The 131,197-nt window shown below is 54.1% G+C and overlaps 2 protein-coding genes and 1 long non-coding RNA gene across 5 annotated transcripts; 1 reads left to right on the top strand and 2 right to left on the bottom strand.

The window, feature by feature from the left end:
* The first annotated feature begins 13,308 nt into the window (after positions 1–13,308).
* PRF1 (perforin 1) lies at positions 13,309–18,337 on the top strand. Of its 2 annotated transcripts, none has more exons than XM_030334508.2 (3): positions 13,309–13,434; positions 14,735–15,309; positions 16,202–18,337. In XM_030334508.2, exons 2-3 carry the CDS (start codon positions 14,771–14,773, stop codon positions 17,328–17,330), a joined length of 1,668 nt encoding a protein of 555 aa, XP_030190368.1. In that variant the 5' UTR covers positions 13,309–13,434; positions 14,735–14,770; the 3' UTR covers positions 17,331–18,337. The 2 variants fall into 2 exon arrangements, with proteins under 2 accessions (XP_030190368.1, XP_030190367.1); XM_030334507.1 differs by lacking the exon at positions 13,309–13,434 and adding an exon at positions 13,608–13,763.
* Positions 18,338–29,273: 10,936 nt separating this feature from the next.
* Positions 29,274–35,790, bottom strand: LOC115527623. Its single transcript, XR_003972979.1, has 3 exons — positions 35,701–35,790; positions 31,809–31,970; positions 29,274–29,677 (listed from the first exon to the last, which is right to left on the bottom strand). It is a non-coding gene; the product is annotated as an uncharacterized LOC115527623 (long non-coding RNA).
* An 80-nt stretch (positions 35,791–35,870) lies between these two features.
* PALD1 (phosphatase domain containing paladin 1) lies at positions 35,871–111,503 on the bottom strand. 2 transcript variants are annotated; one of them, XM_030335116.1, is made up of 20 exons: positions 111,471–111,503; positions 75,126–75,339; positions 72,449–72,551; positions 71,026–71,205; positions 69,479–69,643; positions 68,497–68,657; positions 68,191–68,266; positions 67,300–67,451; positions 66,848–66,947; positions 66,544–66,648; positions 63,935–64,030; positions 63,367–63,495; positions 62,750–62,866; positions 62,517–62,672; positions 62,024–62,206; positions 60,763–60,903; positions 60,454–60,525; positions 58,055–58,195; positions 39,384–39,539; positions 35,871–37,429 (listed from the first exon to the last, which is right to left on the bottom strand). In XM_030335116.1, the coding sequence occupies exons 2-20, from the start codon at positions 75,308–75,310 to the stop codon at positions 37,277–37,279; spliced, it is 2,571 nt and encodes an 856-aa protein (XP_030190976.1). In that variant the 5' UTR covers positions 75,311–75,339; positions 111,471–111,503; the 3' UTR covers positions 35,871–37,276. The 2 variants fall into 2 exon arrangements, with proteins under 2 accessions (XP_030190976.1, XP_030190978.1); XM_030335118.1 differs by lacking the exons at positions 35,871–37,429; positions 39,384–39,539 and adding an exon at positions 57,506–57,924.
* Positions 111,504–131,197: the final 19,694 nt, after the last annotated feature.

Raw genomic sequence — 131,197 nt, forward strand, 5'->3', positions numbered from 1 at the left:
CCACACCTATGCATTTATCCAAGAGAAATGGAAACATAGGTCCCGGCAAAAACTGGCACAGGAATGCTGATAGTGCCATTGTTCATAACAATCAGAAAGTGGAAACAATCCATCAACCGATAATTAAATAAACAAAATGTGGTATAACCAGACAATGGAATAGAATATTTTTAGACACAAAGAATAAAGTGTTGTTAAATGCTACAACATGGACAAACTTTGAAAGCCTTATGCTGAAAGAATGCACCCGAACACACAAGACCTCATATACTTGTCATCTGATTCCCTTTACATGTCCAGAATAGGTAAATCCATAGAGAGAGAAAGTAGATTAGGGACAGGCACATGGAGGGGAAGAGAAAATGGGGAGTGACTGCTAATGGATATGAGGTTTCTTTTTGGGGTAATGAAAACGTTCTGACACTAGACGGTGGTGATGGTCGCACAATATCGTGCATGTACTAAATTTTACACTTTAAAAGAATGACTTCTATGGTATGTATCTCTTTTTTTATTTTATTTTTTTACATTTATTTATTTTTGAGAGACAGAGAGAGACAGCATGAGCAGGGGAGGGGCAGACAGAGAGGGAGACACAGAATCAGAAGCAGGCTCCAGGCTCTGAGCTATCAGCACAGAGCCTGACATGGGGTTCAAACCCACAAACTGTGAGATTATGACCTGAGCCAAAGTTGTATGCTTAACCGACTGAGCCACCCAGGCATCCTTATAATCCAAATTTTCTTAAATATCTCTCAGGAAGGCATCACAATGGAGACAATGACCCTGAATAAATCAGTTGATTTCTATATAAAGACAATGTTTTATACAACAACAACAAAGGAAATTGTGTTTATTTAGCACATGGATGCAGTGTACTATACAGGTCAGTGGGGGCAAGCCTATCAGTTGTGTTGTTCAAATCTTCTATATCACTACTGATTTTATTGTTGTCTACTTAGTTACAGAGAGAGGGAGGCTAAAGTTGTTCACCTGATTGTGTGTCTACTCTGTCCCACTGCTTGAGTTTTCTTCTTTAGGTTCTCTTTTACATGGAGGTTGGATCTTCTCTGTCTTCCACACCTATCACTTTCTCTCATATCTTTTCTTTTTCACTCTCCAGTTTATTTATATTTCTTTTTAATTTACTTCCTTTTCATCTATTTCTCTTATGGTATTATTTGTGTTATTTGTTCACTCTTGTATTCGTTCTATTTTTTTTTTTCATTTCTGAAATGGTTTTTCTTTGTAGAAAAGAAAAACCATTTTTCTTAACTCTATGTAAGCTCTTTTCAAGTCTTCCTTTTGTCCAATCTTCTCATTTATACATTTTTATGATCCTGAGTTATGCTTTAGTTTCATAGCTTCAGTCATTTTAAAAAATTCTTTTAGCTCATTTTCAAATATTAAATTAAAATTTGCATTTGTATTGTGGGAAGTCTTTCTAGAGAACTTCATGGTCTGATAGCCTGTTATGCTCATTAGTCTCTTTTCTTATAAGACACCTGAATGGAACTGGATTCCTTCTCTGCAATCTTATTCTATTGCCCTTTTTTTTTTTAATTTTTTTTAACGTTTATTCATTTTTTGAGAGACAGAGTGAGAGCAGGAGAGGGGCAGAAGAGAAAGGGAGACACAGAATCCAAAGCAGTCTCCAGACTCCAAGCTGTCAGCACAGAGCCTGAGGCGGGGCTGGAACTTGTGAACCCCGAGATCATGACCTGAGCCGAAGTCAGTTGCTTAACCGACTGAGCCACCCAGGCACCCTTCGATTGCCCATGTTTGAGACAGGCTTCCCTGTACTCCTGAGTGGGATGAGTAGGTGAAGATTTCTTGGCCAAGATTCATGACTCTAGGGCTCCATCTTCTGTTGTACTGAAAAATGTTTTTGAAATTAGCTTCAGAGAAGTTTAAGAACTGCTTCCTCTGTTACTCTCCCCCACTGTGTGTGTGTGTGTGTGTGTGTGTGTGTGTGATGCGTGCAGGCATTCACAGAAGCCAGGATCCCCTACTTTATCATCTTTATGTGGATCTTCTCTCTACTTGGCTCCTCATTGTCCTATTATTTACTTCTGGCCATTTCCCCTCAGTGTAGGGCTTTGTCCTAGTTTGGCTGCTGAGCTTCACCATTTCATGGGGAGATGTCATGTGCTCTTGGGAGGATTAATTTACATCATAATTACAAAGCATTTCCCAAGGTGTCTGGCAGATAGTATTACACATGGGATACTTAGGATGCTTATTAATGCCTACCCCCTTTTACCATACATACTAGTCCTATCCGTAAACATAAGCTATTTCCTTGATGTGAGTCTCTCTTTCTTGCCTCCGTACCTCTGCGCCTGCTACTCCTTTCCCTGAAAAACCTCTGCACAGTCTCTGCCACTCGCTGATCCTTTAAGAGCATCCTATTCTGGTTATATCAGTGGGTTAACTGGACCCAACCAACACTCTGGACCACCGCAGCTCCCCATTTTTAAGCCATGCATCCCAAACCCCCTCTGAGATTTTACACCAGTGGCATAACTTTTATTTAGATTTTTTTATTCTATGCCAAGCCCTTTACATATATTACCTCTTAATCTCCACAACAAAACTCTGATTAAAGGCCCAGTTGGGTAGATACAATTATTGGCCTTCTTTTACATAGATGGACACTGAGGTGGAAAGAGACTAGATACTTATCCCAAGGTTGATTGTTGGTTGTGATAAAGCAGGAATTTTGACCAGGCAGTCTGGTCGAGTTTGAACGTGGTGCTACATCTCTGGATTGTAGTCTCCATCAAGGATGGAGCCCTGGCTTGCACGCTTTTGTAACTCTCTCTGTAATCATCAGTTCTTAGCAGTACCCGGCACATAGTAGGGGTTCAGCAAAGACTTCCTCGATGAGCTACAATAGATGGGTGTGCATAGTACGTTGTGTGGGTTAAATGCACGGGGCTGTGGGATTTTAGGAAGAAACCTTTCTAGCCGAAAGGCAAATGGAAAAGTCTCAGACACTGCTCAATTCCTTCCAAAGAGTCATTAGTCAGACTCTTGCTCAGAACTTCTTTTTTTCTTTTTTCCATTCAGGTTTGAGCTCAGTGAGATGTTTATGTTTTCACAAGCCCTCGGCCACTAATAACTCATCGCAAAACTCCCAGACATGGCCAGGCCCAGCCCTCAGAACGTTCACAAAACCCACACCAATTTTCTAAAGCTCTATAATCTGAGGCCACCGCTCTCACAGAGAAATCCCAGACCTACTGTTGTTTAATAGAAATATCAGAAAATTGAAAGGTCACTGATGAGTTAGAAATCCAATTTTTCCAGACGTTGGAATTTCACTTGGATGTGGATTTACTAGGCAGCTGTATGTGAGCTGGGCTCTGAAGAAAGCACTGGCCTTGAGCCAGAAAACCAGGGCTTGGTCCCTGCTCTGCCACTTGTTGGCTGAGTAACGTTGGGCAAGTACCTCTCCTTGCTGGTTCTCTGTTTTTTCACTAAAAAATTAATCACGGATAACAACGTTCTGCTCATGTCACACCATTGTCGGGCATAGATGAAATAATGTATGTGAAGTTCTTTGCTATAGGCTGTGCTATACAAAATCAAGAGGGTAAGCCAGGGGAGCCAGTTGGGAAGGGTCGGCAGCCATCTTTCAACAGGCATCATGGGACCACTGAAGCAGATGAGCGGGCCAAGAAGGCAGTCTGATGAAGAGTGAAGAATAGAGCAGAGGAAGAAAAGGAGTTGAGGACTATGTAGTCTAAAAGAGAAAGAACAGGGGCACGTGGGTGGCTCAGTCGGTTGAGCGTCCGACTTCGGCTCAGGTCATGATCTCATGGTCTGTGAGTTCGAGCCCCGCGTCGGGCTCTGTGCCGACAGCTCGGAGCCTGGAGCCTGTTACGGATTCTGTGTCTCCCTCTCTCTCTGCCCCTCCCCTATTCATGCTCTGTCTCTCTCTGTCTCAAATAAATAAATAAATAAATAAGAAAGAACAGACAGAAAGAGTGAGGAGGCTGCTGTCTTTCCAGTTTCTATAAGTACCAGCCTTCTGGGAGATTTCTATAGTAGGCTATCCTTATAGCAGTCCCCATTATTTTCATCCATTTAAAAAAAGCAAGAGACTCGAGTTCTACTACTCATTTCCGTGATATGTACGTTAGCAATCTAGATTCCTGTCTTATTAATCAACAGAGATTAATATGATGGGATAAACGGCAAACCAAGGGTAATTACCAACGCCCTCTTAGCATGGGTCAATCTCATATAAAAGTGTTGTCGGTATGTAGCCACCCCAAGCCTGGTCACAGCCATCATCCACCATGGATTTAGACTTCTTTCTTAAAGCAGGAAAAAATTTCCCCTTCACCTAATGATGGGTGAATTAACTGCGGTTGCTACACTTAACAGTCTTTTGAGTCTTTTGGAATGAAATAGAATAGAATGGATTAGTCTAGCACATAGTAGGCAATCAACCAATATTTGTTCCATTTAATGTTTGTTGAATGGAATATTTATTGAATCAATGATACAGAATAGTTATTCTTAAAATCTACACTGCTGCAAAAACACCTAGAAAGGCTGAGTTGAATATCATGACATGTATCACAAAGCATGGATGAAACTGAAGATAAGTAAGAGAAATCTCAAGGAGCCAAAAACCAAAGAAGTGACTAGAGAAAAGACCAGGCAGATCAACCGTGGATGCCCGGAGACACGTGCTGATCCAAGAAAACCAGATCCCAAGTTACAATGACCACAGGCATCAAAGGCAATGATATCTTGGGGGGGGAGTGGGGGGATGGAAGCTGAGATCATCCCACATAGAATTAAAATACAGTCTACGGCCATACCACCCTGAACGCGCCCGATCTCGTCTGATCTCGGAAGCTAAGCAGGGTCGGGCCTGGTTAGTACTTGGATGGGAGAATTAAAATACATTCTCCGTGAGCTAATAATGTCAATGAAAGTGTAGACTAGAAAAAGGATCTATTTGCTAGGAAAAGGAATCAAGAAAGACGCTTGTTTTGAGTAAAAGGACAGAGTCTCTCCTAAAGCATGATAACCACAGACCTACCTTCCCTACATGTGTGGTTCAAATTTATACCACTGGTAGGGGGAAATATGCCAAGTCAACAAATAAACATAAATAGAAGGGTAGTACACTGACAGTTGCCTCACAAAAGCAAGTGCAAGCCTGCTTCGACACACTATTCTTCACGCAGGCAGGATTCCCACAGAAAAGTTGCAGCCAAGCATGATCACGGTCTAAAGTGCAGGCAAAATACCCGGGAATACAAGTCACCAAGAGGGGAGATTCCACTGACGTAACAAGATAAAGAAATGGATGCACCAAAGTCTTTGTGTATTGGCATGCCTAAATGTAAAAGTTCAAATAAGTATGCTTGCATGTTTTAAAAGTTTTTCAAGAATAAAGGAGTGGCTGGGCGGCTCAGTCGGTTAAGTGTCCGACCTTGGCTGAGGTCACGATCTCGTGGTTTGTGGGTTCGAGTCCCATGTCGGGCTCTGTGCTGACAACTCAGAGCCTGGAGCCTGTCTCCCTCTCTCTGTGTGTCTCCCTCTCTCGCTGCCCCTTTCCCACTTGTGCTCTGTCTCTCAAAAAATAAATAAACATCAAAAAGATTTACAAAATGTTTTTTAGATAAATTATAAAAGAAAGAAAACTTTTTAAAGAACATAATCACAGAATGTGGAACAGAATGAAAACATAATCACAAATTTGGAACAGAATGAAACAGAGATCTTAGAAAAAGTAAATCACTGATGGGGCACCTGGGTGGCTCAGTCAGTTAAGCGGCCCACTTCGGTTCAGGTCACGATCTCACGGTTTGTGAGCTCGAGCCCCGCGTCAGGCTCTGTGCTGACAGCTCAGAGCCTGGAGACTGTCTCCCTCTCTCTGTGTGTCTCCCTCTCTCTCTGCCCCTCTCCTGCTCGTGTTCTGTTTCTCTCTCTCTCAAAAAATAAATAAAACATTAAAAAAAATACATCACTGAAAGTAAAAATTAATGGAAGAAAAATCTGGAAGACCACACGTTCTGAAGGTAAGACTGAGAGAAAATCAAGCCACTCATGCGTTGCTGATAGAGTGAATACTGGTGCCAACCCTATGGACAATGTTCGTGTGTGTAAACATATATATATAGACACTCTTCCAGTTAACAAAATTAAATACACGTTATGTTCTGATCCAGCAAATGAATGGGTTATTCAATTGCAACATGGTTTGTAAGAGCAAAAGACTATAAATAACTCAAATGTCTCTCAACGGGAGGCTGGTCAAACAAATTATGTTTCATCTACATAATGAAATATTGTGCAACCATTTTAAAAAATAAAAGAATGAGGAGGGGCACCTGGCACTCGGTCAGAAGAGCATGCAACTCTTGATCTTGGGGTCGTGAGTTTGAGACCCACATTGGGTGAAGACATTGCTAAAAAAGAAATAAGCTTAAAAAAATAAAATTAAGGGTGCCTGGGTGGCTCAGTCGGTTGAGTGTCTTGGCTCTTAGTTTTGGCTCAAATCACGATTCCAGGGTTCATGGGTTCAAGTCCCATGTCGGGCTCTGTGCTGACAGTGTGGAGCCTGCTTGGGATTCTCGGTCTCTCTGCCTCTCTCTCTGCCCCTCCCCCTGCTCTCTCTCTCTCTCCCTCTCTCCCAAAAATAAATAAATGCTCAAAAAATTTTTTTAATTTAATTAAATTAAAAATAAATAAAAGAATGAGGAAGCTCTCTAATGCAAATAAGGAAAGATCTCCAAAGTATACTATTTTAAAACAAAATAATGGCACAAAGCAAGATGTGTAATGTGCTTCCTTTGATGTGAGGAAGGAAGAAAATAAGACATTCATACTAGTTTTTATTTATATTTGTGTTGGGAAGAAAACTCTGAGAAGACACCAAAGAAACCAAGAAAGAAATAGGAAGAGGAAAAAAGGTTGTAGCTGTGGAGGTAGGCTGGAATGGGGCAGCAGTGAGATTTTTCAACGACAGATGTGAACCCTCAGATTCAAGAAGAACAAATCCCAGACAGCTTCAATTAGAAAGAAATTCCTATCGAGATACAGACTTTGTGGTAAAACTTCAGAAAATCAAAAACGAAAATATCTTTGAACCAGTTCCTCCTCCGCCAGCCCCCCCCCCCAAATAAATTCTCTATACAGGAATAACAGTTACACAACAGCAACAATGAAAGCCAGGAACAGCGAAGTGATGTCAAAGCGTTGAGAGGTGTCAACCAGCGGGGCCTTCGAAGTGCCAACTTGCTAAAATTATGATTCAAAACAAAGAGCAGAATAGAGATGTTTCAGGCACACGGAAACTGAGAGCATGGGCTGCCAGAGACAGCCACCGAAGGCGCTTCTCGTGGGTTTACTTTAAGAAAAAGAAACTTATCTTCAAGGGAAATTCGGAGCTGAGCAAATAACAGGCAAAGAAATTGATCAGCGTGTGAGTAAATGTAAACAAATGTTGACTGTATCAAGCAAGTAAGAGTACCCACCACTCAGTCCGTGCAGGAAAAGTAACACTGAGCAAAAATACCAGACAAAAATAACCCTGAGAATGAGAAAAGGTGATTTTAGTAAATAGCATTCTTTTTTTTTTTTTTTGGTGGGGGGGGGGGGTTATTTCTGAAAGAGAGAGAGAAACAGAGTGCAAGCAGGGGAGGGGCAAGGAGAGAGGGGAGACACAGAATCTGAAGCAGGCTCCAGGCTCTGAGCTGTCAGCACAGAGCCTGACTTGGCGCTCGAACTTATGAGCCATGAGATCATGACCAGAGCCAAAGTCGGATGCTTCGCTGCCTGAGCCACCCAGGTGCCCCTAGTTAATAGCGTTCTAAGATCCTGAAATCCCTGGAAAGAAAAACAGGAAACTTAAGACCTTGCTAGGAATGCGTGTTAGCATTTTTTAGGGGCAACCACGAGAGAATCAGAAAGGCTCTAAGAGTAAACCACTAGAGAGAAAAGAATGTAACTTTTTAAAAGTTCAGTCAGCCTCAAAGAAGGCAGGAAAAGAGGGGAGAGAGCATGGAAAGGCAGGACAGCGAACAAACATAACGGTGATAGAAACAAACTCATGGAACAGTAATTATAAATGGACTTAATGCAGAGTTACACTGCCAGTTACTCAGACTCGATGACATCACAAAAGCCAACTAATTATGTTTAACAGAGACCCAGCTAAAACACTAAAACAAAAGGAATTTAAGAGTAAGATAGAAGATATGCATGTGAGTACTAATCAAAAGAAGGTTGGCATACTTAAAAATTGTTAAGATGGTAAATTTCACGTTATGTGTATTTTACCAAAACTAAAAATAATTACACTAAAAAAAAAAGTTGGGATAGCTCTGTTAACATCAGACAAAACTGATATCCCAGGGAAAAGCATAATTTGGGATTTAAAAAGTTTAAAGGGTTTAATTCACCAGGAAGACAAAGCGATACTAAGCTTGTTTAATAACATAGCCTCAAAACATAGAAAGCCAAAGTTGACAGAACTCCCGCTGCAGGGTGAAATCTACAGGTCTTTCTTGAACAATCTGTCTTCACAATGGGATATTTTAACCTGATTCTCCCAGTAGTTAATATATGAAGAGACCATAGATTTGAACATAGTACAGTACCCTGCGTCAAAAAATCAGCAAACAGGTATTTTTCTCAAGCATGCAGGAACATTTATGAAAAACAGTTATTAAACCATGGAGAAAATCTCAGCCAGCATCAAAGAATGGCTGTCATACAGACAGACATGTCCTGCTATAGTGCAACTGTATCAGAAATCACTAATCAAGTGATAGTACTTAAAACCCCATTTTCTTGGGGCGCCTGGGTGGCTCAGTCGGTCGAGCATCTGACTTTGGCTCAGGTCATGATCTCGTGGTCTGTGAGTTCGAGCCCCGCATCTGTGCTGAGCTGTCAGCACAGAGCCCGGAGCCTACTTCGGATTCTGGGTCTCCCTCTCTCTGCCCCTCCCCTGCTTGTGCTTTCTCTCTCAAAAATAAATAAGCATTAAAAAAAATTTTTTTCTTGAAAATGTAGAGAGCATACTTTTAAATAACTTACAAGGTAAAGAAAAATCATAAGGAAATTTGGAAAATATTAAGAAACCAGGCAATAATGAAAATACTTCCCACCAAAACTATCGAGAGGCAGTATAAAAGATTTTGGGGGAAATGTAGAGCCTTAAGTGTTTACATTAAAAAAGAAAAGAAAAGAAAATTAAGCTAAGGATTCAGTTCAAGAAGTTAGTAAAAGAAAACTAATTATAGTTTTCTCCTCCTATAGAAGGAGCCCAAAGAATACTGGGAAAAGGAGGGAAATGAAAAGGTAAGAATGAAACTGATCAAATGGGAAATAATGATACAATAGAGAGGATCAATGAAGCCAAGGGCAAGTTCTTTGAAAAAATTAATAAAAAATAGAAAAACTTTTAGCCAGACTCATCTAAAAACAGAGAGAGAGAAACAATGATAAAAAAAAATTGTGATCAAATAGGGGGCATGACTACTGATTCAGAAAGACATTTTTTCTAGGAGTGTGAGAGACAAGTATAAATAATGTCATGGCCACAATGGTGAAATTTCAGACAGATGGGACATTTTCCTAAGAAAAATGTAACTTGCCAAAACTGATACCAGAAAAAAAAAAAAAAAGCCAGAAAACTCAAACAGAACTATAACTGCTGAAGATACGGACTCAGTATTAAAAATCTGCCCAAGTACAAAAATTGGGTGCCAATCTCTGGAGACTCTTCCACAGAATGGAAGCAGAGGAAAGACCCCTCCGGTCGTTTCGTGAGGCTGAGGGGAAAACCACATAACCACAGCAACACATCAGGCTGGTGAGGAAGAAGAACCCAGGAAGAAGAGGAAACCGAGAATAATCACAGGAGGAAAAGAATGCCACTGGGACTGCATTTGGTATCTTTAAAATAGGCACGATAATTACAGTATAAACACTGGTGTTGTCGAAGGACCTCTCTGATTATGGTTCATATGCGTAGAGCATGGAGTAGATAGAGTTTATGTAAGTGGACACAGTCAGGGTCAGGAGCTTCCTCGTGCATTCTGTGTAGACTATCCATGGAGCTTTTTTGTCAAAGGTAAATATTTTGTAGCCCTAGGAAAATGTACCCCCAAATCATACCAACACGCAAAAGAATGAAGTCGGACCGTTTTCCAAACACAAAAATAAATTCTAAGTGGATCATAGACCTAAATGTAAGAGTTAAAACTGTAAGACTCTTAGGAGACAGTATAGGAGTGTATCTCCATGACCTTGGGTTAGGCAAAGACTTCTTAGGTATGACATTGAAAATATAAGCAACAAAAGGACAAACAGAAATGTTGGACTTCGTTAAAGTTAGAAAGATTTGTGCTTCCAAGGACACTCTGAAGGGAGTGAATAGAAAATGTTTGCAAATCATATATCTGAAAAGGGTCTCAAATCCAAAATATATAAAGAAGTATTAGAAATCAACAACAAAAAGACAAATAACCCAATTCAAATAATATATAGATACACATATACATATATATGTATTATTCACATACAACTCAAGCATTTAAAGTGTACAGGTCAGGGGCACCTGGGTGGCTCAGTCGGTTGAGCATCGACTCTTGGTTTCGGCTTAGGTGGTGATCTCACAGTTTTGTGAGTTCAAGCCCCGCATCGGGCTCTGAGCTGACAGCGTGAAGCCTGCTTGGGATTCTCTCTCTCTCCCTCTCTCTCTGCCCTTCCCCTACTTGCGCTGCCTCTGTCTCTCTCAAAATAAATAAATAAGCTGCCAAAAAGAATAAATGAAGTGTACAATTCAGTGGTTTTGAGCATATTCAGAGTTGTGCACCCACCGCCATGATCAATTTTCATCACTCCAAAAAGGAAACCCTGTGCCCATTAGTGGTCTCTGTTCATTTCCTCACTCACGAGTCTACTTTCTGTCTCTGTGGATGTTGCTGTTTGGAACGCTTCATGTATTTTTTTTTTAAGTTTATTTATTTATTTTTTATTTGAGAAGAAGAGAGTGTGCAAGTGGGGAGAGGGGCAGAGAGAGAGAGGGGGAGAGAGAGAATCCTAAGCAGGCTCCACACTCAGCATGGAGCCCAACAGGGGGGCTCAATCCCATGGGTCTGGGATCACGACCTGAGCCGAAATCAAGAGCTGGACGCTCAACCGACTGAGCCAGCCGGGTGCCCCGTGAATTACATTTTTTAATATAAACCGTATAGATGGAGTCTGGCATTTGAACAAACTGTGCTCTTATTAAGACTTAGGCATCAGATGCAAAAGTGTGTTTAGTCCCTTTTTATTCTAAGCGTCATCTGGGGAGAACAACTGCCGTCCGTCACAGAGGCCCAAACGGTCACGGTAGACCTCCACGACATCCTTGCTCTTTGATGGACCGACCCCACCAGGATCTCGTGGAGAGTAGCGACTTCACATGCCACTCGAAAGGTGCTAAATGCACATCGTGTCATCAAGAATCTAAGGATTCTTAGAAATCCCAGAGTCCTCCCATTGATTTTGTAGATGAGCAAACTAACCTGGAAAGGGGTTAAAACTACCGGCAAGAGTCACGCGGCAAGTTTCTTGCGAAGCTGAGACTAGAATCTGTTCCGTCTACCTCACTGTCTCTTCCTACAGGACTAAACTCACAGCCTCAGCAGCCTGACCCCCTTTTTTTTTAAGTTATTTGCACGTTATTTTTATGTGAAGAGACAGCAGCAATAATATGGGGGCATTCAACAGATATGTTTTGAACCAGACTAGATTCTAAATACTTTTTCATTTCTTATGTTCCCGATGGATCGTGTCCCGATCCGTTCCTTAAAGGCTGACACATAATTTTATTCCTGCGATAGTATCGGTATTATTCAACACGGAGGGCCTTGTCCCCCCGTGTTTAAATTTAATTTCGCTCTGAATATCTGATTTTGAGAAGGGTCAATCTATTTTAATCATGATTCCTTTTACATTTATAAAAATGGCGTATATTTCTCTGAATACCACTCCAGAAATATTAATTCACAATAGCACTTACCGGATAACAGTCTCTCAAAAGTTCCAAAGATCGTAATATATGTCTTCATGCTGTCATGCAAACAACTACCTGGCTCCTGTTTATGCCCTTGTTCTGAAACAAGGCGCGGAGAGAAGGGGGTCAGGAGGCCGCCATTTCCGGAGGGGGGCACGGAGGGGAGGAGACGGGGCCGAGTTCCGAGAAGGCAGCGTGAGCCCCTGTTCCCGTAAAAGCAAGGCATTCGGGGGGGGGTACAACAAACTCAAGGGATGAACCCCACGGTGTCACACGTGGTCTGGGGCCTGCGGCTATCTGTTCCTGTCACGTACACGGTTGGAAGATGAACTCTTGAGAACAGTCCCCCACTTACCCAGCTGTCTTCACCTCAGACCAGTGTGATTTTGGCCCCCAGAAGTTGCCCTGTGAGTCACTCGACCCATGGAAACCTCACCTCACCCTGACCTCAGGTAGGACAAAGGATGAAGAAGACCCCAAGCCTCTGGCCCCACCCACATCTCCCTCCCCCTCGGCCCACCCCTCACCCTGTGGCTTCGACCTCAGGCCAAGGCTGGGGAGGGGCTGGGGACCGGTGTGGCCACCGGTTCGCCTCACAAAAGGGGGGAACAGGAAACCGTCTCCTGGAGTAGTGTTTGGGGTTCAGAGCCTGGGGCCGGGCTGGAATGCAGGTGTGGCTAGGAAGTGGGCCAGGGGGTTTATTTCGCGCCCCCCTGTTTGGGGAGGAGGGAATGGTCACCCTTGCTCAGGGCCAGGCACGGTTCTAAGAACTTCACGCATAGTAACCCCCTGTTGTTCACAACCCATAGGGTCTGCATTACAAGGATCTCCCTTTCTAGCTGAGGCACAGAGAGGCCAAAGTGGCTTGCCAGGCCACACAGCGAGAGCATAACTGAGCTGGCCCAGGTCCAGGCCGTGGGCTCCTAAGCCTCGGTGGCGAGCTCCTACCCTGTACCCCCCCTTACGTGTCTTATGTGATGCCGTAGATCAGAAGCAGGGGAATGGGCCCTGCCGGCCTGCTCAGCAACCCAGAGCTGAAGCTCAAAGTCCTTGTGTTAGCGCCACACCAAGCCTCACCTGTTTGCCCAGGCCCCCCACACCCCGGGCAACTCCACTTGTTGGATGAGACACTGGCCGTCGCGGCTTCATTTCCTGAGGGTTGTCAGAAAGGCCGGATGAGGAGATGAGCACAAGGTGGGTGCTGGTGGGAGGGGAGAGCAGAGGGGACCCGTGACCACAGCTGGAGGGGCGGGGCAGGAAGTAGAAGTGATGTGAACGGTGGCTTGGGTGATGAGCTGTGTGGTGAGCCTCCCCGGGGGCTGACACCACCATTTCAGGAGCCTCTCGTCGGGGAGACAGTGTCTGTGGGGGAGCGTCTCAACACAGGACTCCAGGTAGGGAGGCAGGTGGGTGGCAGGGAGGCTGGGAGCCCCCGGATGGGGATGGAGGGGCGCGGGAGTGAGGCCACTCTGTCCGGGGAGGAGCCTGATGGAGCAGGAAGTGCCGGGACCCGCGAGACTGTGCTCTGTCACTGACTCGCCGAGCGTCCTCACGCCCACTCTGGGCCTCAGTTTCCTCATATAGGAAACGGAGAGGTTACAAGGCATCGTCCGTAAGGCCCCGTCCAATGTTGACGGGGAGAGCCGCTCAGAAAGCTGGAATGAGGCTCCCTGGGAGAGAATACGAGGAGGACCGGGATGGAGACGGAGCTCCGTGGATTAAGGTTACGAACCGTACGGGCCTCCTAAGTGGGATGTCCCGAGGGCCTTTGAAAGATTGCCCTTCTCCCATTTATCTCTCTGGGGCCGGAACCCCACCACCCCAGTGACTCCTGTGGGTGAGTCCCCATGTTTCAGAGGAGCTGGGGTCCCTGGCAGGTGCCGGAAGGGACAGGCCTCTGAGGCGTCCAGTTTGGATAGGGGTAGGGCCTGGAGACCCCGGATTACAAACAGGTCCACCTCAAAACAGGGAAGAAGCTTCTAGCTTATGGTTGTCTGATAGGAGGCAACACATAGGTAGCTCGCATACACTGCCTGAGTGCCACAGGGCAAGGCGATGCCAAAGGACGTGTGGACGCCAGGAGATCTGGAGAGGGGACTTGCCGGGCCTCCCCACACAGGATGCGAGGGCATAGGCACATCCGAATTCAGGCTGCCGCTCTCCCATGAAGCTCGAGAGTGGACCGCAAAGGGAAGGTGGGGAGAATAAGGGCAGTGCGTTTTTTCTTATCCAATCCCATTAAGGGCCTTGTGGGAGAGAGACAGACAGACAGACAGAGAGTGGGAGAGGTGGGGCGGGAAAAGCATGCTTGTTCTGGGGCCCACATGACACTTCTCCAGAATCCAGGCTTCTTTAGGGTCCCAGGTCCCTCCCCAAGTTTCCTATATCTACTCTCTGTCCCCTCCTCTGCGTGCAGAGCCCCGTCCCCACAAGCAGCATCTGTGGTCCTGGGGACAAAGCCATCAATCTGGATCCCCCGTTAGGCCTTAAATAATGAAACCCTAGCAAGGGGCTCCTCCTGGCTGTGTGACCTCGGGCGCGTCACTTCCCATCCTGGGCCCATCCGTACACGTGGGGGATGGGCCAGGTCTGCAAAGGTCATCGCGGCTCGGACACTCAGTCACTCCGGAGATAGCGCGTTCCTTCTCCATCCCATACAGCCTGACAGTTCACCCTCCGTACCTCTGCCCACAGCTTCCCGAAGCCCAGACGCCCCGTCTCCACAGCTCCATGGGTGCCTGTGTGCTCCTGCCGGGCCTCCTCCTCCTGCTGCTGCCCCGCCCCGCCCCAGCCCCCTGCCACACGGCCGCCCGCTCCGAGTGCCGCCGCAACCGTCCGTTTGTGCCCGGCTCAATGCTGGCTGGGGAGGGCGTGGACGTGACCAGTCTCAGGCGCTCGGGCTCCTTCCCGGTGGACACAGAGAGCTTCCTGCGGCCCGACGGCACCTGCACTCTCTGCCACAACGTCCTGAAGCGGGGCGCCCTTCAGCGCCTCCCTCTGGCACTGACTGATTGGCGCGCCCAGGGCTCAGGCTGCCAGCGCCAAGTGGTCAGGGCCAAGGCCAGTTCCACCGAGGCCGTGGCCAGGGAAGCAGCCAGCAACATCCGCAACGACTGGCGGGTGGGGCTGGACGTGTCTCCCAAACCCAGCGCCAACGTGCATGTGACCGTGGCTGGCTCGCACTCCCACATGGCCAACTTCGCGGCCCAGAAGACCTTCCACGACCAGTACAGCTTCAGCACTGACTTGGTGGAGTGTCGCTTCTACAGGTGAGAGCCGCGGGGGGTGGGGGCTGGGGGGTGGTGAGAAGGGGCTTGGGAAAAGGTGTGGGAAACTCAGAGTGGTCTGGGAGCCCTGGAATGATGGCGGGGGGAACTCGGCGGGGGAACCTGCACACTGGCTGGTACGGTGCCCTCGGGCCTCCTCCCCGGTGACCCTGAACAGGAAGAGCCCCGGGAGAGAACAGGCGGAGAAGAAGCAAGCAAGGCCATGCTAAGACGTCCAACACGGTGCCATTCAGATCTACTGAGTCCCCTCTGTCCTGTGGGCAGGAGACCTGGCAGGAGACTTCCCCCCGCCGGGCCTCATTCGCACGTTCAGCCACAATTCGTGGCTGTCATGTGTCGGGCTCTGTGCTGGGAAAATGGGCCACGGCACCAAACAGCAGCGGTCACAACCCCAGCCCTCAGGGACGTAGGTCCCACACCCCAGAAATGCATGGTCTCCGTGGAGGACCCGAGCCAACCACCCTGGTTCCTCTCACAGTGAGACAGGGTGCCATCTTTCCGTGTGGCCAGAGCAGTCAGGCACCCAATCCAGGGGACAGATGGACAAAGGCCGCAGGACTAGTTTCCAAAGCTAGAGGGTCATCATCGGTGCAGCATCGTCACTTTTATAACCAGAAAATAAAAAGGAAAGAAGAAAACCTTATTTTGGAAAGGACACGCAGAAATACCTATACAGCATACCTAGGTTACCAAGGGACAACAGACAGGATGGGCTTCCCCGCCAGCTCACTGGTTCAGAGCTCGGGCTTGGAGCCAGGCCGCCCGGGTTCCAGCTCTCTTTCTACCAGTTCCACGTGACCTTGGGCAACCTTGAGGGATGGCCGAGGGGGAAACTAACCACCGCTGGCCATCTGATGTTTCTCTCTCCCTTTAGCTCTCACCTGGTACACTCTCCCCCACTCCACCCCAATTTCCAGAGGGTCGTCAGAGACCTGCCCCCCGACTTCAACAGCTCCACCGAGGCCGACTACCTCCGGCTCATCTCCAACTACGGCACCCACTTCATCCGGTCCATGGAGCTGGGCGGCCGGATCTCGGCCCTCACCGCCCTGCGCACCTGTGAGCTGGCCCTGGACGGGCTCGGGGCCAAAGAGGTAGAGGACTGCCTGGCCGTCGAGGCCCAGGTCAGCATAAGTGGCCGTGCCGACTCTTCATCGGAATTCAAGGCCTGTGAGGAGAAGAAGAAGCACCACAAGATAACCACCTCCTTCCACCAGGCCTATCGGGAGCGCTTTTCCGAAATAGTTGGTGGCCACCACACCTCCGTAAGTGACCTGCTGTTTGGGGACCAGGCCGGGCCCGAGCAGTTCTCAGCCTGGGTGGCCTCGCTGCTGGACAGACCCAGCCTGGTTGACTACACCCTGGAGCCTCTGCATGTGCTCCTGGAGAGCCAGGACCCGCGGCGGGAGGCCCTGCGACAGGCCGTGAGCAAGTACGTGATGGACAGGGCCCGCTGGAAGGACTGTAGCAGGCCTTGCCCCCTGGGGCAGAAGAAGAGCCCCCACAACCCATGCCAGTGTGTCTGCCACGGCTCAGCGGTCACCAACCAGGACTGCTGTCCCCGGCAGAGGGGCCTGGCCCACTTGGAGGTCATGAACTTCCAGGCGTCAGGCCTGTGGGGAGACTATTTCACTAGGACGGACGCCTACCTGAAGGTCTTCTTTGGAGGCCAGGAGCTGAGAGTGAGCACAGTGTGGAACGATAACAACCCCAAGTGGATGACGCGGCTGGACTTCGGGGACGTGATCCTGTCCACGGGGGGGCCCCTGAGGGTGCAGGTCTGGGACCAAGACCACGGCTGGGACGATGACCTCCTCGGCACCTGTGACCAGAACCCACAGTCTGGCTTGCACGAGGTGAGGTGTGGCCTGTCCCACGGTCACCTGAGATTCTCCTACCATGCCAAGTGCTTGCCTCACCTGAAGGGGGCCACCTGCCTGGAGTATGCCCCCCACGGGCTTCTGGGGGAGCTTCCCGGAAACCGGAGTGGGCCGGTGTGGTGAGAAGAGCCAGCCTCGAGAGGACACGTGGGCCTGGCCTGAAGGGGTTCTCACAGACGGAGCCAGGACCGATGCTCATATACCCATTAGATGGAAAACTGAGGCTTACGTCCCCCCCCCCCCCACCCGCTGTCCCCCAGTGAAGTGGCTGAATTCACAGGCCGGCCCTGAGACTGCTGTCCAAACTGCCTTAGCCTCCTATCTTCTCGAGCCCTGGAAATGAGCCGGCGCCAGGCCACCGCTTAGGCCAGGAGCTGGCTAGGAGACTCTTCCTCCCAGGCTACGTGGTATCGCACGGCTTCCTTTTGCAGCCCTTGCTGGCGGCCGAGTCCTTCGTCGAGTCGGGTCTGACCCTGCCCGCCCCAGCTGCTCTCCTTGGTCTGTCGTCTTTACGCGCCAAGCTTTGCCCCTCCGGCAAATCAAGGGCCGTCTGGACCTGCCTCATGCGTGCACAGCCTGACAGAGGACTAAGAAACATGACGTGACGTTGACCACGACGGTGACGGTTGTGGCAGAGGGGAGGATGGGGCCCGAACGTGGCCCTGGAGACCAACTTCCACATCAGCAATCCTCTAGGACAGGCGGCTCGCCCTGGGGCAGGTTTCCACTTTGGTTGGAAATGGGGGGGGAACCCAAAGAGTTTGCTTCCCTCGTAACTCTTAATTCAAGAAACAGCAGCACAAGCTCAGTGATCAGAGGCAACAGACACTCAGGTCCCGGCCGGGAGGCATCAGGAAATGGCGAGGACCAGGTGGAGCTGAAGAGCAAATGCTTTATCTAGAGGGGGCCGGAGGCTGTGTGCCCGCCAAGCATCCCTGTGCAGGAACGTGAGTCCGGGCCTGGCAGGTCCTCCAGTTTCTGAAAGCAACCAGAAACCCCAACTTCACTTCTTTGATTGTTGGCAATGCATCTCCCTTTGTAAAAATAAACCCAGGGGCACCCGCGTGGCTCAGTCGGTTGAGCGTCCGACTTCGGCTCAGGTCATGATCTCGCGGTCCGTGAGTTCGAGCCCCGCGTCGGGCTCTGCGCCGACAGCTCGGAGCCTGGAGCCTGCTTCGGGTTCTGTGTCTCCCTCTCTCTCTGCTCCTCCCCCGCTCGTGCTCTGTCTCTCTCTCTCTCTCTGTCTCCTTCAAAAATAAAGAAGCAATAAAAATAAAAATAAACCTACAGGGCCAAACATGGCCCAAGCCAAAGAGAACGTGTGTGTGGGCCATGATTGACCCAGAGCCGTCGGTTTGAAAACTGTAATTTCAACAGAACCCATTGGAAAGGCGGAGGGCTCTCTCTCGCCTGTCGCACAGTTCGAGGGGAGAAGGCGGTGGTTCCAACAAGGTGGTGGCCGAGGCTTCCTGGCCTTGGCGTCCGGTAAGCCCCAGAGTCTCCGGTTGCACCGTCGAATGAAGTGGTCTTTGTTTCGGGCGCCTGGGACACAGGCCTTATAGAACACGGGCCCTCGGGGGTGGGTGGCAAGATCCCTGCCTCCCAGAATTAGCAGGATTTGGCTGTGCGGGGCGGCTGTCAGAGGGGCTCAGATTTGCTGGCACGGCCTCCTGACTCTCTTTGAAACTCCCTACAAATGAGCCCTTTGAGGTTTGGGTGGACCTGTACTCTCAAAAGCTCAGCAGTGACATCACTCTCACCCTGGATCCCCGAGTAGGGCAGGAGGGACTGGCTGGTTCTGAAAGCCTGGTGGAAGCCAACATTTTTACACCTTTCCGTTCACAGCCACACACACAAACAAGAGCACCAGAAAAATCTTGAAACGTCATGCTGGCTGCCGTACTAATTGAAAATAAACACGGGTGTGGGCCGTACCCCTTGGGGAGAGCCGGGGCAGGGCAGGCCCGGCCCAGGGGACAGCCCCAACCAAAGAGGGGAGACTTGTTTACGTGCCCACATGAGCACTGACCTCCAGCAATCCCTTTGTTCCCTGGGCCTGGGTTTCCCCAAAAGGACACTCTTCATTTGACTCCCATCTTAGGATGCTTTGGCAGGGGGCCACGAGCCTTTCTAGAAGGTCGGTGCCACATAAAGGGTACTGAGAGGTTATCTTGCTAACCCTCCTGGTTTTGCACATAGGGAAGCTGAGACCCAGAGGGAGGGACGGAACCGTGGTTACGGAAGTTCCTGGCAGAGCCGGGGCTCTGAGTCCCGGGCACGCACAGCTTTGGAGAGACTGGTGAAAAGGTGTGGGATGACCAAGGACGAGGAACGGCCCGATGTTGTTGGGGGGCAGCTCTGGTACCCTCAGCCCTAATTCAAGACCCACTATGACATTGTTCACCTCTACCCCCACGCAGACAATGGGAGACTGTCACACCTGAGGCCACTTGTTCGTTCCGGAGATTCTGTGCCGTGCCAGATAGCTTCCGTTTGTCCTTCTGAGGTTCTGTCCCCACGCCGTCACCCTGCTCTGGCCTGGGACGCCGATCTGTCTGCACTGTCTGTCAGTGGGCAGGAGATGCGGGCACGGAGAATGCGTTTGCTCCCCTCCCCCGTGAGGTGGCCATGGGCTAGCCGGGTCACTCCTCCTCCCCAGGAGGCCTCTGCCTGCCCCCTCTTTCTGGGTTCCAGCAACCGCACCATCTCTCATCCTTCAGACCTCCACCGGACTAATCCTGAGTTGTCACACTAGGCTTGTGCTTCTCCACAGCTCCCCACACCTTTATAAACGGGCCCTTTATGAACAGACCTTCCGGAAATTATTATAATTTGAATTTGCCATCGGCTTCTGCTATGGTCTAAATGTTTGTGTCCCCTCAACTATGCTGAAATCATAGTCCCTGAGGTGATTGGGGGGGGGGGCTTTGGGAGGGAACATAAGTGGAAATAGAGCCCCTACCAAAGAAGCCCCAAGATCCCAGGCCCTTCTACCGTCTGAGGGCACATGAGAACGTGCTCTCTACAAACAGAAAACGGGCCCAACCGAATCCGCCAGCACCTTGAGCTGAGACTTCCAGACTCCGGAACCGTGAGATGTAGATTTCTCCTGTTTGTAAGCCACCCGGTCTGTGGGATTTGATCGCAGAGAAGAGAAGCGAGCCACTCCCACTCCCTGCGGCTGAAAATGCCTGATTCTTGCTTCCCCATCGTCCTCTGCAGCTAGGAAAGGACACGTAACGGGACTTGTGGGATGCACCCGCCCCCCGTGTGGGGTCCTGGCAGAAGCAGAAGTGAGCCTAGGATTTGCAACCAGGTGATTTATGTGACAGACAAATCTCAGGAAGCCTGGCTGGGGTCGGGGGGGGAGGGCGGCCCACATTCAGCAAGTGGCCAATGAACACACACCTCAGGGTCATCCCAGCTCGGGGTGGAGGGAGGTGGACATCAGGACACCATCTCCCATCGGTCATTGGTTAGAGCTAAATTCCTTTTCTACTAATTTCACCCAGACCCAGCATCTCTTTTTGGCCAATAAAAACCCTGGTTGATGACACGGCATCCTGTCTTCTCCCCTGGCTACTCCAACCCCCCCATCCCCTTTCCCAGCCTCCCGCCCGCCCCATTCTGCTGGCCCAGCCTTAGAAGCACTGCTCAATTGTCCCCAGCACCTCCCTCCCCCTTCCCAAGGGCATGGAGCACCGAAGGGCTGGGACCGTCCACAGGCCCCATCGTTTCACGGATGGTTATACACAGGGTTACGGAGCACCGTCTGGAAATCGGGTCCCGTCCACCAGCCACGCACAGCGTCTGGCCTCTTCCGGCCTGTCTGATGGGGGAGACAGATGTGGACATGAAGGACGGTACGGGGAGCAGGCTGGCATCCAGCTGGGGGGGGCTCAGCTGCATTGCCTCTCTCATGCCCCCTCTTAGGCCTCGGTGATCTCTCCTAAGACCGGAGGCTGGCACTGAGCACGGCCCAGTTTTTGCTTGTTGTTTTTTTTTTAAACGATTCCTTTACAGCACTTCATCTCCCTGCAGACACCTGCGTGGTCCCTGAGGTGTGGCCCTGCTGCCCTGGAGGCTGAGTCAGGGTCTGGCGTGTGTGAGCCCACGGGGACCTGCTGGAGAACAGGCAGTGGGGGGGGGGGGGGGGGGGGGGGGGGGGGGGGGGGGGGGGGGAGGGCCCTGGGCGAGGTGCAGGGCCCTTGCAGTTCTGAGAGGCTGCACATCCTCTCCCCAGTGTTGATCCCACCACGTCTGCCACCAAGACCGGGCATTTCCTCACGCTGACCTTTGTCCCCTGGTACTCATCACCACAGCCTCTCCGGGACAGCAACATCTCCTGGACGTGTCTTCCTGCAGCCTCTTCACTGATCGCTGGGCTCCTGTCCGCTCCTCGGGGCCACCCCCCCCCCCACCCACCCACAGCCGCCCTGGAGCGGGCACCCAGCCCACGTTCCCGTGGCCCACGGCTCTGCCGGAGGGCCTGTGCGGGGCCCACTGCACCTGCCCCCTGGAGAAGCCAGAGGTGCTCGGGGCCCGTGTCCAAGCACCACCCATCCCAGAACAGCTTTCACCCAACGGCCGATGGGAAGCAGGTGGCGTATAAATGGTCCAGCTCCCTCGCGGCCGGCGGGGGGACATGTTCTACGCCGACTCCCAGGGTTCCCCAGCAGGGTTAAGCTGCCATGGCCACAGCGGTGACTTGCCTCACCACCTATGGCTGGCCTCCTTCCCGGTCTCAATTCCTCCTTCTCCTACTGGGTATTTTCTGGAATCGCCTCTCCATATAAACTACCTGCCTGGGAATCCCTGTCTCAAGGTGTGCCTCTGGAGAAACCAGCTGAGACACACATCTGATTACATCATCGCTTTGCTTAAAACTCTTCATGGGGGACCTGGGTGGCTCAGTCGGTTGAGCGTCCGTCAGGCTCTTGGGCTCGGCTCAGGTCATGATCTCACAGGTTTGTGAGTTCGAGCCCCACATCGGGCTTTGTGCTGATGGTGCAGAGCCTGCTTGGGATTCTGTCTCCCTCTCTCTCTGTCCCTCCCCTGCTCTCGCTCTCTCCCTCTCACTCAAAAATAAATAAATAAACTTAAAAAAATCTAAAAAGAAAATATCTTTAAAACTCTTCACTCGCTCTTTGTGGGGCCCAGACTCGCTAACAAGTCCCACATGCTGACCTCGCTCTCAACTCTGCCCTCGCCCTGTATCACTGAGCTTACTGCTTCCTCTCCTGGCCATGCTCTCTCTAGCCCTTCCCACATGCTGCCTCCTCTTTCTGGAACTCGTCTCTACCCTAGGTCCTTCTCAGCCTTCAGGGTTCAGTTTCAAAGGTAGTTTCTGGTACATCTGGAGGGCTCAGTCGGTTAAGCATACAACTTTGGCTCAGGTCAGGATCTCACGGTTCGTGAGTTTGAGCCCGCCATCGAGCTCCACAGTGACGGTGCAGAGCCTGCTGGGATTTTCCCTCTCTTTCTCTGTCTCTCTCTGCCCCTTCCATGCTTTCTCTCTCAAAAATAAATTAACTAAAAAAAAAAAAAAAAAAAAAAAAAAAAAAAGGTAGTTTCATCCAGGAAGCCTTCCCTGGCTTCCAGGTCTAGGTCACGGCCCACTGTAAGGGCAACGGCCATTTCTATCTTAGTCACAGTTGAATCAACCCATCCAGCACCTGGCGTAAGTTTGATGCCTGGAAAATACTGGATGGATGATCAGCGGCATAAATGAACGAATAAGCAAATGAAACCCGCCAGTCTTCCCGCCTATGCTTGAACTCTCCCAGAGGCAGGAGGCTCATCACCTCTAGAGGTAGCTGCTCTACACTGTGAGCTGTCACATCACACATGTATCACCTCCAGTCTTAGTAGCGGATCAGGGTTTCTGGATGTCTAAAGCCTCTGTCCGCGGCTCGGTCGGGCAGAAGAACCAACCCCTAGGCTGGTTCCAGTGCCGGCAGTGGCTGCCCTTACCCTTCCCTCTGTGAGGCTGCCATGAAAGGATCACACACCGCCCGGTGGCCCAGCCGCCCCCTCTCTGATAGTGACAACACAAACGAGAGCCTGGAAGTAAGTTGATGGGTAGCCCTTCCCTGTACGCACCCAGGCCTCTCACTTCTCAGCAGCCCCAGGCACACCTGAGCCGGCTCCGGCCGGGTAGTTCTTTCTCCGGGCACAGCTGGTGCCCACTCGGCCGAGGCAGGTTGTGACCCCAGAAGGGGAGACCCGCCCCTTTAACCTGCTCGTGGGATCCCTCTCCACGCCCCCCCTGCCACCCTGCTGCCTGATGAGGCCTTTTCCAGCTGAGGTTGCCACAGCCACACACAGGCAGGGGCCAGACCGGGCACCTGCCTGGCTTGGCACCGTTCGGGATTGGGAGAGTGGGCCTGGTGAGCTGAGAGTCTCACGGGGTGGGTGGGATTAGCGTCACACACAAAGAGAGATCAACCCCCATTACGGACAGGACCCCCGAGAGCAGCCAAGCCAGGCCACAAAATGAAATGATCTCAGCCACGCATTGACCCCAGGCTAGCCAGAAACCTGTCACATGAACCTTGAATTTGAGCCGAGCCTGAGCCCCAACCTCAATCCCTTCTCTGTAGTACACCGTGATCACACAAACCGCCCCCCTCCAGATCCCGGGGCCCCCGGCTGTAAAACAGGGGCCAGAACACTGGTTTCTGCAGCACTTTCCAGATTGGATGGAGGCGGGGGGGGGGGGGTGGCGCTGGCCCCGGCCCTCGGTGGGCATGGCCAGGTGGGCCCAACACCCCGAATGCCCCTGGGCACACCCCTTGAGCACCACCTTCCCCATGCTTGGAAGAAGCCCTGCCTGGCCTGCCTTCCTCTTTCCAGAGACCCAGCCGGCCGGCCCCAGAACGGCTGCTGTTATTTTGCGGGCTGCACTGGAATCTGTTTCCTGCGGGGCTCCCACTGCACATCTGGGCTCACAGTTAATCTGCACAACAGCTGGTTCCCAGCTTCCTCTTAAAAGGGCAGTGACGTCAGCTCGCTGGCAGGACACCGGCTTTGCCCCTGGGAAGCCCAAACTCCCCGTGGGACTCAACCATCCCGCAACGAGGCTGACCTCCCCCCCTCTCCTCCCCGAGATCATCTTTGTCCCCCTTTCATCCCATCCACATTCGCAGGAATCAGCACCTCTAGGACTGGGGACCTTTGCCCAAGGTCCTGCCACTCACTGGCAGAGAAGGTGACCCAGCAGGGGCATCGTGGCCATCCACGCCTATGCTTCTCCCACAGCAATGGGGGGGACTTCACGTGATTTTGTTTTGTAGAGCCACCTTCCAGGATGGGGTAACTGAGACCTCCCTGCCTTTCCTTGCCTCTTCGCTTCCATTCTTTTTCCCTCACCAACACCACAAATGAAACGCTAATAAGTAACGTTCTTGAGCGCTTACTGTGGGGTTTTAAGGAGCAGACACATATTAGTGAGTTAATCTGTCCAGCAACCCGTGAGGTGGACGCACGAATCCCCATCTTAGAAACGACGGATCCCAGAGAGCCCAGGGCCTTCCCCTCACCCTGTTCCACACCTGCTCCACTTGCGCCATGGTCTGACTCCCGAAAGGTCGAGAGTGTGTTCAGAACAGTCTCAACAAGCATCTTCATGCGTCACAGGGGCCGAAGAGGACCCACTTTCAGGGGCTGCTCTCGGGGGATGCACCTCTGTATGCCACTCGCTTGTTTAAAATGTCATAAAATAGGGGCGCCTGGGTGGCTCAGTCGGTTAAGCATCCGACTTCAGCTCAGGTCATGATCTGACGGTCCGTGAGTTCGAGCCCCGCGTCGGGCTCTGGGCTGATGGCTCGGAGCCTGGAGCCTGCTTCCAATTCTGTGTCTCCCTCTCTCTCTCTGCCCCTCCCCCGTTCATGCTCTGTCTCTCTCTGTCCTAAAAATAAATAAACGTTAAAAAAAATTTTTTTAAAAAGTCATAAAATATATATAGCATCGTATTCACCACTTTTTCTTAATGTTTATTTTTGAGAGAGAGAGCATGAATGGGAGAGAGGCAGAAAGAGAGGGGGCACAGGGAATCCGAAGCAGCCTCCGGTGCTCAGAGCAGAGAGCCCGATGACAGGGCTCGAACCCACGAACCATGAAATCGTGACCTGAGCCAAAGCTGAACGCTCAACCGAGCCACCCAGGCTCCCCATGATATCTGTCACTTTAGTCATTTGTAAGTGCACCGTTCGGTGGCGTTAACCCGCAACACCCGCGTTAACCTTACACCCGCAACGTCGTGTGAGCCTCCCCTCGACTTATGCTTGGACCTTTTTCATCATCTCCAACAGAAACTCTGTACCCATCAAACCATAACTCCCCCTCCTCCAGCCTCCTGTAACGCCTACCCTATCCCGTGTCTCAGATCTGCCTACTTTAGGAACCTCACATGAATGGGATCGTACTGTGTCTGTCTTCTGTGTCTGGCTCCTGTCGCTAAGCAGAATGTTCCCAAGACCCGTCCACCTTAGAGCACGTGTCAGGACTTCATTCCTTTTATGGCCGGATAATATTCCATAGTACGTATGCATCACGTTGTTCATCCAGTCTTCTGTCCCTGGGCACTTGGGTCGTTTCCACTATCGCGAATAACGCTGCTACGAACATCGGGGCGCAAGTATCTGTTTTGAGTCCCTGCTTTCGCTACTTTTGATACATGCCGAGGGGCAGAAATGCCAGGTCACGTGGTTGTTCCACGTTTAACTTTTTGACAACCCACCAGGCTGTTTCCATAGCCTGCCACTAGCCCCTTAGCTAGCCTCTGCCTTGACCTTGCTGTGTTCAAACCAGAACTCGAACACAGATCCAGCTCGGCTGGCCAGCCCCAGGGAGGCCATCCTTACACTCATGGCAGGGCCATGGCAACGCCAAGCATTCCCAGGTGCCAAGAGCCCAGCCCTGCCCACCACTCCGCCTTCCCCCTGCGGAGCGCTGGGCCCCGCCTGGCAGGGGCAGGGGCACAAAGCTGAACGGGCGGGCACCTGTTCCTGGGCTGCGGGATTCTCTTGCCTAGCATGCTAAGACTTTCTGTCTTATCCTAACAGGCTCCAGAGCCCTATCACAGGCGGGGGGCATATCGCAGGTGCTCAATAAACACTGGTGAGTGAATGAATGAATGAATGTTGATGTCTATTTCTGCCCCTAAAGAGCCAGGGGCAGGTGAGGGAGCAAGGCTCCTGACAAAGCAGGCAAGGAATGCTGAGGCTGGGCTGTGAGTTCCTCCTCCTCACCTTCTGGGGCTCCCCCTGGAGACAGACAGGCCCCCCGTCCCACTGCCCCACGGAGGCATGGGGAGCCGATGTATTTGGAGAAAGGGACTTCCCGCCAGAGCCGGCCGAGGTGCCTCTGGCCTCAGGCATAGGTGCGTAAGAGGCACCAGCTCATAATAAACGTCAAGGCGAGGATGGCATTCTGGGTGGGGGGGGGGGTTGCTTTTGCCTTTATCTGCCATTTCTTAGATGCCTGCTATGGGACAGGCCCTGTGCAAATATGCATTGTTTCATTTCACTTTCCCAAGAGCCCCACTTCACAGATGAGGAAACTGAGGCTAAGGAAGGTGTTATGACTTGTCCAGTGTTCCTCGTTGCCCAGTGCCGGGAAAGGTGGGATTCGAACCAGGGACTGTGCTGCCAATGGTCCAGAGTACATGTCCTGCTCCTGCCCCTAGCGTCCCCTCCCTGTCTGTCTTCCCTCGGCATCGACCCCTCGGCTACCGCAGACCCGAAGCGGTGCCCACCGCCCTAAATTTCGCCTTTCCTTCCAGCCAGAGCAGAGGGCTCATCGGGGGTTCCCCTCTCCCTCCGGCTCCTCACTCCCTCTGCCCTGGTCCACCTGGCAATGCTAGGTTCTCAGCCTACCCTGGCCGCCCCCTCTGCTCTCCTTGGCATTTGGGAATGATTCCCACAGGCTGCGTATGGCTCTCCGGGGGCCAGAACGAGGGGCATACGTGGTTCCCCTCCCTGGGGCACTCATTGAGCCATACCCTCAGCTCCCTTGGCCGTCCTCTGGAGCAGAAGAGGGTAAGGAAGGCTGGATTGGGAATTCTAGGGAGACTGAAGGAAAAGCAGGGAGCGTGCATGGGCCGAGCCTCTCTCTGAGTGGGGCATCGTCCTGGGCATGTTGACCCCACTCTCTTCCTTCCCACAGGCTGTCCCTCCCCCTCCCAGGAGACTCCCTGCCTCGCTGGAGGCAGCTCAAGGGAGGGGGCCCGGGGGACAGGACTCCAGCCCGGCAAGAGCCCCCCCCTTCCCACCCCTGACAGAGCAAGCTGGGCAGAGGAGAAGCAGAAAAGCCTGTGTTTAACTGGAGCCGGCAGTCTAAACATCAACATCTGTTCGTGATTTCGAAAACAAAACAAAACTACGGTCTGCAGAACCAGTTCCCAGGGCAGATGAGATGGCAGGGAATTCCATCACTTTGTTAAGAACCCAAACTGCTTTCAAGTCCTTTGGAAACCATTTAAACTGTACAGATGTGCTTATGAAGCAAACTGTGCAAATTAGCTTATAAACTATGAGTGAGTCCTGTGACTCTTGCCTGGTACTCAAGGCAGGTGCTGCAGGGGCCCCAGCCAGGTCATACAGTAGCTTATTCTCAACTATCATTGTAGCATATCTGAAAATAATATTAGGGATTTCCTTGCGAAGGCTCAGTGATATAGACATTCTGGTCGTTTCTTCCCTAATTATGTCTCCCTCGACTATTTCTAAAACGTATTTGTTTATTGTCTTTGTCGTATCAACAAAACTGGGCAAAAGGGCCCTTCTTCGTACCATGGGGGTTGAACAGCATTCCCGAAGCCCTCCCAGAACAGACACGTGGGTGGGCTGCTACGTCCTTACTTGCTAAGTGACCTTGAGCGACCAGCTTCTCCTCCAAGTGCCCGGTTACCCTGACACGCTAGCAGCTAAATCAGTGTTTCAGATCACATGCGTGCTTCCGTGGGACCTAATGCGGGAGCACCTGCAGACACACTGCGTGCAGCAGCATCGCAAAGGGGTCCCGCTCATGCGCCGATGCCTGTCCTGCCTCCGATTGTGCAGACAGTTGGGGAATCCTGCCAGAGCTCAGAGAGGGCATCAAGGGTCAGGGGAGCATTATCTCCATTTAGAAAACGGGAAACTGAGGTTGGAACGGTTGAAGCCATTGTCAGGCACGTATCGGCTGCCCAACAGCACCTGTTGGCTCAGGAATCACTCCTGGAGACATAAGGACCCAGGTCCACAGCTCACTGCTCTCAGGAGACCCGCTCCTGGTGGGGGAGCCAACTTTCCTTCTCAGAGAACCTTCCCTGGAAAAATCTCTGTATGAAGCCAGGTCCTCCTGCCTGTCCTCAGCCAAGGAGAGAAGGGGCCTGGGGAGGGGGCGGAGAGAACACCAGCCAGTGCACTGACGCTGACCTGCTAGCATCCAAGGCGGGAGGGACAAGGGCCTGTCTGGAATGCAGTAGCCTAGTGCGGAAGGGAGGGAGGGACGCAGGCAACCAGGAGGGAGTGGGGTCCTCGTGCATGGCCCCCACATATGCGCTCTCGTGGCCTCCACGGCCCCCCTCCCCCACCAGGGTCTCCCTTCCAAAGGGGTTGGGGACAGCAAGTTGTTCCAGCCGCTCAGGGCCTCTCCCAAAACCCTTGAGGGAAAATTGAGCCCAACGGACAAGCACGTGACCTCCCTTTGTGAAACTCATAAACACACCCGTGTTCATCCCGACCTGGAAAGCCCAGGAAACACCACCCGGGAACCCCACAGGGCGCATGCCCCGCCAGCTCCAGCAGGTGCCTTTCGGGAGAAATGTCTGCAGCTTCCAGGACACAGGCTCTAAGCAGCTGCCTCTCTGTGCAGAAGGTGCAGAGGGAGCTTTCCAAAGGCAGAGCCATACTGCCACTTTCCGTCAAGGACAAAAGAGCACAAGGGACCAGGAGGACAGTGTGTTACAGCCCCTTTATCTACTTCAAGGCCTGTCACTACCCCCCTCCCAAGAATTTGTCCTTGATTTGGTTGGGAGGGGGGGTGGTTAAAATGTCCTTTTATGATATGGGAGTGTTGTGATAGTGGTTAGTTTCTTTTTAATGGGCTTACTTTGCAGAATTTTACATCCTCATATTCTTTTGAGAATTCTATATGCCTCTGAGGTAAGAAAAAAAGTTGGGGAACCACTGGAGAGAACACAAAATGGAGCCCCCCCCCCCACTTTTTGGGTTTCACCGTTTTTGTGTTTGAGAGCCTGATGTCACCTCTGGATCCTCTCCCAAGAAAACGGTATAAACACACTTTTACACGCAGCTTCAAGCCTCTGAAGCCCTGGAACTCTCCGTGAAGAAAGCAGGAAGGCTCCTTAAGCGAGGGTCTGGATAGGCACCCACAGACTCAGGGAGGTTCTTAGGAAAGGCAGTTTCTTTGGGTCTCCAGGCTCTGGGTTAGTAATTGGCATCAATCTAAATGCTCTGGTGGATCTAGAAAGGAAGGGGAAAGAAAGAGCACCAGGCAGGGAGTCGGTGTGCTGGCTTTGCCCTTGACTCCCTGCGTCACCTTGGCCGAGGGATTGCCCTTCAAGTCTCCGATCTCCCAACTGCTCAGTGAAGAGGTCAACTGAGGGGAAGTGCAAGGTCCCTCAGGGACCATATTCCAGAAGCAAAGGAGTTTCTAGTAGGGAGTTCCAATAGCAAGAAAATATTACTTCCTTGGGCTGTCCTGGAGCTACCGGAGGGGTGACGTCCACGCGGGGCTTGGAAGAAAGCTGTGCTGGTTATTTTCTGTTCCTCTCTCCCCCCCCACTCCCCATCTCTGGAGGCTGACCCCACAGACCATGTTGCTGGGACCTTTGCCAGTCAAAGGGACGCACTGATAGGTGAGCAGATGGGAGAAGAGAGAAGTTGGGCCTTTACCCCACCCCCACAGGCCCTGTGCTCAGTGGAGTTGCTCTAGCCGTGGTTGCTCCCCACCCCCCCAACTTAGCTCCTGTTGGATGGTCCCCAGGGCCCCCTGAGGATGTCTGTAGCAGGTTTGGGTGTTGCTGCGCTGCCCCTCGCCCCACTCAGGTCCAGGGCCGGTTACCACATGCCCCCAAATAGTTCCTGGGTGCCTCCCCACTCCTAGCTGGTCCCCTTAACCCTGCCCACATCCCTGTGTATGGTCCTTGCATTCAATCCTCATCACAATCCAAGCTAAGGCCGCCATTCATTCTCCGCCCGGGCCCTAAATGCCACAGCGTCAGGCACATGGTATATACTATTTGTAATTAAATATTAAAATTAAGGATACGCCCCGATTTCCCTTTATCCAAAGTCCTTAAATATCATAAAAAGTGTATCTCTTGGAAAATTCTATGCCAGTGCTAGGGTAAGAAGAGGTCAGAAATTTCTACTCATCCCTGAAAGACAGAAGGCCGATGGGATGGGATGGGATGGGATGGGATGGGATGGGATGGGATGGGATGGGATGGGGAGATGGCAGCCGGAACCTGGGCAAGATACAAAGTGCCTAAATCTGACTGCACCATAACGTACAGCTTCCCTGTGACAAAGTACCCTCTAGAATGGCTACAAGCCCCAGGGAGCCTGGGTGACTCTGCGGGTTGAGCCTCCGACTCTTGATTTTGGCTCAGGTCATGATCCCAGGGTGGTGGGATCGAGCCCCACGTCAGGCTGTGTGCTGAGTGTGGAGCCTGCTTAAGATACTCTCTCTCCCCCCTGCCCCTCTCCCCCACTCACATTCTCTCTCTCTCTCAAATAAAAAATACTAAAAATAAAAGAGGTAGAAAGCTAGATTTTTAAAAATTTCAAAAATAAATAATGGCAAGCCCAGACCGACTGGGTAAAAGAATTTGTTGTATATCTATCTACCTATCTATCCAGGAATTAAACAGATTATACTAAACATTTATGCATATTTTTTCATATTAATTTAAGAAAGACAACCTGGTACGAAAATAAACACATAAGAGAATAAACCCAAAGGGCTGATAAACATGTGAAAAGATGTTCCATCTCACTAGTAATTGAAAAAGTCGTTTTAAGATAAAAATAAGACTGTTTTTTTTCCTTATCCAATTGGCAAAAGTTAAAAAAGGTCGGTGACCTCAAATGTCAGAGTGGAAAGGGGGAAGCGGGTGCCGTCATGAGCCGTTGGGTGTTTAATTCAGCCCAGAAGATGGCCTCATTTAGTTCAAAGACAGAATGACAGTTACTTTGAGATAGCGTAGACATGCTGTCACCTAGGCCTTGTGCATGGGTGACGTGAGCAGAGGGTAGGAAAAGGAAAGAATAAGCTAAGGGGGGTACGAGATGACACTTACAAGGCCCATGTCTTAGAAAATCTGTCACCATGACTCACAGGAAATAAGCCTTCTTGTGGGTGTTGAGGGGAACCTCTTGAAAGTACGTGGGGGTTTGAACAGCATAAAGTCCGAGAACCACAAGACCTTAAGGGAGGGCTTTCAAAGAAATCATTCTGTCCCCCTCAACCCCTCCACCACCCAACCGAAGAGAGCTAGGGCACCCTTCCAGAAGGATTCCAATCACTGACCATGTCAAAGGGGATGCCAGTACCAAAGAAGATTCTGGTATTGCTGGCTCCAACACCCACCTGTGAAATAAGCAAGGGCCTGGAATCAGATGCCCTCCGGCCTCCGTATCCCGATCCACAAAATGCGGGTCATACCACCACCTTGTGGTATTGTTGGAGCGCTGAATGGGATGATGACCGTCAACAAAGCCAACTACAATGCCTGACAAAGTAAGTACTCTCCTACAGGACAGAATAAAATAAGCAAAGGTTATTGATCTGAGGACGGACTGGCTGCAGTGTAGACGGAGGCCACAGCAGAACGGAGAGGACGTTCCCTCTAAGGGAACGTGTGTGTCTGATGATATTTGAAAGCTAGAAATAATGCAGCATATATGGGAAATGAAGGGTCACCATCTTTACAAATCAAGAAGAAAGAGACCGACACCGCAAAGGAAAAGTCAGCGAAAGACACGGACCATTCGGAAAAGAGAACGTAAGTGTCCAATATCCATGAACTACAGTTCACGCGTACTATCAATTTAAAAGGAATATAAAATTAAACCAGTATGAGATGCTGTATTTTGAGCTACCAAACTGGCGAGAACTTTTAAAAAATGCAACGGGAAGTGCTGACGAGAGCAGGAACAGTAGGCTCGTCACCTGCTCCTTGGGAATGCAGGTAGGACATTTCCAGGGGACACACTGGAGGGGGCGTATCCAAAAACTTTGAAATGGGCAGCCCTCTTATTTAGAAAATAACCAGAAGTTTGCACCGCCCTATGCAGATTTAGGGGTACCAACTTCTTTCTCCTCCACCCCTCTACCCTCAAAGACTGAGCCATGATTTCCCGGCCCCCGTCAACAGGACCCGTGGCTCCTCACGTGAGACGGGAGAGCAGTACAGAGACAGACAATGGAGTCCGGCTGGAAATGGAACAGATGAAGTTGGAGACAGGTAGTCATTTTTCCAGAGCCAAGAGAAAGCTGACTGTCACCAGAAAGAGGGGACAAAGCAGTTGCTCTCGCGGGGAGGGGGGGGGCGCCAAGACAAAAGTGAGGGTGCGTCATCAGGTCCTCAGAGTGACAGACGCCAAGAAGGGATGAGATGTAGGAGAGATTTATTGGGGAACTCCCTGTGAAGGATAAAGGGGGAGGGGAAGAAGACAGGGAGGGCCTTCGGATGGGCCCACGATGCGGGTCTGACAGTTGTGAAAGGAGAATGGGAAGGAAGGGCCCCACGCGGCCGTGTGGCCTGAGGCGCTCTTGGGCAGAGCATCGGGAAGAGCCCTGGGAAGGCTGCCAGTTGGAGAAGCACCACAATGGGCAGAAGGTGCCCAGCTCTAGAGGCCCCTGGAGCTTCTTGACCCAACCCTGCTTGGTCCCGGGCCACCCAAAGGCAGGGAAACTTTCTAGAAGCCGGGTGGTCTGCCCTAATCCAAGTGAGCAAATGTACAGAAACGCTGTCCACTAGCTCAGCCAGGGATCCCCCAGGGCTGGCCTCGTCCAGGACACCCCCACGTCAGCCCTTCCCAAGGCCTCTCCCTGGCCTGCACCCACCACCCCTCCCACCAGGCTGCCCCACACCCGCTCTGGTCATTTAGAAGTCAGCATGGCTTTCCCAGAGAACAGCTGCATGGGACACTGAGGAGTGCCTTTGTCCCCTCGTCCCGGCTCCTCTAGGAGGGAAGGAGACCCAGACGGAGAGCTGGAGGCTGCCACCGGCCCCTGACTCCCTGGCATTACCTGCCTCCTGGCTCCAGCGTCCCTGACTTTTAAGGAGCCTCCTGTGTCCACATCACTTCTTTGGTGGCATCTCAGCCGGGCTCCTTTGTTCTGGGTCTCGTACCCTGCATTAACTTTGATCTCACCCTCCAAATAAGCATCCCATTCACAGTTGAGGAAATGGAGACTCAGAGACACAAGGTGGTCCACAATCCAACTGCCGGGGTATGGATGCCCAAACCGCTCCTGCTGCCTGAGCAGAGAAAGGGGTGTGTCTCATGGTATTCAGGGGCCAAAGAGGCGGGGAATGCCACAGCCAGGGACAGTGCAGCCAGGAGAAAGGCCCAACCAGCATGGGCCGCTCTAGGGACACGCGTGTCTTCTAGAGCCAGAGGGTGGGAGAGGGAGTGGGGGCTGGGGGAACAAAGACACTGCTCGAATTTTCACAACTAGCAGCTGATCACGCTTTACCTAGGTGAGTAAAAAATGAACCGCCTTGGGGCGCCTGGGTGGCTCAGTCGGTTAAGCGTCGGACTCTCGACCTCAGCTCAGGTCATCACCTCACGGTTTGTGAGATCGAGCCCCACGTCGGGCTCTGTGCTGACAACACAAAGCCTGCTTGGGATTCACTCTCTTCCTGTCTCTCTGCCCCTCCCTCGCTCGTGCTCTTTCCCTCTCTCTCAAAAATACACATTAAAAAAAAAAAAAGGCAAACAGCCTTTTGTGAGGTAAAACCAATATAAAGATATGACAGTGCTGATTCTGCAGAAGCAGCTGGGGGTCCCCTACTGGACACGGCAGGGAAGACCTGTCAGCAACTTCTGGGCGGGCACTCCATTTTTCCAGTTCATCCTAAACTGGTTCTTGGGATGAGGAGGGAAACCAAAGGCCCTCTGGGGGCCCCTCTTGCACAGAATATGGCCCATTCCTAGTGTCTGCTCAAGGCCGCGAGGGTAAACAGGGTCAGGAGGAGCTCAGATCACTGGTGCCGTGGGGTCCTGGGATGAGGTGGCTTGACTCCAGGCATAGTATGCCCCCAGGCTCCACGACCTCAGTTGTTTCCTCATTCTAGAAGCTCTGTCAGAAGAGAGCGGTGGAAGTCCGGGCCCCAGGCTGAACTCTGACCTCGTACTCCACCTCACAGCTCCTGTCTACCAGCACCCCGTGCCACACCCGTTCTCGCCACACCCAGTGCACATGACTCGTTCACTCTCTTCCCTGAAATGCCACAGGCTCCGGAAGGCGGCCTGTCCCTGTCCACACACCAATTCGTACCTGTCGAATCACCGCCCACAGCCCACTTTCAGGTATCTCCAAATTACACACCCACCCTTATGTATGGAAGCCCGCGTGTGCTCATCGGCCCCCACAGGTACACCCCCAAGCCAGGCAGGGTCCCACCTAAGGCCGTCTGGTCTGGGCACAGGGACAAACTGGTGTGGCAGGCCCCCCGGAAGCCCCAGAAGCCTTTGGGAAAGAACACAGTGCAAGGGTGGGGGAGCCAGGCCCTCAGGGGGCAGTGGGAGGACAGGGTACCCGGGGGGACACTCCCGTGAACACCATCCACTCCTGCGTCTCCCCCCACCCAGACCCTCCCCCACCAGGCACGCGCGTGCGCGCGCGCACACACACACACACACACACACACACACACACACACACACTGGTGTGTATGTCTCCACACTCACGTTCAGAAGCCACATGGCGCATCCTTGGACTCTGCTGTGCGGGGAGGTAACCCCAGGAGGCCTTCCCTCCCAGGCTGGGAAGATCACCTACTCCAGCACACGGGGCTCTGGGTTCCATCCTGACCACCCCCCAGCTGACCTCAGAACTAGAACCCAGAGGTCTTTCATTCCCCTAACCCTGGGAGAGCGTGGGGAAAAAGCCTGGGGTCTGCTCTCTGCCTCACTCTCCTCACTGCCTCTTCACACATTAATCAATGCAATTGTGTCTGAGCATTTGGGGGCCTGAAGGGGCCAAGGAAAGCCTGCGGGGGTGAGAGGAGGGAGTAGAGGCTGAGGTCCACCCTCCATCATAACCCTTGAGATTCCATTTTGCTCCATGTCTCTGAACACAACAGTCCTTCACATCTGAGTATGAATTAGCCTATTATGCTGCTGGACAGTCCTGGGCATCCTGAGTGAGACGGTAACGCATGAAGAATGTGAAGGAAGGAAAGGGATGTCAGGAAAAACTTACCTTCTCCAAGAATTGGGAGCACTAAGGGCTGGTGCTTTCAACTCACCTTGCCCACCCACCACAGCTGTATCACGTCTGTAACATCTGCCCCACACTACAGACATCAGCAGGCGGGGCACATTTCACATTTAGCCATTTTTTTAATGCTCAAAAGCTCTGTACAAAAAAAAAAAAAAGTCACAAATGAGTCCTCACAACACCCCTGTGAGGTAGGTAGGCAAGTATTATTCTCCCATTTTACAAACGGGGAAACTGAGGCAGAGAGGCGCAGTGACCGGCCAGTGGTCCCAGCACAGCTGAAAGTCAGGGCCAACCGTGAAGACACAAAGGATCCCTCTCGGTTCAGCCTGAGCTCTGACCCCTCCTCTAGACCTTGTCTGCAAAGAAATCAAAACTCTCCAATATATGCAAAAATCAACAAACCCGACAGATCTGAAAAGGGAGGGAATGGACATACAGTAGTTTCGCAGATTTCAGCCAAGACGGCCCAATTCCTTCCAATGCTAGGGAGATGGGAACAGAGACACATCCGCCTGTTTTTCCACAGAAGCACACGCACCCAACCAGGGAGGGCCGCGTAGTCAGCCTTCAGGCCGGCCGGCCCCTGGGCTTCAGCGGAGAACGGTCCCCAGAGGAAGAGCCAGACTCAACTCCACGGGACCGCGCCCTCCCGCCCCTCCCAGCGGCCTTCCCACTGTCGGGACAGGGCTGCTCCCGAGGCCTCCTGCTCACCAGCCCCTTCTGTTCCCTCTGGAGGGAAGCTCGGGGGGGTCCTCAGCTCGGATGGCCTGCCACCCAGGTGAGCCCTCACACGCTCCTTAGCCCTCTTCACCATTCCCTCAGGGTCACCCAGCAGTCCTCGGGGCTCCTGCTGCAGCAGATGGGGACTGGAGCCATCTAGGCCACCAGGGCAGGGAAGAAGCACGGAAGGACCCACTGCTGGGAGCTTGGCTTCCTCAGCCCTTCCCGCCCTGGCGTCCGGGAAACAGAGCAGACCTCTTCCTGGGGCCGCATCCACCTTCTAGAAGCTCTTTCCTCCCGAGAGGACCCCTCCCTTCCAGCTCCTTGGAGACCCTCACAGTCCTGCCATCCCCAGGAGAGGGACAAGGGGAAGGAAGGAGAAGGGGCACGAGAGGCCAGGGAACTGGGTGAGGCTGCCATTAAAGCGACCAGTCCACCAGAGCCCTGTCCGCTCCCCGGGGAGCCAGGGGCCCCAGGGCAGTGCTCAGGCAGCAAAAGGGGAGAAGCCGAGCAGGAGGGCAGCAAGAGAAGGCAAGAGAAGGAACCGGACTCTGCACCTGAGGCTGTGAGGACCGCTCGGAAGCGGGAGAGGAAAGCGCATGCGTGCAAGTGGAGCGTGGCTTCGTTTGGTGGCTACTTGGGGACTGAGCTCCTTGGAAGCCATCTTCGGTCTGCAAGGCACACGCCGGGCCCGTGCGCCTGTGGTTTACAAGTATACCTGTGCACTAATTGTCCTATCAAAACCTCTTCTTAAAAAAGGGTCCCGACCCCACTCCAGTCTCTGCGGGAAGCTGGGGAATGGGTTCCTCAGGACGGCTCCCAGTGAGGAGCACCTGGAGCACGCCTGTGGGAGGGGGCACACAGGGGCGGGGGAGCACCTCCTACAGGAAGTCTCCAGCAGCGGCGGGCTCAAGGCCGTGGCTCCGCTCCTGCCACCGGCAGCGCAGCCCGGAGAAGGGCTGGTCCTGCACGCTCTCCAGCTCGGGGAAGCCCAGCTGATTGAGGATCTCATAGACTCCGGCCTTTGATGCCACCTGGGGAAGACAGCAGAGATGGGGGCGGAGTTCCCAGGGAGACGGGTCACCCCACCCCCACCACCACCACCACATCACCACACCTTCCTCCCTGCGCTGGGCTCCAAAACACACAGGTGAGCCTGGGGCCCAGCGCTGCCTTCCCCAAGCTCAGCGACCCGAGCAAGTTTGTGTTTTGACCGCCAATGGCCGCTCTGAGTTTCAGTTCCCTTATAACAGGGACAACAGGCTTCACCTCCCAGGAGCATGATGGAAGGCTACAGAGCACAGAGCACCCAGCAGATAATAAGGAAATGGACAGCCGCGCAGGAAGCCAAGTGCCCCCGTGCCTGTGCCGCCCTGATGTTCCCACTGAGATGCTCAGGGGCATAGAAGGCGGCGGGGAGACAGGAGCCAGCGAGAGCCCTGTGGCTGTGTGTTCGGGCTGTGAACCAGGCAGGTCCACCGCAGGCCTCAGTGCAGGAGGGCGGGCTGGGGGCTCCCTGTACATCCCCCATGCAGCCCTGGGCCCAGCAGCCCAGGGCCCGGCACTAGACTCAACCCACTCAACAACCAGCCCCCTTCTCTCTCCACCATCCTTGAAGATGGGGAGGATTCAGGCTCCACTCAGACCAACGGTCCCCAGGCAACCCTCCCCCCGCCACCCTCCACTCATCCCCACGATGGAGGGACTGAGGGCCCCAGAGGCTGGAGCCCACACTCTGGACTCGACCAGTTCTCTCCTTCCTTGATACGCCCCCAACACGAGCCACCTAGGTTCAGCTGGGGAGGGGATCAAGTTCCTGCCCAGCCCCTGGTTCCCCCAATTTCTACTCTCCAAGCAGAGCCCAAGCAGAGGTGTCTGAAGTCCCCCACTACCTCCATCCATCCCACCCAGGGGTCCAAAGAGGAAGCCGAACCCAGTCCTGCTCAGGAGGATGGCCCTGACGTGGACTTGGTGTGATCCACCCCCCCATCAGGGCTCCTGACTCAACACGCATCTGCCCAAGGACCACCCTGAAGGCTTGCCTTCAGCCCAACTACCCAGCAGCCAGCAGCCACTGCCATGGTCCCTCTGCCTCTGTTCCCGCAGCTCTGACCTCACCCGCACTCCTACCTAAGCCCCGTGCCCGTCCACTCTGGCGGGGTCACCAGCTCCCACTCTCCGCCCCGCCTGCCCCAGGGGAGCTAACTCCAGCCTCGAGTCCAGATTAGAACCGTCAGGACAGGCCGGCAAGGTCAGGAGAGACCGGCATCCGGGCGGAGGGGTAATTACAGGCTGCTCTGCCCAGCGGGGGGAGGAAGCCTCTCTCCTGACCTAGAGGGGCCAAGGCAGCAGCTCTGCCCCCAAAACCAGCCAAGCCGGAGGAAGAACTAGAAGAACCGGGAGGCCAAGCAGAGAGAGGGACGGCAGAGATGGAACGAGAGGGCAGTGTCTCAGGCCAGACACGGTGGGCTTTGCAGCGAACCGACTGGCCCTAGTGCTGACCGTGAACGTGGTACTTACTCTGTGCTCAGTCTCCTCCTCTGTACAATGGGAGAGTAAGAGTGGCCACGTAAGGCAGCCCCGCTTACCCAGGGCCCAGAAGGTGGCACCGGGTATGTCTCACGGACTCCCCCCCCCCCCCCACCACAAGGTCCTGAGGTGGCACAGACAGTAACAAGATGCATCTTACTGCTGAGGACTGCTGGTTAGAGGGCTCAGCTTGTCCGAGGTCACAGCTGGAAGGCGGCAGGGGCCACGCCACCATCTTGCCCCTCGCAGGGCACAGGTGAGGGGTGAACGCAACAATGGGCATGGAGCACCGGGGAATGTCAGCCTCGGGGACGCACCGAGGGCCCCCACACGCCTGCTCGCCCTCCTCCTCTCCCTCCTCCTCCTCCGGCACTCACTCATCCAGCTTTTCCCGACTGCCCGCCAAGTACGGGTGCCTGAGGGGTGGCCTCAGCCCCACGCCCACCCCCCGCATCTCACCTCCCGCATCCAGGCGCTGAAGGGCCTCTGCCAGGAGTCGGCCTTCTCCAGGTGGAGGTAGGCGTTGAGGAGCACCAGGTAAACGTAGCGCTCCAGGTACTGTAGGCTCCGAAGCTGCAGCCTCCGGGCCTCCGGCTCCGATTTGGCCGCTTTGGCCTGGAAGACGGCACGGGGTGGGAGTCAGACACACCACACGCTCACACCCCGGCTGCCCTCGGCACCAGCACCAGGACAGGAGGAAGGGGTTCAGACAGCAAGGCCAAGGGCACCGCCCCGGTTACAGGAGAGGCCAACAGATGGCAAGGCTAAGCCGTCAGGGCTCCAACTGCGGATGCAGCACGGCCTCACCCACCCCCCACGCCTCCACACCCCCGTGGCCCAGGCTCCGTGGCCTCCAGCTGCTCACGGGCAGGTGAGTGTATCACTGTCTGGGAGGGGGACCCCCCTCTTGGCCTCTGACCCCAACCGGTCCCTCGCTGACTTCCTCGCCCATTCCTCAAGTGGCTCAGGATCAGGGGCAGAAGGGAGTCAATATAGCCCTCGGCCCTGGCCCTACCCTCCGCAAGGCTGGGACAGATCCCAGAAAGGCCACCAGGGCCGGGGATCAACAAGAGACCCGGCGGCTGAGGGGAGAAAGAGTGTGTGTGCACTGGGTGGAGGGACATCAGTCTGTTTAACGAGCCACCTTGGGCAGCTTCTAGGAGAACAGCACCAGGTGACATGCTGGGGAGAGAAAGGACAGCCACATGACTAAAGATGGGCTTCCCAGAGAGCGTGGGATTTGGCTGGGCTGTGTGGGTGGAGAGAGCGAGCAGCCTGTGGGGCGGTGCAGAGGTGAGGCCGGTGCCCGGCAGGTGGGGACTGGAAGGGGCTGGCCTGGCAGCCAAGTGGGGAAGCCTGCCCTCTACTCCAGCCCAGTTCCCACCCTCGCATGCAGATGCCTGGGGCCCCAGCCCAGACAGATCAGATGGGAGCCTGCGGGCCTACACATCAGGATTCCAAGAAGCTCCCCGGGTGATTCTCTGTGGGAATAGCACCATGGCTTTAGCATGGGGGGAGCCACTGAAGGTTTGGGGGTAGGAGTGACCTATTAACAGAAGACTCGCAGGAGGCTAATGCTTAGGAGGAAGGGGACTTAAATGGGGTCCTCTTGAGGCTTTCTTGGCATGGGCATCGGTGGGCACCCCAAGACATACAGAGTCAGCTCCCCCGCTGGACAGTGTCCCTGCCACCAGGTCTGAGTTGTTCCTCTGACCTGCCACAGACATGCAGCCCAGCCTGGAGGCTGAGCTCCGGAGAGGGAACACGGCACCTCATCTCACCCCCGCCCCTTCTCACCCCACACCCTCCAGGCCCCCACCCAGGGCCCAGAGCAGCTCTCTGTGCTCCAGGAAGAAGATGTAGTTCAGAGGCAGTTCCCTCGGGTGCCAGAAACATCTGCGGGAGGGGGCACAGGCAGCCCAGGGCCTCCGGGAACCAGGAAGGGCAGCCTCCCAACAGCCGGGCCATGGCTGAAAGCCTTCTCTCGGGGACACAGCTCAGCCCAGTGTGTCTCCTCCGGGCCGCCGCAGGAAGGCCCCAGACATGACATGACCTACAGCCCCAAGAACCAGGAGCTGGAGGGGGACCGTTTGCAGGGCCTGAGCTCCCCTACCCTCCATTTCTGCCTCAGGTAACAGCCTTCCCGGGATGGAGCAAGTGGTTACGGAAACTTGCACAGCCAGCCCACCCACACCATCCGGAGGGAGCTCTGGGTCCCCAGGGATGGGGCAGGAGTGGAGGGTGGGCAGTGGATGGGGCCCCAGAGGAGGGAGGGCCCACGACCACTGCTCTGACTCCCTGGGAGACATGATATGGGGCTCTGGTCCCAGTTCTGCCATTTCACCTGTCAGCCCCCATGATTCTGGAGGTGGGATTGCTAGAGCACATAAGGTGCACCTGTAAACCATGAAGACCCACGGTGATCTATGGAGCAGGAGAGAGCGCTACAACAGGAAGAGGAAGCGTGCGTAGGCCCTGCCTGCAGTGACACTCACAGTCTGGGTGTGTCACAGGCAGAGGACAACTGCAGAGCACCCAGAGCAACTGGGTCAGGGGACCAAGGCAGGGCAGGGGGCTGGACCAGGACGGGCATCAAAAAAGGTACCCGGGTGGCTCAGTCGGTTAGAGTCCAACTTTAGCTCAGGTCATTATCTCAGTTTAATGAGTTTGAGCCTCGCGTCAGGCTCACTGCTGACATCTCAAGAGTCTGGAGCCTGCTTCAGATCGTCTGTCCCACTCTCTCTCTCCACCCCTCCCCCACTCACTCTCTGTCCCTCTCAAAATAAATAAATACACTTTAAAAAAAAAAAGGTGGTGATATTAGAGGTGGGTTGGGAAAAAGCAGGGCAGGAAGGTGCCCTGAGAGGGGGAGGAAAGGGGTCAGAGAGTGAGGTGTGTCCAAGGGAGACTGACAGGGGAGGGGGCAATAGGGGAGGCTGGGGCCCAGAATAGGGTGTGGAAGCCACTCCAGGCCCTGATCCGATGGACAAAGGGGCCACTGAAGGCTTCTGGCGGATGTGAGGGTGGAAATGGCCCCATGGCTGCTGCAGGAAGATGAATGGAGCAGAGAAAGACAGGTGCCTTGTTTTAAGGACCAACCAACCAGGGGCTCAAAAAAGTGCAGTTTTGCTTAGCAATTAGGAAGCGGAGGGGCCCCTGGATGGCTCAGTCGGTTAAGCGTCCTACTTCAGCTCAGGTCTGATCTCACCATTCATGAGTTCGCGCCCCACGTCGGGCTCTGTGCTGACAGCTCGGAGCCTGGAGCCTGCTTCGGATCCTGTGTCTCCCTCTCTCTCTGCCCCTCCCTCACCCGTGCTCTGTGTCTCTCTTTCAAAAATAAACATTAAAAAAAAAAAAAAAAAGAAATCAGGAAGTGGACAAAAAATTAAAAGCAGTTTCTACCTAGATAGAAAGTATGGCCAATACACCACCATCTGCCAACCCCTAAGTGGTTACTCCGTGCTACACCGCACTGGGCACTCATCACCCCATCCCTTCCCAATCTCCATCCCTGGAGCCTACTCGACATTTTCTTAGAAAGGAGAGGAAGTCACCCCCAGATCCACCAGGCAAGAACCATTTTAAACTGCTTTCAGCTAGAGAGCTCTAACGACACATCCTACAGGCATGAGAAGCCCTCAGCTCTGGGTTGGCCCACGGGTTGGCCCGGGGGCACAGACACACAAGCCCTATCCTCTCCAAGCCCCCCGCTCCCATGGGGACAGAGGCCTGCTGCTCCCAGAGACACCAGAGGGGACAGAGTCTGAGGAATATTCAGGGAGGAGAGGTTGAGTGTCCTTCTGAGCCCTACTGGTAAGTAGGGTAGAATTATCTCTAAATTCGGACCACAAGTAAAGGTGACACTGACACCCCCCCCCCCATGAGGTGCCATGGGCTATTCCTGCATGATCACAGGCTATGATTTGGGACAATGACCCATTTTCCCATCAAGGCCCTGGTTTCCTTAAAATCACCCCATGTTGGCACCGTCTGGGGAGGAGGAGAGGCCAGCCACCTCCTGTCGATAAAAATAGTGGCGCCATTTTTAAATGGCCCGGCCGGCCAGGCTGTCATTAGCTGTGGTGGAGCTGGACAAGGCTTCCTCATCCACTGGGCCTGAGTCCTAAAATAGAAGAGGCCTCGGAAAGGTGGCCAGGGTGCTGGGCATTTCAGCTCTCTCCAGCCTGAGGTCGGCCAGCCTCAGCGTGGGCCCAGCGTGGCAGGCAGTGGTTCTCCTGAAGCTCTGCTCTTTGCTGGGCCACAAGGAAGAGGCCCACGGAGGCCGGGCTGATGTGCCTCCCCAGGTGTGTCTGGGGCCGACTGCATACCACATGCCAGACTGAGCACATCACACCCAGAGTTCACTGTTAGATCCTAATTTGCCCTCCTAGCAACCCCGTGAAGGAAGAGGGACGTCCCGTTTTGCAGATGAGGCCGGGCCAGGCTAAGTAACTGCCCGACGCCAGAGTTCCCGTCTGGGACAGGAATTGCAAACACCCAGCTCAGCTCTCTGACCACCCTGGGCCCTTTCGCCACAGTCGAGCTCAACCACACCCTGTCTCACTCTTGCCTCTCTACCTTTACCCCCCCGGCCTCGCTCCTGCCTGGAAAGCCCTTCTCCTCCACCAGGCCTGGCCCTGCTCCACTCGTCCCTTCAGGCCCTGGCCGAGCCCTGGCTCTCCTGAAGCCTGCTCTGAGTGCTCCAGCCCCTTCTCGGCCTCCTCTGCTCCCCAAGGAACGATCGGTCTGGAAGACAAGCCTGGGGGCAGGCACCGGACTCTAAGCAGGCTCCCACCTTCCCTCCTCCCCACCATCCTGAATGTCAGTGTCAGGGCTCAGACTAGGCGTGAAGCAGGCACGGGGTTGGTGGGTGAGCACACTTCCAGTGCCATCTGGAATCGGGATTCCAGGCAGGACACTGGGGACCCCACACGTGCACCTCCACCCCCGGGGATCCGGACTCTGCCGTGCTGCCCCTGCTTGTGGGCTCCAGGGGGATATCGATCTGGCTTCTCAAACTCACAGAGCATGTCCCAGGCGAACCTCCTGAGGTCTCCCCAAATCTGCCCGCCCGCGTGTCTGCCCGTCTTAATGCTCATCCTTCCTGCTGCTCAGCCCAAAGCCTGGCATTTCTCCCTACCTTCGCCCTTTCTCGGCCCTACATCCAGCTAGTCAGGGCATCTCATTGACTCCACTTCAAACACTCCCAGATGAATCTCACCTCTCACCACCTCAAGTCAAGCACCTGTCTGGCCTCCCTGGCCACCCTCCCTCCCACTTCTGAGACCTATTCTCAACACAGCGCCAGAGTGATCCCGCTAGAATCTTAAGTCGGCTCCTCTGCTCAACCCACTGCACAGGCCCCCACTGGCACTCAGTGGAGAAACCAACGTCTGTGTGATCGTCCCTGGATGATCGATCCCAGACCAGGCCCCATCCAGCCTTCCCCCTGCCCACGTAGCCGCTGACCTCCTCTCTTGCCTGTCCCTGCTCCTCCTCCTCGCCCCTCCAACACACCAGGAAGCCCCCACCTCAGGGCCTTTGCACTTGCCATATCCCTCTGTCTGGATGTCAGCACGGCTCTCCCATTTACCCCCTCTGATCTTTGTGCAAATGCCACCTTTTTCATCAAGCCCTTTCCTAACCCAGATCAGATGTTAAGACTGCAACCCCCTACGCCCACAGATGTACCGCTACCCGACGCAACGTGAATTTGACTCATATGCTGTTCCTCACGTGTCTCCCTCAGAGAGCATGGGTCCCCCGAGGGTAGCAGCGTCCCCGTTCTGAGGTATGCCCAGGACTAGCACAGTGCCTGGCACTTGGAAGGTATGCGATAAACGTCTGCCAAGTCAGTGACTAACGGGTCTATCTTCCGTTTTTATTAAGCCCCAAATCACAGACCGCCTGGGGTTACCTAGATCAACCCCTCTGCTTTCCGGAAGGGGAGATCAAGGTCAAAGAGGTGAACTGACATGTCAGGGTCACCTGGAGAGCTGGGCACAGCATAGGCTGCCGGGCAAACGGAGCCCAAAAAGAGAAACAAGGGGAACAAGTGGGGCCAGGCTCAGGGCCTGAGTCAATCCGGGCCAGACAACACCCCTGTTACTGGAGTATCCCTGCTGCCGTTTCCCCGACCCACTCAGTTGGAACGAGCATGGCCCCGTGGCCTCTGCTGTCCAGGTGAAGCAGGGTTCTGGGCTGGGCAGGGAACAGACAGCCCTCAAAGTTGGTTAGTCTCCGCAGGGCAAGGTCCCAGAGCTCCGACCCCATCATTCTCAAAGTTCAACACACCGCCCACTCCTTGTCGGACATGGGCCCTCAAGCAATCGGTGCCAGCTGCTTCCAGGGGCTCTCTACGAGTCCCTGCAAACTGTCCTCAGGCCTGTCCTGGGGCGTCAAGCACGCGGAAGCTTTCTGTAACTCCCAAGAAGGGAGAGAACGGCCCTCGGCCCATAGACAAGGAACCGGTTTTCCCAAGAACACCTCCTGTTCAGTACTTTCAGAGCAGGAAGGGACTAAACCTGGCACCATGGGCTTCTGTATGTGTCATTCATTCACCAAAGGTTGTTCACCCCTAGCCGGGCTCTGCACTTCAGTGCCAAGCATGGCCCCGCCCTCAGGAGTCCACTGCCCTGCACATAACCTAGTGGGCTGGCCAGGTGTCCCAGCCCCGCTGCCCACCACCTCCCTGCACACCCGCTCCCACCTCACCTAGTACCCCGGCTGGTGCTCACCACCACCCTTCAAGGCTGGTAGGGGAAGCAATAGTGACCCCAGGTGACAGATGGCACAGGAGAGGCCCGGGCAGGCCAAAGCAATGTGGCAAAGGTCGTGCAGGGAGCTGCTGGCAGAGCCCAGGCTAGAACTCAGGGCTTCCGACCCACACCCAGGGCTCCTCAGGTCGCTAGAGAAGACTGCCCTCTCCTGGCAGACGGGCAGTGTGGACAAAGAACAAGAAGGCATAAGGAAGGCAGGGCCGAGTTTTCCTGTTTCATCGTACAAGGACTTACTCAACCTCCCGCCCATCTATCTGCTCACTAGACAGGCGTCTCCAGAGCCCGAGGTGGGCCAGGCAGGGCCTGCGGTCAGAGTTTCAGAGCTGAGACCCTGCATGGCAGAAGAGAGACAAGCAGCAGAAAGAGGCGGCCCCAGTGACAACCACGACCCTAACAACGACAGCCGTGCGCACGGAGGCAGCGGCTCGTGCACGCGGAGTGGGCGCGGCCGAGGTGTGTACCCCTCCCAAACCACTGCGAGTTCCAAGCCTCGGGTGCGCACTTAGAAACAAGCCTGGCACACGGCTCCGGCTCCGTGGATGCCTGCTGCTGCATAAACCGGGAAACGCCCCTGCAGGGTGCAAATTGCTCCAGCTCAGCCACACGGCGAGGAGGAAGGGAAAGCGAGAGAAGTCTCAGCTACTGAGAACGCGGGCCCTACACACGTGCACGCATGCGCACACACACGCGGCACACACACACACACACACCCTCTCCCCGTTCTGGCAGCCGCTGGATGACCCACTGGCTCGATTTTGGGCTGAGTGTGAAAGAGCCTTAGGAGGCAACCCTTTCCCTCCATCGTATTTTATGTGACAGCACACAGCATTCCAGGGTGGCTCCGATCGCATGGCCCTGGCCCCGGAGACACAGTACCTACTGGAATGAGGTCTCCAGGGAACAGCTTTGGCCAAGCCAGAGTCTTGGAGAGACTGAGAGAGACCCCACCTGGGGCTCAGAGCCAAAACTGTCTCACTCTATATTTTTCATAAGATAATAACCTTCGACTTTGGGGACACCGAGCTCAGTCTCTGACCTCTTGGCAACTCTGCACCAACCCGGGCCGGCGCATGCAGTAGGGCCTGGGGACGTCCTTGCCGACCGCTCCTTTTTCCACCACAATAAAACTGCCTCCTGGGTCATGGTCATCCAGAAGGAAAGGAACACAGGCAGAGGAGTTGGGAGATAGGTTCTGGTCCTGCCTCAAGCTGGTCACAGTGTCATTAGGCCTCAGTGCCTTCCTCGGTAAAATGGGCCTCGTAAATCCCACTGTCATCTCCTTACCAGTGGCTCTGAGGACCAAAGGAGACAAAAAAGTAAGTTCTGAGAAAACTCGAAAAGCACTGCTCAAAGTTAAAGCACTACAGTCTTCATAAAATAAATCTCAACTTGAGACCAAAGGACATTTTCTTTCTCTTTGCAGGGCTTTTATCTCAGCTTTTCTTCAAACTCTTTCTGAAGGGACAGAAGGGAGACACATTAGACTGTGTTAAATACAGAACACTAAGAATTAACGTCACCAGCCAAGGCTAAGGAAAAGGCCCCCTGGCATTAATGATTCTAGCAGGACTTCCTCCAGGAGCCCTGACCTTGGTTTCTGTCACAAATATTTTCCCTTTCCAGGCCCAGCAGGAAACAACTAATTCACCAGATGGTGTCACCACTGTGGGCTGGTGGCCATCTTGGATTCTCTCAGCCTGGGGCCCAGCCTTCTCACCTCTATCGAAACCTCAAGGAGTGGCTTAGTTCAAAGAGTTTTCTCTTTCTTTCCTTTCGAGGTGGTTTTCTAAATGCCCTGAGCATTCTGGCCCCCTCACAAGCATAGGATTGATCAGGCCCTGACCCACTGTCACTGACGTTCTAGAGAACGGGGGAGGCATCACTGAGCTGCAACCCACAGAGGCCAGGCAGCCCAAATCGGGCCCAGGCAGAGAGGGCGGCCCAGACTGTTAGTATACCAGGCAAGGCCTGTCTCCATGGAAAATGTGTATGCAGCTTTGGTCCCACCCCCCCACCCCACTCCTATACCTGTAACCCGAGGCTGGGACACGCTCCTACCCTCCGGCCTTCTGAGGCTGGGAATACAAGGGCAAGGATCATGGATTCTAGTTGTTCTTTTCCCCCACAGCAGGGCTTGAGGTGGGAGGGAAGTGTAACTGCCTCCGACTTGGGAAGCCGTGTGGCACCCGGAGTGGATGTGACCTGAGAGTCGGTCTGGGGCCTCTCTCTCCTGCCACCCACCAGCTGTGGGTTCTTGGGCAAGCCCGGTGCCTCCCTTCCTCAGATACAAAATGGAGGCACTGTTACGGTCTGCCCTTCATCAGGCACAGGTACAGAGTAAGGACTGAGCCAGGAGTGCCCCCGCTGCTGGGGGCGCCTCCCACACAGGTTCCCAGTGGGGACACATGGGGGCTGGGTCCCCTGGCCTCCAGCACTGGCCTCTAACAACTCCCAGCCTCCCCCCAGGAGCCCCTCCATCTTTCTTCTCCCGGCCCACCCAGGTCACCCAGACCCTCATCACCGACCGCAGCTCTATCCGACTCCGGAGGGACCTTAGGGCTCACCAACCCCAACAGCCTTCCCCTTGGCTTTAGAGAAGCCCCCCCCCCCAAACCTCCTTTGAACAGGAGCAAATCAAGTGAAAACCCAAGCTCAGGGCCTGCCTTCCTGCCTCCCTTGCACCCCGGCCAAGTATCTTTCCGTAAGTACTGCAGTTAATTCATGGAGAGAGGGAACGAGAGAGCCAGCATATCACTATTTTGCAAACCCTCAATGAAGTAAAGAGCGCAGGGGACGAGCAGCTGCAGCTGTCAGGTCACGGAAGAGACCACGGGGCCTTCTGAGCCCGCGTGGCGGCACGCAGCACCCCTGTGACTCTGCTGGCCGAAACCAAGCCAAATCTGATCGAGACAGGGGACGCAGGAGCTGCGACATGACATGGCCCAGCTAAACCTGGGGGTGCAACGAGCAGGGTCCAGACTGGGGGACGCCCGGTGAGCAAGCCCGTTACCTCAGCAGACACACTTCAGGGGAAGAAGAGCGGGCTGAGCGGTTCTAGATTCCACGGGCCACATCGGCCACGTGTGAGCTGTGGCGCTTGTTTGGATTCTGATCCAAGGCCAACAGATTCTGTGGGACCAGGTGAGAACATCTGAACGCTCACCAGGTATTAGATCGTAAGAAACTACTGTCATTTTAAGTATGGTAATGACCTTTTTTTAAAAGATCCCTCCCGGGCGCCTGGGTGGCGCAGTCGGTTAAGCGTCCGACTTCAGCCAGGTCACGATCTCGCGGTCTGTGAGTTCGAGCCCCGCGTCGGGCTCTGGGCTGATGGCTCAGAGCCTGGAGCCTGTTTCCGATTCTGTGTCTCCCTCTCTCTCTGCCCCTCCCCCGTTCATGCTCTGTCTCTCTCTGTCCCAAAAATAAATAAACGTTGAAAAAAAAAAAAAATTAAAAAAAAAAAAAATAAATAAAAGATCCCTCCCCACTGGGGCGCCTGGGTGGCTCAGTCAGTGGAGCGTCCGACTTCGGCTCAGGTCATGATCTCACAGTTCATGAGTTCGAGCCCCGTGTCGGGCTCTGTGCTGACAGCTCGGGGCCTGGAGCCTGCTTCGGATTCTGTGTCTCCCTCTCTGTTCCTCCCCTGCTCACACGCTGTCTCTCTCTCTCTCTCAAAAATAAATAAAGATTAAAAAAAATAGAAAAAGAATAAAAGATCCCTCCCCCCCCCCTTAAGGTACCTGCTGAAATACTGGCAGAGGAAGTAACAGGAGGTCTGGGACTTGTTTCAAAATAATCGGGGGGGGGGGGGGGGGCAGGGAGAGGGCTGGGGAGGAACCTTAGGTGAACTAAGACTAGCCCTGATTGGTAATTCCTGAAGCTGGGAGGTGGGCACACAAGGGTTCATGAAATCACTCTCCCAGTTTTGAAATTTTGTTTGAAATTCTCCAAAATAATTAAAAGAAAAATAAGGTCTGACCTTCCGACTCCGTCACCAATCTTACTTACTTCTAAGCATCAGCCTACAGAAATTATCTGCACCGATTAAAGAGCAACACACACTACGACGTTCAATGTGGCATCACCCACCCAGAGCACAACGGGGGGCGATGTGACAGTCCACCTCTACGGGGACGGCAGGTGACACTGGGTGCTTCCACTCTACAGACCCTGTGAACATGAAATATGATGACGATGTAAGACTCTTCAGCAAACAAGATAAAGTGTCCATGAGCTGAAACTATGGTCTCATTTGTCTTTATAATAACAAGCTACAAACAGCCCTCCTGCCTGCTGTGTTTATTTTTAAAAAATTTTTTTAATGTTTTTATTTATTTTTGGGACAGAGAGAGACAGAGCATGAGCAGGGGAGGGGCAGAGACAGGGGGAGACAGAATCTGAAGCGGGCTCCAGGCTCTGAGCTGTCAGCACAGAGCCTGACGCGGGGCTCGAACTCACGGAGTGTGAGATCATGACCTGAGTTGAAGTCGGACATTCAACGGACTGAGCCACCCAGGCGCCCCAGTGCCTGCTGTGTTTAAATAAGCAGCCAGGTACTTGGGGCGCCTGGGTGGCTGAGCGCCTGGGTGGCTCAGTCGGTTAAGTGTCGGACTTTGGCTCAGGTCATGATCTCACGGTTCGTGGCCCTTGTCTGGCTGTGTGCTGACGGATCAGAGCCTGGAACCCGCTTCGGATTCTGTGTCTCCCTCTCTCTCTACCCCTCCCCCGCTCATTCTCTCTCTCTCTCTCTCAAAAATAAACATTAAAAATAAATTTAAATAAACAGCCAGGTACCAAGGGTGAGATGCACCTGCCCATTTCTAGAGGAGTCAGTCCACGGGAGGGAAAGGGTAGAGGAAGCAGCTGCCTTTCTGGAGCCTCAAGTAGTGAGGCCTGCAGCCCACCAGGGACAACAGGGACCGAGACCCTCAGGTGAAAGGTGACGTGGTCAGGGGAGGGGCTTGGGGCGAGGAGTGAGAATTTTTGTGTCTTATCCCCGCTCTGCTACCAACTCACAGGGGACCCTAGACAACCCACTCTCTAGCTCAGCTGCAAACAGAGGAGACGGATGCTCTGTAAGTCCTTTAGCACTAAAATCTGAGGGTCTCTATGGGGACTTGGAAGCTCCAGGAACATCACAGGATGCTCCGGCCCTGCAGGGGTCCTCAGAGCCCCCCCATTAGCTGAACGCTTCCTGTGCCCAGCCAAGCCCTGCTAGGAAGCAGTACTGATGCAGCCTGGCAGGTGGGGGCGCAGGCGGTCAGAGAGGCTGTCGGAACCCAGGCCCCTCCCATTCCCACATCCACATTCCTTCTGCCAGTCAGCCCAGAACAATCTAACCCACTTCCTTAATGAACTCCATTCCAGAGTCCACACGCATGCACTGAGCGGGCCAGAGGCCCCTTCTAATCTGGAGGCAGCTGGGGCAGCTCACGCCAGCCTGACCTCAGGCAGGACGCGTGCTCTGGGTCCGGCCAGGTCAAGCGCAGGGTGACCTTGAAGGAGGTGTTCTGCCTTTCTGACTAAAGCACATAGAGGCCCGGTTGCCAAAAGCTGTGATTCCCAAATCGGGGTCCATAACCGGTTTCATGAGTCCACAGGAATTTAGAAACGCAAACCTGCTCAAGGAATGTTCTCCACTCTGAGATAAAGTCCATTCTACTTTTCTGGTACTAAAACATCCTTTCTTTTATGAAATGCCAACCACATTTGATGGTAGTTAGGTTTTTAAACTTTTTGTTTCTTTCTTTCCTTCCTTCCTTTTCTTGAAAACGGATACGTTTAACAAGGTTATACACTGGCAACCTTAGAAAGGTCCTTCCCTTTTTAAAACCGGCCTGTGAAATCCCCACCACTGGGATTAAGGTTGCTTTTAGCTCTTCCTGCAGTCCTGGGACCTCTAAGGTTAGTGTCCTTATAAGAAAAGGTACCAGAGGGGCGCCTGGGTGGCGCAGTCGGTTAAGCGTCCGACTTCAGCCGGGTCACGATCTCGCGGTCCGTGAGTTCGAGCCCCGCGTCAGGCTCTGGGCTGATGGCTCGGAGCCTGGAGCCTGTTTCCGATTCTGTGTCTCCCTCTCTCTCTGCCCCTCCCCCGTTCATGCTCTGTCTCTCTCTGTCCCAAATAAACAAATAAACGTTGAAAAAAAAAATTAAAAAAAAAAAAAAAAAAAGAAAAGGTACCAGAAGGCCCATGCCTTTCTCTCTCCCTCCCTGCTATCTGTCCACATACAGGCACCAGGGAAAGGCCATAAGGGGACATGATGAGAAGGCGGCCATTTGCATGCAGGATGAGAGCACTCACTAGAAACCAAATCGGTCAGAACCTTCATCCTGGGCTTTCCAGCATTCACATCGTGAGAAAATAAGTTTCTGTTGCTTAGGCCACGTGGTCTGTGGTATTTTGTTGTGGCCGCCCGAGCTAATGCTCTTATGATGACCTCTCTCCGGTCTAGGTGTCAATCCCCTCTGCAAAAGTGAGACAGTGACATTCCATGAGGCCAGCATCACCCTAATGCCAAACCAAACAAAGACATCAAAGGAAAAAGAAAACTACGAACCAGTATCTCTTACAAATCTGATGCAAAAATCTTCAACGAACCAAATCTAGCCATGTAAAAAGATACACATCATGACCAAGTCGGATTTATCCCAGGAATGCAAGGCCGGTTTAACATCCAAAATCCAATTAAAGTAAGATACCACGTCAATAGAATAAAGAGCAAAAACCATATAATCATCTCAACAGACATGGAAAAGGCATCTGATAATATTAAAACACCTCCTCATGAAAAAAAAAAAAAACCCTGATAAACTGAGAATGGAAGGGAACTTTCTCAAGATGACAAGAATATCTACGAAAAGGTCATAGCTAACATCATACTTAATGTGAAAGGCTGCAAGCTTGCCCCCTAAGACCAGGAACAGAACAGGGATGTCTGCTCTAGCTACTTTTATTTAACATTCTACTAGAGGATCTACCAGGGCAATTGAGCAAGAAAATTAAATAAAAGCCATCCAAATTAGAAAGGAAGATGTAGGGGCGCCTGGGTGGCTCAGTCGGTTGAGCGTCCCACTCTTGATGTCAGCTCAGGTCATGATCTCATTGTTCGTGGGTTCGAACCCCAAGTAGGGCTCCAGGCTGACAGCACAGAGCCTACTTGGGATTCTCTTTCTCCCTCGCTCTCTGCCCCTCCCCTATGCTCATGTTCTCTCTCTCTCTCTCTCTCTTAAAATAAATAAACTTTAGGGGCGCCTGGGTGGCGCAGTCGGTTAAGCGTCCGACTTCAGCCAGGTCACGATCTCGCGGTCCGTGAGTTCGAGCCCCGCGTCAGGCTCTGGGCTGATGGCTCAGAGCCTGGAGCCTGCTTCCGATTCTGTGTCTCCCTCTCTCTCTGCCCCTCCCCCGTTCATGCTCTGTCTCTCTCTGTCCCAAAAATAAATAAAAACGTTGAAAAAAATTTTAAAAAAATAAAATAAATAAACTTTATTTTTTACTATTATTTTTTTTTTTACATTTATTTATTTTTGAGAGAGAGACAGCGTGAGCAGGAGAGGGGCAGAGAAAGAAGGAAACACAGAATCCGAAGCAGGCTTCAGGCTCTGAGCTGTCAGCACAAAGCCTGATGGGGGGCTCGAGCCCACAAACTGTGAGATCATGACCTGAGCCAAAATCGGACACTCAACCGACTAAGCTACCCAAGTGCCCCAATAAATAAACTTTAAAACAAGAAAGGAAGTAAAACTATCTCTATTTGTAAATGGCATGATCTTATAAATAGAAAATTCTAAGAATTCACTAAAAAGGTATTAAAACTAATGAATTAGGTTAGCAAGGTTGTAAGATAAATCAATATACGAATATCAGGGCGCCTGGGTGGCTCAGTCGGTTAGGCATCTGACTCTTGATTTTGGTTCAGGTAATGATCTCAGGGCTTGTGGGATCGAGCCCCATGTCGGGCTCTGTGCTGACAGCATGGAGCCTACTTGGGATTCTCTCTCCCCCTGTCCATCCCCCACTCGTACTCTCTGTCTCTCAAAATAAATATTTAAAAAATAATACTAAAAAATATATATATAAATATCAACTATATTTCTATATAATAACAATGAACAAACTAAAAATGAAATTGAGAAATCAATTCTACAATAGAACAAAAGCAATAACTTACTTATGAATAAAACTTAACATAAGAAGTATAAAACTTACAGTCTGGAAACTATAACACATCACGTAAAAAAGTAAAGAAGACCTAAATAAATGGAAAGACATCTCATGTTCATGAAGCAAAAGAGTAATTATTGTTAAGATGGCAATACTTCCCAAAGTCACCTATATGTTCAATGCAATCCCCATCAAAATCTCAGCTGTAATCCTAAAATTCGAAATGCAAAGGACCAAGAATAGCCAAAAAAACAAAAAAATCTGAAAAAGAAATTCAGAGTTGGAGAACCCATTTCCTAATTTCAAAATTCACTGCAATACTACGGTAATTAAGACAGCGTTGTGCTGGCACAGAACAGACAAATGGATCAATGGAATAGGATTGAAAGTTCAGAAATAAGCCCCCACATTTTCAAAAGTCAGTGGATTTCTTTAGGGGTGTCAAAGCCATTCAGTGGGGAAAGGATTGTCTTTTCAACACACGTACGAGGACAACTGGATTATCTACATGCAAAAGAATGAAACTAGACCTCTATCTCATGCCATATATAAAAATCAACTCAGGAGGGATCAAAGACTAAATGTGAGAGTTATAACTATTCAACTCTTAGAAGAAACTATTTGCCTCTTAGAAGTAAGTCCTCATGACCTCCGATTAGACACGACACCAAAAGCACATAGCAGCAACGAAAGAATAGATAAGTCAAAATGTAAAATTTCCATGCATCAAAGGACACCATCAAGAAAGTGAAGACAGACTAAAGAATTTTAATCGCAGCCACTGGAGAAAAATTTTGCAAATCATATACCTGATAAGAGACTAGTATCTGTAATAAATAAAGACCTCCTGCAAGTCAACAATAAAGACAAAAAAAAATGTTTAAATGGGCAAAGGATCTGAAGAGACAGTTCTCTAAGGAAGACAGATAAATGGGGGCGCCTGGGTGGCTCACTCAGTTAAGCATCTGACTTCAGCTCCGGTCATGATCTCACGGCTCGTGGGTTCGAACCCCGCACCCGGCTCCCTGCTGCCAGTGCCAAGCCCGCTTCAGACCCTTCGGCTCCCTCTCTCTCTGCCCTCCCCACCACTCATGCTCTGTCTCTCAATCTCGCTCTAAAATAAACATTAAACAATTTTTTAAAAAAAAATGAAGATAGACAAATGGATAATACGTTCATGAAAAGATGCTCAACGTTATTAGTCATAAAGGAAATGCAAACCAAAACCATCATGAAATACCACTTCACACCAGAAGGCAGGCTACAAATGAAAACGATAATCACCACCACCACCATAATTAGCCAGATGTGGAGAAACGGGAACCTTCACGCATCGCTAGGAGAAATGTTAAATGGTACAGTCGCTTTGGAAAATGGTCTGCCAGGTCCTCAAAAAATTAACCAGGGAATTAGCACATGACCCAGCAGCGCTACTCCCAGGTATATATAGCCAAGAGAAGTGCAAGCGTCTTCATACAAAACCTTGTACATCAACGTCTAAGCAGCATCATATTCCTAACAGCCAAAAGGGGGAAACAACCTGAACGTCTATCGACTGGATGAATGGATTCACAAAAGGTGATGTATCCACACGATGGAATATTAGTCACAAAAAGAAATGAAATGGTGATCCATGCGACAACATGGCTGAGACTTGAAAACATGACGCTCCGTGGAAGAAGCAGGTCACAAAGGAACACGTACGATCCCTCTTTTTTTTTTTTTAATTTTTTTTTTTAATGTTTTTTAATTTATTTTTGAGAGAGAGAGAGGCAGAGCATGAGCAGGGGCGGGGCAGAGAGAGAGGGAGACACAGAGTCTGAAGCAGGCTCCAGGCTCTGAGCTGTCAGCCCACGGCCCGACGTGGGGCTCAAACTCACAGACTGTGAGATTGTGACCTAAGCCGAAGCCGGACGCTCAACCGACTGAGCCACCCAGGCGCCCTGTACGATCCCTCTTTTATGAAACGTCCAGAAGAGGCAAATCCACAGAGGCAGAAAGTAGATTCACGGTTGCCTAGGGCTGGGGTGGGGGTGGGGGTGGGGAACTGGGGTATGAAGTTGCTTTTTAGGGTAATGAAAATGTCCTAAATCTGGCTGTGGTGGTGGCTACACAGCTCTGCGAACGTCCTAAAAGCTACTGAACTGCCCATTGTAAATAACTGGTTTGTATGGTATGTGAATTTTAGCTCAATAAAGTGTTTATTAAAAAGACAGCAAGAGGGGCGCCTGGGTGGTTCGGCCGGTTAAGCGTCCGACTTCGGCTCAGGTCATGATCTCGCGGTCCGTGAGTTCGAGCCCCTCGTCGGGCTCTGTGCTGACAGCTCAGAGCCTGGAGCCTGTTTTGGATTCTGTGTGTCTCTCTCTCTCTGCCCCTCCCCTGTTCACGCTCTGTCTCTCTCTGTCTCAAAAATAAATAAACGTTAAAAAAAAAATTAAAAAAAAAAAAGACAGCAAGAGGCTGAGACAGTATTACAGCAGATCCCTCCGTATGCCTCACCGCCTCCCCCCCCCCCCCCCCCCGCCTCCTGACCAGGAGAATCAGCGTCATCTGAGAGTTTGCCAGACTTCCAGACCTACGAAATAGAAAACTCAGCACGGGCGCTCAGCAGCATGCATTTTAAACAGGCCCTCCCGGTAATCCTGAAACTCACTAAAGTTGGGGACTTCTGCCTAGACTATGTGGTTCTCAACCTTGACTACGCATTGCAAGCATCTAGGGAACTTAAAAAAAAGGACCCACTCCCTGGCCCCCCAAGCAGACCTACTAAATCAGGCTCTCTAGGGATGCAACTCAGGCATGGGTAAGTTTTAAAGCTCCCATGTGAAACTATGTGCAGCAGGGATGAAAAAGACTAGATGAAGACCTGCTCTTCAGGCCCTTTGAGTTTGGCCCAGGCCCAGCTCACTATGGCCACCTGGTGGCCATACTGGGGAATGACTCAATATCTTCCTTCTGCTCCCACCCACCACTTCTCACTACAACTAACCCCACCACCAGCAAGCCCTGCATGGGAGCCAGGAGGGCTGTATATGACAGAGCCCTGCAGACAACTAATTGAAAGACACATTTTTTTCTAAATAGGCTGAAATCCTGGGTTTTTCATAAAATTTGTACTTTCATGGAGACTTTTTATTTTTTTTGAGAGAGAGAGAGTGTGCACACGCATGCACAAAGGAGGGGCAAGAGAGGGGGTGAGGGAGAAAGGGAAGGAGGGAGAGAGAGGGAGAGAGACAGAGAGAGAGAGAGACAGAGAGAGAGAGAATCCTTAAGCAGGCTCCATGCCCAGTGGGGAGCCCCACTGGGGGCTTGATCTCATGACTGTGAGATCATGACCGGAGCCAAAATCAAAAGTCAGGCGCTTAACTGAACTGACCTGCCCGGGCACCCCAATCTTTTAATTTTTTTTTTTTAATTTTCAACGTTTATTCATTTTTGAGAGGCAGAGAGAGACAAAGCATGAGTGAGGGAGGGGCAGAGAGAGAGAGGGAGACACAGAATCCGAAGCAGACACCAGGCTCTGAGCCGTCAGCACAGAGACCGATGCGGGGCTGGAACTCACGAATCGTAAGATCGTGACCTGAGGCAAAGTCGGATGCTCAACCGACTGAGCCACCCAGGAGCCCCCACCTTTTCATTCTTATAACTTAAAGAGTTATTCAAACAGAATTTTTAACTGAGCAGGTCAATCTGGGGCCAGCCCCGGGCAGCACAGACATACACGGGTCCTGGGTGGGCAGCCGGGCAGCATCAGCTGCTACAACACTGAACGGCTTCCCTGCAGGTGGTTACGTGGCCACCTGCCAAGACCTTGGAGTGGCCCCATCTACCAACCTGACTCTTGCCCGAGACCCTCGGTGCCCCTCATAACCCAGGAACAGAGGGTTAACACCCAGTACCACAGGGGTCTAGGACAGGGTGTTTCCTCTGACCGGCCACACCGTGACTGGTCCCAGGGCTGCAGCAGTGGTTACTCTGAATATCGCCGGTGCTGGACATCAAGCACTCCAAAGTCAAGCCAGGATGAGTTGGGGCGGAGGTGTTTCCATTTCACAGATCACTTGCAAAAGGCGAAGAAATAACTAAGAACTGAGGAGGGTCCCCCAGGATCCCTAGCCACCTCACACCCAGTCAAACACAACCCGGGCCGTGCACATGGGGAAGGACACCTGGGTCTGGGCAAGGCTCACCTGGCGGTAGGTGCAGATGATGATTTCCCGCAGGTGGTAGTGCATGGGCGTCATGGTCTCACTGACTGTGTCCAGGGCTGCATCTACCTCCTTCTTCACCTGGTGCCCAGCGGGCAGCAGCTGCACCACCTTCATCACCACCTGGGGCCAGAGGAGCACCGAGAAAACCAAGAAGGGTAGGTGGGGCCCCCAGTCCCAGGCTCACCCCACACTAAGGGCCACCTCAAGGTCCATTTCCAAGAAACAGTGCTGGGAAAACTGGATATTCACATGCAAGTTTAACTCAAAACGGATCTAAACAAAGAGCTAAAACCATAAGACTCTTAGAAGAAAATACAGACGAAAGCTTCATGATGTTGCATTGGGCAATGATTTGTTAGATATGACATCAGAAGCAAAGGCAACAAAAGCAAGGACACTATCAACAGTGTCAAAGGGCAACCAACAGAAGCAAAGGAAATATTTACAAATCACATATCGGATAAGGGACTGATATCCAGAATACGTTTAAAAATTCCCATAATGCAACAACAAAACAAACCAAATCAAAAATGGGCAAAGCACCTGAACAGGCACTTCTCCATAGAAGACACGCAGGTGGCCCATAAGCACATGGAAAGATGCTCAGCATCCCTCATCATTAGGGAAACACAACTCAAAACCACAGTGAGATGCCACCTCACACCCACCAGGATGGCTGCTATCAGAACAAAAAACAACAGGTGTCGGGGAAACGAAAACCCTGGTGCTTTGCTGGTGGACGTGGAACATGGTGTCACTGCCACGGAACACAGTACGGAAGTTGTTCAAAAATTAAGCAGGCTGCCATATGATCCAGAAATTCTACTTCTAAAAGTGCAAGCAGATATTTGAATGGATATTTGTACTCCCCTGTTTAGAGCAGCATCATTCACAAGAGCCAGAAGGTGAAAATAACCTGTGTCCACCGACAGATAAACTGATAAACAGAATGTGGTCTGTACATACAACAGAATGCTACCCAGCTTTAAAAAAGAGTGAAATTTTGGGGCGCCTGGGTGGCGCAGTCGGTTGGGCGTCCGACTTCAGCCAGGTCACGATCTCGCGGTCCGGGAGTTCGAGCCCCGCGTCAGGCTCTGGGCTGATGGCTCAGAGCCTGGAGCCTGTTTCCGATTTTGTGTCTCCCTCTCTCTCTGCCCCTCCCCCGTTCATGCTCTGTCTCTCTCTGTCCCAAAAATAAATAAATGTTGGAAAAAAAAAAATTAAAAAAAAAAAAAAAAAAGAGTGAAATTCTAATAGACCCTCAACACGACGGAACCTCAAGAACACCATGCTGTGCTAAGTGAAATAAACCAAACACAAAAGGAGAAATTCTCTATCATCCTACTTATCTGAGGTACCTAGAACAGTCAAATCCACAGAGACAGAAAGTAGAACAGTGGTCACCAGGGGCTGAGGGGAGGGAGGAATGGGGAGTTACTGTTTTGTGGGGACGGTCAGTTTTCAATGAAGAAAGAGTCTTAGAGGCGGATGATGGTAATGGTTGCACGACAACGCGAAGGCACTCGATGGTTGCACAACAATGCGAACGTGCACGACAATGCGAATGTACGCTTTAAGGATGGTTAAAATGGTAAATTACATCGTACGTATATTTTACCACAATTAAAAAAACACAAAAATCTAAGAATCAGCAAATCAGCGAGGGGAAGGAAAAGAGGAGTTTCTGGAGAGGGAACAGCATATGCAAAGGCCAAGAAGCTGAGGGAGCTTGACAAGTTTGAGGCCAGGGTGACAGGGCAGCAGGGACAGCAAGGCAAGAGCAATGTGAGGAGGCCAGCCAACCAGGCAGGAGCCGACCACAGCACCAATGCCAGAGAGCCACATGCCAGCTCTGAGCTCCACGTTCCCCGTCTGTAGGGCAGGGACACAGCCACCTACTTGCAGGGTGTCTGAATCGATGACACGTGGCAAGCGTACAATACAGGGCTGACTAAATTAGAAATATTAGTGGCTATGCATTCAGTGCCCTGGACTGAAACGGGGGTGGGGCAGGACAGGCCTTGACCCCGCATCGAGGTCACGAGCCACAGCTGGGTCCCAAGTGCCTGTCAGGGAGCGTCGGTGTCACCCAGACGAGATGGTGGCCAGCCCCCCCCCCCCAGGGCGGAGCAGCCCAGCGGCAGGGCCAGGCTAGACCGACCCCGCTCTTCTCCAATCGCCATTGACCAGGGCCCGGAGCCAAGCGGACCTGTGCTTTGGTTTGCTCACTGTGAAATGGGAGCAGGGGAGCACGGAGATGATGAGGTGGAAGAAGGTGACATCATGAAGAGGAGCTCTGAGGATCCCCAGACCTGCCAGTGAGACGTGCCCTCTCCCCTCGCCCAGGTGTCCCCGGGGGCCCCTTGGGGCATGCTCACCTCAAACTCGCCCTTGGTGAACTTGGCATCGGGCACACTCACAAGCTCCTCCTCGCCCACCTCGGGGAAGCCCTGAGGGAGGACAGCTGCTAGTACAGGGAGCACCTCTGTCCAGGCCACACCCTCCCACTGCGGGGAGCCCCTTGCCGGGGGCGCTGCCAGCCCCACGTGCCCTCTGCCCAAGACTGATGGGAGAGGCTCCAGGACCGCGCCAGGCCCCGTCTCTGCCTCCCACACCCTCCTGCCGCAGCCAGCGTCCCCGGACCGAGCCCCACCCTGCCCCATCCACACGTGACAGGCCACGCATACTTGGATGTGCCAGAAGGCGAGCACAGCCACCACCATGGCGGTCGTGGTCCGGCCCTGGCCGCTGAGGCAGCTGAACACGAAGCCGGTGCCCGCGTCCTTGGCGAGGGCAGCCCGCAGGGCCTCGAGCAGTCGGTCGAGATCCTGGGTGGGGAGACCAGGGGCTAAGTCGGCAGGTGCTCGAGGCCGCAGGCTCCCAACATGGCCCACCCCCCCCCAAACGGCAAATCCCAGCAGCTGTCCTAGGATACCCCGTGCCAGGTTCTGGGTCAGGCTCACAACCTGTGCGCTCACCACTCAACTCACCACGTGCACGTAAATGGCCACACCCCTGTGTACCGTCACCTCTACCCCAGGCGTCAGGACCAGACATGCGAGCAGACACACACACACACACACACACACACACTGCCAGGACACAAAACATGTATGCCACTCCCATGAGCTGTGTTCCCAGGCCCTGGCCCTGTTGCCTCCCTGGGAAGGGCCCAACCCGCAACCCAGCCCGAGGGCAGGGGTCTGACCTCAGCAGAGCACTGCAGCACATGTCCACCAGGGGGCGACAAACTACAGGCGACCAGACCCACAGAGGCAGGGAATCCGAGCCCCAGCCACCACCTACTACAGGGTACACATCAGAAGTCCCCACACACCCCCAGCACAGAACACACTCCGCACGGACACATCACCAAACACCCAACACATCGCACAGCGACCCACATGCCGGAAGTGGCGGGCACACCCCCCCCAGATGCATCCCCCGTACCTTAAAGACACAAACCACACAGACACCTGCAAAGACACAACCCTACGGAGACCACGCCCACACAACCCTGGTCATACACCAGCACTCCGCAGCTCCCTCTTCCACAAACCCCGTACCCACACGACAACACACAGTTCCCCAAAGGCACGTTCTCCACGTATCCCCCGGTAAAGACCAGAAGAACGTCGCAGATTCCACACGAACACACCCACCACGCACATACACATACTCCACAGTGACACCCACACCCGCTCCAACCACGCCTCCCCAACAGACGCATATTCGCCACAAACACCTGCAACACATAATAAGCACACACGCACATACAAGCACATGCAGACGCGAAGCTGTGACTAAACCACCTGGGCCAAATCTGAAGGCTGAACGAGCTCCCAGGCCCCCAGGAGAGCTGTGCCCACAGCCAAGGCCCGGGCCAGAGGGGAGGCGGGAGAGGGCTTCCTCTGCCCCACAGAGGTCCGGCCTGCGCAGCCCCCTCACCTCCTCGCAGGGGGCGCAGAAGTCTGGCACGGGGATGCGGTGGTAAGTGAGGCCGGGGTAGGCCCCACGGTGCTGGGCGAAGACCTCCCGTGTGGTGAGGCACGTCTGGAACCTGTGAGTCGGTGGCCCCCCCGTGCCTGGGAGAGGCGTACTCAGGTGGGCCTTCAGCTGGATCTCCAGGTGCTAGGGGAGGGTGGGACAGAGGGTCAGGCCACCGAGGCAGCCTCCAGGCCACCCCGGAAGGCCAAAGCCTGCCATGGCCAGGACCAGTCCCGGCTTTGGGGAGCAGCCCTGCCCTGAGCCTCAGGGGTGACAGCCAGACCCAGAGGCGGGGAGAGATGGCCGAAATGGGAGTCCTAAATCAGCCCCTCCCTGAGTCTGCTCCTCCTGGGGCCTCAGTTTCTCCATCTTACAAGAGGAGCACGGAACCTTCTGAAGACCCTGCCAGGGGAGGGTCCGAGGTAGGGCTGTGCAGAAGGCAGGACGGCCTCACCTCAAGCTGGTCAGGGGCCATGGGGGGCCCAGGCCACCGCAGGCTGTGGGTGTGCCCGTCACACTCCAACACGGCCTCCTCCCTCAGGTTGACCCACACGACATGCTTCAGCTTCCGCTTGGCATCAGTCAGGTAGGCCAGGATACTCCCCAGGGCCTGGGGGGACAGGAGGGCCATCAGTGAAAGGGCCCCACCCTCTCCCCCGAGCCCCCTGGGGCCCCTGGGGTGCCCACCTTGGCGCTGGGCTGGGCTGTGCCATAGATAGGCATGCGGGGCACCCGCCGGAAGTTGGCCACGTCCATCTCTCTGACGGTGCTGAGTGCGTCTGGGGAGATGAGGTCGTCCGCCCCCTGTGGGGAGAGCAGCAAGCCTGTGACCGCAGCAGCTGCCTTGAGACTCAGGGCCTGGCCCAAGGCGGGCAGAGGCGGGCTAGGAGCAGCACTTTACGGTTTACAAAGCACTTTTGCACACTTGGAACTTCGTCACCACCCTGGCAAGGAGCAGAGCGATATTGGCCACCCTCCAGATGAGGAAGGTGAGGCTCAAAGATGAGAGGCCGGTGGCAAAGACATCAGAACCAGGTTTCCTGACTCCCTGTCCCAAGCACCTGGGTTTGCGGAGGAGGAGAGGGTACCACAGCAATGGCCAAAGCGGCAGATGCTTCTCGGGGCCTGAGATCAACCCACATCACCCATAGGAGGACTCTGCCACCCCAAAGGCCATCACCCCTTTGCCTCCTGTGAAGGGGACCAATGTGTAACCAACCCAACCCCTCAGGAATCGAGGGCGCACCGGCCCCGTGGCCAGCCCACACCCATTTCTACGTCCCCGGACAGCCGGCCACACTCACCAGAGAGCCCTTAGTGAGGAGGTCCCCAGGGACGACAGGCCCCGCTGAGCTCAGGGTCACAGGCAGGCGGTACAGCTCAGGATGGGCACAGAGCCAGCGGCTGAAACTGAGGGCAAAGGCCAGCGGGTACTACAGCCCAAGGCGGAGAGAGATGGGAGTTCAGGGGCACGAGGCCACCCCAAACTCTCCCAGCCTGCCCTGTGGTGGGGGAGCCCTCAAGAGACATCCATCATGGTCCAGGGCAGGGGAGAGAGGCTGGAGAGAGACGACCAGGAGGTCCAAAGCAAGATCCTTCCAGGCTCTGACACCCTGCCTAAGGGTACAGAGACGAACCCAGGGCAGAGAGAGGTGGGCCCGCTCTTTGCCTGACCTGCTCTAGGACCACCACTCTATCTGGTCTCTCCTTGCCTCCCCACACCCACCTTCCTCTGCGACCAGCGCACACGTCCCCATGCTCCTCCCCCGCTCCATCGGGGTCCTTGGCGACCCCATGCCAGTCACCGTGGTGGAGAGGCCTGGAGGGACCCCAGGAGAAGGGGTTGTGGGTCCACTCATTCCCCAGCCCCACCTGCTCATGGAGATAGTAGTTAAACAGGACCAGGTAGAAGTATCGCTCCAGGCTCTGCAGCGCCCTCTGCCGGACACCATGCTGGCTGCTGCTTCCCTGAGAGGAGGTGATGGGGAAGAAGGGCCGGTGGTAAAGAGGGGGCTCCTGGGGCCACCCCGTTCCCACCCCCAGAAGGGCAGACGTTAAGCCTCTGAAATCCCCAGGACACAATCTCCCCTCCCTTTATGACACAGTTCTGCCAGGCTGGAAGTTCTTCCAAGCGTCTAACCCTATCCCACTTGCTGGGATTGATCTGTGGCCCCGGGGAAGCCGCTGGTGACTCCACCAGGACTACCGCTATCGGAGCAGGGAGCCTCCCCCACAGGTTCTGCGCCCAGAAATAGGCTGGGATCCACTCCCATTCGCACCAAGGCCACCCCTATTGCAGGGGCCGTGCACGATCGTGTTGAAGAAGCAAGTAGATAAAAATACCCTCCTGTAACCCAGAGGCCCTCCCTTAAGAACCATGACCTTCCCCACAAGAAAACAGAAAGACCCTCACAACAGTGCTCCAAGGGGGCCATTATCATTATCCTTACTTTACAGAGGTTCTGAGAAATGAAGTGACTTGCTCAGTCACACAGCTGTGGGCAGGGAGAGCTGGGTCCCCAAACAAATGTCCTAAGCCCAGCCCAGCATGCTCTGGGTAGGGAGCTGTCAGAGAGAATCCCAGGTCCCTCTCTTCACCCTCCAATCTCAGGGTTCTCCTGCTGGGTCAGTACCACTTTCTGGAGGGCAAGCGAGATTCATAGAGGCCCAAAAGAAAGGTCATGCCCTTGGATTACATTTAATCCCATCTTTGGGAATCTAGGCCAGAGGTCGGCAAACTTCTATTTCTATAAAAGGCCAGTAGGGGCGCCTGGGTGGCGCAGTCGGTTAAGCGTCCGACTTCAGCCAGGTCACGATCTCGCGGTCCGTGAGTTCGAGCCCCGCGTCGGGCTCTGGGCTGATGGCTCAGAGCCTGGAGCCTGTTTCCGATTCTGTGTCTCCCTCTCTCTCTGCCCCTCCCCCGTTCATGCTCTGTCTCTCTCTGTCCCAAAAATAAATAAACGTTGAAAAAAAAATAAAATAAAATAAAATAAAAGGCCAGTAAATATTCTAGGGTCTCTCTTCCAGCTGTGCCACAGATGGTCCTGAAATGAACGGGCAAGACCACGTTCCAATAAAACGTATTTAACAGGTGCGCCTGGCTGGCTCAGTCGGTTGGGCGTCTGACTCTTGATTTCGGCTGAGGTCATGCTCCCAGGGTCGTGGGATCGAGCCCCATGTTGGGCTCCACACTGAGCGTGCTTGAGAGTCTCTCCTTCCCTCTACCCCTCCCCTGCTTGTGCTCCCTCATGCTCTCTCGAAAAAAAATACACAACAAAATAAAACATCTACAAAATCAAGGTGGCAGATTGCATTTGGCCTATGGGTCGTCATTTGCCAACCTCTGATCTAGACTAAGGAAGAAAAACCTAAATAAAGAACAGCTTCATTTTCTTGAAGTTATCTTGATGCAAAAGAATTTGCACTGATGAGCAACTCAACTGTCTCACAGGAGGGGCCGATTAGTAAACCACGGCAGGTGACATGCCAGGGACATCTGCTCTGTGCCAGGCTCCCTGCTAGCTAAGTGCTTCATGGCTCTTACTTTGGTGGGTCCTCACAACAATCCTACGGGGTGGCTATGATTACTGGCCCCGTTTTACGAGTGGGGAAACTGAGGCACAGAGCAGTTAAGCAGGTTGCCCAGGCCCACACACCTGTAGGTGGCACAGCCAGGACCAGAACCCAGGTGGTCAGGCCACAGCCCGTGCCCTTGCCCCCCCCCCAGGCCAACAATGGTTGAGCCACCCAATGGGCTTAAGTGACACAGCCAGCAAAGATCTCGAGGACAATGAGCAGGGATGCATGAGAGAGTGAAGGGAAAGGCAATGAGCAGGACGCAAACCGTCCCCCGGGCCCCCACACAAGATCATCACAAAGCACATGGAAGGAAGCCAGCCCCAAAGCTGCACAGGGATGATGGGTGCCTCTTTTCCTTCTCTAATTTCTCAATTTTCTGTACTATGCTATTGCTTTTAAGAGATAACGTTTTTTTAAGTGTTAAGGAACAGTCTCTGCAGGCCTTAGATTCCTTCCACGCGCTGTGCGCAAACACTGTCACGACAACCCCCTCTCCCCAGAGCATAGGGACAGGGCCGCGGAGACAGCCCAGAGCCCGTCACTCTTCCAGAAGCAGCGCCCTGGACCAAACCCTGGCCTCCCCAAAGACACAGCAAGGGACTGATTTGCAGGGGGAGCCATGAGCAGTCTGGGAAGTCTCTGGGCCCAAGAGGCCCCAGGCACCCCCGCCAGCAGCCGCTTCCTCCATCCTGTTTATTCTGCAGCGAGGAGACCTGGCCAGGGAAAGTAAACTTCCACTCTTCCTTGTCCGTCCTTCCTGCAGGCCCAGCTCCTCTATCAACACCTCTCCTCTCTGGGAGAAGAAGCGACCAGGAAAAGTCCGTCGGCAAGAAACCAGTCAATAGTCCTACCAAAATGAGGTTGCAGGACTCAGGCAAAAGCAGACCCTCTCTGTGCCTCACCTGGGCTGGGCCGGCCGGCCGGACACTTTCCAGCTTCCTCTGGTTTTCCAAGATGGCCTCCTTCAGGTTATGCATCTCTGCACACGCGGTGATGGCTCTGTCCACCTGGCGCCCCGACCCGGGCAGAGAGGAGGGGAGGGCAGCAGGGAGGGAGCGGGGCGGGGGAGATGGCGGAGACAGACGGGAAGAAAAAGAGAAAGAATGGTTTGCCTAGAAGGGGGAGGTGTCAGGGGAGGAAGAGAGCCCAGCAAGGGAGCAGTGAAGGCCCCTCCACCACCGCCCGGCCTCCAGCCCCCTCACTCACCTCGTCCACCATCTTCCTGCCCTGAGGCACAATGTGGAGAAAGCTCTGGATCACCTGGAGCTGCTCCATGGGCAGTGGCTTGGTCTGCAGGGGGACAGACCTGACAAGGAAGGGGTCAGTAGCACGGTCAGTGCTCCCAAAGGCTTCGACTCCTGTCCTCCTCTTGACACGCTTCCATTCACGTGGCCGCTGAGGGGCACCGGGCTACGGGCTCCAAGTCTTCCTCCCCATTCAGGTTGAAGGAAGCAAGGAGTATTTTCCCTACTGGGGAAACTGAGGCCCAGAAAGGTCAAGCGACTTTTTTCACGTGACTCAGCAAGTCTGCGGCAACCCAGGAAACGAACCCCGCACGCTCCATCTCCAGCTCTGGCCCTGGGTCCCTGACGTGTCCCCAGCATTCTGGCAGCCCGGCCCCTCCTCCACTCATCCCTGCAGCCCCTTGGGACACTCACTCCAGCCTCGAGGCAGCCCGGCTGTGGTGAAACAGGATGAGGGTACCCAGGGTCATTCCCAGGTTGGTCCTGCCCACGCCTGTCTGGCAGCTGAAGAGGAGAGCAGGGGGAGGCCCGTGGGCATCTCGGAGCGGCAGCAGGCTGGGGGTCTCCTGGGAAAGACCATGACCGTCAGCAACAGGGGGACCTGAAAACCCCTTCTGCTGGGGCCCAAGTCAGGGGAGGGGGTCGTGACATCAGCCCACCCCTGCCCCACAGTCTTGGGCAAGGGGGACCCAGACAGGCAGGTGGCTCAGCCTCTTTTACTAAACTTCAAAGTCCGATCTGTTCCCACCTGCCCCTGGGGAGCGCGGCCCTGCGAGCTGGTTCGGGAAGTGAGACTGCCCAGGGAGCCAGGCCTGTATCTAACAACCCCCCACCCCAGGAGATGCAAATTAAATAAGGTGGCCTCCCGAAAGGGCTGGAGAAGAAACACCACCAGTACTCAGGAAACATCAGCTCAGGAGCCTACAGATAAGAATTTTTTAGCTCCAGTAACTTGATGTCTAGAGAGGTCAGGTGATTCGTCCAAGCTCACACAGCAAGTTAGCAGCTGAGCCTGCCCAGAGCCCAGTCCCTCAGACCATCAGTGCTTGGCTGGCCTTAGAGAATATACAAATATACACTCCCACACACACCCCACACAGAGATACAGACACACACACACACACACACACACACACACACACACTCGACCTCCTACACAACACAGAAGGGAGCCTTCCTCTGAGGAAAGCCAGAGGCCATACTCGCCCTGAGCATCTCCATGGAGACAGGGCCTAGACACAGACCTGCTCTCCAGGGACCTGTCCCTACTCCGTGCTCCCACCACCCCCTCCTGCGCTGACTTACCCGAAGGACGCTCACAAAGGCATCAAACTGGGCTTCCAGGGGGGCCCCTTGCTCCGGCAGGGGCAGGCGGTGGTACCTGCCAGGTGAGGGGGAGAAACCCATCAGGCAGGCTACCCACCCTGGGCATCCCGCCGCCCCCGCATTCTTGTGGGAGAGAGAGGTGTAGGGAATTCCGCCCAACCTGCAGATGGTGAAACTGAGGCCACAGCTGGAGAGCACGGCCAGAGAACACCCATGCCCAGCACACCGGCCTCCCGTGTGGCCCCGAGTCATCTGGTGACCCCAGGCGGGACCGGCCCTCAGTACCTGTAGGAGGGCTGCAGGAAGAGAGGCCGCTTGAACACCTCCTCGGTCACGTGCACATCGTCCTCACCCCGGATGGCCACAGCATGGGGCTCCCCCAGCAGATCCTCAATATTGTGGTACACGTGGTACGTGTTCTCACTCAGCTGGGCAAAGTCATGGATCTAGATGGAGGAGTGGGGGCCAGAGGGTCATGACTGACCTCCAGGCCCCTCCTGGCCTTCCTGGCCGAGTCGTAGAGTGAGTAGACCACATGGAGGCCCCGGATCGGCTGCTCCTCCCCCGGCGGGAACTAGCTGGCCACAGGTGCTCTGTGCTCTTGGAGTCCTGACGGGATGGGGGTGGCCAGTGGCCTGAGGGTGGCCACTACACAAAGGTGACGTGGCCCCCACCGGGGCCAGGGAGGAAGTGCCCTTCCCAGTGGGCCGCAGGAATCAGCTAAGCCATCACACTGAAGGACAGGGGGCGCGCAGTCAGCTGGGCGCTAGAGGACACAAGGCCTCACAGGGAGACGGGGGACAACCAGGTTCCCGCCCATCACAGTCTCTGGGGCACCGTGACCACACACTCCACTTCCACACCTCTGCGGTGGGTGTGTCAACAGCCTCAGGAACCTTGACGGGCCTCCGTGTCGTGACGGAGGAGAACAGAGGCCCCTCAGAATCAGACAGAGGCCCGTGGAGAGGAGACACTCACCCGGGCCTCACAGCTCACAGAGGGCTGAACCTCAGCGTTGGCACTCCTCGGCTAAATGAGGGTGCTGAGTGTGGAGGAGGTGTGCAGGGCGGGAAAGGGGCCCAGGCAAACAGAGCCGGGAACAGCCAGCCCTTCATCTGGCTTCCCGTGAGCTGGCCCTGCAGACAGCTGCTCGCCCAAGCAAGGGAGAAAGTGGGGGACAGCAAAGCTGGGCTGGGGGTCAGCGTCCCAGCTCAGCTGCCTGCGGCCTACCGGGGGGGAGGGCCTCCTCCGAGCCACTGACCCTCACCTCCTTCCGGATGGCCAGCTCCAGGCTCTCTGCCTGGATGCCAGGTCCAAGGCCCTGCAGGTTCTCACGAAGATTCTGCTTGTCTCGAGGTGTGTAGGGCACGAAGTCCTCACCAGCACGCAGGAACAGCACGGGCTCCTCCCGCACACAGAAGATGATGCACTCCTGCCAGGAGCCGAAGGAGGAAGGAAGCCGTCGCCACTACCCGGCACGGGCACCCGACCCGCTGCCTCACCCCTGTGCCTTTGTGCAGGCTGTGCCCCCCTCCTCAAGCGCCCGTCACCCCACCCTCTCCCTGCGACATGAATCCCCCCCCCCCAAGCAAAGCTCAGTCCAAAGGCCACCTGCTCCCGACGCCTCTCCCTCTCCTCGGGGCCAACAGCCCTTTGTCCGAAGCCATGGTGTTAATTCCTGCTTCGTACTAGCATATCAGTGCGTATGTCTCCCTTCATGGCTACAGGTTCCTTACAAGCGAACGGTATCCTGGTCATTTCCACATCCCTCCAGCTCCTGGCGCAAAGCCCTGGATAAGCCAAGGGCTCGGTACACACCAGGCGAAAAAAATGGATGTCTCTCCGTCCCCCGTGCAGTCATTCACTGAACACCTCACACACGGAGGGAGGTAAGCGGCCAGACCCTTCCCCGTGGGCCTTGCCATCAAGCTGGGAAGACGCGAGCTGCACGGGGGTTACACCCCACCCCACTCTGGCTCACTCGAGGACTCTCCAGCTATCCCAGGTCAAATCAGACTCGGGCTGCCCACGCTGAGCCTGAAATCACAGTGGACCCTCAGCCTCTGTCCTGTAGACACTCAAAACCCCACCTCGGCATCAGGCAGGAAAGAGGAATCATTAAAAGCTGCCATTTTGATGGGGCGCCTGGGTGGCGCAGTCGGTTAAGCGTCCGACTTCAGCCAGGTCACGATCTCGCGGTCCGTGAGTTCGAGCCCCGCGTCAGGCTCTGGGCTGATGGCTCGGAGCCTGGAGCCTGTTTCCGATTCTGTGTCTCCCTCTCTCTCTGCCCCTCCCCCGTTCATGCTCTGTCTCTGTCCCAAAAAAAATAAATAAACGTTGAAAAAAAAAAAAAGCTGCCATTTCGAGTCCAGATGTCTAGTTCAGGTCTTGGGGACACCACTCATAAGCTGTGTCATTTATCCTCTCTGGGCCTCGGTTTTCTCCTCTGTGAAATGGGAGCAACCACCCCACCTTCATAGGGTTGACGTGTGTGTGACTCTTGTTATGACCTGGACCCTATTGTCACCCTGTCACCCTCTCACTTCTCCAAGGTTCTCAAAGTGGGGTGTGTAAGGGGCTTCTGACCTCAGGGCTCCCATGTCCACACATTACAGGGCAATAAATATTCACCCAGAATTTCCCAACCATGCTGATCACGGTGATCAACATGGCATTCAAGGCCTGGCAGAGCCTGGTCTGGGTCACCAGCCACCATCATGTGGCCGGGCCCCTCCAGAACCTCTGAAGTTGCTAAAGGAGTCCCTTTGCCAGACTTGGGGGGCTAGACCCTGCCTGGGAAGCAGTCATACTTACCCTGTGTCCATCCTCCTGGAGTTTCTGGAGGACCCGCCTGAATCCGGAGAGGGTGGGTTGCCCCATGCCGAACACGGTGAGCCCACCCCGCACCTGCCGGAAGTTGGGGGCCCCACAGCTCTGCACGGTGCCCAGAACATCCATCTTCTCAACAACATCCCGCACCAGGAAGTAGCGACCCTGGCAGGGGGAGAGACACGAGGGGTCACTCAGATGGCTCAGGGACATCTTCTACAGCCCTGTCCCAGGCCCCAGAGGATGAAGAGCAGAGAGATGGGGCAGGGGACATGGTCTTCAAGTTGTCTTCAGACTTCCGGAAAAGAAAACAAAATATGTGACCATCTGTGATCCCAGGAAGGGTCTCATCTAGCATGGGAAAGGGAAAGACAGCTCCTCCTGATGGAGAATCAGAGAAGGCTTCATGTAGGAGGCAGCATCGAAGCCAGGCCTTGAGGAAAGAAAGCAGGGAGAGGCACTCTTGCGGCAGGAAACAGAGTCTGACTCTAGGGTGGGGCCCGAAGCTCTCCAGGAGGAAGGCCTATGTCTCCCTCAGCGAGTGGAAGGGCATGGAGAAGGGGCCCAAGCAGGGAGTCACAGCTGGGGCCCCAGGAATCAGCGAGAGGAAGACTAAACTAGCTCCTTCCTAAGGTCCTGAAGTTCTGAGGCTGCCCAAGTCTCTCCCCTCCCCAGCTGGAGTGAATGGATGCAATGACTGCTGAGTAGAAGGTGGGGAGGGCAAGAGAAGCCAGGACGGTTCGTTCCTGGGCACAAATGAACTCTGGCATCACCTGTCCAGGCCCCTGCCTTCAGTACGACCCACAGGACATTGCCTGACCGATCAGAAACGGAACCAGTTCTTCCAAATGCCAGAAAATCCCAGCTACTCTTTCAACAAATATAGCCTAATCGGCATGATTACTCATTCACTATTTATTGAGCACCTACATTGCTAGAACCAAGTACCGTTCTGGGGCTGGGGGCTACAGCAGTAAACCAGAAAAATGAAAAGTCATCTGTCCTTGGGGACCTCGCTTTCTAGGGCATATTTGAGGGGGAAAATAGCTAAGTAATAGAAGTTCTGGAGCTTCGAGAACAGGATGGAGATCCCCAGGCCGAGGGGAGCAGTCTGAGGCCCGGTACCTATTCTTCCGGCTGCTCCGAGGGAGGGGTGCGGGCAGGCGAGGGCCAGGCAGGGACCTGGCAGAAGAGAAGAGCAGTGACCCCAGACACCAGAGGGTGAGAGGAAGTGGGTGAGGACTCCGGAGGGTGGGGTAAGGACATGAAGCAGAGAAGGGGCCGGGGTCGATGGGAGGTGGGGGGGTGGGGTAGGGGGGGAAGGAGGAGTGAGGGAACCTGTGAGGAAGGAGGACAGGATGGGGGTGGGGAAGGCCGCCGGGGGAGGGAAGGGCAGGGCTGACCTCACCTGCACCAGGTAGTGTTCAGGGGTGGCCTCTGAGAGCCGGCCCAGCGTGTAATGGGCCTTGAGTAGCTCGTCGTGGATCTGGAACTCCTCCCTGCAGTTGTACCTGCCAGGGCGGAATGGAGCCCAAGTCAGAAAACCTTGACGATCAGGGTACCCTCCACCCTCACCAGACCCCTCAACAAGGCCACCCCTGTAGCCCAGGCAGCTACAAGTTTGTGGCAGAGGTGGCCTGGTGTCCTCTGTACAGAAGCCTGGAACTGTGATTGGCCATCCGGCTGAAGACTACATTTCCCAGCGTCCCTTGCAGCTAGGCTGGTCATGTGACTTAGTTTTGGCCCATGGGATATGAGGAGAAGTGCTGGGGGCAACTTCTGGGTCACTCCCTTAAAGGGAAGGTGGGTGCCTCTACGTTCTCTCCTCCCAGCTAGCGTCCAGAAGAGATGGTGAGAAGCAGATACTGATGGTGGCGGGGCACCGAGAGAGGAGACGCCTAGCTGATCACAAAGTGGCCATTCCAGCCTGGCGCACCTCCCGGACTCTGGTGCAGAGAGAAAGGCCTCGTTTAAGGTCTCCAATTCGAGGGTTACTTGGGGCCCCCACCATCTCTGAGAACAAGCCCGCAGCACAGTGAGGTGGCTCAGGACTCTGGCTTTGGGGTTCCGTGACCTGGGCACGAACCCAACTCCACCGCTCGGCCATTTCTTGGCTTTGGAGTTCCTCACTCTCTCTCTGTGGCTCCGCTTCCAGTAATTCTCACCTCCTAGGGCTCCTGTGAGAATTCAGTGCACTGCTGTGTGGGAAGTGCTCAGCCAAGGGCCTTGGGCACAGTAAGCGCCTATTGATACAATAATTCTTACTAGTAGCCCCGCTACCTCCGCACAGGGCCATTTCAAACAAAACCCAGGGGTACAAAACCAGATTTCTGCAGATGCTAAGCCAGGGCGGGTCTGTGCCCTCAAGACACAACACGCTTCCGTGCTGATTATGACAGTGAGACGGCCTCCCGGCACTCGGGCCCCGGCGTCTGCTCTCTACGAAGGAACTGCACCTAGGAAAGGCAGGGCGGAGGAATGATTGGGGCAGGGGAGCACTCGACGAGAAGTCAAGAGACGGGGGATCCCGCTCCCAGCTCTGCCTCGTCTCACCGCGTGCTGGGCAAATCCTCTACCCCCAGAAGCTCGGTTTGGGGTATTTAGATCCAGTTTTCACATCTGATCGGAAACGTGTTAGATCAGGAGCCGGCAAACCTTCTGTATCGAGAACTGGGTAGTAAATAATTTTGGCTTGTGAGCCACACAGTGTCTGTTGCAACAACTCAGCTCTGCTCCTGAAGTGTGAAGCATCCACAGATAGTATATAAATGAATAGGAGCGGCAGTGTTCCAATAAAACTTTATTCACAAAAACGGATGCGAGGTGCGATTTGGCCCACAGGACACAGTTCACCCGCCCCTGTGCTGGATGATCTCTAAGGTCCCTTGCACCCAAACACACTACAACCCAAGGGATGCTGTGCTCACGCTGGCTCCAGGAGGCATGCATAGTCCCACTGTGGCAGATTTGTACAGCAGGCCCGTGACCTTCCTGAGCTATACCACTTGGTTAAATATTTTGTACGTCAAAACCCACATAATCTGATAGGAAAAATGAGACCCAGAGAGGGAACATGCTTTGCCCCAGGGCACAGAGCAAGGCCCAGGATGTGCGTCTCCTATACCGCCCCTCAAGGGCCAAACCTAGATGTGTCACCTCTGATAGAATACACGTCGAGTCTCTTGTATGTAACATATCTTCTTTTCCCCTGATCATGAGCACAGCAATGGATTATGACAATCTTCCTGTCAGGCCCCAAAGCCAGCAGGCCGGATTTATCATTCCCACCCCTCGGGTTTCCTTACACAGAAAGTCCCATCTGCTGGGTCTCTGCCCAGCTTCTGTGTGTGGAACACAATTCACCCTCAGCTCATCATGTCCTACTTCCCGCCTCCTGGAGGGGCCCAGAGGCAGAGTCCATGTAAGATAAGGCTTCCCGATTCACCAGGAGACAGACCCAATGCCTCTTCTGCCCCCGGGCCTCTGGTTCACAGCACCCCCTCCTTCAGTGACCCCCACGGGGCAGGCAGGGTTGCAGAGCCCCCTTCTTGGCCCTCCTCCTCTGGATGCATGCAGTGTATCCAGAGGTCTCAAAATGTGGTGCCGGAACAAACCCTCAGCCTCTTCCGGGACTGTGCCTGAAGGACCTAATTAAGAGAGTTGACCAACAGCTCCCAGCCTTTCAACCCATAGCCCTTTAACCACCTGGTATTAACCTCAGTTTTGAACAGTAATTACGATCTGCGGAAAAATAAAAGTCTAAATTCTATGCGTCTAAATACATAAACTCCCTTTGAAAATGTTCAGCCACAAATGATTTTCAAAAGGATGTCCCCACCCCACCCCCACAGCCATTCCTCCCTCGCCATGCTTCTAAGCCCTGTGGACAGGAGAAGTTAACACGAGCTAAGAGACCCGCCCAGCCACTCGCTTGCCGTGTGACTCCAGACCGACTGCGAAACCTCTCTGGGTCTCAGTGTCTTCATCTGTGAGGGCAGTCTGTAGACTAGGTGTTACATGCCACCACCCCTCCAGGCATGTCTTCTGGGGACACGGCCACTCTCCCCCCCCCCCCCGCCACTCACGTGATCACGACGGGGGCCACTTTGTTGGGGATGATGGACTTGGCTTTACTGTTGTGCAAGCCTGTGGTCTGGAAGGAGTGGACACTGGGTGAGTGCTGACCGTCCATCGGGCCACCGCCCTGGAGGCCCTCGAGGGGGGCACCCGCCGAAACCGTCTGCTGGGCTGTGCTGGCCGTTGTACCCATAGTCTGCTGGCAGCCTCAGGCCCCGACACCTGTGGGATGAGAGGGCACGTGGTGGAGGAAGGGGTGGGGAAATCCACAGCAGGAGGGGACCTGGCCCACCTGTACCTCCCCTGCGTAGACGCCAAGTCTGAGGCCCAGTGAGGGCCAGCTGTCCCTGTAGCTGGAGACGGAGGGCAGGTGTGCTGCCTTCCACGCGTTTGCTGAGTGCCTACTATGTGCCTGGCCCTCTGCTGCTGCTTTGGGAGGGTGACGGACATAAAAAGATAAACACACGGCCCCTGACCCCTTACAGTTACACTCCTCTGGCAAAAACATGACTGTTAGGAAGGGGATAACCCTCCACACCAGGTCAGGACCTAGGGCTCTGAGTGACTGGGCCAGGCCCTCCAGATACGGGGAAGTGGGAAGACTGGTGGGGGGAGGGGGAGGTGGGGGCAGCAGGTACAGAGGGAAGTCAGGCTTGGATTTGAAGGGTGTGGATGGGAACAGGGTTCAGGAGGACACTCTAGGCATGTATATCACAGAATGAGGCTGGGGACATCCGGACAACATGAGCTTTCAGCAGATCAAGGGTTTAGTGAGAGCACCAGGCCCTTGAACTTGACATCACGGTCATCAATACCACCATCAACGGCCAAGGCTTCGGCCCTGCATGAGGCAGGCTGGACACCTGCTAGATGCAGTGATTCCCCTGGTGGGGCTCTCTCCCAGAGAAATACTGAAGGACGTATGCAAAAACCAGGCTTCGAAGATGGGTCGCTCCCAGAAGTGTTGGTTACGATGGCAAAAGACACAGGAAACAACCTCCAGCCAACAACAGGGGCTTTGTTGGGTAAAGTACGGGACATCTCTAAGGCGGAAGGCTAAATGGCCACTAAAAACATCATCATGATGGCTTTGGAAAGACATCTAGGAAACAGGGCTGCAAGGCAAGGACCGCCTGCCATCCCATTTTAATTCATGAAGGCGTATCAGCAGAAGAATCTGGGAGATACCCATGAAGATGTTATTTGGAGTTATCACCAAGTGATGCAATTATGGCTAATTTGTGTCTTCTTTTGTTTTTTTCTCCTCCGAACACTGGGTAATAAAGTTAAGGCCCACTTCACACAAGTGAGAGAATGGCTGGGGAAGCGGCTGGGGACCAGTGAGGGGCTGCTAGAGGGCGTGAGAGGGCCTGGCCCCGGTCGGAGAGCCACAGTGCTGCTGGACAGGCAAGGGGCCGGGAATTCTACGTGGCCCGAAGGGAAGGCGTGGGAGACAGGCTCGCAGAGCTCCGAGGGTCCAGCAGCCCTTGGCCCTGGTGGACCTGATGGTCTAGGATCAGGACAGGAGGGTGCAACCCCCCCTGCCCGCCGTCTCAAAACCGGGAGTAGCACCTCAGGAAGGGGATGGCAGTCAGGGGTCAGCGGGTCAGTCTGGAGGCTGAACTCACTGTGCCTTCTCTCCCCCCGGCCCTGGGGGAGTACTCAGGCTGCCTCCCCCCCCCAGAGCCACCTAGACAGAATGACTAGACTCATCCACCCCTCCTCCAACCCTCCCAAACCACCACCTGTCCCTGTCCCTGTCCCTCTCCTGTCGGGAAAGGGTTGCCTCTCTCCCTCCGGCCCAGCCTTGTCATCCTTGAAAACTCCCAGCAGCCATGCGACAGCCTTGTTAACACGCACACCTTGTGTTTATGAGAGTCCCATCATACAGGGTCCAATTTTTCCCTCCCTCCCTGTCTCTGTCTCCTTCCCTGCCCCCCCTCTCCCCCTCCCCCCTGTTAAAAAGGGAGGGGATGAGCCTCCGTTCCTAAACAGAAACACAGGCTGCTCAGATTGCACGAGTGGGCCCCAGAGCCAGAAACTTCTCTCCACTTCACCTGCTGTGGCAGGCCCCCAACACAGCTCACCCAAGTTCCCCAGACCCCGCCGGGCAGTCTGGGCCAAGGAGGCACAGATAGGAACAGCCTCCTCCAACAACAACATGGGCAGCTGTCCCAAACGAGGGCACGGGCGAGGGGACACGGGAAGGGCCTACAGGAGGCCGCAGCTGATCACGGCTGCCCGGCCACGGCCAGGCCCGGCTCCCTTCGTGCTGAGCTGTGGCTGACCTCCCCACCCCTCCTACCCTGCGCCACTCCCACGGCTCCAGCCCCAGCCACCCGTTTTTCACGGGCTCCACGGACGATGCCAGGCCCCAGCTGGGGCCCTAGAAGGACATATGTGCACAGCTGTAGGGTCCGAGGTGGAGGAAGGACAATATCCTTTGAAAGTTGACCTGCTTCCAAACAGTCTAGAGGAGGGTGAAGCCCCGGGATCCCCAGGCTTCCCGCTCTACACTCTTCCCCTGAAACCTCCCCACCCTGCCTGGAGTGCGGCTTGCTAACTAGCACAGGGGCCTCATCCTCCTGGCCACGTGCTGAGGGGCCCCGGGCAACTTCCCCACGTCCCCATCTGTAAAATGACAGTGAGGGACGGGATGGCCCCAAAGGCTCTTCCAGATTCATGTGGAATTGGCTCCCAAGACCGGCAGTCCCGGTGGTCCCACCCCTACTGTGGCGGTGAGCCCAGGGGGAGGGTGAGTTGCTGGGGTCCCGGGTGCTCAAACCTCTGCTTGGGGGGAGAATGGGGAAGGTGGGGTGTGTGAGGGAAACTGAAAGAAGTGGTCCATGAGCCTGGATGGTTTCTTAAGAATTCCACTAGCCCAGCACTTCCTTCGATCGATGTGAAGGCCGTCCCCACCGTGCTGCAGAGCCCAGGACACGGGAGCCAAAGAGCTCACAGGCAGGCTGCATCACACGGCCACCCAGGTGCCCCCAAATTTTATTTTTTAAAGACACATCAGTGGGGACCCTGAGTGGCTCAGTCGGTTAAGCGTCCGACTCTTGGTTTCAGCTCAGGTCATGATCCCAGGGTCGTGGGATCGAGCCCTGTGTCAGGTTCCACGCTCAGAGATTCTCTCTCTCCCTCTGCCTTTGCCCCTCTGGTGCTTTCTCACCCTCTCTCTAAAAAAGTAAATAAATAAAATTTAACCTTAATGTACCTACTAGGTGATCTAGTTAATACAATAACAACTAACAACCTGTATTATTACGTCACCAATTTGTTTTTTTGTATTTTGATAGCTCTCTGAATGCAACTTACTTCCCTTTGTCATCCCATATATTTTGTGCACTTGAAAACAGCCTGAAAAGGGGGTCCGTGAGTTTTTGCCAGATTGCTAGGGATTCTTGGAGAAAGAAAGAAAGAAAGAAAGAAAGAAAGAAAGAAAGAAAGAAAGAAAGAAAGAAAGAAAGAAGGAGGAAGGGAGGGAGGGAGGGAGGGAGGGAGGAAGGAGGAAGGAGGAAGGAGGAGGGAGGAAGAAAGGGAAAGAAAGGAAGAAAACCCTAATTTGAGGGAAGAGTATTTCCCACCAAACACAGGAACTCTTTCACCTTCTCCTTTACTCCTGTTTGTTAACATGTCGAAGCATCTACGAAGCACCAACCACCCAACAACCCTGTAAGGTCCAGCCTCACTGTCCATTTTCAAAGGAGGACGGCTGACCCTTGGTGAGCGGTGGCGTTGGGAAGGGCTCCTCATTGCTTTGCCTCCCTGCCTCTTCACAGCTCACCCTGAGAGCAGGAGCTTGCCCACACTGCCCCCTCCCTCCCTCCTGGATCTGTACGACCCCCACTCATCCACTCCATGCTCTGCCAGAGCACCCCAGACACAGCCTACCCAGAGAGGTGGAGGGATGCGTGGTTTCCCACGGAGGGAGTGAGGACTCTGGGACCTACTGCTCCCACAGAAGCCCTCAGCCGCCAGCTAAAGAAGCCACAGAAACATCTGGGCTACAGCTATCATGGCGTTTGAGAAAGTCCCCCACACAGACATGCACCCTCCGGCCTCCACACCCAGTCATTCTCGAGAAAAAAGAAACAATGTCCGGAACCCTTGGCAGAGAGGTGACCTTGTTTCCCCAGGAAGAATTCAACTTTAGGAGCTGGAATATGAGCTCTGGCTCGTCAACTACCCGCCTGATGCTACAGCATAAGTGCCCAGCCTGCGGAGTGATGAGCTTCTCGTCAATGGTGGTATTCAAGCCAAGGGGGTGCTGCAGATGACCACTCTGGATCCTGGAGTAGGGAGGACAGGCGAGAGGTTCAAGAGCGGATTCCCAAGACCACAGCCTGAAACACCCCGTGAGTCCAAGTCTGTTTCTTTTCATCCAGTTTTTGGTAGAACTGGATCGCCACTATTCTGGTCTCAGTTTCCCCATCTCTAATCCAAAGCTCACAAGCCCCCGCTTTTTTGCCCCATCCTGGTGCAGCAGCCGTGACCTTCAGGCTTGGCAAACCCCGCGGGCTTTTCCAAAACACAGTTTGGCGCTTGGGACCAAAGCGGAAAGCTGCATGTGAGCTATGGACCCCAGCCACCACCTGGCCCTGTCCTTTCTCCTGCCCTCCCTGCCCACCGGGATGGACCTCAGACCCCCTTGCAAAATCTCAAGTCCCGCTTTAGGAAAAGATGTGACTACAGGAGCCAACACAAATGACTGTCACCACGGGCCCCTAAAAGCAGATTCAGGGCCAGCTACACTCCTGGAGGTCAACAAGTCCAACCCTCTCTGTCTACTCACGAGGAAATGGAGACCCAGAGCGGGAAAGTGATGTCCTCCAACTCACAAGGACAGAATTAAAACCCAGAGCTCCTGCCTCCCCACTCCAGGGCTCCCTGACTGGGCCCACTGACTCTAGACTGAGGCAAAGGGGAAGACCGCTGTGAGCATAGGGAGATAACGTTGAGTAGATAGTGTACAAACGTGTAATTATGCTAGTCAAATCAGGGTGTGTGGTCAGGAGTGTGTGATGCCTGTGCCTGCCTTGGGGGGGGGGGCAGATCTAAACAGACCCCTGAGCTAGCCTCTAGTGACCCTGACTGTAGAGAGGAGGCCCCAAGAGGGCCAAGGGGTCGATCTCCTGGAGCAAAGCACTTGACATAGAATATCTCATTTAACCCTGAGTCCCCTCCCAAAAAAGAGGGGCTAACTCTTACAACTTGGTACCAAATTCACAAGAAATCCAATTAAAAATGGGCAAAAGATGGGGCACCTGATTAGCTCGGTCGGTGGAGCATGTGTCTCTTGATCTCTGGGTTGTACGTTCAAACCCCACGTTGGCTGTAGAGACTACTTAAAAATAAAACATTTTTTTTTAAGTAGGCTCCATGCCCAATGTGGGGCTTGAACTCACAACCCTGAGATCAAGAGTCACATGCTCTACTAAGCCAGTTGGGCACCCAGAAAAATAAATCTTAAAAAAAAAAAAAAAATTGGCAGGGCGCCTGGGTGGCTCAGTCGGTTAAACGTCCGACTTCGGCTCGGGTCATGATCTCGCGGTCCGTGAGTTCGAGCCCCGCGTCGGGCTCTGTGCTGACAGCTCAGAGCCTGCAGCCTGTTTCAGATTCTGTGTCTGACCCTCCCCCGTTCATGCTCTGTCTCTCTCTGTCTCAAAAATAAATAAAAACGTTAAAAAAAATTTTTTTAATTAAGTCCATCTATTTCTTTTCACATTCTTTTTTTTTTTTTTTTCCCAGTAGGCTCCATGTCCAGCGCTGAGCCCAACGTGGAGCTTGAACTTACGACCTAAGATCATGACCTGAGCTGAAATCAAGAGTCGGCCACTTCACCGACTGAGCCACCCAAGGGGCCCCTGCTTCTTTTCACATTCTTAACGTAACTCTTGAGAATGACGCAGGTGGCCCATGTTACGTTTCTACTGGACCGTGCTGCTGGGTCTCAGTGCTCTGCGGGCCGGAGGGCACCCCTCAGCCAGCTCGGGGTCGTCAGAGTCGAGCCCCGCACCTGCTGCAGGTAAAAATAATTCTACTACAGGGGCGCCTGGGTGGCGCAGTCGGTTAAGCCTCCGACTTCAGCCAGGTCACGATCTCGCGGTCCGTGAGTTCGAGCCCCGCGTCAGGCTCTGGGCTGATGGCTCAGAGCCTGGAGCCTGTTTCCGATTCTGTGTCTCCCTCTCTCTCTGCCCCTCCCCCGTTCATGCTCCGTCTCTCTCTGTCCCAAAAATAAATAAACGTTGAAAAAAAAAAAATAATTCTACTACAGGCACGAGGACGCCTGGGAAGTCAGTGTCAGCGTTCCCACTTACAGAGAGAAAAGTGGAGGCTCACGGAAGCTGTAAGTGACTCACCAATGGCCTGGCACCCCGCTGGGGACACAGTGGCTCTGACTGTGAAGCACGGGCCCAAAACTGGCTGGTTCCCATCTCCACCACTCCTTAGCGCCTCTGGGGGCGTGGCTTCACTTCTCTGCGTGTCAGTTTCCCCTGTTATTAACCCTCCTGTGCCTCCGGGGTTGGGTTGTAGGAGGATGAAATTGGCAAGTATGCAGGAAGCAACACCTAGCCAGCCAGACAGGCAGCGAGGGCTCCCCCCGGGGCCCCATCCTCAAGGCACTTCTCTCTCTCCCTTCTCCACGTCCCTTCCCTGCCACCGCTGGACCTGAACCTCCCTGACGGGGCCTCACCCAGACACAGCCTATAAAAGGAAGGGTCTGGAGGAATACGTGGGCTCAGCAGTCCTCCAGCGGGGCTGGGGTGTCCTCCCTGGTAACGCACAGTTAGCACAGTCATAACTCCCCATTTCCCTCTGTCTGGTGGGCTGCTTATGGAGGCGTCCTCCAGCTGTAATCAAGAATCAGGACAGCCCTGCTCTGTGGCCTCAGGCAAGTCCTCTGCCCACTCTGGAACTCTCCCCATAGAAGAATGGTTTGGCCCTCCTCCAGCTTCCCCCAACCTCTGCCATCACCAGGTCCAGGCCGCCAGCTCCTCAGCGGGCCAAGCAGAGCACCCCCCAGCCGGTGTCCCCTTCCCTGTGCCCCCACAATCCATTCTCCATGCAGCAGCCAGAAGGATCAGGGCACCTGGGGGGCTCAGTTGGTTCAGCGCCCAACTCTTGGTTTCGGCTCAGGTCATGATCTCATGGTTTGTGAGAGCGAGCCCTGCATCAGGCTCTGTGCTGACAGCATGAAGCCTGCTTGGGATTCTCTCTCCGCCCCTCCCTGGCTCATGCGCACTCGTGTGCTCTCTCTCTCTCTCTCTCTCAAAAATAAATAAACATTTAAAAAAAAAACAAAAACCTAAATCAGGTCATGTTATCTCCTCCGGGCACACTGCAACATCCAGACCCAACCCCTGGTGAGGAGGCCCCACCCTCTGACCTCACTCACCATGTGTCCTCACCTCTGTGCTCCTCTAGCCACTGGCCACAGCCCCCTCCTTCTTCCACCGCCCCAGGCCCACTCCTCCTCATGAAGGCTGCACACCTACCACCCCTCTGTTTGGAACATTCTTCAGCTTGTTCACATGGCTGCCCCTTCCTGAGGTCTTGGCTCAGATGTCCCTCCTCAGGGAGGCCTCTCCGAGCCCCTGGTGACGCTGTCTGCCCACACCAGCCCGCACAACCTCTGTCCATCCACGAGCCCCTTTTATTTCCTAACTGCCTCATTGATGGGGTTATGGGTGTCACCTCAGCCTCCCTCGACGAGCAGGGTCAGTGCCTGACTCATCCACATCGTGGCCCCAGCACCAGGACGGCGCCTGGGGCCTGACAGATGCTCGGGAAGTATTTATGAGATGAACATATGACCAGCCTAAGGCACCTGCAGCTTCCGGGCCTCACAGGGCAGTGGGCACCCGGCACCAAGAAGCAGGTCACAGTCCTCCACAAGAGGGTGTAGAGAGAAGCCGCTCCCACCCAATCCTCCTCTCACCTGGACGGCCCTCCTCACCCCCCCCACCCTCCCACATTCCACACAACCCTAGATGTTAAAGCCCAGCTCCTCCAGGAAGCCCCCCCTGACTACACACCCACCTCCGCCTCTCAACACCCAGAGCCCACTATAAGCATCATGAGACGGAACACTCCATTCCCCTCCACTGCATGCTGTTCCTGGCAGGGGCCATCCCGTGTCCTTCCTGGCTCCGTCAGCTGCCTGGCCCAAGGGAGGAGCTGCGCACAGGATCACAGAACATGTCAGCTCTATTTTATTCCCCGCCCTGGCTGGCCCGTCGTTGATGGGGACAAGGGTGGCACCCAGCAACAAGAGGGCACAGATGACAGGAAGGGTGTTTACTTAGACATCATGGTGCATATTCCTGAGTGGGGGCACTCAGGGAGGTATTCATTTTCCTCTGGTTTATCCCTCGCTTCTCAATTTCCTACAATGAGCATGATTACTTCGGGAATTTTTTTTTTAAGTATAGTTATTTGTAATAGTTTCAAAGTTGGACAAAGGTCACAGCTCCTCACCTAGGGCGTCCCCTTTCCCCCCACCATGCTCCTCGGCTGTGTCTTTGTCCCCCACCCCACCCCACTGCCCTCTGCCTATTACCATCTATGTTCCCGTGAAAATTACTCCACCTCGTACAGCCTGGTGGGATTTTTCATGTCTCTGTGGTTTTTCTATCTTCGCTATTGTCAACAACCTCAAAAGAAGCAACATAGGGTTTATGACCCCCGCTTTATATTTTTAAGTCTATTTATTTATTTTGAGAGAGAGAGAGAGAGAGAGAGAGCAGGGGAGGGACAAAGAGAGAGGGAGAGAGAGAATCCCAAGCAGGCTCCACGCTGTCAGCACAGAGCCCGACGCATGGCTTGAGCTCATGAACCGTTGAGATCATGACCTGAGCTCAAATCAAAAGTCGGACGCTTAACTGGCTGAGCCACCCAGGCGTCCCCACTTTATAGAAAAGGCAGCTAAGCAGGGCCACCAACAGGAATTTCCCAAGGCTCCACTGCTTAGTAGAGGCAGAGTCGCCTGGCTTCTGCTGCAAGGCCCAGCCCCTCAATTCACGTCTCCGAGGGCCGCCCAAACCTATCCCTCCACAGCCTCCTTCCCTCAGCCTCCTCTTGAAAACTAAGAGAGCAAAACATAAAATAAAGCCACCAGTGGTCCGGGATCACAGGAGACCTTTATCTGCTAAACTGTATGCTTTTGAACTGCTTTTATTTTTTTCTAAACGGAAAACAAGATCTAAAAGTTAAAAGCAGAGAGTGGAGGAATGTTCAGCGGGTGGACTGCCCCCGTGGGGTGGGCCTTGAGTTCTGGGCTTCCGCCTGCAAACAGCAGGGAGCCTCTGAGGGCCCAAGTTCTGGAAGGGAGAGGTCACCTCTGTCACACCCGGAGACGGCACGCTGGGGTGGGCTTGGAGCCGGGAGTGGACAGCGTGGGCAGAGGGACTGGGCAGCCAGCTGAATAGCTGTGGCAAGTGGGGGCCAGCAAGGGCCACAGGTCCCACTGCAGATGGGGTGCCAAAGCTGGGAGAGGCCGCAGGTGGGGCGGGGGAGGGGAGGGAAGCCCTGCCCTCTGTGAGGGGGAGAAGCTGTCGGCTCCTGACAGGTGGAAGGCAGAGGAGGGGCTCCTGCCTGCCCTGCAGCCAGCAAAGACCTTCGCACTTGTCACCACATGCTCCAGCATGGCCCCTGAGGCTTCTGAAATGTGGGACCCTCAGGAAGGAAAAGGGTCCTTTCTGGCACCCCTACTTGCCTGCCTCCAGGCCTGGGGAGCCCCCCCCACTTCTGAAGCTCTCCATGCGGGTCAGCTCTGCCTGACAGAAAGCTCTGCCTCTGTGGGGGCTCGGACTGGGGAGGGGAGGAAAGGCTATAAGGAACATTCTGGGGGCCAGAATGGGGAAAATCTGAATATGGATAGTATGTTGAATAAAGAAGTTAATCATACTGTGGATACTGTGTTCCTAGGAGACCCAGGCAGAAGCGTCTAGAGGGGAAGCACCTTGATGTCTGTCACTCTTGGATGGTTGAGAGAGAGAGAGAGAGAGAACGAGAATGCACACGAGCAAATGAGGCAAATGTCAGCAATGTGCCAGCACAGGGTGTCATGGCAGGAAGGCAGTCCTGGGGCCCTCCTGTCCTCGAGGGGGTGGAAGAGGGCTCCCTGGGGCAACGTCCTGTCCCCCTGTGTCACAGCACCTGAAGCCCTTCTGTATTTTCCCCAGGTCTGTGAGTCCTCTGGCCTCCGGGCCACCTCCAGTGAGGGAGTCTGTCCTCTGGCTCAGGCCCCAGCAGCCCAGACACAGGCCACACTTCCTGCGCAGACCCTGACCCCCTCAGGAGAGCCTGGCCCACCTCCCTTGCTCTGACCACTGCCAACAGGCTGCCTCCTAACCTCTAGAGGGCTTCTCTGCTCCCTCTTGCTGGCCCTGGGGCATGTGGCTTTCTGGTCCCAAGACAGGATGGACTCCCCCCTGGGAAAATCTCCCTGGGAGAGACCATCAGTCCCTGAAGTGCCGGACCAGCTTCTCAGCCTGTGAACGTCCTCAAGTTTGACCAAAATGCTCACAATGCCTCCACTCCCTCCCTCCCCACCGTGTGTATGAAACAAACCAGACGAGGGGCAGGGGGACACTCCCTGCCTCCCCTGCAGCTACCCATGACTAGTCCTAGCTAATGGAACACAAGGGGCAGTGTCCCATGGCAAGTTCCAGAACCTTGCCTCTGAGCCCCCTTCCCCCCCTTCCTCCATCCCGCTGTCTGGAACACAGATGTGATGACTGATGTTTCGCAGCCATCTTGGAACCACGAGCACGTGAAGCCGCCGCCTCGGAATGGCGGAGGTCAAGGTCCCCCAAGGAATCCATGGAGTGGAACCACCACCCCAGGCGTGGGCCGCAAAGCTCTGGGTTTGGACAGGACTTAGAAATAAACTTCCATCTTGTGTAAACTACGGTCATTTGGCTTTTCCTATTACTCGCAGCCAAATCTAATCCTAACTAATGCACTCCATTATTTTTAGGTTTGACCCTCAATGACCACGTGCCACATGGCAACAAGACAGAACTTACTTCTTTCCCCTTTTTTTTTTTTTTTTCAACGTTTCTTATTTATTTTTGGGACAGAGAGAGACAGAGCATGAACGGGGGAGGGGCAGAGAGAGAGAGGGAGACACAGAATCGGAAACAGGCTCCAGGCTCTGAGCCATCAGCCCAGAGCCCGACGCGGGGCTCGAACTCACGGACCGCGAGATCGTGACCTGGCTGAAGTCGGACGCGTAACCGACTGCGCCACCCAGGCGCCCCACTTCTTTCCCCTTTTGCAGGAGAACGTCAAGTTTCCCTGCTGGGAAGAGTCAGGCAGAGCGACGCTGGGAGCCTGTGAGCCCAACCCATGCTGGGGTATGGGGGTTCAAGGGATATAGAAGATACCAGCTCTGGCCACCGAGGCCCGCGGGGCAGCTGAGGAGACAATTAGGGCACCGCTGATGGCTACACGGTGTGGTGCAGCAACCTTCCCCGAGTCAGCTGCAGAGATTTAGAAAGTTCTAAGCAACTAACTGTTTGTTCCACGCTCTACACAGACGCTTGGCCTCCACTGCTCCAAAAAGGCAGAGACAGAATGCAAGTGTCTCCCACGTGGAGTCTCTCTGTGTCCCTCTCGGGGCCTTACTGAGGAGCAGATCTCCCGGAAAATAAGAAGGTATTATCTGGATGGGAGGGCCCCTGCCTGTTGGATTTTTCATGGGGGCAAGAGGAGGGGAATGTAAAAATTCCCAGGGAAGGCCCAGTCAGCTCTGGGAGGGCAGTCATTCTGTCCCTGAGAGTCTGAAGCTCCGTCCACGTCCAGGTTCCATGCACCTGGGACTGTTGGGGGGGAGGACCCTGGGGAGAACAGGGTTAAGAGTGCCCGGACATGCTCTCCTGCTCGGCTCCAAGAAGTTGGGCATTTGAGCATATCAGGGTCAGCAGAAACCTAGAGTTTCCTGAGACCCCACACAGGGCCTTGCTGACGCTCTCCTCGCTGCTTCCAGGGACTGGGCCCCAAAGGGCCAGTGGGAACTGAGGCTGGAACCCCACTTCTGACCTCCAGGAATGCCACAGGGGCCTGAAGCATCTCTTCAAGGAGCCGTGAAGATCCGGGACCCAGTTCTGGGGTCTGTCCCCATCCTTCTACCTCTGCAGCTTCGGGTCTATACTCCCTTGCTTGGCATTCAAGACCCCTCTTCCCACCCTCACCGCCCCTATTACCCTGCACATCCCCAGAGTTCCAGGCAACCCCCGGTCCCGGATGGCCTACGGTACAGAGCAGCAAAGGCACTGGCAGATGTTCCTCTCCAGCTTGGGCTTTCCGAGAGGTCTCAAGTTCAGTACAACCCAGTACTGAACTCAAGTTCAGTGTTGGCAGCTGAACCCTTTGTATAAAACCGATCCTTTGTGAAAGTCCGACGTGCAATACAGCCCAGTGTGCAGTACAGCCAGGAGCTGAGCCCCTGGGCTGGCTGCCAGCTCAGGAAGAGAGATGGACACCCTCCTGCCTCCAGACCCAGCACGGGGCCGCTCCTAGTCAGCGACCGCTCCAGAGCGGCTGGCCGGAGACGCTCAAAGCCCTTTCCTGCTCGGACCTCCCGGGGCACATCCAGCCCTTCCCTGCCCCCTTACATCTGTCCTCCCTGGTCCCACAACCAGAGACATCACCCCCCCACCCTCACCCCCTCACTCCCTCCGTCAACGTCCAGTGGGAATGCCCCCTCTTTCTCCAAGCCTGCCAGCGTGCAGCCTGCACCCCAGCAACCTTAGCCTCGAGCTCCCTGGCCTGGGGTTTGGTAAGGACACGCTTCACCTCCCCACTCTGGACCAGTGCTCCTCCAGGGCCGCCACAGGGCTAAACCCACAATAGTTGTGGGTCCCAAATATCATTCCCCTAAATAAATTCCACATTCACAATCCCATTTCAGCTTCAGAATAATCCCGCGAGAAAAGCAGAAGCACAGGCAATTGTGCCATTTAGCAGACGGGAAAACTGAGGCTCAGAGAGTTTACTGCATGACCTCAGAACAGAACCAGGCCTCTGGTTCCACAGCCCGGGCTCCTTCTCATGCACCACCCAGCCACCCTCTCCCATTTCTCCCGACGCTACCCTCGCTTTCCCACTAGATGAAGGAAACTTAAGCCACGGACCTGGTAGAAGGCAGAGAACATGCTGGACCCAGAAAAGAGAACCGCTTCCAGGGCCACAGCCTGTCATACACCCCAGGCCGCCAGATGCCCTGGATGGGTAACAATGGAGCTAAAAATAGGGCAGGAGGCTGAGTGGCCAGCTGTAGGAAACATCTGCCTTTGCTGCAGAACAAACATGAAGGAAGTCACCCTGCTACAGGGGTCCCCTAGGGTGGGGCAGGGGAGGGCTGGGGGCAGGGGAGGGGAGGATAAAACTTTCAGGTCTGTACCCAGGGCAGGGGCTCCCACCAGCGCCTACCTGCCCTGGGCCTTGTCCCTCCCAACACACACACACACACACACACACACACACACACACACACACGATACACAGTTTAAATCCACCTTGTTCACGAACACGCATCTCAGAGTCAGATGTACCTTTGAGATCCCAGTCTGTTCCTCTCCTTTTATAGAAGAGAAAACTGAGGTCCAGAGTAGACCAGACAACTGCCCACAGTCACAGGGACAGTCGACAGCAGGGCCGGGTCCAGGAGTCTCCTTACGCCTCTCTTCTGCACCTCCCTGCCCATCTGCTTCACGGAGCATGTCCACCCAGGGCCAGGAAAGACCCTGCCGAGGAAGAGCTCTCCAGCTCCCCAGAAGGGAACACGCCAAGCAGAGGAGACAGGTCAGCATGGAAGACGTCAGTTTAGACCCAAGGAGGAACCACGTAGCAATTCATGACTCCCCCCAAGCACACCCAGCCTCCCCTTCGGCCTACGGCTCCCCAACTCCCACCCTTGTTCTCTAACCTCGAGCCAAAGTGAAATTCTTTCAATCCCTGGAGCAGACATCTCAATGGGCCTTTGCAAATAATTAGCAATAATGACAAAAATAAGAATAACGCAGAGGTGCCTCTTACAGCCCAGGGGGATGGGGTGGGGTGTTCTAGAGTCTATGCAGGGCAGAAACTGTGGCCTTTGAAAATTCTTAAAATGACCCATCCAGGACAAGGCTGCCCCATCTCTCAATTGGTCCAACCCAGTCAGCTTTCCTCCAGTGACCGCACAGATGTCAGTTTCCTTGCTGAGCCGCAAATGAAGTTTGCCGGTCACACACCGGCCTCGCGTTCATGCACTCCACGTCTTCCTGCCCCACTGGCTCTCTCTGCCTCGCGGACTCCCATCCCTGAACCAGGAGGCCTCCTTCACCTTCCCCAGACCACATCCCAGCATGGCTGTTGCCACCCTGAAGCCCCCCAGGCCAGGGCGGGGGCTGGCCTCTGATGGCATCTCAGGGCTTGGCACAACGTAGCCACCCGAATGAACAAAACCGGACAGATTTTTCAGGAACAACAACACCCAACCAAAAGATCGGTTCTGTGGGTGTCCACGCTGTGCGCATAAATGAGACGGTACGGGTGGGTTTAGCCCCGGGCCCAGAACGCAACAGGCACTCTGTAAATGCAGCCACGTTTCGACTGCCCCAAGAAAGTGGGGGCTGGGAGGAGGTTCGTGAGGAAGGGCCATGAAGGCCAGAGGCTGTGGAGGCCCCTTCAGGCCAGGAAGCGGGGAGGACGACTCTGAGGGCCCCCTGTCTGAGAAACAGGCCCCACCCTTGCAGGAGAATCGCCTGGCTGAGACCCCCGGGTCTCTCCCGTTGACTCACACTCCCCCCGCCTCCCAGAGGGACAAGAAGAGCGGGGTCCCTAAGAAGTCCCCTGGGCTCTTCACTCACTCCTGAGGACCAAACACACTAGCAGCTTGACCAGGATCTGAAATCACAAACGACGAAATTCTAACCCCAAATGGCTTAACATCTCCACCACCACCCCCCGAGGTGCGGCCTCAGGTCTGTTAGCGGGGAGAGGATGACGGCGGCAGCGGGCACGATGTCCCGGAGCCCCAGACGGGCCCAAGCACTGCGCTGAGGCCGTTCACCTACCATCTGGTCCACAGCTCCGACGGCACGCCCTGCAGGACCGGGGGCCCTAACACCTTCCAGGAGTCCACAAGGTCAACGCTATTCTCAGGACAGCTCCGAGATATCATGCTGTCTCACTGTAGTGATGGAGGCAAAGCCACGGCAGCAGGTAAAACTCAGCAAGAGGCAACGCACTGGCCGTGAACTAGGCTGCCCGAGTCACTCACGGTGACAGAACATGCCAGTGTCACCTAAGGAGGTCCTGGATGAAGCAGAAGAGCTCATTTCACTGAAGTTCAGGCTTGCGTACGCGTCTTTTCGCTATTCTGTGTGATGTACCTGGGCTGTGTGGGGGTACGACAGGTGTCTGGGGGGACGGCACTTGTGAGCCCACCAGAGCTGTCTGCCAAACTAGCCTCTTTGTGCACAGAAAACCAGCCGACAGACAGACGCCAGTTATTCAGAATTGGGTATCTGGCGGACATTTTCTCAAAAGTGAACCAGGCAAGCCTGTCCTTTCGAGGAAGGCAACCGATGGCATTTGTTGCCAATGATCAAGTTTGAGCTTAAAAGGAAACATCAGAGTTTCGGAAAACTTGCATCAGCCACCGTGAGTCTGACAGCCTCTCAAAACACAAAGATTTTGCGATGATATGGGTGACGATGTTAACATATGTAATTTCTGAAAATTGCCGAAACGTCTAAATTTGGAAGATAGGTATAACCCAGGGAACCAATATTTTCCCAATGACCCCTATGTGATGTTACAAAATCACATCTGTGTCAAAGATCCACTCAGAGGGGCGCCTGGGTGGCTCAGTCAGTTGAGTGTCCGACTTCGGCTTAGGTCATGATCTCACGGTTCGTGAGTTCGAGCCCCGCGTCAGGCTCTGTGCTGACAGCTCAGAGCCTGGAGCCTGCTTCGGATTCTGTGTCTCCCCCTCCCTCTGCCCCTCTCCCGCTCATGCTCTGTCTCTCTCTATCAAAAATAAATAAACATTAAAAAAATTTAATAAAAAATGAAAAAGATCCACTCAGAGTGCAAGATGGTCCCATGGCTTTTAATGCAATGAAATACGAAAAATTGCTTAATATGTTTGCAGATCCTGCATTTCAACCGACCGGTAAGAAACTATCACATACTGAATTGTTACGTAGTGTCAAAAGAAAATACCCAGAGGCTAATAAAATGCTCCTTCCTTTTCCAACCACCTATCTGTGTGAAGCTGGATTTTCTTCACATACTTCAATCGAAGCAACGTATCACAACAGTTGAACACGGGAGCAGATACGAGAACCCAAGTGTCTGCTGTTAAACCGCACATTAAAGTGATTTGCAGGAGCACCTGGTTGAGCCTGCAACTCTTGATCTCAGGGTCATGAGTTTGAGCCCCACGATGGGTCTACAGATTACTTATACCAAAATGGTCAGCTTTTAACCAACACAGGAAAACCACAAAGCTGAAAAGGCAAAAGGCAAACCGGATAAAGATAGTTTTGACATATTTCTATTATTTATCATACTCAATGTAGCTTTTTTCAAACAGGAAAACAAGTACATCTCGAGGGCATAACAGAAAAAAAAACCAAAACCCAGAAAACCCCAACAACCCAACAGAAGAGAGATACAAATGGACGGTAAATGTGAGGGTAAAAATGTTCAACCTAACTTGTAATTTGAACTCTGGAAACCATGAAATGCCACATATTGCCTATCATGGTATCACAGGCACAACAGCAGGAAAACACCCAATGCCAGCATGGGGACCTGGGGTCCGCTCTCTCCCAAGCACCTGGCGGGATGCAAACTAGCACTGCCCCCTAGTGGCCAATCTGGCAACAATTCTAAAATACCTTCAGAACATCCAGCAAATCTCCTATCAACAGATTCAAAGGAAATAATCAGAGATATGGCGACAGAACTGTCCGACATAGCTTTGCTTACATTAGTCAAAGACAAAACATCTTTCACATCAACAGTGGTCAAAGTCCAATGTATCGTGGACGTCATCATGCAGTCATTAAAATGGAAAGAGTGTCTGAGGAATGTCACTTAAAAGAATGTGGAGTGAAAAAAAGCCAACATAAACACATACTATATGATTCCGTTCACCTAAAACTCAGACAAGGTGTCCCATCTGCGGCAGGAAGGAGGGGATGGTGATGAGCTGCAGGGGTCCGGGTGCTGGAAAAATTCCGTTCCTTGACCTGGGGGAGGCTCTCCTCATTTTGTAGAATCATCAAGCTGTATACTTGGGATGTGTGTACTTTTCTGTGCATGGTCAACTCCAATTTAAACGTTTCAAATGCAAGAAGTAACAGTTTACTCACTCACATAGGGAAGTATCTATTGTATGTTTAGTTAGGGAAAAAAGATACAGTGTAAAGGGTACACACACATACACACATACACACACACGAGAAATGTCCGCAAGGATAAATCTCCAAACATGAATGGTGAACCATAGTTATCCCTGGACACTGGAGTCATGGATGGGTCCCCTAATCTCCCTGCCTATGTTTATTTTCTCTGATTTTTCTAGAATGAACATATACTATTGATAGAAAAAAGAAGAGCCCCGGACCCCACAGAAAAAGGTCACAGGAGTGAGGGTTCTCCTGAGTTGCTACTGCTGGGAAACTCAACACCTTCCCATGGAAATCATTTGGATGTCGGAGTCAGAAAGACCTGCGAGGACCCTAGCACTGTCCCCCACCAGAAGCCTGGGCCGCCTCCTGAGCCTGTTTCCCTGTGGCGGAGAAAGGGTTAAATGAGGTCATGGATGTCCTGGCCTGACCCAGTGAGTGCTCTGAGCTCCTCTGACACACAGCCCCTCCCCCCAGGTTCCACAGAGGAAGAATTGGAGGCCCAGGAGCCTGAGGGACAGCCCTGGGGGATGCCCACAGAGCCCCCCAAGGAAATGCCCCCCAGAGTACAGTGCAGGCTGGACATTGGACTTGACCTCAGGTAGCCTCCTTTGAAACCCACACCCATCACTCCCATGAAACCTCTACGTGGAAGGCTATGGCAGGAAAGGTGGACGGCTGATCCAGACAGGAAGTGACCTCGCCGGATGAATGACAGGCCAACATTCCATCGGGAGCCCCACCTGCTGGTGACCTTCGGGGTCATGGGAGCCAGGAGTGGGTGGGCACATGGAGGCCAAGGAGGAAACAGGATTTATGCAGAAGGCCAGGCACATGGCAGACCCCCAGGCAGGGAAGTGACTTCATTTCACTCTCTGTTGCCCTTGCTTCCGTCCCTGACATGGCAAGGAGTTAACCCTAAGAGGGCCATTCCTCACTGGGCTCTAGCCAAGTCCACACAGGCCTGAATGAGAAAATCCTGGCTTTCTCCTCTCCCCCACTCCTTTTATCCCCAGTCCACAGATACGGAAACTGAGGCTCACAGAGATTGACAACAGGACAGGGACTCTAGGACCTCTCCCACCACACTGAGCTGCACAGAGGAGGGAGATGTTAATTCAGGGTCAGGAACTCACGGGAGCCTTCCTGGAAGAGGAGACCACCGAGCTGGACCTTAAAGGATGAGCAACATTTGACAGACAAGAAAGGCATTCTGCACGGAGGAAACTGCGGAAGGAATGGAGGAAGAAATGCCTGGCACTGTGCAGTCTCCTAGAAGTATCAAGGTACTTGTGAGGCCAGAACACAGGATGGGGTGGGGTTGGGGTGAGCCTCAATTGACCCGGGGGCTGTGCCAGAGAGTCAGGATGTTGCTCTGTGGGGTGAGGCGTGCTGCCCAGACCAGGACAACAGTAGAGCTGCATGATGATGCCCTGCGTCAACCTAAAAGGGCTGCCTGGAAGAGGCAACACACGGGGAGCCACCTCAGCAAGGGCTAGATATGACTCCGGGACCACTGGGGCCCAAAGCTCCGCAGGCCTCACCCCACTGCCCCGCATCCCTAACTACACCCGGTTTCTCTGTACAGGAGAAGGGAAAGAAATTCGCGATACCAATGGTACCGTGTGCCTCGCTGTGTACGTGACGCCAGACCATAGCACGGCAGGGCGCGGAGGTCACGGACCGTGTTTCGGCCTCAGCTCCGCCACCACCAGCGGTGTGATCTCGACAGAAACGCTCAACCTCTCTGTGCTCCAACATCCGTCAGATGAAGACAAGAACCAGGCCTGCTCTGAGGGCCGTGAGGATTAACAGAGAGAGTGCTCGTGGTACACGCCTGCCTGCACACGCACAGCCAGCCAGCGCCCAACAAATACCCACCGCTGTGCTACCCCTCCAGACTCTCCCGCGGGCCACGTATCACCGCCATTCCGCCCCACGGGCCCACGGCCGGGCAGGTGGCCTGGCCTAGATCACACGGCAAAGGAACAGCGGAGCCAGGATTCAAACTCGGGCCCGCCTGGCCCTAACGCCCAGGCTCATCCCAGCCCACCAGGCAAAACAAAACTTGAAACCCTAAGACCTGAAACCCGCCTGCTTGGCTCTCCAGGCCTCTGGGCAGGCTCCTGGTCGGGGGAAGAACTCGGCCACTTTAAGCCTCTGGCGACCGAGGGCAGGGCAGGGAGAAAACACCAGGGCACAGCAGGGGAAGAAAAATATTTTTAAGTTTCTCCCTCTTCCTGTTTATCTATCTTCTGGATCCAGAAGCTCCTGGTGGCTGGCTGTTCGTACAGGGAAAGTCCTGCCAACAGCGACATCCTGCCGTCAGCCGCCCTGGACCCGGCGGCCCCTGCCAGCCTTGTGCCGGGGGGCACTGAGGACCACATCCCCGCAGACCCCTGCCTCGCCCAGGGTGGCTGCTTCACAGAGGCGCTTTTAACAGAAGCTGGGGCCCAGGCACGAGGACCCGGCCAGGGAGGAGGGGCCGACCGATCGGCTCCACACTCAGCTGTGGAGAGGTGACAAGAAGCATTCAAGGAAATGACTCTGAGCCTGACCTGGGCACTGCCCTGGGGGCGGGAATGAGGAGCATGGGCTGTGCCGGCAGGCCAACCCGGCCTCCAATCCTGGCTGGCCTAAGACCTGCTGTGTGACCTTGGCCAACTTACTCAACTTCTCTGAGCCTAATCCCCTTATCTGTAAACCAAGGATAATACTGTGGTGGGGATCACATGAGATAACCTGGCGGAAGGACCAGCCCCTAGTAAGTGTGAATAAATATTATTTTTTTTTTAATTTATTCATTTATCCTGAGAGACAGGGAGCAGGGAGGCACAGAGAGAGGGGGAGAGACAGAATCTCAAGCAGGCTCAACGCTGTCGGCACAGACCCCGATGTGGGGCTTGATCCCATGAACCGTGAGAGCATGACCTGAGCCGAAACCAAGAGTCGGACGCTCGATCAACTGAGCCACCCAGGTGCCCCGAATAAATATTATTTGTTCCCACTCCCACCATCAAGCTGACACCTTCCCTCAACCCAGAGGATCTAAGGTACCTTTAAATTTTTTTTTTTCAACGTTTATTTATTTTTGGGACAGAGAGAGACAGAGCATGAACGGGGGAGGGGCAGAGAGAGAGGGAGACACAGAATCTGAAACAGGCTCCAGGCTCTGAGCCGTCAGCCCAGAGCCCGACGCGGGGCTGGAACTCACGGACCGCGAGATCGTGACCTGGCTGAAGTCGGACGCTTAACCGACTGCGCCACCCAGGCGCCCTTGAGCTTATTTTAAAGGTACCTTAGAGGGGCGCCTGGGTGGCGCCCTTGAGCTTATTTTAAAGGTACCTTAGAGGGGCGCCTGGGTGGCGCCCTTGAGCTTATTTTAAAGGTACCTTAGAGGGGCGCCTGGGTGGCGCAGTCGGTTAAGCGTCCGACTTCAGCCAGGTCACGATCTCGCGGTCCGTGAGTTCGAGCCCCGCGTCGGGCTCTGGGCTGATGGCTCAGAGCCTGGAGCCTGTTTCCGATTCTGTGTCTCCCTCTCTCTCTGCCCCTCCCCCGTTCATGCTCTGTCTCTCTCTGTCCCAAAAATAAATAAACGTTGGAAAAAAAAAAAAAAATAAGCTCAAAAGAGGGGCGCCTGGGTGGCTCAGTCGGTTAAGCGTCCGACTTCAGCTCAGGTCATGATCTCGCGGTTCGTGAGTTCAAGCCCTGCATCGGGCTCTGTGCTGATGGCTCAGAGCCTGGAGCCTGTTTCAGATTCTGTGTCTCCCTCTCTCTGACCCTCCCCCGTTCATGCTGTGTCTCTCTCTGTCTCAAAAATAAGTAAACGTTAAAAAAAAATTAAAAAAAAAAAAAAGCTCAAAAGAACAATTATAGCCTCAAAAAAAAGAATGAAATTCTGACACGTGCTACAACATGGATGAACCTTGAAAATACTATGCTAAATGTTCCAATAAGCCAGAAAAAAAGGGCAAACACTGCATGAAGTAGAAGGATGGCTGCCAGGGGTCAGGGGAGGGGAGGTGGTGGGGAGTCAGCGTTTCACAGGCACCGAGTCTGGTTTCAGAAAAGGAAACAGTTCTGGACACGGTGGAGGTGGCTGCACGACAGCATGAACGTACGTAACGCGACCGACCTGTACAATCCAAAATGGTCAAAAGTGGGGGCGCCTGGGAGGCTCAGGAGGCTGAGCGTCTGACTCTTGATTTCGGCTCAGGTCATGATCCCAGGGTCGTGGGATCAAGCCCTGCATCAGGCTCTCCGCTGAGCACGAACCTGCTTGAAATTCTCTCTGTCTCCCTGCCTCTCTCCTGTGCACACTCTCTCTCAAAAAGAAAAAAAAAAAAAAAAAAGGTTAAAAGGGCACACTTTATGGTATATATATATATTTTTTTTATGTTAATTTTAAAAAGGGCTCATTCAAAAAACTGCTTTTGTGGATGCCCATGTTAATTGTCGTGCCTGCCCTTGGATAGTTCAGGGTCAAGAGGTGGGACAGGCACGGAAAGAGCTAAAGGCACCACCTCCCAGGGAACTCATGCCATCAGAGACCTAGGTGGTGGGTGCTGAGGAAAGAGACACACGCATTCCTCCTGGGCCCGAGTCAGGGGTGCACCGATCAGCCCAAACCGCTCCGCCAGGCTCCTCCCAGTACGAGATGAGGTCTGCACGAGGCAGGAGCACGGTGAGTGTGAGATGCAGGGCCACACTCACACCTCGTGTGTGCATGTGTGCACATGCACTCACACGTGCACACGCTCCCAGGCCAAAAATGCCAGGGTAGCCCAAACATGCCAATCCCAGCCTGTGCCTGGCCAGCTGGCCAGCCTCAGGCACCAGCATCCAATAAACAACAATAGCTCCGCGTCGGTCCCAGCACCCACCACCAAGGAAGGCAAACTGTGGCCCGCCCATCATCTCTAGGGCCAGGGATAGGAGGGAGGTGCATGAGCAAGAACTCCGTGGGCTTGCCCAGTGTAAGGAGACCTGGAAATACCACCCTCCAGAGGCCCACCCCCCACACGGGCGCCTGCCGGACAACCCTACCCACAGGGCTGGGTTGAGAAGCAGGTGCACCCTGGGGGCGGGAGGTGGGTAAGACCAGGGGTGAGAGGGCCTGGGTCACTGTGTCACCTTGGGCAAGTCCCTTCCCCCTTCCAGATCTTCTGAAGTCTCCTTCGCTTCCTTCTTGGTAAAATGAGCCTTCTATCCCAGCACCCAGCAAGCACCCCTGGGAATACATGCATCCTAGAGAAGTAAATGTGTGTGTGTGTGTGTGTGTGTGTGTGTGTGTGTGTGTCCACCAAGAGACAGGCAGGGGTGTTCAGCAGCCTTTTTCACAGTCACAAAAAGCCGGACACAAGCATGAAGTCCATCTCTCGGGGAAAAATCAGCACGTGGTGGTACGCCTATACAGGGGAATACTACACAGCAATGAAAAGGGACAACCTGCCGAGGCCTGCAGCATCGCAGATGAAGCTCACAGAGTTCACGTAGACAGAAGCCAGAAGAATCCAGATAACAACAGTTCATATTCGAAGGTTCCATTTACACAAAATGCAAGAGCAAGCAAGACTAACCCTCGGGAGGGCACTCCAAAGCACGGACACTTGAAAGTGTGGGAACAGGCCGCTGACCAGGAAGAGGCCCCGGGGAACCTTACAGGGTGCTGAAAATGTTCCACATCTTGGTCTGGATAGGGGGTCACCCAGGTGATACAATTGTAACAATCCATCAAACTATGCTTTGACTTCCTGTCTGTAAATTAGATCTTGATTTACAGAATGAAATACAAACAGCTAATAACTCACACTCTGCCTTCCTCTGAAGACTGCAGCGAGGCTATACAGAGAGTCTGTGTGTGGAAAGGGTTGGGTGGTGCGGAAGAATGTGGCCTGGGAGGCAGAAGGGCCGGGGTTCAAATCCTGATGCTCCCTCTGATTGGGTACATTTTTTTTCCTTCTCTGATTTCTTTTCCTGTTGTTGGCCAGGCTTTTTTATTCCATAAGTATGTGTACTTGCTGTCCAAGACAGATGGATTTATAAAGAAAAAGTTTACACCCTTCCATACTCCTCTAAGCCCACCTCGTAAACTACAAGGTTTCTTCCCCCTTAAGTAGACAACACAAACGCCCCTCCAGTTCATACACAGAACCCCAACCCTGTCTGTCTAATGCTGGCACGCCATTTCATTGTAGCACCACTCCTTCAGCTAATGGCCACTAAGTATCCCCCGTGTCAACCAACCAGCACGGTCCTGCCCCTTCATGGAACAGGCATCCATTCCGACAAGAGAGAGAAAAGAGAGGGAGACAGGGATGGAGGGAGACAACAAAGAAATACAATCACGACATACCGTGTACATTGTGATGCGGGACTGGGAAGCTCAGACAGGCAACGAGCGAGGTGGGGAAAAGATGTATTTTAGGTGCCATAGTCACAGAAGGCCTGTGCTGATACCTGAGGACGGGGAAGGTTGGGGCCACGTGAGAAAGCATGCCAGGCAAAGGGCACAGCAGGGGCAAATGCCCCGAGGGAGGGAAGAACCCAGAACTGAAAGGAGACCATGTGGTCTCCAGCTCACTGGCCACAAAATCCCGGTGCGCAGACTCACATCCTGATAGTTTGCGTCTTTAGAACAGGCTACCCGAATTCACGCTGCTTAGATAAAAATGTGCGTGTAAAAGCTGTAGTCGATTCCACCATCTTCCAAAAAGCAGCAGCCTTTTGCCCAGCAACCAGCATTGCTTAAAAGGGCCAGTGTTGGGGCGCCTGGGTGGCTCGGTCGGTTAAGCGTCCGACTTCGGCTCAGGTCATGATCTCACGGTCCGTGAGTTCGAGCCCCGCGTCGGGCTCTGTGCTGACAGCTCGGAGCCTGGAGCCTGTTTCAGATTCTGTGTCTCCCTCTCTCTCTGCTCCGCCCCTGTTCATGCTCTGTCTCTCTCTGTCTCAAAAATAAATAAACATTAAAAAAATTTTTAAAAAAAGGGGGCCAGTGTCCCCACATCTTCACTGGTTTAAGAAGTTATCGATCTTTGTCCCTTCTGCCCATATGAAATGGCTCCGCCTCCTTGTCTGTACAGTGGGGTCAATGACAGTTCCTTCCTCTCAAGACACTGTGAGATTGAAATCGAAATAAAGTCATCTAATCTGCGAAGCTCAGCGCCTAGCGCCTAACGCCTAGCGCCTAGCGCCTAAACCCACACGGTTTAGCATGGCTTTCCCTGGAAACAGGGATACAGGGAGAAGGAGGTAGAAACCATGGCTCGGCAAAAGAACACTGAACTGGATGGGAGTCAAGAGACTAGGTTCAGGTCAACCTGAGACTCAGTTCCCCCATCTATAAAATGGGCTAATTCGTGCCCTCTTCAGGCAGGCATCCTACAAATGTTTCTGGGGCATCTCCTAGGAGGGAGAATTTGTTCTAGGAGCTGACAATACAGAACAAAAATCCTGCCTTACACATGCTAGCTGGAGGCACAGAAACATGGTATATAAATTAGTAAAATATATAGTGTATGGAGAGGTGACAGTGATAAGAAAGAAAAGGGTTATGGGGGTGAGACATGAGATTTTGGACGGGGTATCTAAGGGAGGCTTCGCATTTGAGTAAAGATCTGAAGGAAGTAGGATGGGAAGCTATGCGGCTCTCTGGAGGAAAAGCATCCCAGGTGGAGGTGACAGCCTGTGCAAAGGCCCTGAGGTGGGGGTGTTCCCAGTGGGTTGGAGGAGCCATGAGGCAGTTTGGGTGGTGTAGAGTGAGTGAGGGGGTGGGTATTAGATGGGGATGTCCTGGAGGCCACACTAAGGACGCTGGCTCTCCCTGGGAGCAAATGGGGAGCCACCAGAGCCCCTGGGCAGAGAAATGCCTTGCTCTGACTTTCACATCCTAACAAGGTCACCCTGGCTGCTGCGTTAGAAGAATCTGTCGGGGAATGAGGGGGGAACAAAGGTGGAAGAAAAGGGACCTGTGTGGAGTCCGCCAGGGCCCCTGGAGGCTCGGCCAGCGGCGTGGGGAAGGTGAGGGAAAAGGTTCACCCTGGATCCGCTGTGAGAGGGAGGCCGACAGGGCCTGCGGAGGCGTGGGAGAAACAGAGGAATGGATGACTCAGGTGTTTGGCCTAAAGAACGAGATGAGACAGACTGGGGGAGGCAAGCGTGCAGTGAGGACCCAGCAGACAAGAGAGCCACGGTCTCGCGCCCCCCGCAGCAGCCTCAGAAGAAAGCAGCAGGCCCTGGAGACCTGCCAAGAAAGACGAGCTGGTCCTGAGGCCCGTGGGGAAAGCGATACGAGAGACAGAGAGGGAAAAAGTGGATCCAGAGGGGAAGTCAGCATGGCACGTCTCCAGGCTTCCCCTGCCCACAGAGCCTGGGCCACGGCCAAGGCTGGCTGCTCACAGGCCCACTTCGCAGATGGGGAAACCGAGGGAACAGAGTTCTGCTGTGAATACCTGTCGACGAGAAGCCAGAAAGACACGGAATGAGCTAAGGTGGAGGGCAGGCGGCCAGCTGGCCCACTGGGTTCCTACCGCTCTCACCTAGCACCCCAAACAGGGACCGTGGAGCTGGGACCCGACATCCCCACCACGCAGGAAGTCTGCAGGACCCCACGAGGCAACGCAGGACCGTGGGCTTTCCAGCGCTAACAACGTGACTCAATCCAGACTCCACAGATGTCTGCTCTGCGATCTGTGAGCTCGGTCTCTTTTTTTATTGGGACTTAATGCACACGCCATAAAAGTCACCCTTTTAAAGTACAAATTCGGTGGCATTTGGTACCTTCACAATGTTGTGCAACCATCACCACTATCTAATTGCCGAATATCAAACCCAAAAAGTTAAACATAGAATTAATTACCGTATGACCCAGAAATGCCATTCCTAGGAATATACCCAAGAGAAGTAAAAACAGGCATCCAAACAAATACTTGTACACCCATGTTCACAGCAGCACCATTCACAGCAGGCAAAAGGTGGAAACACCCCAAATGTCCATGAACTGATACACGGATTAAAACATGTGGAAATGTGGTATATCCATACAATGGTTTTATTATTCAGCAAAAAGGGGCGCCTGGGTGGCTCGATCGGAGAAGCGTCCGACATCGGCTCAGGTCAGGATCTAGCAGTTTGTGAGTTTGAGCCCCGCATGGAGCTCTGTGCTGATGGCTCAGAGCCTGAAGCCTGCTTCCTTCCAATTCGGTGTCTCCCTCTCTGCCCCTCCCCAACTTGTGCACATGCTCGCTCGCTCTGTCTCTCTCTCTCTCTCTCAAAAATAAACACAAAGAAAAAAATGTTTGCAAGATGGTTAATATTGTGTAATGTGAATTTCACCTCAATTTTTTTTTTTAAAAGTAATGAGAGCGGGGCGCCTGGGTGGCGCAGTCGGTTAAGCGTCCGACTTCAGCCAGGTCACGATCTCGCGGTCCGTGAGTTCGAGCCCCGCATCGGGCTCTGGGCTGATGGCTCAGAGCCTGGAGCCTGTTTCCGATTCTGTGTCTCCCTCTCTCTGCCCCTCCCCCGTTCATGCTCTGTCTCTCTCTGTCCCAAAATAAATAAACGTTGAAAAAAAGTAATGAGAGCATGCCCTGGGTCATCTGAGCGACCTCGTAAGCAAGCACTGCCATGCCATTTGGGGCTGAAGTCTGCTGAAGTTTGTTGACAACCGAGTTCCTTTTCTGTGAAGGCCAAATGACATCATTGCACATGGGACAAACAAAGGTGGTGGTTCAAACAGAGGAGGGGGTGGGGTGGAGAACTGAGCCACCCCATACATAGCCCATGGCAGTCTGGATGTGCCCAGAGGCCCAGCCTCTTAGGAGTCGGGACCATGTTCATGTCAACAGCATCTGTGCGAACTGAGCAAGACCCACCTGTTAGTGCCAAACGCCTGATCCCCACAAGAAGTGGGTTTAAGAGCTACTATATGCAGATTCCAGGAACACCACTATTCTACCCTTCCCTTCAAACAAGCTCCACAGATGCAGAGCTTCCATGACCTCCCAAGACCAACAGACACAAAACGATACACTACTGAAACAGACATTTGGGGATTACTCACTGGCAGTCTGGGCTCTAAAGTGAGTGATCAGAATTAGCAGCCAACCTCATTAATGCCACTTTGTACAGCAAGTTCAGGCGACAGAAGCAAGGGAAAACAGAAGAGTCCCGGCTCTCTACTGTCAACACAACACTGGCAACGCAGGTGCAGCTTACGTCCTTCCAATAAATTAACACTGTTCCCTCGCAATGGGTTGGCTTTCTGGTTTTATTGGTGTTTCATGTTTGTTTCACGGTCATACAGAAACTAAGTAAGCCTGAGTCATTCCTATCTAGTTTTATATCTGGACACATTTTAGTTATGTTCTAATAAGAACATTTAAATCAACAAGTGAGGCTTTTCTTTTCCTTTAACAGGGAGTCCACAAAAACACACACACTGTATGATTCCATATGAAATGTCCAGAGTAAGCAACTCTATAGACACAGAAAGTAGACTAGTGGGCTGGGGATAGGCAGTGATGACTAATAGGTACAGAGTATCTTTTTAGGGTTGATGAAATGTTATAATTAGATGGTGGTGACAGAGGCAGGACTCTGTGAATACACTAAAAGCTACTGAATCATATGTTTTATTTATTTTTTAAAAGTTTGTTTATTTTTGAGAGAGAGATTGTGCACACCCATGTGGGGGAGGGGCAGAGAGAGAGGGAGACACAGAATCCGAAGCAGGCTCCAGGCTCTGAGCTGTCAGCACAGAGCCTGACGTGGGGCTCGAACCCATGAACCCTGAGATCATGACCTGAGCTGAAGTTGGACACTCAACCGACTGAGCCACCCAGGCATGTTAGTTGCATCGTATGTTTTAAATTGGGGAAATTGTATGGCATCTGAATTATATCCCAAAAAGCTATTTTAAAAAGGGGGAAGGGTCCACATGTTACCCAGGTTTGAGCAGCATGAAGCTGAAGAAATCACAGGGGAAATCAGCAAACCCACCTGTTGTTAGTTTCAAGGCTCACTCCCCTCTCCCTCCCCCTAGACCATCCCCAAGGGCTCAGAGAAGGAGGCTGAGATGAAATCCTAAATCACAAGACAAGCCCATATCCGAACACAACTCAAGATTCCTATGTCACGGGACTCACTTCATACAACAGTACTGAGACACTACATTGAATTATTAAACTAGGAAAAACTTGAAAACAATGAAAACAACCGATGTTTGTAAGTATGCACAGAGTGTGGCCCATTTATACGAGGATGGCAACGGTCAAGGGAAGAAGCGTGACAATACAGATGCAGAGCCTCCGTGACCCAATTGGCTGGGATCAGGTAGAGCCAGGAGCATGCAAATCTGAGCACAGGAGGCCCCTCTTCCTCAGGAGGCCACAGACTCCCCACCTTCCACCCACCTTCCACCCCCACACCCAAGGCAGCGTTCCTGTTGCCTCAATAAGGTGCATCTTCACTGCGACAAGAAGGGAGGCCTCCAGGGTCCATCTTTGATCGCCCAACAAATCATTCTCTCCTTGGGCCTAATCCTTCCAGCGACGTGTCAGGAGGCAGGAAGAGGAAGCCCCCGCGGCTGGGAGGCAGTGGTGACGGAAGCAGGAACGCACGTCCACCCAGATGCCCAGCTACCAACTCACCCACCCCCAGGACAGTCTGATCTCTTGCGTTCCAACGCCTCCCTCCTCCAGAAACCCGCTCTGAATGGACCACCTTCAGGAAGCCCTCACTCTGTCTCCCCAAAGCCCGGCTGAGCCCCAGCTCGGAGCCAGGGGCAGAGGGACACCAACTTGCGTGGCCCAGGCTCCCGTCTCTGGGCCCTGGGCTCCCAGGGGGTGTGCAAGGAGCTCCCAAGGCAGTGCTGGGACCCTCCCAAGACCAACAGCTGAGTGAAAAAGCAGGCCCCAGGGCCACGGCCCCAGGGCGAGTTACATCCCCAAATCAAAACTACACAAATTCACCCAGAGGCACAGAAGAAACACCCGGGATATTCAGCAAACCGCTGATGGCATTACCTCTTCCTGGTGAAGAGAGGAGGTGGGGCATGGGGGCCTTCCGGGCGGCGAAGTGATGCCAGACTTGACCGAGGGGGTGGCCGTATGTCACTGGCAGTTACCAACACTCATGCAGCTGTGCGTTTATAGAGTGCACAAATCTCATGGTACACATACCGCATCACACTCGTAAAACAAAGGAGAGCAGCTGCTCAGTGGGTCCGGGTTTCCCTTTGTGGTGATGGGTACGTTCTGGAACTTGACAGAGGCAGTGGTTGAACAACATTGTGAATGTAGGGGCCACTGGACTGGACACTTGAAAATGATTAATTTTAGGGGTGCCTGGGTGGCTCAGTCGGTTGGGCGACCGACTTCAGCTCAGGTCATGATCTCACAGTCTGTGAGTTCGAGCCCCGCATCAGGCTCTGTGCTGACAGCTCAGAGCCTGGAGCCTGTTTCAGATTCTGTGTCTCCCTCTCTCTCTGACCTTCCCCCATTCATGCTCTGTCTCTCTCTGTCTCTAAAATGAATAAACATTAAAAAAAAATTAAAAAAAAAAGAAAATGATTATTTTAGGGGTGCCTGGGTGGCTCAGTCGGTTGAGTGTCTGACTTCGGCTCGGGTCATGATCTCACGGTCCGTGAGTTCGAGCCCCGCGTCGGGTTCTGTGCTGACAGCTCGGAGCCTGGAGCCTGCTTCAGATTCTGTGTCTCCCTCTCTCTCTCTGCCCCTTCCCTGTGCTGGTTCGATCACTCTCTATCTCTCAAAAATAAATAAACATTTAAAAATTAGAAAAAAATGGCTAATTTTATGTCTAGTGAATGTCACCTCAATTTAAAAAAAAAAACTTTTTTAAAGGGAGGGAGGGAAAGAATCACTATACCCATTTTGCAGATGAGAAACTGGGCTCAAACGCAGCGGTGAAATGCCAGTCTAGGGTTTATCCACCTATGCCTCAGGCCTGGTTCAGGGCCCAGTAGAGGAGAGATCTGCTCAGATCTCTGCACCTCCCTCAAGGGGCCCGATCTCCAGGGAGGGCCCTTCTCTCTGGGGCATCTGAAAACCAGAACTTCCCAACAGGCCCTGGAGTGAGCCAACAGAGCAGCCCCTGGGAACTCCTGAGACCCCCAAAGTCCGTGAGCTGGGCTGCCAATGGGGCAGGGAGTGAGCACCCACTGAGAAGATGATCATACTAAGGCTGAAAAGCTGCTGGGCCAGGATGTGGATGGGACGGGGTCCCATCAGTTCCAGGCTGGATGAGGTCATCCTGGCTGGGCCCTGGGGCTCTGATGGAGGGCCGCCCCAGAGAATTAAGAGGTCAGCACCAGCTTCAGGGACCCCAGGAGGAAGGAGTGTGACTCCAGGGTGGCAGTCAAAGAGGACATGTCCAACAGCCACCTGGGACCAGCAGAAGAGGGTTAACTTATTCACGGGGTCTACAGTTCCCGGAAAAGGAAAAGGAAAAGGAAAAGAAAAGAGGAGGGGAAACTCCCCTCTGTGCTTTCTAAACATCCAACAATCTTCAAAACATCCAAGCGTCCCTGTCTTACACTCTGGGGAAGTGATGGACAGAAGCCACGCAGCCTGCAGGCAGGCAGGCCCTGGGGCTTGGCAGGCTGCAGAGGCTGGCAAGGCCAAGGTCATCTGAGGGCACCCACCTCTCTCCTGCATGGGGCCAACACCACCCCTTGGCAGTGGGGCCGTTCCTCATGGGCGAGGGCGGGAGGCACCGCAATGGACCCACGGCCCTCCCAACACCACACCCTCCCTCCTGGAATTTCCAAAAGCCCTAGTTCCCTGGGAGTCCTTGGGGTCAGCATGAGACACCCAGTTCCCAGATGCTCCCTACTGCCTGCCTTGGGCATGTAGGTAGCCCCAGATGCCCTGTGTCTTTCTCATCAGAGAACCCCAGCCAAGAAGGGGCACCCCTCGGAGCTAACACCAGTTCACACGTCGGTTATAGGAAATATACAAAACACCTCCCAAGGTCCCAGAATTCCACTATTAGACAGACATTCGCTCCGCAGGAAAAGCTAAGGAGTTTTCAAAGGCTCTCAGTTCATTCCCAAGAAGGGAGACCTATTAACCTATGGGTATCTTAACTAAGAGCAAAAATAAGCATGTGCCTGAAGCAGGAACCGTCTGGAGCCCCAGCTCAAAACCGAGCGCCCCCAGGGAGGGCTGGCAGGCATTTATAAGAGGCAGCAGGGTCTCTGGAGACTGAGGGGAGAGCAGACGTGATTCGTAAAAGGAAAGTGAGAGGCCTCCGGCTTGTGTCCTAACAGGGAAACCAGGGCTGCCTCAGAGCCCAGAGTGGGAGGGACAGAAGGTCCCAGCATGCAAGGACTCTCTGGACAGGCCAGGATGCGAAGTGCGGGTCCCCTCCCCATGTGCACAGATCTGTCCACGTTCCTAAACACACCAAGCGGTCACACCTCTGCACGAGCTACTCTTCCTGCTTGAAGCCTTCCCTCACCCTTGCAAACTCGGCCATCCTTCAAAGCCCACCTGAAGCACTGCCCCACCCCCTAGCAGGCCACTCCCTCCGGCTGCCTCCAGCTCCCACCACAGATGGCACAGACCTGGGAAGGTGCCAGTCGGGTATGATACAACGTATGAATGTGCCTCTCTCACCCAGAAGGGACAGGGTCTCACTCACCTTTGGTCCCCTGCACCTCGCACTGAACCCAGGGCCAGCAACCCCAATCTAGAAGCACCCTGTTGCCTTCCGACCATCAGGCACTGCTCAAACACCCTGGCCTCACACATCTCTCCTTCTGCTGAGAAAATGGTAATCAGGGTAATGACAGCGGCACCTGATGTTTACTGAGCACTTACTATGAGCCACATGCCACCCCAAGGGCTCTCCATGAAAGATCTTCCTCTCATCTTTGCCACATCCCTATCAGGGAGTTACTATCATTAACCCTGCCACACAAGGAATCAAGCACAGAGAAGGTAAGTGAGCTGCCCAGGGGCACACAGCTAGTGAGAACAGGACCCGAAATTCCAAACCGGTGTTCTCCATCACTACAGATCCACTGGCGGGCAGGAAGATGCTCCGGGAGCAGTTGCTAGGACAGGCTCTGAGTGGAAGAGGAACTCAGAGACTCTAATGGCCGGTGCTTCCCAGGCCTTCTCTTTCCCCAGGTCCCAGCCAAAGACCCAGGGACAGTAGCAGAACCTCTTCCCAGTCTGAGCCTGCTGCTTCCGGCCCCATCCGGGTGCCAAGCGCCAGTTGTAAGAAACATCCAAGGCCCTGCAGCTCGGCCCGTACTGGGGAGGCACACGGCTGCCTGCTGGGAGGCAGAGACGTGATTTGGGGCTATTCTTAGCAAACCACTGGCTCCCCTCCCAGAGGCCTGGCAGGCGGCAGACCCAAGCTTCCATACGCCCTGCCTGCTATTTCCTGACCCTGCATGTGGAGATCCCACAGGGCTAAGGAGTGGCTGGTGGGCAAGGGGTGAGGACAAAGCCCTCCAGCTTTCAGATGAGAGGCGTCTGCCTGCCCAGCCTTCCCAGGCACGTGGCCTGCTGAAGCAGCTCTATGGGGGGGGGGGGGGGGGGTCCTGGCCGCAGGGGAAGGCTCGCGATCAAAGCTCCGCTGACGGGCACTCGCTCTGTGCCATACCCTGGGCTACACGCCTTCTACTGATTTTCTCCCATTTAACCTTTAAAACGCTCTCAAGGGCTAGGGGTTACTGGCCCCATTTTAAAGATGAGGAGTTTCATGCTAAAGGCAAGTTAATTCAGACACTAAGTAACTCGCGCCGGGTCATGCAGTAAGTTACGTGTCACTTAACGTAAGTTAAGTGTCAAGCTACGTCTAGACTCTGAGCAGGCTCCCAATCTCCAGGTGGGGCAGAGCGGAAGCGACCACAGCCAGAGGTGGGGGCCCCCCCTCCCTGTCTGTCCAGGCCCAGGGTTTAGAGGAGGGGCAGTCCACACCTGAGGGCAATGGTCTCACCAAGGACCCCACTGCGTGTCTACTCTTTCTCTCCCCTAAGAATGATCCTTCCCTGGCTGGCTCAGTCGGTAGTCTGAGACTTTTCTTTTAAGTTTATTTATGTGTTTTGAGAGAGAGGGAGCGCCCTAGCGGGAAAGGGGCAGAGAGAGAGAGGGAAAGAATTCTAAGCAGGTCTCATGAACTGTGAAATCATGACCTGAGCTGAAATCAAGAGTCAGACACTTAGCCAAATAAGCCACCCAGGCACCACGAACCTGAGACTCTTGATCTCTGGGTCATGAGTTCGAACCCATGTTGGGTGTAGAGGTTACTAAAAAAAAGAAAATAAATTAATTTAAAAAAAGAAAAAAAAAAAAAAAAAGAATGGTCCCTTCCCTGCCAGAGACCCTCAGGCGTGGGCTCAGAAGGAGAGTCCCCAGTCAGGTTCCTCCTCTACCCAGGCCACACAGCCTCACTTGAGGAAACTTCTGGAAACCACAGGAAGATGAAACTCAAAGGTTCGAGGAGGCCCTGCTGGTGCTTACAGCACGTACCCAGCCCTGTAACTTAGGGAGAGGGGAGGTCAAAGGACTCTCGGAGTAAAACAGAATACCAAGCTCTTTGGGGGCTCCAAACCCCAGTGGGGGTCTAGAGACAAAACCACACCACAGATCACCTGCACCCCCACCACCCTAAAGAGGACAACTTCCCGCTGCCGCACGGAGTCACGGGGATAACCGAACAGTGCACACCTCGACTGCATCTTGAGACCCACCTGGGTCCATGTCCTGGCCTTGCCGTCAGGTGACTCAGCAGGTATATGTGCCCATATCCCCTGGGAGCCCACAGCCAGCTCCACGTCTGCCCAGGTACTCGAGTCACTTCCATGTGACTCCGTGTCTCGTGTCCACGCATGTGAGCTCACATCCACGCCCGCCATCCGTGTGCCTGCCCATTATACATCTGCCTTTTGTATGGGGAGGTGCGAGTCCCCGTGAAGGTGTAATCCGCCCATACGGTGTCGGTGGCCCGTGTGTGGTCCACGTTCACGTGTCCACATTGCTGCCCCTGCACCCGTCTATACCCCTGGGTTGCTTGCCCACTTCCGTTGCCTTCCCGGGTCTTCACGCATGTCCGCATCCAGTTGCTCTCTGTCTCTGCCCACGCAGCTGTAAACCCAAGCACGCGCACATCTCTGCCCACGCCAGTATCCCCCACCTGTGCCCGGGTGACTCTGTGTGTGCCAACTGTTTGCAGGTGGGTGGGTGTATTCGCACAAGGGCTCACAATGCCAGCCACGGCTGTGGGGGGGAGCTCAGCAACACCCTCTCCCAGAACGGTGCCCAAGGCCATGGGCACAAGCACAATGCCACCTCCACCAATTGTTCCAGAGAGCAGAAAGCTACCAGAGATGATGGGGGAGGGGGGCAGAGCCCCAGACACAGCAGAACCTCAGAGTGAGGTCAGGGCTGCCCCGGTACCACCCACATCAAGCCAGTCCTGCCCTACCCACCCACCTCCATCACCCCAACTTCAATACTTGATGGCCAGCAAGGGGACTCACAGGAAACTCGGGCTCAGGGCCTCTAGCCTTCCAACAACATCCCCAGCCCCCAGCAATAGAGGCTCTTCGGAAATGAAGTGAGGACTTCCCCCTGCTGGCCTCGGAACCTCCTACAAGGTTGGACCTAGACCTCAAACCTCACAAGCCCCAAAGAACCTGGGGGAGTCCCATGCTCAGCCTGACCCCAAAAACCAAGTGGGTTTCTTCAGAAAGCTACCAGCAGGGAAAGACCGTCCGAGAGTGGGGCTGGGGGCGCATACAGGCAAGAGAATCTCCTGAACCCCCCCACTGCTCCCTGTCCACAGAGGTGGTGAGAGGTCCTCACTATGAGCAGAGTAACAAGGAGGGATGGGAATGGTGCTGGAACATTTTAAACAGATTTGAACACATGCATATGACTGCATGAGAACTGGATTCCAGCTCCTCCCCCAAGGATCGCAGCCTGTGTCACTCATTTAGCCATTAATCACGGGTAGCCTCTTGGCTTTCAACTATTATTATTAGTCCGGGACTGGTATTGAAAGCCTATAACAGCAAACTTTTCTGTATGTTTGTCTTGTATTCCCCATACGGCTGAGCCACCTGAGGACAGCACCCTCCCATCCTCCCATCCTCCCCAGCAGAGCCCGGGGCGTGGCATTTAAGAGGTGCTCAGACACTGGGTCTAGCTGCTCTGCACCGAAGCCAAAGAGTTAGTCCCTAGACCTTTGGTTGCGAGAGGAAAGAATCCCAGAAGCTTCTTGAAGCCAGGAAGCTTGTTTGCATCTCTGACTCACCAAGAGATAAGAACACATTCCAGCCATCCTGGCTACTTTCGAGTCAGGTGCAGCAGGTCTCCCACACCCCACTTTGCTTTCCTACAAGTCACGGACTCTTCAGGAAAAATCTCTGAAGACGAAAAGGGGATCGCCTGGGAGACCCAGGCCTAGAGAGGGAGAGGGCCAAAGGGGCTCAGAAGCAAAGCCCACTGTGACCTCTTAACTCTAACCAGTTCCATGGGCCCCAAGCCCCTTAAAGATGAGCCCAGGGACCCCATGAGTAGATCATGAGGCGGCTTCCCTCCTCCCGACTGCACAGTGAGCCTGGCTCAGACGCCGTGTCCCAGGCCTAGCCCCAAAGAGTGGAGGCGCTGCCAGCCCACGTTTAGCCTGGTGCGAGGGAAACCGTGGGGGAGGAGATAGCCCAGCGCCCGGCAAACGATTCAGTAACCTCCCACTCTTTACTGAGGTCCCGCTTCTCTCCCAGGCATTAATTCCGTGCGGGTTTGGATGGGAGCCCAGAACCTCTCCCCTCCGGGGAGCCCAGGAGGCATGCGCCCCGGGGGATGGGGAGTGGGTGGTCTGAGCAGCCCCCGGGCCGGGGTTGCCCAGGGGACTCCAGATCTGCCCTCCCCTCGCCAGCCCCGGGTGCGGACGCGTCGGTACCTGCCAACACGCGGCTCCGGGGGGCATCCGCGCTCCTGCGGCTGGCGCGCTGCGCCCGGACTGCGGGCGCCGAGTCAGGCTGCGGCGGGGCGCGCCCGACGCGGGCTCCGGCTCGCTCCTCCCAACTTCCCCAGCCCATCCGTGGGCAGAGGCGGCTCCGGAGGCGGGCAGGCCGGGCGCAAGAGGCGAGGCCAGGAGAACTGCAGCCCGCGCTAGCCTGCGGTGGGAGACGCGCGCCCCAGAGCCAGCGCGCAGCTCGGTTCCCCGCGCGCCCCGCGCCCCCCACGCCGAGGGGCGGACCCGGCCAGGCCGCCAATCAACGCGCCTACCGCCCCCCCACCACCAGCCAGCCTGAGCCCCCGCCCCAGCCTCCGAGGAGGCGGGGGGCTCGGATTTAAAGACACACTCACCCAAGCCGCGTCCGGATTGGCATCCGCAGCTCCCGGGCGGAGAGGGAACGGCTGGCCCCACCTTCTCCGGCCCCGCTTCCTCCCTCTGCCCGCCCACCCTCTGCTAGGAGGAAAAGTTTGGGGCGGGGGAGAATGCCTGTGAAGCCAGTTCCTCTTCCCTTGTCATTAGTTCGGCTCCTTCTGGAAGATCCCCAAAGCCTCCATCCAGCCTCCCTGGCTGAAAGAAGCAAAAGCTTTTGGCGCCACACCCCCTCCCAAACTCCAGCTCCCCGGGAGATCTGCAGGCCGGGGTTTCCCTCGCCCCTCTCTGCTTTTTAAAGCCAGGCTGTGCCTCGGTGAGACCCAGATGAGTATCAGGGAGCCTGAATAAATGCCCCACAGTGCTGTGCAACCTGAGCTAGACGATTGACCTCTCTGGGCCTCAGCCACCGCAGTGTCAACGGGCGTAAAGAGCAGACTGTCCTCTCAGTCGTGGGTTTTTTCCCAAGCCCTGGACGCCCCTCAGTTCCCAGAGGCTTAAAGGGAAGAGTGGGGCAGAAACTTTGGAAGGGGAGGGGTCCCTCTGCCCCTATTCCAGGACTGTCGGCAGAGACACGCACAAGCCCCGCCCCTTAGGTGCCCCCGCTCCCATCCCGATGCCCCAGCAGCCCGCGTGGGCCGGTGGCTCGCACGCCCCCGCTGGTCCCCACGTGCGTTCAGTCTCCCGCCGCGGCTTCCTCTCCGGGAGACTAGCTTTGTTGTGGTTAGTGAGTCACTTCCTCCCTCTCTCCACACGGGAAATCCTTCTTCCTCACCTGTCACTACCTGCCTCGCCCCCACTCAGGGCTGGAGCCGGAGTCGGTGGAGCCAGGTCTCCCCCAAAGGAAGGCAGCGCTGTCTTCACCTCTTTCCAAAATCAGGCCAGAGGGCGCTGGGCTGAACAGAGAGCACCCCAGTTCGCCCTGGGAATAAATGAAGACGAAAGAATGTTGTCGTTTGTGGTTCTATTACCAGGTCTCCAGCACCTTTCAAATGCTTCATTCACCTGGATGATTTTTATGAGCTAAGTACTGTTATTACCCCTATTTTAGTGGATGAGGAAACTGAGGCCCAGGGAAGATTTGCCCTCGGCTCCAGGCCTGCCTTTTCCCCAACAGAGATGTGTGAGAAGGGCGGAGGAAGTCCAGGCATGGCCAGAGATGCACATCTGACTGCCGTCACAGTCCAGCAAAGCTAGGCTCAAACTGGCTCACAGTCTACTGGCCGTGTGGTCTGGGAAACATGACATAAACTCTCTGATCCCCAACTTCCTCATCCATAAGCTGGCCTGCTCTCCTTCAAGGAGGTGCTGAGAAGCCAGGGTGCTGGGGCGCCTAACTCACCCACCCCTTGCCAGATTCCCCACTGATGCCCCTGCTGCCATCCTGAGGATGCTGCCTTCCTGGATAACGCCCCCTTGAGGCCAGGACTAAGTAAGGGTCCAGCACTAGCATGAGCGCACACAGAAACATGCACACATACACGCAGGCGCACAAATACACACACGTGCATACACACTGCTCTTCCTCCCTGGCTGTCCAACAGGTGCTGGGGGCTGTAGTGGTCTAGACTGAGCTCTTGGAAGACAAAATTCTGGCTCTGACCCATCCTTTGGTCCCCAGCGCAGTGCCGGACTCATTCATTTGTATTCACCATGCACACAGTAGGTGTTCTAGTTGAACCAAGCAGAAAAGCCCAGGGCAGAGGTGTCCCCAGGAGAGCCAGCAATCAAAGCCCTTCTAGCCACAATAGACAGCCTCGAGCCTCAGCTGGTAGACCCCAGAAGTAAAGGGTCGGGGGCTCGAAGGTGTTTCAGGCACAGGCCACAGACTGTACCCAGACCACAGCGCCCAGACTCTCCAGCTCACTCCCAGCTCCTGGGGCTCTGCCAAGTCCCTGATGATCATGGGGCTGGCGGGGGGGGTGGGGGGGTGGGGAACCACAAGAAAGCCTTCAGGACCAGATTTGCCCCATCCTAAGCCTGGGAGGGAGAAAGGGCTTAATACTGAGGGAGGAGGAAAGGACACAGAGCAGCCCTAGGTATGCCCAAGAGAAGGCGTTCTGTTCTCTCCCCAGCCCCAGGCAGAAGGGAAAAATCCCTTGTGCCAACTCTTTTGGCCCAAACTTCTCCAGAAGCTTCCTGAGAGGTCTGGAAGCTCAGAGTAAGAGCCCAAAAGTCCCAGAGAAAGGATCGATGGTCCCAGAACAGGACCTCAGAAACTAGAGGGCTCTGGACCTATGCCCACTCTGCCGGCACCCCCACCAGCCCTGCCACCACCTCACGTCACACACACACACACACACACACACACACACACAAGCACCCAAGACATCACTTCATCGACTAAAGAATGGCAGGGCCCAGTAGGTGGCCCTGTACAAATGTATGCACTCGTGCGTGCATACGTACACGCTTGTGTTGCTCACGTGTGAGCTCACGTTTGCAGAGATGTGAAGAAGCGTTTGCACAAGTGTCCAACACAAGTGAGCATGGGTCCACATGCCAATACGTGTAGCACACACACAAACCAACCTACCACAGCCCAAAGCTACAAAGAACAGCCAAGAACCCCACTACTCACACTTCCAGAACCGCCCGTGGCCTCCCCTTCTGCCCAAGCGAGCGAGGTGCCGCTGCTCTTGGAAGACAACTCCCACGTTCAGTCCCTGCGCAGAAACATAAGCTGTGGACGCCCCGGGTCCCCCATGGGAACACTCAGGCCAAGAGTTATTTCCTGACAGGCACAAATGACTCGCCGGAAGGTAGGGGAGCTGAGTTCAAACCAGCAGAGATGAGACTTGACGAAAGACAAGAAACAGACCCTCCTGCTCTCCTCTGCTCCTCACTCCCTGCCAAGCCCACTGCAGACCACGGGACGCCAGGCCTGGGGAATAGACAGAGTCAGGGCTTGCTCCCCGTGGCACTGTTACAGTCGTGATCTGGGATTCACACGGGCCCACCAGCATCGCTGGGCGTCTTGGAGCCTGCGGTGCCTCCCCCTGAGCCAGGCGGTCTCTGAGCCTCCAGCATCACGCATCTGCTGCTGAGACCCAGCACAGACCCCTTCCCGCTGCCTGGCTGCCTGGGGTCCTGCTGTGGCTGCCTGGTCTTCCAGGCCCACTGCCCCCTCTCCAGGACCCAGCACCCACCCCTCATCCGTTCAAGCCCCTTCTGAGCACGACCCAGGGCTTACGGACATGGGCTTGGGGCAGAGCACGCTTGCCCTGGGTCTAGCCTCAGCAACTTTACCACCTAAAAGTTCCCACGTTTTGGGAGTCGCATTTTCCTCATTTGTAAAATGATAGGAGTGGTCCTGCTTCCCAGGAACGTCTGGAGGATTGAAGGGGTGTCTGGCATTCAGCCAGAGCTCACTGATGTCAACTATTGGCATTGTTACCATTATTGTCACCTGTACTCGTGCTCTGACCCAGCCCTGAACCTGCCAGGGCAGAGGGCTTCTTCAAGACTGAGTCCTGCCTCCTCCAGGCAGCGTTCCCTGCTGACAGGATCTCTGTCTGCTCAGGACTCTTTGCCCCTCACCTCTGTGCAGGGCCCTGGACCTGAGCACCCCTTCCTGGCACAGAATATATGTTCAATAATTGGCATCGTAGTTATCAGCAAGGTCATTCATTTTATTGCTTGTACCCTCTTTTGGGTCTAGGTTCAACGATGACATCTCTCCTGACTGAAATTCATACGCTGGGTTCTGACTTTTTTGACTGATACTCAAAGAAAGAAATATGTTTTGCGCTGGGACCACCAGCTCTACAGAGACTTGTAAATGTGTGCGTTTCACCAAAAAAATGCATAGCCTCCTGTGTGTGGTGCATTCTGACACTTTCTCATGCATTCTGTCCTGTTTCTGTTCTTGCAGATTGCAGTACACAAAACTGATTTTACCTGTGACCTACAGTTTGAAAATTCTGCCCCTGAGGGCAGGGGGACCTCCCCTCCCTCCCCCGGTGCCACTCAGTGCCTAACTGAAGACTGCGCAGGACATATGAGAGGAGGGTGGTTCTGTTTCCAGAACATTCCTCAAGGACGACAGAGAGAGTTCTCCATCAGAAGAAAAGAGAAAAGGGAGAAGAAATCCTGGCTCATTCATTCAACAAATATTCCATTCATTCATTCATTCAGTCAGTCAGTCAGTCAACAAACATTTTCAGAGCCCCTTCTGTATGCCAAGCCCCGTTCTAGGCCACGAGCAGGGAATGAGACAGATGAGATCTTGCCTTCGTGGGGCTGACATTTTAGTAAGGTGGGGGTGAAGGGTGCAATAAACAAGTAAACAAAACCGGAAGCAAGATCATTTCAGAGGGATTCATGCTATGGAGAAAATAATACAAGAGAACGGTATCGAAGACTGTACGGGTAGGGCTACTTTAGAAATGATGGGGCCTCTGAAAGCCTCTAGTACCTTATCTGTAAAAGGGTGACGATGACACTTACCTGAGCAGGTGGTTATTGGACGTAAGCAGGGTGATGAAGTCAAAGTATACAGCACCACCTTGGCACAGAGTGGCCTTTCTCACCATCGTTGTGAGATGGAAAACTACGGCCTGATTTGAAGGCCGGCCGCGAGAAGTCCCCCAAAGCATCGCACTGCGGTTCAGAGGAGGTTGAGGGGTCAACGCCAGCTACGGCACAAGCCCAGGACTCACGCGCGTATTGACTCGTCCCTCTGCACAGCCTGCCTGCCTTGTCCCTCTCCATTCTGCCCCCACCTCCCTACTCACCACAGCCCAGTTGGAGCTGTACTTTCTCTAAAAGCTAGGGCACTGAAGAGTTAACTTCTTTCTGGGGGGGTGGCCCAGACCACATAGGGCCAGATACCCCAGGCTCCCACGCCCAGCAGCCTTCACCACCCGACCCTGTGCTTCACAGGGCTCCCAGCTGATGAGACCACGCCGGCCCAAGAACATCGGGGCTGGATCCCAGCAAGACAGCGAGGGGCTGCAGATCTGAAACCCAGCCCCAGGCAGATGCTGAAGAGCCCAGATCTGTCCAACGGGAGCAGAGAAAGCTGGGTGGGGGGAGGTCCCTGTGCTCTGGTCCCTGCAGAGGTGTCAGGGTGAAGGTGAGGACCCTGTCTCAAGGAGAGCTGTCCCCTGTCTCAGAGCTCAGGCATCCAAGCTCCATGTGACAATGTTCTCTAAGTACCTACGATATGCCCGACCCTGGGTTCAGGGCACAGAGATAAGCAAGATCCTACCCCACCCTAGGTGCTCAGAGACCGAGGGAGAGGCAGACAGGTACTTTGATCGTTTCAGAGTGAGGTGTTTCCTGCAACGGGGAGGTGGGACCAGGATGCTGGGGGAGCGGGGATGGGGGCACTCAGCATGACCTCCCAGCTCAGCTCAGGATGAAAGCGGGGGCCCCGCAAGGGCCCTGCCAACTCTGGCAGCGTGAGGTGATTTGCCCCGGCCTCGGCATCAGACAAACCCAAATTTGAATTCAATTTCTGCCACTTGTTAGCTGTGCGACCTCAGGCAAGTCTCTGAGCACCTCTGAGCCTCTGTTTCTACGTGTATAAAATGGGGACAGTCACATCTCCCTTGACGGGGTTTTTAGAGCTCTCAAAACTTAGCTGAGAGGAAGCCCAATACATAACAGTCCTTGTGGCTACTGTTATCATCAGAAGTTTCCCTCTGAGACCTCGTCTGTCTGCCTTCACTTCCTCCCTCCTCCGCCTTCCCTAGTCGGCACCTGCATAGTGCCTCCCTAGAACACACAGAGAATCGCCTGCCCCCACTGCTATCAGAAAGGAGCTCCAAGTGGCCTTCTGCTGGGTCTCACTGAAGAATCCCAGGCCCTGCACACTGGGAATAATGAGGCAGGAGGTAGGGGGAGGCTGAGAGGGGGTCTGCCAAACCCTGCAGCAGGGAGATCATGCATTCCTGAATAAACAGGCTGTCACCCCTTCCCTCCCTCCCTCTCTCTCCTTTAAATAACCCAGATCTGTTGCCCAGTTGTCTCCAAGCAACACCACTCAGGCTCCCAAGGATGCCTCAGTCTGACAGAACCATTTATGAAGATGCTGCAGGGGAGGTGGGGGCAGGGCGGGGGTTGAGAGGTGGGGGCAGGGCGGGGGTTGAGAGGCCCGACACGGCATCTTCCCGAAGCCTTCATGTGGCAAGCGCCTGGGCAGACCCCTCACCAGACCAGTGGGCAGCACTTGCTTACCAGACACGTTCCAGGAGGGGCTGAAGCCCCCAGACTTACAGGGAAGGTCCTCGGGACACACAGGGACAGCTTGGGACACCCAGGAGCCAGCCAAATAAATGCCTTGGAAAGATCACTAGCCGAGACTCAGCCTCCGGGGTTCCAGTCTCAGTGTCAACACTCACCAGCTGTGTCATCCCAGCCCCGTCACTCACCCTCTCCGAGCCCCAAAGAACCGTCGGGCTAGAAGACAGCTTCCGTGGCGGGGCAGGAGAGGGGCACTGTCACACTGTCGGACAATATGTACAAATTCTGCCACGGCAACTCCATTTCTGGGAAATTCACCCACATTTGTACACATGCGCCAACTGACAACTGTGCAAGGGTATTCACACTTGGCAATGGTGAAAGATTGGAGCAACCAAAAAGCCTGTGGACAGAGAGAGGATCGGCTAGATAAACTGCGGAGTATCCGGAAGCGGAAAATACAACGCAGCTGTTTTAAAACACAAGGCAGAGGTATGTGGGCCGATGGGAAAGGATCTCGAGAGCTGGGAGCCAAGTCCAGACGTGGACGTGGACACGGACGGTCAGGGCAGTGTTGTCTGTGATGGTGCAGGGCCTGTCTCGAGAGGAACGGATAAGCCACGGGGATTCCAACCATGGAATCCTGCACAACAGTTCCACCCAACAATCCAGGTGGACACGCAGAAATGCGGAGCGAGCGTGGAAAATGCAGCGTTCCGGGGCAAACTCATCAGCAGAGCTCAACGGGCCTCAAAATACCCTCGATGGAAAGTAACAACGCTTATACACAGAAAAATACCGTAGCCTCTCTAAGCGAGGATATGTACATTACACGAAAACATCTATCAAACACTCTACCACGGGTGCCTATGAGGAAAAGGATGAGACAAAGGGAAAATAAAACAAAGAGAACCACACAAGAGAAAAGCTTTGCCTACGTCGATCATGATGAGGTGCTGAGGGTTCAGGAAAATTATTTACTCAACTCTGCAGCTGAGTTAAGGAGGAAGGAGAGGAGGCAAGAGGGAGGGAGCCAGGAGAAGAAACTGTAGGACAGAATGTCTAATATTCTAGCACTTAGGAGCTGCAAAAAGGGTGTGTGTGTGTGTGTGTGTGTGTGTGTGTGTGTGTGCTATTTTAAAATAATTTTTTAGGGGCGCCTGGGTGGCACAGTTGGTTAGGCGTCCGACTTCAGCCAGGTCACGATCTCGCGGTCCGTGGGTTCGTGCCCCGCGTCAGGCTCTGGGCTGATGGCTCAGAGCCTGGAGCCTGTTTCCGATTCTGTGTCTCCCTCTCTCTCTGCCCCTCCCCCGTTCATGCTCTGTCTCTCTCTGTCCCAAAAATAAATAAACGTTGGAAAAAAAAAATTAAAAAAAAAAAAATAATAATTTTTTAAATGACCTCATAGATTTGTATACACATGCTCCGTCTCTGACAGGCTATGGTAGATTCCAGGGAGAGAGCTTAGCCCTCGCAGGGGAATTGGGGCCTCAGAATGGGAAGCCCACTCACCTTCCACTCATTAGCCTTTGGTACAGCCGACGTTTTCAGCCCATGCACCTATGACGTGTTCTTTTTTTTTTTTTATTTTTTAAATGTTTATTTATTTTTGAGAGAGAGAGAGAGAGACAGTGTGAGCCGGGGAGGGCAGAGAGACTGGGAGACACAGAATCTGAAGCAGGCTCCAGGCTCCAAGCTGTCAGAGCAGAGCCTGACGCGGGGTCCGAACCCACGAACCATGAGATCGTGACCTGAGCTGAAGTCAGACGCTTCACCGACTGAGCCACCTAGGCGCCCCGTCTATGACATAGTCTAATAGTTAAGTCATTTTTAATTTTTATTTTGGACATTTTCTATACGAACAAAGATGGAGACTAGTATACTCGATTTTATGTACCGGTCATTCAGATGGACAACTATCAAGATTTTGCTTCCTCTACTGTTGTCTCTTTTTTTCTTTTGGTGTTCTTGTTGGCGCATCTTAAAGCAACCCCTCCATATCACACGGTTTCCTCCCTACCCACGTCAGAATACAATGGATGTAATAAATGCGGTTTAAAGAAACAAAGGCTGAGAGGTGAAGCAGTGCACCCTGCCGGATGCGGAAGGACTCCCTGTATGAAATCCCCAAAGGCAGTGGTCCCTGCCTCTGCTTGACTGCTCCCAGAGACCAGGAACTCACTATCTGCCCCAGTCTCCTTCTGCGTCCATAATGGCCTAGAACTTGGCCTCTCAGAAGGGACAGACACCACCCCACTGTCCCCTTGCTGTCTTGGAGGCACCCGGCAGTGGGCATGGGCAGCTCAAAGCCACAGGGAAACAGGCCAGCTCCTTAGAGGCTGTTCCTCTCCAAAACAAACTCAGAAGCATAAAAGCACACCGTGCATATTCACAGAAAATGGAGGCCACTGTAGCTCAGCTGGCTTGGAAGGCCCGGACAGGCACCCCTCCACCATCACCACCACCGCCCCCCGGGGCCCAGGCCATGTGACACAGGCATTCACTGCCCTGGCAGTCAGGGGTAAATCTTGGGCCAGGACCGGACAGTTGTTCCCCAGCCTGCCTGTGTGCGCGTTGGAATCGCCAGCAAGAAAGATTCAACCTCAGACCCCTAGGCTCCCCTCCAGTCCTCCTAAGCCAGGATTTCCAGGGCTGGCAACTGGGAAAGCCCCCTGGCTGGTTTTAAGGCCGCGGTCGAGTCTGGTGTTTGGGAACCACTGGGCCAATAAACTCCGAGGCGCTCTTCCAGCTCCAATAGTCCCTTCCAACTCTTAGCCGCCTGCCCTTGCACGAAGATTTTGGCCTTCCCCCACCCATTAGCACGGATGCAACATTCCCACCTGCAGCTGACAGGGCAGCAGGTGATGGCAACTCCCCTTACGAGTGTGCCGGCCGAGGCTCAGAGGAGCACATACGGCCCCCCCAAATCCACGGTGCTTTCTGGAACTAGAGGCAGCAGATTCAGAGACGGCATCTTGCCCCCTCCTCCGCACAGTCTTCCCTCCCACCGGGAAGGATAGACACCAAGCGTTCACCCTGTGCCACTGTTCGTGTGCATTAACTCGCTTCGCCTCGGCAGCACGTATATTAACTCACTGCAAGCTTGCCTCCGTCCCAGGAGGCAGGAGTAGCCTCCTTTAGCAGATGAGGAAACTGAGGCTCGGGGAGGTGAACTACTGCTGGGAAAGGGGCGGAGTGGGCTTCTCACCGGGCAGCCTGGCTTCAAAGCTGGCCTTTCCCCACCACAACACTTGGCGGCCCCCGCGACCCAGCAACCGAGTGAGACATCTGATGTCCCCCGTGGCCTGCTACCAGAAGAGAATGTGCCATTTTATACCGTGCGTCAGAAACGACCCACCGGAAAGCAGACAGCAAGGCCAGGTCAGCCATGCAAGAGCTCACCGGGGGGAAAGCGTGGGAAAGACTGGGGCAGGAGTAAGAGGGAGCGTGTTCAGAGCGCAGGGCAGGCCTGCCACCTATGAAAGGAGGCGCAGGAAGGAGGGCGGGGAGGAAGAGCCCAAGACCCGGCACAGGCCCCGAGCGCGTCGCGCACCGCGCATCGCGGCCAGGCCGAGGGACGGCCGGAGCAAAGACTGCCCAGGAAAGCGGTCCTGCATCTGGCAAACGTGGCCCACGCTGGTGCCTCAGCTGGGCTCAGCCACCGGCCGGGAGCGGCCCAGGGAGACGGTGGCCTCCGTGTGAATGTGGCTGTGGATCCTGAAGGTGTGGCGGCCGGGGGCAGTCAGCTTACTGCGTCCTGCAGCGAGTTCTCTGGAAGGGAGCTCCGAGCGGCACACCTCAAGGCTGGCACCCGTGGCCTGACCCACCGGTCACGGCCTGCCTGTCCCCTCCGCCCCTGGGCAGGGACCTCCCCGAGGGCAGGGGCGCGAGCTCTGTTCATCTCTGCGTCCCAGCCCGAGGCATGGCGTAGACTAGGAGCTTCATAATCGGCGTATAAGCCTGCGATCAGCAGAGCGGTGCTTCCACTGTGATCCTGGCCGAGGAAACAAGGAAGAAAATCAAGTCTGGATGTACTTACTATAGGCCAAGCTTGGAGCCAAGGCCTGTAAAATGCCTTTGGGGTTACAAAGGGCTTTCTCGAATTTCTCATGTTGGTTGCGCTCAACCCACCTGAGGGGTAGGTGCCACTCCCACCTCCCGAAGCATTGAGGCTCAGGTGGTGATGACTCTCATCCGAGGTGGCTCTCCTGACGCCAGACTCTGCCATGCTCCCGGGCAGGGGCTCCTCCTGGGACAAAGACAGGGAAATCCACGCTTGAGACCTAAAGAAAGGAAGCTTCCTTAAAAACCTTGCCGGGTGCCCCTCACCCTGGCAAGCCCCTCTAACCAAGCAGAAAACCAAGGGGCGGGCTTGATGGGGGCCATGACCAGACAGGTTGGGTGTTCAGGCTCCTGACCAGGCTTGCGGAGACCCGAGCCCCTAACCTAGCTCCTGCCTCACCATGTCCACACTGGGCAAGTCCAGGGACCTCTCTGGCCTCATCTGTAAAGTGGAGTAAATAATTCTTGTCTTATACGTAAACACAAAGCCCTCTGCTCACACCGGGTCTGTGGTGGGTAGGTGGACAGACTGTGCATTTGGTGGCAGGGGACAAACTCCAGGTAACTCTGAACGCTGTCAGAATGAGCCCCCTGGTTCCCCTTCCATGGAACATCAGGGCTGGAGGACCGCTGGTGAGGATGCAACCAAACGCCTCACCTCACCTCGGAATGCTCCCCAGGACATCCGGGCCCTTCACTGGGTGCATTCTACACGCTCAGCACTGTGTTAGACTTCGTATCCACAATCCCGTTACTCATTTTTGAAAAGGATATCCCATTACTATCCTTATTTTCGGAAGAAACAGAGGCACAGAGTCACTGAAGAACTCACGCAATGGCCCCCAGCCCCCTCTGACTCCAGAGTTCTGTGCCTAGCTGGCAAACTGCTCCCTGGCTGCAATCCTCCCAGGGACAGGGGGCTTGCTCCCTAGGGAGCCTTCCCTGCAGAACTGTGACAGGTACAGGACGTCCTTCTTCTTTCTCCTAACGTGAAGCTGACACTCACTTCCCAGTCACTCCCCTCGGTCCTCACTGGCCCTGCTCCCCCCCACCTTGGGACCACCAGATTCACAAATGGGATCACATTTCATTAAGTACCTCTTTCTTTCAAATATTTGAGAAATACCCATCTCATGCCCCCCAGCCCCAGATGTCTTCGGCTTAGCACCCCTGGGGCCTTCAAAAGCCGGTGGGAACCTCCAGAACCAGGAGAGACCTTAAGTGTTATTGTACCTCCAGAGGCCCCGGGAGGCTCCTTTCTAAGCGGGGGGGGGGGGGGGGGGGGGGGGGGGGCCAGAAGAGAATGAAGCTGTTCTTTCTCTCGCCACTCAGCAGGCTTCCTACCTCCCAGGAAGCTGGTCTCCTGGCTCTGACTTCACACCTGGCTGACATTTGACATTTAGAGACATGTAGACAAGTCTCCTTCTGGGCCCACCAGCCACCTGCTGGCCTGTGGGAGTGCACTGCTGACCTGCCATTGGCAGGAGACAATGCAATTGTTAAAATGTCCTCCGTTCTGTAGGGGCAGAGAGGGAGCAGCCAGGATGAGGCAGGAAGGAAATAAAGAGCCCAGCGCAGGGGGTCAGGAAAGCCCCAGCAGGGTCTTGGAGGTGGGCATGTTGAGTGTCCCACTCGGGGGCCCTGGTTCCCCCACAAACCCCTCGTCCCATGCTCTGTCATTTCCTCTCGGCTTCCCCCAAGTTACTCGGGGACGACCACCCCCCACCGCCCCTCTGAAACCCACTATCCCGAAAGCCTCTGCAAGTTAGTGTTTAATGGGTAGAGAATTCCACCTGAGGATAATGAGAAAGTTCTGGAGATGGATGGCGGTGACGGTTGTGCGATGCGAATAACTTTACTGCCTCTATACTGTATACTTAAATGTGGTTAGTTAAAATGATCAATTATACATTATGTATATTTTACCACAACTTAAAACAAAGACAACCCAGGAGCCGGGGTGGCTCAGACGGCTAAGCGTCTGACTTCGGCTCAGGTCATGATCTCGCAGTTCGTGGGTTCGAGCCCCACATCAGGCTCTCTGTACTGACAGCTCAGAGCCTGGAGCCTGGAGCCTGCTTCAGATTCTGTGTCTCCCTGTCTCTCTGCCCCTGCCCCACTCATGTTCTGTCTCTTTCTCTCTCTCAAAAAACAAAATAATAAAATAAAATAAATAAAAATAAAAAAAGACAACCCACAGAATGAAGAAAATAATCACAAATCACACACACCCCACTCCCACACACAAAAAGCCTCCCCAAGCTCTGAGCAGAAAGACCAGTGTGTGGGAGGCAAAGACCCTAAAATCCCAAAGCCACTTCTCCCCTTCCTCCTCCCTGGTAGCAGTCCCGGAGCACGGGGCACCTGTCAGGCCAATGAAAGCTAGGAGACCCAGCCTCTACCAAGAAGGTCCTGGGAACAACTCAAATATCCATCAAGAGGAGAGTGGATAAACACATCGTGGTGTCATCTCGGAATGGAAAGCTCCCCAGCAACTAAAAAGAATGAACTAGCCATACATGCAATACCCTGGATGAATCCCGGACGCCCCATGAGGGAGAGAAGCCAGGTAGAGATGAGAACATAACAGATTTCCTCCACTGAACTGAAGTCTTAGGACAGGCAAAACTAGCCTGTGATGGTCAACGTCAGGGAGTAGTCACCTTTGGGTGAGGGGTGACACTGACCAGGACGGGACCTGAGGGAGCTTTCTGGAGGCACTGGGCATGTTCTATGTGTTGATCTAGGTCGCAGTTACAGGGACGTACACATCCGTGAAAACCCGTCAGCTTGGGACTGTAAGATCTGTTGTACTGTGTTCTTTTGTTCACCCCCTTGAGTTCCAGCCTAACTTGTTTTAGTTCCTCAAACGGGCCAACGCAGGTCCCCCTCAGGGTCTTTGCACTTGCTGGCCCCTCTTTCTAGAATGCTCTTCCTCCAGAACTTCCTTCCTTCTGTTTAGGCCTTGGGTCAAACATGGCCTCCTTGAGGCCTCCACCTGGAGCCACCACTCATTCCCTCCCTGCTGCCGTGCACCCTGGGATCGTCCCCAGCTCGGCACCCATCACCATCGGATGCTTCCCTTTCTCAGTTTGCTTGTTTGTGTATGTTTCCCCCACCCTACTAGGATGTCGGCTCCCTGAGAGCAGAAACGTGCCCGTCTGGATTCACATCTTAACTCCACCCACAGCAATGGCTGGCAGACAGCAGTCGTCACTTAATAAATATTTGTGGCACGAACAGGCCATCTCTGGAGCAGGTCAGATTATGTCCTGCAACTTTACTCTCTTCAAGGTGCTGAGAGGGAATTCATTTTTTGTTTTTTCAGTCATCCTACAAACCTGTAAGACAGGCCTCTATGTGCCGGGCACAACCTGAACTCTCGAGGGGCTCACCATGGAGCACAAGAGAAAGGAGGCCCGTGCCAGACATTTCTAATAGAGTGTGAGGGATGGGCAAAAGGGGCCCGTGCCCAGGGCCGGGGAAACACCCAGAGTGAGCGGCTGGCTCAGCCTCCCAGTTCCCAGGGCAGGGAAACGTGATGGGCTCTGGGTGTGGCCATGGCTGCCCAAGCCAGCTAAATGAATGTCTGGGCGGCAGGAGGGCCTGTGCTCTGGCAAGAAGCCAGCCCCTTCTAAAAAGCCAGAGAGCTCAACCAAGGCCAGCCAGTGTGCCCCTGCAGGCCCACCACCCGCTGCCATGGCAACCTGTCCCGTCAAGCCAGTGGCACTGAGAGCAAGGGGCACAGTGCCAGGAAGGTGACAGGGCATCTGCTGGGCTCCCCTGTCCTGGCAAGGGAGGCACCTTGGCCTGTCTGAACTGTGGCCGGAAGAGCTCAGTGCTGTTCCTGCATTTTTTCCTGTGTGTGTGTGTGTGTGTGTGTGTGTGTGTGGGTGTGGGTGTGGGTGTGGGTGTATGCTGTGCCCAAGCATCGGGCTCTGTGCTGACAGCTCGGAGCCTGGAGCCTGCTTCACATTCTGTGTCTCCCTCTCTCTCTGCCCCTCCCCTGCTCACGCTCTGTGTCTGTCTCTCAAAAATAAATAAATGTAAAAAAAAAAAAATTAAAAAAATAATAATAATAAAAGCTGTCATTCACCGAGCATTGATTCCACGCCGGGTACCGTTCTAAATACTTTCTACGCATGTCCTCATTCTGGTCTCACAATGACCCTCTGTGGCAAGTGCGAGTCTCACTTTTGCAGAAAAGGAGGCACAGATTGGCTAATGAGCTTGCCCCAAATCTCACAGCTAGTAAGCAACAGAGCCAGGATTAGAACCCAGGCAATTGGGCTCCAAAGCCTTAACGTTTACCATCGGGAGGAGAGCCTCTCCACAGGACCGAGTCACCTCCTTTTCCCACTTGTCATTGGTTTACCGAGCTCTGCATGGTCACCAAGGCAAAAAAAAAATGGGTTAGATCTGGTCTCTGGCTTAAGTTGCCATCAGCCCCCTGCAGGAAATGTGGGTAAAAATAACCACGATGCAGAGCCACAAGTGTCCAAGAAGGACAGAGGGCAGGCTGGCTCCCACACCTGCTTTTTACATCTCCCCCTGCCCCGAGGGAACATCCTGGAATGCGAGGGCTGATGATGTTCTGTCCTGGGAGGCCACCTGCTGGACAGATGGCAGAGGTACAGCCTCAGCAGCCAGCCTCTCCTCCCCTCCCTCACACCGGGTGTTTCTTGGGTGCCCACTGTGAACTCAACTTCGTGCTAAGTGTACAGATGCAGAACAACACAGACAGTAAACCCACCAGGCCTGGTGGACTTACAGTCTGGGGGAGGAGGCAGACATAAACCAATAGCCCCCCGAGTCAAGATGTAGCCTCAGCGGCTCTGAAGGAAAAACACAGGGGGATCTGAGGGAGTGTCGGGGGGAGTCATCTTTGGACAGGGTGGTGGGGAGAGGCCTCTCTACGGAGGTCATTTCTTTAAGTTTATTTATTTTGAGAGAGAGAGAGAGCACATGCGCCGGGGAGGGGCAGAGAGAAAGAGAGAGAGAGGATCCCAAGCAGGCTCTGCACTGACAGCAGAGTCCTACTGACGCGGGGCTCGAACTCACGAACCGTGAGATCATGACCTAGAACCAATATGGCTACACCGTCGTGCCCCACGGCCCAGGCTTGGCAGGTTCCTCGGTGGGTGGGTGGGGGTGATGGGGGGAGGCACTCTTGGGGGTGAGGGAGTGACCGGGAGGCAGGGATTGTGGGGAGGCAGCACTCATCAACAAGTTGGCTGTGAGGAGAAGATGAAGCATCTGGAAGGGGGTGGGGGGCAGCTGTGAAGATGGGGTGTCAGGGGCCGACGTTGGCAGGGCTGCGGGACCCAGCGGCTTTCCAGAACCTCTTTCTTCTGCTCCACCCCATTTCACACTGGTTTCCGCAGCCACCCCTGTCATGCCCGCCCCTCCCTCTGATGAGGAAAACACGAGGGCTCTGCCCAAGCTGGCTCCTTCCACAGTGGGCAAAGGGGGCGGGGGGGGGGGGTGTGGAGGCGGTGGCAGGATGTTTGGAGTCACGGGAAGCCCAGAATCATGGTGAGGTCATGTAAGCCCCTTGACCGGGTCTGGGTGCCCTTCCCTCCTTGTCAGGCTCCCCATCTCCATTAGTCCCTGACCCCCACCCACCCTGGGCAGCGTGATGGTGGCCAGCGGACCGAGGAGGTACCCAAGAGAGATCACTTGTTGCAGGGGCCTGAGCCTCATGCTGTTGGGGGAGGGAGGCTTTAAGAGAAAGAATACAAAAGTACAAATACAAAAGAGGGTAGGGGGAGCCTCAGAAGGGTCTGAAACTTACACGTCACTGGCCTCAGGGTAACTCCATAACCTCAAGCAAGGGGCCTGACCTCTCAGGGCCCATCCTGTAGAGCTGTGAGCACCAGCAGAGACAACCCCGCGTTGTCGCTGGGTCAGCCTCCGGTGCTCTGGGGCACGGTGCGGCACCTGCTATTGTCGCCTGGGTTCCCCTGTGGCTGGAGGGCAGTGGGGAGGGCCCCTGCTCTCCCTGAGCCCAGGGGTGGCAGCAGCTTCTGGGGTAGGAAGCACTGAAGAGAACAAAAGGGGGGTGGGGGGTGTGTGACCCACCCTGACTGTCCTGCCCCCACTCCAGAACCAGCCTGGCACCAAGTGGGGGCTCTGCGCATGGCCCTGAACTAGGACTTCATCCTGCCGGCCCCGTTTCACAGAGCAGGTACATGCCACGCCTCCAGGCCAGCAGCAGGAGAATTAGGCTACTGGACAGAGGCCCAGGGTGGGGATGGGGCGGTGGGAGGGGCACACATCCAGCTGCCCCCACAGCCCTGACCCCCCTGCTGCCCAAGCAGGGGCTCACCTCAGATTGCCCCCGTTTGGTGGGGCTCCCGGGACCCGCAGGGCCGGGGAGATGCCCCAGGGGGGCACCGAGTTCTGGGCGGAACCCACAGGGCAGCCACGGCTTCCAGCGGGCTCAGGTTGGGACTTGGGGAGGGAGCGTTCCCCGCCAGAATGGCCCTGGAGGGACACTCACCGCTGCCTCTGGCCTCCTGTCCCCTGGCACGCTGCAGCAGCTGGGCCTGCCGGCAGAGTCATTGGGGTGGTCCTTGGCATGCTCCCCCCTTCCCCCGCCCCGGGAGCGGGTCCCGCAGGGTGCCCGCACTCGCTCACTCCCTGGCCTTCGCCGTGACTTCTGGGCGTGTCAGCTGTACCCGCACAGTGCCAGACATGTGAGGCCGACCGCCCCCTCACATCCCTTTAAGACCCTCTCCACAAACACAGAAGCGAACCAGAGGCAGGCACTCAGGCTAACGGGCACAGGTTTGACTCCTCCAAAGTGGGGGCTCCTTTCCTTTGCCTGGGCCACCTCCCTATGACAACCAACCAACCTTCGTGGGGAAAGCAAGCTCTCTGACAAGAAAAGTGCCCTTTGAGGGGCGCCTGGGTGGCTCAGTCGGTTAAGCAGCCGACTTCGGCTCAGGTCATGATCTCGCGGTCCGTGAGTTCAAGCCCCGCGTCGGGCTCTGTGCTGACAGCTCAGAGCCTGGAGCCTGTTTCAGATTCTGTGTCTCCCTCTTTCTCTGACCCTCCCCCGTTCATTTTCTGTCTCTCTCTGTCTCAAAAATAAATAAACATTAAAAAAATTAAAAAAAAAAAAGAAAAGTGCCCTTTGTGGCCTCATTTATAGCACCCGTTGTACACAGGGCACTGGGTGCAGGGTCAAAGGAGACTTCTGTCCCCTGGCAGCTCATAGCCTAAGAGGAGGTGCGTAACAGGGGGCATGATGTAAGGGCCCTGAAACCAGGCCAAATGCAGAAACAGGCTCCATGAGGCCATGTGCCCTGGCCAAGGTCCCATGTTGGTCTGGGTTGAGCTGAGAGATCATAGGTGTCCCAACTCCCTTCACCTCCCCGCAAACTACCACAAGTGTAATTGGTACTAATTTAAACCAAAACCTTCTCCCCGTGCAGGCCCCCTGAGAGTCGTGAGTTTCTTGGAGGGATGCCGCCCAGGGCAGGGCCCTGTAGGTCTCTGTTACCAGTCCCTTCAGCCCTGCTAGGGCAGCTCAGCACCTGAGGCAGGTACAGGCAGAAACAGGGTCCTGGGATCTTAAATCTTCCCAGTAGGGAAAGAATATGGTTCTGAGGGTGCAGTCCACAGGGAGGACAGACAAGGGGAGCCAAGGGATGGGGTGGGGACGCGAGGGGTCTTATAGATTTATAACATCTCAAATCGTGGGGACGATTACCCAGTCCCTGTCCCCCAAAGATGTGAATGTGGTAAGTGGGCAGCCAGGCACAGTGCCACCTCCTGTGTCTGTCACCCTCACACCGGAGTGAAGGAAAGACCGGAAGAGCACCCTGGGGTCTTAGCTCTTTGTCCTCTTCCAAATGATAGGATAGAGAATGAGGGTTAGCGTCAAAATGGACCTGGACCCCAATACCAGCTCAGCTGCTTAGTAGCGACTTGAACTTGGGCAAGTGTTTAAGCCATCCAAGCCTCAGTTTTTGCATCAGTAAAATGGGAATAATTACACTTACAGAATATAATGTGAGGCATGTGTCCAAAACACTCAGCACTATGCCTGGCACAAAATTGGTAAACAATTGGTTTCCAGCATGTTTTTCCGTCTGTGGAATGGACACACATTTGGTATAGCCCCCACCTCACCCCTAATTCCCAGGTGTCTAGAGTGTTAGTAGCCACAGAATGAAAGATGCTGAGGGTGGGTGGTGGGTGAGAATGTTTTCGAGTTCCTTCCATTGAATTATCTGCTCCGTGAAGACTCTTCCTGCCCCATTGGGTCTCTGGTTAATCATATTAGCTCTCCTGGGCTCTCCTGGGAAAGCCAGGTATGTGCATCTCCCCTCAACTTGCCTTTGAAGTCTGGGGCCCTTTGATGTGAGTGGGGGAGGCACCAGCCTGGGATTTGGCCAGCCTTGTGGTCAGCAGCTAACGGGGCACAGGGCTTGGTGGAGTTTGGAAATACAAGTCCCCCCACCCTGCCTGAGTTACCCCAAGCGCAGGCTTTGACGTCAGACTTCCCGGGACCGGGATCCCAGCACTGCTTTTAACGACAATGCTCCCAGCCCCTCTGTGCCTCAGACCCCTCAATTGTAGAAAAAGCCAACAGCAGCGCCACGCTTGTGGGTTTCTGGAAAGACAGAAGAGAGAGAAAGAAAAAAAAAAAGACAATGAAATAAATGGTGCTGTTTTCCATCTCACTTATTAAGACTCACCAAATGAGTCTATAGAGCTGGCGGACTTTGATGTTCCAAAAGCCTTAGTGCCCTTTTAAGCTTTAGCGGAAGTATAGTCTGTTACATACACTTCTATTCCAGAACCATAAATGCTACAACTTTACAAAGAACATTGCAGCTTAATTTTCTTTTATGTGTAGTTAGTCTTACGGATTTTGAATAATAATGTTCATATTTCGAAGGTTTATTATGTTTGCGTCCATCGTCACAACCGTATTTTCCTTTTTTAAAATATTTTCTTAAGTAATCTCTACACCCAACATGGAGTTCGAACTTACAACCCGGAGATCGAGAGTCACATGCTCTGGTGACTGAACC

This window comes from Lynx canadensis, chromosome D2, assembly GCF_007474595.2.
Source record: "Lynx canadensis isolate LIC74 chromosome D2, mLynCan4.pri.v2, whole genome shotgun sequence".
Lineage (NCBI taxonomy): Eukaryota > Metazoa > Chordata > Mammalia > Carnivora > Felidae > Lynx > Lynx canadensis.

What these genes read in the sequence shown, in the direction of transcription:
- PRF1 (XM_030334507.1), top strand. Translation starts at nt 13,668, where the DNA reads ATGTTGACGGGGAGAGCCGCTCAGAAAGCTGGAATGAGGCTCCCTGGG. An exon ending in ACGGAGCTCCGTGGATTAAG is followed by an intron (nt 13,764 to 14,734) that starts GTTACGAACCGT and finishes CTCTGCCCACAG; the next exon opens with CTTCCCGAAGCCCAGACGCC. An exon ending in GTGGAGTGTCGCTTCTACAG is followed by an intron (nt 15,310 to 16,201) that starts GTGAGAGCCGCG and finishes CTCTCCCTTTAG; the next exon opens with CTCTCACCTGGTACACTCTC.
- PALD1 (XM_030335116.1), bottom strand. Translation starts at nt 75,310, where the DNA reads ATGGGTACAACGGCCAGCACAGCCCAGCAGACGGTTTCGGCGGGTGCC. An exon ending in TCCAGGAGGATGGACACAGG is followed by an intron (nt 69,644 to 71,025) that starts GTAAGTATGACT and finishes GGCTCCTGGCAG; the next exon opens with GAGTGCATCATCTTCTGTGT. An exon ending in GCAGGAAGATGGTGGACGAG is followed by an intron (nt 66,649 to 66,847) that starts GTGAGTGAGGGG and finishes TCGGGGCGCCAG; the next exon opens with GTGGACAGAGCCATCACCGC.